This window comes from Phyllobates terribilis, unplaced genomic scaffold, assembly GCF_046119375.1.
Source record: "Phyllobates terribilis strain yellow unplaced genomic scaffold, ASM4611937v1 Scaffold_2__4_contigs__length_985480577, whole genome shotgun sequence".
Taxonomy (NCBI): domain Eukaryota; kingdom Metazoa; phylum Chordata; class Amphibia; order Anura; family Dendrobatidae; genus Phyllobates; species Phyllobates terribilis.
The window spans coordinates 103683480-103827658 of NW_027362762.1; the positions used below are offsets into that span (position 1 = coordinate 103683480).

The following is a 144179-nucleotide window of genomic DNA, read 5'->3' on the forward strand; positions in this document are numbered from 1 at the left end:
AAATCACACAGAGTCAGTGATGCAGTCCAGGGTCTTTTACTCACAGTTGTTATCCGAGTCACTTCTGCCGGCAATGACTGCCCAAGCCATGCTGCGTCCACCAGGTGAGGAGCTCGGTCAACCCCCAGGCAATTCAGGAGTATGGCACAGGACCCCCTTTTATCCTTTCTCTGGCCTCTCGTGCCCCACCAGTGACCACACTTCTGTCCAGCTGCCTCGGGCCTTCTCTTGGTGAAGCCTGTCGCCGGTTTCCCTGACCCTATGTGGTGCCTTCCTAGTGGGTGTAGCAGGGGGTCGCACCAATAGATGATCACGACCTCCGGTCTTTGGCTGAGGGATAATTTACCTCCACCAACTTGGGAATCCCGTACCCTCTTTCTGCCTGACCCTTCACCCGATATCTCGTGGGTTCTTAGGGTCCCTTCTGCCTTCTTATTTCTGGAGCCTTTCTACTCCTCTTTCTCTCCACCTTTCTTCCTTCCTTCTCCTTCTCCTCTTCTCCTTTCTGGCTCCGGCCTTCACCCTAGGCCTGCCTCGTGGAGCTGAGCTCAGACTGAGCCTCAGCTCCCTGTCAGCCCTCTCTGGCTGAAGTTCTTCTCTGAACCAACTGAACTGAACCGCCTCCTAAGATGGCCCCCACCTTTTATCTACTTCACTGTGTCTGAGCTCAGGTGAGCTCCTTCTTATGCTCCAGAAACCGTCCCCTTCTGCTCCTACATCACTGGGTTCTCTCCCCCCTCCCCACTCCAGCCAGGGACATGGTCAGTTGTGCCTGCATATATATAAATGGGAGCACCGTCGAGCTGTCCCCCGGAAATGAGGAGTGTGTGTAAGTATGTGTGCAGCTAACTGAGCCCCGGTCCACACTCCATCCTTACCTGGGAGTGGAATATCACACCTCTGGTTGAGGTGCAATACCCCTGTAGCAACCGAACCCTCGGGGCGCTACATTGCCATGACGACCCGATGTCATCATGACAACATCCAAGTCACCAGACAGCAGGAAGATATTTTGGTCCTGCGCAGTGCATGACCAAAGTATCTTCTGCATCTGCAGCGCTGACAGCCTGTATAGCACAGGGATGGTGCTGCATTCCTGTGCTATACAGGTGATCAGAATAAAAAAAGTGAAAGTCCCATAGTGGCACAAAGAATAAAAGTAAAATAAGTGTCAGAAAGTGAAAAAAAAAAAAAAAAAAAAATTTGTAAAAATATTTAAAAAAAAATAAAAGAAATAATCCACCAAAAATAAAAATATAATGTAACCATCAATAAATATTATTAAGAAAAAAAAAAACAGTAAAAGTACACATATTTGGTATCGCCGTGTCCGGAACGACCTGACCTATAAAAATGTCCCACTAGTTAACCCCTTTAATGAACACAGTAAAAAAAATAAATAAAAAACGAAGCAAAAAACAATGCTTTATCATCATACCGGCAAACAAAAAATGGAATAACACGCGATTAAAAAGACGAATATAAATAAAAATGGTACCGCTGAAAACGTCATCTTGTCCCGCAAAAAACAAGCTGCCATACAGCTCCCTCTGCCGAAAAATAAAAAAGTTATAGCTCTCAGAATAAAGCGATGCAAAAAATAATTTTTTCTATAAAATAACTTTTATTGTGTAAAAGCGCCAAAACATAGAAAAACTATATAAATGTGGTACCGCTGTAAACGTACTGACCCAAAAAATAAAGCTACAGTATAAATTTTACCACACGCGGAACAGCATAAAAAAAAACAACAAAAAAAACAAACAATTCCTGAATTGTTGGTTTTTGTTTATTCTGCCTCCCACCAAAAATCGGAATAGAAAGCGATCAAAAAATGTCACTTGCCTGAAAATGGCACCAATAAAAACGTCAAGTCATCCCGCTAAAAACAAGTTGTCACATGACTCAGTCGGCCAAAATATGGAAAAATTATAGCTCTCAAAATATGGCGATGCAAAAACTGGATTTTACCAAAAAATGCGTCTTTTAGTGTTTGACAGCTGTCAATCATAAGAACTTGATATGATTCTGGTATCACGGTAATCGCACAGACCCGAAGAATAAAGTCGTCTAATCACTTATACCGCACGAGGAACGGCGTAAAAAATTAACTCTCGGGTTAGGGTTGGGGTTGTGCTAGGGCTAGGGTTAGGGTTGGTCTAGAGTTAGGGTTGGGGTTAAGGTTAGGGTTGGGCTTAGGGTTGGGCTAGAGTTGGGGTTGGGGTTAGGGTTGGTCTAGGGTTAAGGTTGGGCTAAGGTTGGGCTAGGGTTAGGGTTGGGGTTAGAGTTGGGCTAGGGTTAGGGTTGGGCTAAGATTGGGGTTGGGATTTTTTTCAAAAGTAAAAAAAAAAAAAAGATGAAGATATGGCGACTAGTGTTGAGCGCAAGTGCTCGCTACTTGAGTTTGCATCGGGTGCTCGGGTATGCACTGAGTATCGCGGGTGCTCGAGTGACATGCTCAAGTCTCCGCCCCATATGCTTCACGGCCAAAAAAACTTTGCGGGGACTGCCTGCCATGCACGAGCGATCCCCGCATGGTTTTTTTGGGGTGTCTAATAACCGTGAAATATGCAGGCGGGGACTCGAGCATGTCACTCGAGCACCCACGATACATGGTGCATACATGAGTACCTGATGCAAACTCAAGTAGCGAGCACTTGCGCTCAAGACTAATAATAACTTATTCAATATGGTGACCTAATGTTATCAAATTCTGTGTTGTACCTCTGGGTTCAAAATGTTCACTGTACCCCTTGATAAAATCCTTGAGGGGTGTAGTTTCCAAAATGGGGTCACTTGTGGGGGGTTTCAACTATTTAGACACATCAGGGGCTCTCCAAGCGCGACATGGCGTCCACTCTCGATTCCAGCCAATTTTGCGTTCAAAAAGTCACACAGTGCTCCTTCCCTTCTGAACTCTGCCGTGCGCCCAAACACTGTATTTTCCCCACATATGGGGTATTGGCGTACTCAGGAGAAATTGCAAAAAAGTTTTTGGAGTCCATTTGGAGCCTCTTACCCTTGTGAAAATAAAAAAAATTGGGGCTAAAACATAATTTTTGTGGAAAAAGTTTGATTTTTTTATTTTCACGTCTCCATGTTATAAACTTCTGTAAAACACTTAGGGGTTCAGGGTGCTCACCACAAATCTAGATAAGTTCCCTGAGGGGTCTAGTTTCCAAAATGGTGTCACTTGTGGGGGGTTTCCACTGTTTAGGCACATCAGGGGCTCCCCAAACGCAACATGGCGTCTGCTAATTATTCAAGCAAATTTTACATTCAAAAAGTCAAATGGCGCTGCTTCCCTTCCAAATCCTGCCATATGCCCAAGCAGTGTTTTTTCCCCACATATGGGAAATCTGCTTACTCAGGAGAAACTGCACAACAAACTGCATGGTGCAATTTCTGTTACCCTTATGAAAATGCAAAATTGGGGGCTGAAAAACATTTTTGTGGGAAAAATGAGAACATTTTATTTTTACATTCAAAAATGGGGTATCTGCGTGCTCAGGGGAAATTGCACAACAAATTTTGGGGTCCATTTTTTCCTGTTAACCCTGCGAAAATAAAAAAAAATGGGTCTAAAGTAACATTTTTGTGAAAAAAGTTAAATGTTCATTTTTTTTCTTCCAAATTCCAAAAATTCCTGTGAAGCACCTGAAGGGTTAATAAAGTTCTTAAATGTAGTTTTGAGCACCTTGAGGGGTGCAGTTTTTAGAATGGTGTCACTTTTTGGTACTTTCTGTCATAAAGACTCCTTAAAGTGACTTTAAATATGATGTGGTCCCTAAAAAAATGGTTTTGTAAAATTTGTTGGAAAAATGAGAAATCGCTGGTCAACTTTTAACCCTTATAACTCCCTAATAAAAAAAAATATTGGTTCCAAAATTGTGCTGATGTAAAGTAGACATGTGGGAAATGTTATTGATTAACTATTTTGTGTGACATATCTCTCTGATTTAAGGGCATAAAAATTCAAATTTTGAAAATTGCAAAATTTTCAAACTTTTTGCCAAATTTCCGTTTTTTTCACAAATAAACGCAAGTGATATAGAAGAAATTTTACCACAATCATGAAGTACAATATGTCACGAAAAAACATTCTCAGAATCAGGGGGATCCGTTGAAGCGCTCCAGAGTTATTACCTCATAAAGTGACAGTGGTCAGAATTGTAAAAATTGGCCTTGTCATTAACGTGCAAACCACCTTTGGTTGTAAAGAGGTTAATGATTATTTCTATTTGGATAAGTGTTCGCCTATGGGATGTTCAGTGTCATCTTACTATTTTGAAGCATTTTTGTCTTTTATTGAGTAGGTAGTGATAGTTAAGGCAATGAGGGGTGGTTTGACGCATTATTTTGACGATTTTTTATTTATTGGATCCAGGATTCAGAGGTTTGTAGTCAGTCGTTGGATATGTTTATGGGAGTGTTTAAAGATTTCGGTATCCTGCTAGCTGAAGATAAAATGGTTTTACCTCACAGTTGTATTGTCAAAGATACGGCCAAAGGTGAATATCGCTTACCGGCAGCTAAGATTAGCAAGTGCAAGGAAGCGTTGGTTAAGTCATGTGCAAAAAAGAAAGCCACAGTTAATGAAGTGGCATCGTTGTTGGGTTTGCTTGCTTTTGCCTCTAGGTTTACGCCTATAGGCAGGTTGTTTTGCAGATTAGCTTTGCCTTTGCATATCGCAGGTATACAAAACTTTTATTTCTTGTGCGTATTTCCAAAAATGTTAAGGAGGATCTAGAAGTGTGGATAGAGTCTAAGAAATATTTGAGAAATGGATAACCAACAAATCGTTAGACAATGTTTTCGCCCCGGAAACCGCCTGAAAACCCTATCCAAAAATGCTCAAAAGAATGAACATAAGCATTTCTATGTAAAAACCACTTCAGGTTTCCATAAATGCTAAACAGTTAAAGGGGTTGCGCGGAACTATCTTTTTTTTTACAATGTGCCTAAGAACAAACATGCAGGTAGCTGCTAACAGACCCTTCCTGCCGACGATTTAGTGGCTTCCGCAGATGTCACGTTAACAGGGCAACGGCTTCTCTTCTGTTGTGTTGATGGGGCGTGACTACCGAGGTCATGCTGATTGACAAGCGGCTCACCACATGATGTCGGCAGTCACACCCCATCAACAGAGCAGCCTGGAAGTGGAAGAGCTCCTCTGTTGATATTGAGCAGCTGAGTTGCTTGCAGGAGCAGTCGGTAACTGCTCTGAGCCGGCGCCGGGCACAAAAAGCAGGCAGTTAGCAACTATTAGTTTTTAGGCCCAAAGTAAAAAATAAAAATAAAAAATCCTGGACAACCTCTTTAAAGGGAACCTGTCAGTTGATACATGCTGCCCAAGCCATGCGCAGCATGTATCAGCCACTGGCTGTACGTGAAACCCTGCGACGTTTGAGACAAGTATATATGGCTGAGATCGTACAGCCAGTGGCTGATGCATGCTGCCCAGCATGTATCATCTGACAGGTTCCCTTTAAGAGAAGTGACATGTCCATTCTACTAAGAAAAAACAGAATAGCACTCCTTGTGGGTGGAAATTGTGAGTAGTTGAACAGCCCTCGGTGATTGCTCTCCCTCCAACGACTGCAGCTCTGTCCGCGAAGCCATGGAGTAGAACGCTAGGACTCAGAAGGAACACAGGTGAAGATAAAAAATGTGGTCTTGATGAGCGCTGCTGGAATGGATAAGACCAAAGATGAAAAAGGACTCTTTATTCAGACTACGCGTTTCGGGGCTGATCTAGCCCCTTCATCAGGCAATCTTTATTTAGACTACGTGTTTCAGATGTACCTGATGAAGGGGCTAGATCGGCCCCGAAACGTGTAGTCTGAATAAAGAGTCCTTTTTCATCTTTGGTCTCATCCGTTCCGGCAGTGCTCATCAAGACCGCGTTTTTTTGTCTTCATCTCTATGTTCAATCTTCTGGTCTTTTCTGCTGGGAAGACGCTCTGCACTCTACAATACAAGTCAATGGAAAAGGTCAGAAGACACATGGAGGACGAGTGGAGCATTTTGTGGAGGACGAGTTGGAGCATTTTGCTCATAATTCAATGGAGTTTCTTCACAATTCAATGGAGTGAAAAAAAATGACCTGAAAATTACATTAAAAAATACATGATCAGTGAAAAACACTCAGGATTCGACCAAAGTAACAACACAAGAATCCTCAAGAAAAAAAACTTAAAGAGTTTCCTGAAGTGACTTCTGCTTGAAAAACTCATCGGGTTGGTCTGAGTTTAAAAGACTTAGTGTGCACATAGCCATTCTGTGGACATTTTGTTGAATTGGTTCAAAAAGTCACAACAGCAAAAAGAAAGACAAGACAAAAAAATTACTTAGGCCTGATGGGGCAAAGAACGACACAGTTATACCAGTAACACAAAAAAGGTATCTCAATGTCAGTCGTTTTCTAGAAACATTGCAAGCACAGGTTTTATCTCCACTTACATCCTCCATTTTTTTCTGTGTCAAATAACTAACGTGGTGTTTATATACAGTGGCAAAATTACTGTTATTGTGAACAGTTAAGCTCACAGATTTCTTTTGTATTTTAGGCTAAAAATATATATATTTTCTTCTTTTACTTTTTAGAAATTACAAAAAGGAAAATGGGTCGATGCAAAAGTTTTGGCACCCTGCATGGTTAGTACCTAGTAGGGCCCCCTTTTGAAGGTATCACAGCTTGTAAACACTTTTTGTAGCCAGATAAGAGTCTTTCAATTCCTGTTTGAGGGATTTTCATCCATTCTTCCTTGGAGAATTCTTCCAGTTCTGTGAGATTCCTGGGTCGTCTTTCATGCACTTTTTTTATATGACTTATTTTCCAGAAAATGTTCTTATCATGAACCTAGAGCCCACTGTGACCAAGGGCAGACTAGAGTTAAAGCAGGCGGTAATCAGCCCTCTCATCGAGCTCACGTTGATTGCTTCTGCACTGAGTATCTAGTCATCTGTCATAGTCATCACATACAGCACACTGCCTCGCTGTCTATCTCTGTATCATAGATATGATTGCAGACAGACATGCAGTCACTGGGGAGACTATTGATGCTTATCGGGCATGTCGGAGCACTCACTGCATGCGCTGATGAGCCCAAGAGACTGGCACTACCGTAAACAGAGGGGAGACGGTGTCTCAAAATATTATATCAGGCTCCGCTGGGCTTCTTGGGCGTCCTTTTGTATTTATATACCATTCTAAATTTCAGCAGTGAAGCCATTAAAGGGAACCTGTCACTTTGGAAAACACTGTATACCTGCAGATATAGGGTTAATCTGCAGTTAAATAGTGTTACAATGCTGTCCGGCTGCCTTACTGAAAGTGCGGCCACCGGGAAAAAATTGATTTATTTTCGTCCATAAGCTGCTGGTTTTCAATCGTTGGGGCGTGTAAGGAGCGATTACACCTCTCTCTGAAGCTCATCTGTGTAGAGCGAGCTGTCAATCAAAGTGTTGGGTCGTGCTTACAGTCGCTGCTCACAGTATAGCGAGCGGTGCTGTGACTTTGTCCCAGTAGCCGCATTTTCAGTAAGGCAGCCGGACAGCATTGTAACACAGATTACTGCAGATTAAGCCTACATCTGCAGGTAGTGTTTTCCAAAGTGACAGGTTCCCATCAAGTTGTGCTTTGGATTCATTTGTTTCACATCACAGAGAATATATAGGTAGAGGCTTGGACTGGCCCACAGGAGAGCTGGAGAATCCTCCGGTGGGCCCCTCTTATATAAGCACTATATACTTGAATCACTATGTACAGATAAAGGCAGCATCTTATTCATGTAACAATCTACCCAGTTCATTGTTATATCAATTTGTGATTGAGGATAATGTCACATTTGCATGAAGCTGAAAAGTGGGACCCTGGAGTTGGTTACTGGTGGGCCCTTGACACCCCAGGCCGACACTGATTAGATTGATAATGTTTTTATATATATATTTATATATATATATACATGTTGCGGTACCCAGGTGCTCCCCATTGCCAGGGTCTGCCCTCTCTCTTTGCCCTGTCCCCTGTGGGGATTTCAATTTTCCGGTCTTCTTTTGTTGTTGATCTACGTACAGGTTTACTATGTATGTATTGTACTCAGGGGGCAAATTAGCTCGTGTAATCTCCTTCTTCTGGGTTAGATGGTAGGCACAAGAAAAGCATTTTACATTAACACAGTGGATTAGATTCAAAACGGACCGAAACCAACTTCATCATTTTCACACACAACAAAACAAGACAACAAAATGAATCCTTGGCCATCTGACTGCTAAGTAAATAAATTACTGCACCCTCGCTGTCCAGCCTCTGATCCAAAAGCACCAAAGTCCGTACCATTCCTCACAGTGATGATAATGACGATTCAGACTCAGGTTCGCAGTGCCCGCTCTTCAGACTCCGGAGATCATGGGATGACTTATAGGTGAATAATACTTTAGTGATAGTGAGGAACTTAAAGCACCACTTCAGCGGGGGTATTTTTTTCAGTGCTGGAGTGGAACTTTAAATGTACACCTCCAGCCCCCGGTTATATACCCTCTGGCGTCTTCACCGGGTTTGCAGCGCCATCTTGTGACAGTACCATCTGAATCATCAGAAGTCAGAAGCTACGTTACAAGCTCTCAATGCAAGTGTATGAAAGCCAGAACGAATACCTCATAGACTTGTATTGTAAAGTGACCTCCACGCAGCTCCATGAAACACTGGAGATGCAGGCTGGTCACTTTTTGCCGGAGACCGATGGGATCGGCAGCAAAAACGAATGAAAACGCTAGAAGTTGACTGTGGAACAGGGGGAAGGTGACGTACATTTAAGGTACCACTCCAACGGTGCAATAAAATAAAATGCTTGAGTGGTGCTTTAAAGAAGTGCTTCCATAAATTTTTTTTTCCCCTAAACCTGTGTATAGTTGTATATTTTATGGGCAGATTTTCCCCACAGAATTACATTAGATGTGGAAAATCCACAAGTAAAAAAATATGTATATGCTGCGGAAGCATGCTAAAACGGAATGCAAAAAATGCAAGTAACCTAATTTACATAAGGCTACGTTCACACGATGAGCTCTTGGTGAGTTTTTGACGCTGCGCATTTTCTCTGTGTCGAAAACACAGCGTCTTACAGTTCCAGAAAAGTGGATGGGATTTATAGAAATCTTTTGTGATTTTATTTTACTCAGTGTAAATTGACCTGCGGTGCATATTTCAAATCTGAAGCATATCAATTTTTCTTGCGGGTCCGCTGAGTTTTTATTTACAGATTTTTAACTATTGGTGGGAGAATGAGGGTGGTGGGCTGCGCTGCCAATGTGGATGGCAAGAAACAACAATATGGGTTAATGTGGTTCATTCTCTACGTGTTTCAAAGTTGGACCAACTTCTTCCTCAGTTGAACCAACTAAACCGCATGAACCCATATTGTTGTTTCCTGGTTTCTTGGCATCCACATCAGCAGTGTGGACTACCACCCTCATTCTCCCACCACTAGTTCATTACAATGGGAGTCCCGTTCTGTGGGTGCTGCAGCAGTTGATTCATCTCAAATCCTTCATTGATTGTGGGTTAATACAACCCCGATAGGTGAGCATTTGCCTCTTTCACCTAACATTATTTCCCTCCCTCAGATAAGACCCTATTGCGCTTGGTGTCCCCTCCATTTTCTATGTACAGATTTTTCACATAGACTTTCATTAGCTGCTGAAAATCCGCAGGAAAAAACACACATGCATTGTAAGTGTGCTGCAGAAATGCATCAAAAATGCATGTAATCTGTACATGACTGTGATGCGCCCCCTGGGCCGCGTGGGGAACCCGGAACCGGGCCCTTTTGTGGGATGCTGGGGGTTGTAGTCACCGTGGCGGCAACCCGGTCCCGTGGCTCAGGGTGGTCAAACCAGTGGTCAATTTATGGGGTTTTTGTGGTTTAATGTCCGACTACGCCACCCGTGGATTGCGGTCGGTGCGAACCGCCACTGCAAGGCAGACCGCTGGGGCTGATGGTGTATGCAGCTGAGGTAGTGTAACTCCCCACGGGAAGAGTGCAGCACCAGGGCAGTGTAGTAGATGGTGGGGGTGATGGTGCGGGCGTCCCAGCACTAGTAGTGCTGTATGCAGTGAGAAAGCACAGAGACAAGGTATTGCAATTCAAGTTCTTTACTCACAGTTCTCATCCAGGTCACTTGTGCGCAGGTAGGACCGCCCGAGCCGTGCTGCATCCACCAGGCAGGGGGCTCGGTCAACCCCCAGGTAATTCCGGAGTGTGGCACAGGACTCCCTTCTATCCTTTCGTGAGCCGTGCCCCACCAGTGACACTACCTCTGTCCAGCTGCCTCGGGTCTTCTCCTGGGAGGACTGGGTGTCCACTTCCCTGACCCTATGTGTTGTGCCTTTCTGGTAGGTGTAGTGAGGGGTCGCACCAGTAAATGTTCACGACCGCCGGTCCTTGGTTAAGGATTAGTCGCCTCCACCAATTTGGGATCCGGTACCCTGTTCTGCCAACCCATCACCCGCAATCTCCTGGGTCCTTAGGGTTCCTTCTGACCTCGTGTCTCTGGGCCTCTCTTGGTGTTCTGTTCCTTTCTGTTTCTGTTCCTTTCTGTTTCCGTTCCTCTCCTCTGGCTCTGGCCTTCACTCCAGGCCTGCCTCGTGGAGCTGGGCCCAGACTGAGCCACAGCTCCCTGTCAGACCTCTCTGGCTGAACTCCTTCTCTCACTCCACTGACTGAACTGACCCAGAACTAAGATGGTGCCCACCTTATATACCTCCCTCTCTGTGTATGAGCCCAGGTGACTTGCAACCAATGGGCTCCTACCTATGCCCAGAAACCGTCCCCTCCTGCTCCTACATCACTGGGTTTTCCTCCCCCCTCCCCACTCCAGCCAGGGACATGGTCTGTCGTGCCTGCATTACTGTACTAATGGGAGCACCGTTGAGCTGTCCCCCGGAAATGGGGTGTATGTGATGCATGCAGCTAACTGAGTCCCGGTCCACACACCATCCTTACCCGGGAGTGGGATATCACACCTCTGGTTGAGGTGCAATACCCCAGTAGCAGCCGAGCCCTCGGGGCGCTACAACTGTATCAATAAAGTTTTGTCAAAGCCAAATACCAGGAAGGGAAGTATCAAAAACAAAGCAGCTTTATTGAAAGCAAGACACGACGAACAGAGATGTCAAAAACAAGATAAAAACGCATGAAAAAAATGCAATTAAAAAAAGCAAGTAACCTAATTTAAATAATAGGTGTACCTCAAAAGGGCTGTTCAGATGACAGTTTTCGGCTGTGTGAAAAAAAAATCGCTTTCTGGATGAAACTTGGATGATTCATACACTCAGCTAACCCCGGACTAAGGCTTTGTTCACATGATCGTATTTTTGGTCTGATGAAAAATGAACTTCCACAGACAGCACTAGGATCAGTGTTATTCAATAGGAACAGATCACAGTTACACGGACGAAATAACCGTATGAAAAAAATATTGTGACGCGCCCCCAGGGCCGTGGGGTTCTCGGCAGCCGGGCCTCTGGATGCCAGTTGGGGGATATCACGGTGGCTGGCCCGGTCCGTGGCCCAGGGCGGTCACTCAAAAGGGGAATTATTTTTATATGGGGTTTTTGGGATTGTTCGTGACGCCACCTGTGGAATGCAGCAAAAGGGGTGCCGCTGCTGCGGAGCAGTCCTCTGGAGCTGGTGTTACGGCAGCAGGAGTGGTATGGCTCTCCACAGGTAGAGCTTAGCTCCAGGGCAGTATAAGGTATAATGGATGGTGGTTGTGCTGGGCGCTGTGGTGCAGAGAGGGAATGTTGGCGCAGACGAAATAATTGGACAGAGGCGGTGCGGTGCAGTCATCCGTGTCTTTACTCACAGTTCTTTAGTTCCTCAGGGTGCACTGTCAGCTTACAGCCTCCCGCGTCGCGCTGCATTCACCAGGCAGGGGTTCAGCTCTTCCTCAGGCAAATTAGGAGTACCTGACAGAACCCCACTTTCTCGTGTTCCTAGCCAGACCGACTTCACGCTGGGTCTTTCTCCCTCCTGCCCTGCGCTGCCCACTCTCAATCCTGCTCGGGTGCTCTGAAGTCCCTCCTGTCCATCAGAGTTCACAGACCTGCTTGACCCTCACGGGGATTAGAATGCGGCTTACGATCCCTCTGTCTTCTGACAGATTCGGGGCATACGGGTGCCGTCCTGCACTCGCCGTACCCCCTAGGATCCCTTCTTAGAACGGAGCCTACTCCCTGCTCCCCTCCGGGGCCTCCAGACCAGGCCCTACTTGTGGAGCAGAGCTCCTACTGAGACTCTGCTCCCGGACTGTTCTTCTGAACTGTCCTCTACTCTCCTCACTGATCTGCCACCCTAAGATGGCTTCCCTATTTTATACTCCTACCAAAGTGCTTCCTCTAACTACTTCCTCCACCCACACCCACTACTGGTTCCCCCTACCTCTGGGTTCCCCCCACTCCAGCCAGGGTCAGGGCTCAGCAGGAACATACATTGCGTCTTGCCCTTCCAGCCGGCCTGGAGCAGTGCAGTGTTGGATGTAGGTGTTAGGGTGTACCGGGCAGCACTCCCTCCTTACCTGAGCGAAGGGGATACCACACCTCTGGTTGAGGTGCAGTACCTCTGTGGCGACTGAACCCTCAGGGGTGCCACATTTGCAGCAAGCACTAGTTTCTACCGTATTTCGGATGAGACTCACTAATTCAAATCTATGTGTGTACAAAAAAATGGAATCCCATACCGCATAGCAGCTGATTTTATAGATAGATTGCTATTATTAAAGTTATATTGTACGTTGCGTTTTTGCTGCGTTTTTTTCTTCAGGAAAACCTGCTCTCTTGGCAGAAAATAAGAAGCTTCAAAAAAGCAGGTTTTGCTGCGCTTTTTGGTGCGTTTTTCAGGATCCCAAAGTTCAGCTTTGCTTCCACAGCAGAAGCATGAACGCAGGTCACCAATGGCAGAGCATTGAGTTTGTAGGACACTGTTTACTTTCACACTTTGGTCTGACTTTGAGTTGCTCAGGCATTGTTCAATTTTCGCACCTTGGTCAGCCAATGTTTACTTTGCACGCATCACTAATTTAATTAAACTGTAATAATCCAAACTGTCATTTCTGGTGATCAAGACAAGATGGTCAACTTGTGAAAATCACAAAAATAAGGTTTCACATACTATTGTACTTGCTTTTTTTCACTAAAAAACGCAGCAAAACTTGATACCTGCATTTTTTGCGAGAAGAGAAAACAAGGCGTGTGCATGAGATTTCTGAAATCTCATAGACATTTTTGGACTGTAAAAGGAAAGTGAAAATTTTCATAAAAAAACGCTACATGTGAACATAGCCTTATATAGGAAACTGTATTTGGTCTGATAAATTTTAAAAACTGCTGATGTATAAAAATGGAAACCAGATGGATGTAAAAGATGTACATAAGGATGACAATATAGATGGAAAATCGTGTATTTTTTCTGTTTGAAAATCAGACAAGAAAAAGCTAACCAACATCGTGGAAAAAAGATGTTCTGCACTTAGACTGAATGATGTTTATAAACTGTACTGAATGTTTGTAGGCACAAAAGTAAAAATACCCCACAGCTACAAGAGGCCCCCATTATCCATTATTGATGGTGTAATTCCTTATGACGAGTATTTAAACATGTTGTAAATCTAGATTTAATGGGGACATCTGTTAAATACGCGCAACCCCCTAACTTTAGAAAGATTTCTTTTGTACAAGAGCTGCATAAAACAATGCGGAGATCACTGAATTTCATAAACATGTCCGTTAATTGGAGTTAAAACATCGGTCACATCTGTCTCCTTCTCTAAATAAAACATTCAAGGTCCGTAGTGTTTATAATGAGTTTATGAAGTGTATAACAGACACAGGAGATGGCAGAACAAACAGGAAGTATCTCATCATAAACAATAATGGGATAAACACCATTACGCCTCGCTCACACCATCGTATAAATTGGATGAGTGATATCTGATTTTTTATCGGACAGCACTCGGACCAATGTTATTCTATGGGGCAGTGCTGATGACCGATTTTTTTCACTGCCAGAATTTGTCTGTGAAAAAAAAATTGTAGCATGCTGCTATTTCACTCCAAAATCAAATGGATGCAGGAAAAAAAATCAGATCCCATAGGGAGCCACAGTACAGCGTCCGATTTTACTAGTTTGCAAGTTTGCAGCATGGCAATGCAAAGAGGGTTCTCGTTCACTGACAGCAAACTAATATTTTGAAAATGAGGCATTGAAATTGAAAAAAAATGGTGAACCTTGACGCCTTGTACAGATGCACATGGAGGTATCACATAGCACAAACACTGCAACATGGTGCATAAGACCCATTGTGACGACATAGCTTCTAATCTTAATTAGCTAGATGTCTAGATTTGTTAGGCCAAGAGAAATACACTGTTGTGTTTGTGTTGACTTTTGAATGTATGTGTTTCTTTGGCTGGTCAAGAAGAACAATGACTCAGGGTAGAACAATATTGTTTGCTAATATGCTAACTACATATTGTACTAAGACAGCTAGTTGTTGATTTACAGAGCAGGGGGATACAAACTATGTAAATTGATTAAATGTTCAAACAATGAGACCCGAGCCCTGCACCTTTTCCCATGACCTGTGAATGATGACCTGAGCCACAGAAAAATATAAAAAGGGATTTCTTTACTGCTGCAAAGAGAATCAAATATCAGAGAAACTCTTCAGGACAGTAGTTTGGTAGCATGGCTCCATCCAGAGAGACACAGATTTGGATTCTACAGGATTCTAGCCTAAGGGTACACGGCCCTGACTGGAAGGATACAGATCTGCTCCATTGACCATTAGAGAACCCATGGATACATTTGGGGAAACCAAGTTGGGACAATGAGGTCATCTGGCCCCATGGATATGTTGCTTGGAGTTGACAGGTTGGGAGCATCCAGTCACCTGGAACCCATGGAGACACTCGGAGAAAGCCAGGTTGGGACAATGAGGTCACCTGGAACTCATGAAGTTGTTCGGAGAGGCCAGGGTGGGAACCTCGGGTCTCCTGGCATTGTACCTCAATGGACTGTCAGTTCCTAAGTTTGCTGCTACCTCCTTTCTGTAGGTGTCCACCCAAAGCGGGGTGCCACTGGTTGAGGTAGTTGGCCCTGGAAGTCCCAAATTCGCAGCTGATCAATTTCCATCGGGCCAGCAGAAGGGTAAGACTGTGTAATTTTGCACCATCTTGGGTAGTTGCTTGGACTGTTTTATATGTTTATTGTCTGTCTGGTGGTTCAATAAAGTATTGCCACACTGTTTAATCATCACCCTCTGTAGTATTATGCCCACACCCCTCAGTGCAGATCATGAGGGGAATTGATCTAGACTGGCATCTGGAGTCTGCTGCCGATGCACCAGTGGAATTTACCTTAATCCCCTGGAGTACATTTCTGCTATCATTTATGCCACCATTGTGTCAGAAATTACCATGAATCTGTTGGACATGCTATGTCGTGTCTCCTTCCACTAAGGTTTGCCCACTTTTCAAAAACTTTGGTGTAAAAACACCAAAAGTAGCTACAATTTTGCAAGCTTTCCAACTCTTTTACACCAGTTTGGTATTGTGTTTAATTAATGAAATGTTTAACGAATCAGCTCCTTGTCAGACATTGCTATGAGACACAGTATGTTCCTTGTAGAATTGATGCTTGAAGAGGTTGTCCACTACTGTTACACTGATGACCTATCCTCAGGATAGGTCATCAATGTCTGATTGCTCTGGGTCCGACAACCTGCAACCACCCCACCCCCGCCAAACAGCCGCTATCAGTGGCGGCGGCCGCCGGTCGGAGGTATTCACTTGTTGAGCTGCTCCATCTACTTGTAGTGCCCAGGTCTTGGTACTGCACATCTGCCTCCTGTTCAAATCAGGAGGAGGCGGATAAGTAGTACCCTGCAGTGGCCACTATCAGAAGACTGAGCAGCTCAACAAGTAAGTACTTCCGGCCGGCGGCCGCTGCCACCGGTAACATCTGATCGGCGGGGGTGTCGGGTGTCGGACCCCGGCCGATCAGACATTGATGACCTGTCCTACAGATAGGCCGTCAATGTAAAAGTAGTGGTCAACCTTTTTAAGGCTTCATTCTGAAGCGCCTGTGTTTACACACGTATGTGAAAAAACTGTACCGGTGTCATCAGTGTAATGGATCAGTGTGTCATCAGAGTGTCTGTTTTTACCATCAGTCATCAGTGTTTTTCACGGGTGGATAAATAAATGACAAAGCTTCTCCTATACTTTGCTAAGTTAAATACGGACAACACACGGACGTAGATTTGTAATGGCACTTATTATCCGTGCTGCCGGGAAAAAACTGACATGTCTTCATGAGTTTTGCATGGACATATGGTAAAAACACGGACATGTGAATAGCCATATAGACTATATAATAGATACATGCTGTAGCCAAGAAAAAAATGGATTCAACACGTTCGTGCAACATGGACAAGTGAGGCTTTAGGGACAGTTCAGCTTAGTAATAGCACATTATTTATTTTCCTTGAATCGGTGAGTAAATCGAGTTCTGTGGGTACCATATTTTGGTTGTAAAATATAGTCATATGCATGTACTTTAATTATAAAGCAAGAAAGTGGTGGAGTGAAGAGGGAAAAGAGAAATAAATATAGGAAGAGATATAAGAAGACAACAGAGCAAATGTGGTTTTGGTGCCGTTCTTGCATTAATTTTTCAGTCCAAATTCTCTCATTTATGGTTTTGGCTATAAAAAAAGAAAATATTGCAGTAGCAACTGCATGAAACAACTTTGTTAAGCAAGCTTTAGGCAAGCTTCAAATATCCAACATTCATGGTCCAAGTATAGATCATGATGTCCGGACTGGCCACGGATCTTCTGACCCAAACTTGACAGCCTCAAACACATCCACTAGAGATAAGACGATCCATGCCTACACCTGTACCTTAAATAAAAGATTATTAATTTGTACCTGGTCAGTAGGATTCTTTCCTTGCCTTGCAGAACTAGACAGTTTAAAGCCAAACTGAAGTGCCTTGTATGTGACAATATTCACCGATGCTTGGCAGCAGCTGCATAGGAGCGGATCGCGCCATCTCCTGAGGATGTGCATCATACCAATTGTAGGAAGGATCTGCTGGCAGCAGCCTATATTACTCAAGCGCTTCAGGCTTTTGTGCACTCAGCACAACTGTACCAGGTTATTAGCGCTTACTGGTTTTGTTTTGGGTGATGTCCTTTTTTTGCTTTCTCTAGAATATCCCCAGCCTTATAGGCACATATGAGGCTGTTGAGCTTGAGTCAAGAGTTTTCTGCCCATTTTGAAAATTGTGGTTCATCCCAAATAACCGATCATGTCATGTGATGCTTGTTCAATTAGACCATGTTTCAAATGGACAGCACACATATGCACCAAGCATGGCATCCATGTGCTGCCTGTTTGACCATATCAGAATTGGCAAGGTGGGTCGGCGAATAGAACCAACCTGGAACATGTGTGTTAAGCTCACCAGGTGATGTGGATCCAACAAGCCTAAGATCTGGGAAAATGAATGACAGGCGTCCGTGCAGCAGATGGGTGAGGCATACAGGACACAGGGGACTGTGGCTGGAGACCGCACATGGAAAGGAGACCTCTAGCAAGGATACTGGAAACCGCAGGCAGGCGGAAGACGTTCTGGAGACCGCAGGCAGACAACTGAGATCCTGGAAACCGCAGGCAGAAGACATTCTGGACACTGCAGGCAGACAGCTGGGATCCTGGAAACTGCAGGCAGAAGACATCCTGGAGACTGCAGGCAGACAGCTGGAATCCTGGAAACCGCAGGCAGGCAGGAAATGTCCTGGAGACTGCAGGCAGACAGCTGAGATTCTGGAAACCGCAGGCAGGAGCCTTCCTGGAGACTGCAGACAGCCAGCAGAGCAGGTCAAGGTGCACAAAGAAACTCAGAGTCTTAATAGAAAGACACAGGTGTGTGTCTTTGTGAACCTTATATAAGCCCAGGCAGATGCTCACATGGGATCAAGTGGGCCATCTGCAAAGCCCGGCGTGGAGCACAACAGATTCTAGCAGACCGGAGTGAGGGAAGCAAGGCCCGGATCAGGGACAGGAGCGTAACAATGTGATAAAGCCCACAGATTATAATTTATCCATGTGCTATTAAAAACAGATAGCACATGTACGTGAAATTCAAACATGAATGAGCCCTTAATGTAAAATTTAATTCTCCGCCACTTTTGTCTACACCAGATTCTAATACTGAGTGATTGACAGCAGTATCTATGTAGCCTTGCCTGAATAAATATGACCCCCAGCAGTCACAATAGAGAAAAAGTAGCATTACATAACAATATTCAAATCCGCTTACATCTTTCAGGAGTGCTTTCACAAAATGTGTCTTTTAACGCAATTTTTTCCCCTTTGCATTTTTTGGCCCTAAAATACTCATGCAGATGTTGGCTGAGAGTCAACAGAAAACTAAACCAAGTGGCTCCAAACCAACCCCTACACCAACAGACTGCCATACGGTTATGGAGGACAAGTGGTTTACAACAAAGCAAAATGTTATTTTGGAAAAAAAGATCAAAGAAAGAAAATCTGGTGCTGTAACAAGAATGTGTTTATTTGGGAAGCATGTTCCTATTGTGGACTTGTACAGAGCGTCCTTTGTACGAGTTTCTCTATGGAAGATAACAGTGCACCTGTGGCTTTCTTCTCTGTGAAAAAGACATTTGGATTGAAACATAAAAGAATGATGAAATCCTGCAGAGAACATACAGACATTGATGGCAAATGATCTATGATTTATAAAAACAGCTTTGTTCATGATATAGTTTCCAGATCTAGTGCTGAAAATAGCTGGGTACATTGGTTAGGTAACATCTGGCGAGGAGTGGTGTCAAGTCGAAGCTCAAAAGTAATTAAACTGAAACTTACAGCGTAAGGTCTGACAATGGCTGAGAACTTCATCCTGGTTCAGAACAGCCATCAGGGAACCACTGCATGGAAGTTTGTGTGACCATCCAAGGCTATTCCTCCTCAGATCATCACTGACCATCACCAAACCGGTCACGTTGGATGATGCGGCAGACAGAGTCTGGCGATGCCATGGTGAATATTTGTTAGGAACTGACCTGGGTTGGAGTAGTGGTATTGCAATCACTAGGGGCAGCACCGTCAGGTAGCATAGTGAGGAAAAGCCAGAAGCTGGTACACAGTAACAGCAGTATAGTCTTGAAGGATTTAGCAGGATGCGTAGTCAGGAAAAGCCAGAAGTCGGTACACAGGAACAGCAGTATAATCTTGTATGAGGCAGCAGGTGAAGGGAGAGCTTGACTAAAGGCTGGGAGCTCAATAATCTCATAAGGAAGGAGGTGCCAGGCCAGGTTTATATAAGGTGTTAAATCAGGAAATCACAGGATGAAGCCAATCAGGAACAACACAAAGTGGAGCCACTCAGGAACAACACAGGTACTGGTATCTGGGTTAGCCAGGAACTGTCCAGCAAGCTGAATACCTCAGTGGGAAAGGCTGCCACCTGGTGCACATGAGCTGCTGGGTTCGAGTCCAGACAATATTATTCTTTCACGTCACATGTGCTCAGTGTGAAACTACTCTCATCTTTGAAGAGGACGGGGCGCTATTGGCAGACTTACAAATTCTGGATCTAGTAAATGCCAATCAAGCTACATGGTGCTGGGTTGTGAGCACAGGTCCCACTACAGGATGTCAGACTCTCTTGGAGTCTGTTCCTGATCAGTTTGTTAAGAAACATTTCAACCAGAAGCCCACTGGAGATTATTTTGTAGGACTTTGACAGCGCTCCTCCTGCTCCCTCTTGCATAGACAAATAGACATCGGTCCTGCTTTTGGGTTGATGCCCCTTTTATAGCCCTGTCCGGCTCTCCTTGTGTAACGGCCTTTGTCCTCGCATCTGCTTGATGCTCGAGACTATCCTGGAAGACATGTCAAATCTTCTCACGATGGCACAAATTGATATGAGATCCAGAAGAAGCTTGACTAGCTGTGAACGGGCTGCAGGTATCAGTCATGATAAAGATGCTAGCAAAATGTTATGCTAGAAATTAATCAGTCAGGCGGGATAAGGACAGAGTGATTCTACAAACACACCATCTGCACAACCATTCCCTTTTTGAGGGATGTCTTGCTGCTCCCCTTCAGCGCTCCTATTATCACACTGATTCACAATCGCTTCTGCTTCCTAACTGGATGGACTGGTCTCCCTGGGCGTAACTTATTTAGGGTTATGTTGCGATGTGCAAGTGTTCGCTAAATTTTACAAGCAGTATATAATGTGATATACATTTTAGTAGAACAATTATATAACTCACACATATTGGAATCCTTATAGCTGTCACTTAAAGGAGTTGTCCACTACTCGGACAATCCCTTCTGAATCCCTATGCTCACCCCAGTAAATTGATAACACTTATACTCACCTCCGTTTCTTATGCCATTCCAGCGGTGTCGGCACTTGCGTATTATTGTTACGTCACGCGATCCCTGCGGCCAATCAGTGCTGGCTTCACTCTTCCCTCCTTTGGAGAAATCCAGACATCCGGAGGAAGTGAGAGAGCAGCAGCTGCACATCTCACTTACTCTGGATGTCAGTTACCTCCATAGGAGAGGAGAGTAAAGCCAGCGCTGATTAGCCACAGGGATCATGTGACATAATGTGACACGATCCCCGGGAGAGTCAGTGCTGACACCTCTGGAACAGCACTCGCACCGGAGGGGAGTATAGATGTTATTATTTAAAAGGGGGGAAACATAAGGATTTAAAAGGGGTTCTCTGAGTAGTGGACAACCCCTTCACAACTTTGATGTACCTATGCTGTGCCCATGCAATCACTGCCAGGAGCTCAGCTTACTTGATAACCAAGTCGCGGCTGAAACTGCCAGGGGCGTTGCCCGCACCACCCCTGGCTATCAAACCCCCTAAATGCCATGATCTATATCGATCTCATTATTTGGGAGGCTAGAAGAGTGAGGGAGCTCCCTCTCCCTTCCAATCAGCTCCCCTGCGACGTCATCACAAGAGCCCGATCAATGTCATGGCAACCCGGGTCACCCAGCTACGGCAATCCTGTTAGACCATGCCAGGAGCATGGGCTAAGAGGCTCTCTGTCAGTGCAGTACTCACAGGTATAATACATTGCAATGCTGGTGCATCGCAATGCATTATACCAGCGATCAGTGGCATGTAAAAGTTTACTGTTATTGCGAACAGTTAAGCGAGTTTAAGAGGAAATGATCTCTAAAAGGCCTAGAGTTAAAGATGACAAATTTCCTTTGTATTTTAGGCAATATATATATATATATATATATATATATATATACATATATATATATATATAGTAATTTTTTATATTTAAAAATTACAAAAAGGAAAATGGGCCGATGCAAAAGTTTGTACACCCTTGGAGATTTGTGTGCTCAGATAAGTTTGACCAAGGTTTCAGACCTTAATTAGCCTGTTAGGGTTATGGCTTGTTCACTATCATCGTCAGGAAAGGCCACGTGATGCAAATTTCCCAGCTTTATAAAAACCCAGCCTCCTCTAACCTTGTGTCAAAAAAACAGCAGCCATGGGTTCTTCTAAGCAGCGGCCTAACACTCTGAAAATGAAAATGGTGGTGGCCCGCAAACAGGAGAAGATAGCAAAGCGTTTTCGTGTTGCCCTTTCCTCAGTTTGAAATGTAATTAAGAAATGGCAGTTAACAGCAACAGTGGAGATCAAAATAAGGTCTGGAAGACCAAGCAAAATTTCAGTGAGAGCTGCTCATAGGATTGCTAGACAGGCAAATCAAAACCCCTGCTTGACTACAAAAGACCTTCAAAAAGATTTAGCAGACTCTGGAGTTGTGATACATTGTTCTACTGTTCAGAGACAGAGACACTCGCACAAATATGGCCTTCAAGAGTCATCAGAAGAAAACCTCTTCTGCATCCTCATCTAAACAAGCCTGATGCATTTTTGAAACAAGTCCTGTGGACCGATGAGGTTAAAATAGAACTCTTTGGCCACAATGATCAAAGGTATGTGTGGAGAAAAAAGGGCACAGAATTTCAGGAAAAGAACATCTCGCCAACCATTAAGCATGGGGATGGATCAATCATGTTTTCGCGGTTGTGTTGCAGCCAATGTCACAGGGAACATTTTACGGGTAGATGGAAGAATGGATTCAATGAAATGTTAACAAATTCTTGATGCAAACATAACACAATCTGTAAAAAAGTTTAAAAGAGGATGGCTTCTACAAATAGAAAATGATCCTAAATACACGTCAAAATCCACAATAAACTACCTCAAAAGGCGCTAGATGAAGGTTTTACAATGGCCCTCACAGTTCCCTAATCTGAACATCATTGAAAACCTGTGGCTAGACCTCAAAATAGCAGTGCATGCAAGACTACCCGGGAATCTCACAGAACTGGAAGAATTCTCCAAGGAAGAATGGATGAAAATCCCACAAAACAAGCATTGAAAGACTCTTGGCTGGCTACAAAAAGTGTTTTCAAGCAGTGATACTTTCAAAAGAGGGCGCTACTATGTACTAGCCATGCAGGGTGCTTAAACTTTTTATTCGGCCCACTTTCCTTTTTGTAATTTTTAAAATGTAAAAAAATTACATAATACTTTTGCCTAAAATACAAAGGAAATGTGTCATTTCATCTTCAACTTGCTTAACTGTTCACAATAACAGTAGTTTTGACCATGTCATTGTATATATAGATAATGAGAGTTACACCCAGTATGCAGGACAGGAAAGTACGCACAATTTATATAAAAATGCTATATATACATTTTATAGGACGCACTGCGACTGCTGCACATATATTATATAGGACGCACTGTGGCTGCAGCACATACATTTTATAGGATGCACAGCAGCTGCTGCATATACATTTTATAGGATGCACTGCAGCTGCTGCATATACATTTTATAGGATGTACTACAGCTGCTGCACATACATTATATGGGACGCACTGCGGCTGCTGCACATATATTTTATAGGACGCACTGCAGCTGCTGCACATACATTTTATATGACGCACTGCGGCTGCTGCACATATATTTTATAGGACGCACTGCGGCTGCTGCACATACATTTTATAGGATGTACTACAGCTGCTGCACATACATTATATGGGACGCACTGCGGCTGCTGCACATACATTTTATAGGATGTACTACAGCTGCTGAACATACATTATATGGGACGCACTGTGGCTGCTGCACATACATTTTATAGGATGCACTGCGGCTGCTATATACCTTAAATAGTTACAAATTGGGACTCACCCAGAGGCCTGAGATGGGAGTGAGGGGAGATGAAAGGCTGCAGAGTTGGCACTGGGCGCTCAAAGGAGCAAAATTAATTTTCTCACTAGTGAGAAGGGACTAAAGAGCATGGACTTCACCCACCAGGAGACGTCCCCATGCTGGTACTGGCTTGCGCCGGACATTGTATGAGCACTGTGCATGCCGCGGGGAGGGCCGCGAGAGTGTGCGCTCTGCGGCGGAGCCGTGAGTGTGCGCTCTGCATTCACACACAGTGAGACAACTAAAGTTTTAAAGGGTCGGCAGCCCACTCTGTAGTTTAGTGCTCCGGCCCACCTGGCAATTGCCCGCCATGGGAGATTGCCAGTTAGGGCCTGCCGGTAATGCCCCTTTCATTTAAAATAATCTCTGGAGCCAGATTCTCAGTGAGATCGGTGTCCAACCCATAGATCTTACCAGGTCATTTACATATAAAAAAACAGGGATTTCTGTGGAATAATACATTGGATCGCAGACATCAAGTCATCATTTTATTCAACTTTCTGTGACCTACATGTCCATGTAGATGGCTTGGGAGGGTTGATCCCATTTAAATAAAAAATGGGCCAACAAAACACTTCAAAAATGTTTTTGAAAAAACGCCACTTCAGTTTTGGATCCAAAGCCAATTGTAACTTCTGCCTCGGATTTGGAGTAGAAATAGCTTTGAACTTGGATGAGTATGAGGAGCGCCATGTAAGCATGTGCAGATACCCCGTTCACGTGCCTGGAAATATCATTGTGGTTTTGTCAGGATTAAGGCAGCTCAAGCCTTAAAGAATTCACATGTGATATTGGCCTTCATGATTCATAATCATAACCTTTGCGTTGTAACCGACTGACAACCTGTGGCATCACCTCCCTCAGGGTCTTGGTCTAAGCACAGCATGCCACACTATGGGTACTACGTTCCTGTACGACCTTTCCGCTGCAGACCTCCAGAAATGGAGTCCACAGCTGGAAAAAATGCAGAAATTCAGAGACATTTCTGCATATTTCACCCCTCGCATTACAATAAGGTTAAATCCATGGCGATGTCTGCAGCTCTAATCAATTTATGCTGCAAATCTTCTCAATGATCTCATCCACGCTGTGGTAATATGCTGCAAGCTTCCTGCAGCCAATGTCTCGGTGCGTTCAGCCCATGGTTAGAGACCCTTACTCGTCAGACCTTTCTTGCCTCCCCTTATACAGAACAAGACGTCCCCTTTCCAAATCTTACCTGTTACCATTGTCCATGCAGCATATCCACAGGATCTACAGCTGCACTATACAGTGGGTACGGAAAGTATTCAGACCCCTTTAAATTTTTCACTCTTCGATTCATTGCAGCCATTTGGTAAATTCTAAAAAGTTAATTTTTTTCTCATTAAAGTACACTCTGCACCCCATCTTGAGTGAAGAAAAACAGAAATGTAGAAATTTTTTCACATTAAAAAAGAAAAACTAAAATATCATATGGTCATAAGTATTCAGACCCTTTGCTCAGTGTTATGCACATGCCCGGACTGACTGGCGTGTGTGTGATTTAGTGATTCCACTGTGCCATGAACCGGAGAGTGCCTGGAGGGGCGTAACTAAGTATCCACCCGATCTGACCAAGGTCGCACGACAGCTAACGACGCCGTGCACCAGGGAGGAACCGAGCAGAGGGACCAGGTGCCACTCCAGGTCAGACCCCGGACACGGTTGTTGACCCACACCGGGGAATACAGGAACAGGCAGGTTAGGCTGGCACACAGACTGGTGGATATAGGTAGGCGCAGCTGGCGTACAGACGGGGAGGTACTGGCAAGCACGGCTGGCATGCAGACTGGATAGGGTCCAGTACAGACTGAGACTCAGGAACAGAACCGCAGATGCGGTAGACAAATAGAGCAGAGAGGGACCGCTGGAGCGGTGGGCAAGACAGAGCAGAGAGATACCGCTGGAGCAGTGAGCAAGCAGAACAGGGCGAAACCGCCGGAGCGGTGAGCAAGGCAGAGCAGAGGAACCGCCGGAGCGGTGAGCAAGGCAGAGCAGAGAGGGCCGCAGGAGCGGTGAGCAAGGCAGAGCAGAGCGAAACCGCCGGAGCGGTGAGCAAGGCAGAGCAGGCAGGAACCGCCGGAGCGATGAGCAAGGCAAAGCAGGCAGGAACCGCCGGAGCGGTGAGCAAGGCAGAGCAGAGAGAAGCCGCCGGAGCAGTGAGCAAGGCAGAGCGGGCAGAAACCGCCGGAGCGGTGAACAAGGCAGAGGGGGCAGGAACCGCCGGAGCGGTAAGGCAGAGCAGAGATAAACCGCCGGAGCGGTGAGCAAGGCAAAGCAGGCAGGAACCGCTGGAGCGGTGAGCAAGGCAGAGCAGAGAGAAGCCGCCAGAGCGGTGAGCAAGGCAGAGCGGGCAGAAACCGCCGGAGCGGTGAACAAGGCAGAGGTGACAGGGCTCTGTTCACACGGAACAGACTGGAAGGGAAAGGCAGAACCAGATACACACAAGATACTTGCAATGAAGTAGCGAGAGGACTCTAAACTCACAAACGGAAGTACAGCGACAACGAGTAGGAGTTAGGTGCAGGTTCAGACTCTGCAGAAAAAGGGAAGGTACGGACATAGAGAAAAACAGGTAACAGGCTAGGAGAGTGTTCAGACAGTAACTGACACTGCAGCGAGATACAGGAGCGAGTCTGGGTATGCGGCCCCCAGAATGGCGGACAAACAGGTTAGAAGACACAGATAACAGGTCTGGGTATGCGGCCCCCAGAAGGCGGGACGAACAGGCGAGGAGCGTGTTCAGACAGGCCTGGGAATACAGCCTCCAGGAAGGCGGACAGGCGGGAAAAACAGAACGGGACCTGGCACATCAGAGGCTAGGAGCTCTCTGAGGGTAAGAGTTGCTCAGGCACCAGCTTCCAGGTGGAGCTGGTTTAAATATCCAGTGACAGACAGCAATAGGCTGACGACGCATTAGGGGTGTGCCCACAGCAGCTACAAAAACAGGAAGTAACCGGGCCGCCGCCCTAAGCAGTCAGAACAGAGACAAACAGACAGCATGAATAGAAGCCAGGATAGATCAAGTTTGCGATCTTGCATAGTGAGAGATGGTGCACCATGCAAGCCCGCCACCAGGTATGTTACACTCAGTATTGATTAGAAGCACCCTTTTGAGCTAGTACAGTCATGAGTCTTCTTGGGAATGATGCAACAAGTTTTTCACACCTGGATTTGGGGATCCTCTGCCATTATTCCTTGCAGATCCTCTCCAGTTCCACAAGGTTGGATGGTGAACGTTGGTGGACAGCCATTTTCAGGTCTCTCCAGAGATGCTCAGTTAGGTTTAGGTCAGGGCTCTGGCTGGGCCAGTCAAGAATGGTTACAGAGTTGTTCTGAAGCCACTCCTTTGTTATTTTAGCTGTGTGATTAGGGTCATTGTCTTGTTGAAAAGTAAACCTTCGGCCAAGTCTGAGGTCCAGAGCACTCTGGAAGAGGTTTTCATCCAGGATATCTTTGTACTTGGCAACATTCATGTTTCCTTCAATTGCAACCAGTCGTCCTGTCCCTGCAAAAAAATAACCCCCATAGCATGATACTGTCACCGTCATGTTTCACTGTTGGGATTGTATTGGGCAGGTGATGAGCAGTGCCTGGTTTTCTCCACACATACCGCTTAGAATTATCACCAAAAGTTCTATCTTCATCTCATCAGACCAGAGAATCTTATTTCTCATAGTTTGGGAGTCCTTCATGTGTTTTTGAGCAAACTCTATGCGGGCTTTCATATGTCTTGCACTGAGGAGAGGCTTCCGTCGGGCCACTCTGCCATAAAGGCCCGACTGGTGGAGGGCTGCAGTGATAGTTGACTTTGTGGAACTTTCTCCCATCTCCCTACTGCATCTCTGGAGCTCAGCCACAGTGATCTTGGGGTTCTTCTTTACCGCTCTCACCAAGGCTCTTCTCCCACGATTGCTCAGTTTGGCTGGACGGCCAGGTCTAGGAAGACTTCTGGTGGTCCCAAACTTCTTCCATTTAAGGATTATGGAGGCCACTGTGCTCTTAGGAACCTTGAGTAATGCAGAAATTCTTTTGTAGCCTTGGCCAGATCTGTGCCTTGCCACAATTCTGTCTCTGAGCTCCTTTGGCAGTTTTTTTGAGCAAGTCCTATCAGTTTAATTAAACACAGCTGGACTTCAATGAAGGAGTAGAACCACCTCAAGGAGGATCACAAGGAAATGGGCAGCATGTGACTGAAATATGAGTGTCTGAGCAAAGGGTCATAGATGTAGCTGTAGACTGGAGTTTTACTCATCCAATGTGTGATGGAGTAAAATGCAACCAATTTATTACAAAGCGCTCACCCCTATATATTTGTTGTCCATGCACCAGAATTGGAAATATACGGATGATAAAGGGATGATCCAGGACTACATACATTTTTTAATATGAGGCAAAAACTAACAGGCAATTAGTTACAAAGTTTGTGCCTGTTCAGCTGAGTGGTCACTGATCGCTCCTTCCGGCGATTCATCTGCTCCACATGAACAGAGCAGCTCTTCCTCTTCCGCTCTGTTGACGTCATGCTGATTGTCAACTGGCTCCCTGCAGTTAGGTAACGGGGAGCCGGCTGTCAATCAGCATGACATCAGAAGACACGGTTTTGTAAGAACATGTGTTCTTTTTATGCGTATAACTCTGACGAGTGCTAATTGATGTTTCATCGGACAGCACTTGCTCCATTGTTATACTATGCAGCAGTGCCGACTAGCGTTTATCTTCTTATGCCGAGTCGGGATGAGAAAAAAATGCTGCTTGCTGCAATTGGCAGCGTATATCGGACGGCACACACCCATACAAATCTATGGGTGAGTGCAAAACATTGGACTGCACTCGCTTGTCATCCGAATGCAGTCCGATATATAATGACTCACAGAATGGAGAAATTAAGTTCTCCATCTTCTCCCCACCTGTGATCAGATTCTGGCATATCAGAAGATCAGATTACAGTAAGATGACGCTCAAATCACGCTCACAGCAGAGGGACATCTGCATATCTCATCCGATTCTCTCGCATGAGACAATCATTGGATGCTACTTGCCAGTGTCAGCGAGCCCTTAAAGAAGCACGCCCATCAAAGTTTGAAATATATTGCAGTCATCATATTATATAGCACTGTGCAATTACAATTACTTTTTACCTTTCTACTCAGATAATTCTTCTGTTTAGTCTGCTCTATGTAGAAACAGGAAGTCTCTTGTCCCTGCATTTATCATTCCCCTCTTCAACTCCTGATCCAGCTGCTCCGCTCCTCCCCCCTGCCAGGAAATTTTGCAGTGACTCATGACTCATATAGGGAAAATTGACCTTCTGTTTCTACATAGAGCTTAGAAGGATTCAGCTAGTAAGTTTTTAATCACGTGATGTCATAGACCTAATGGAGAAGAGAAGAATTATCTTGGTAGAAAGGCAAAATGAGCAATTGTAAGTACACAGTGCTATATAATATGACTGCAATATATTAAGAGGATACAAACTTTGATGGGAGGAGGAGGAGAGCTTCTTTGATTATAATATGAGGTGTGGCAATTTAATGTGATTTTTGGAGTATTTTAGTGGCATAAACTTGGCCAAAATCCACAATAAAAAACACGCGTTTTTCTGAAATGTATACACGATAAATGTGCTAAAGAACTGACATGACCCTTGTTTTTTTATCACACATTAAAAGGGGACAAAAAAAAAACAAGCTGCGAGAGCGCCGTAGATGTGTTTTCTCATTCAAATTAATGGAAAGATTGTTGCGAGAAGATTTGAAGCAGCTTTTTTAAGTGAATTTTGGCGCAGGCAAAACACTGTGTGAATATACCCATCAGGAGAAAATCTCCTCCTAAAAAAACCCAAGTTTCCTAAAGCGTTTTTTGGTTGAAATACACGTCATTCTTGAATGAATCAAAAAAACTCTGTGTGAACATGGGCTAAAAGTTTGAAAATGGAAGTTGTGGGTTTCGCTTCTGACACTGATGGATTCACAACATGACTGTCACTGGCAGCTGTGGGGTCCCTGTTGTGCCATGTTTGTATATCAATTAAAGGGGTTGTCCAGGAGGAGTTTTTTTTTTTTATATGGGCCTAAAAATTAACAGGCAGGTGGTTGCTAACTACTTGCCTGTTCTACCCTGCACCAGCACAGAATTGCTCCTGTCAGCAAAACAGCTCTTCTTCTGCTCTGCTGACGGGGCGTGACTGCCGACGTCATGCTGATTGACAGCTGGCTCCCCGCAGTTAGGCAGCGGGGAGCCAACTGTCAATCAGCATGACGTGCGCAGTGACGCCCTGTCAGCAGAGCAGAGCGGAAATGAAGCCGCTGCTCTGTCTACGTGACGTCACAGGAAGTAACTTAATCACCGGCAGGTGCGGCCTGTGACCACTCTGTGCCGGCAGAGATCGGCGCCGGTCACAACAGGCAGGTACGTAGCAAACACCTGCCTGTAAGTTCTTAGACCCGTAGTAAAAATATAACATAGTACTGGATAGCCTTTTTAACCCCTAGCCTAAGCTTCAGAGGAGAGCATTACTTTTATTATACACTGCAATATTACAGTGAATTGTCATGATCGCAGGTTCTTCTTATCCCTTACAGGAACCAATAAAATAAAAAAAGCTCCTAAAAAAATCTAAAAAACCCCAAAAACCTAAACAATGAAATTATATATATATGCGTATATATATATATATATATATATATATATATATATATATATATATATATATATATATATATATATGCGTGTATATATATACAGTACAGACCAAAAGTTTGGACACACCTCATTTAAAGATTTTTCTGTATTTTCATGACTATGAAAATTGTACATTCACACTGAAGGCATCAAAACTATGAATTAACACATGTGGAATTATATACTTAACAAAAAAGTGTGAAACAACTGAAAATATGTCTTATATTCTAGGTTCTTCAAAGTAGCCACCTTTTGCTTTGATGACTGCTTTGCACACTCTTGGCATTCTCTTGATGAGCTTCAAGAGGTAGTCTCCGGAAATGGTCTTCCAACAATCTTGAAGGAGTTCCCAGAGATGCTTAGCACTTGTTGGCCCTTTTGCCTTCACTCTGCGGTCCAGCTCACCCCAAACCATCTCGATTGGGTTCAGGTCTGGTGACTGTGGAGGCCAGGTCATCTGGCGTAGCACCCCATCACTCTCCTTCTTGGTCAAATAGCCCTTACACAGCCTGGAGGTGTGTTTGGGGTCATTGTCCTGTTGAAAAATAAATGATGGTCCATCTAAACGCAAACCGGATGGAATAGCATGCCGCTGCAAGATGCTGTGGTAGCCATGCTGGTTCAGTATGCCTTCAATTTTGAATAAATCCCCAACAGTGTCACCAGCAAAGCACCCCCACACCATCACACCTCCTCCTCCATGCTTCACGGTGGGAACCAGGCATGTAGAGTCCATCCGTTCACCTTTTCTGCGTCGCACAAAGACACGGTGGTTGGAACCAAAGATCTCAAATTTGGACTCATCAGACCAAAGCACAGATTTCTACAGGTCTAATGTCCATTCCTTGTGTTCTTTAGCCCAAACAAGTCTCTTCTGCTTGTTGCCTGTCCTTAGCAGTGGTTTCCTAGCAGCTATTTTACCATGAAGGCCTGCTGCACAAAGTCTCCTCTTAACAGTTGTTGTAGAGATGTGTCTGCTGCTAGAACTCTGTGTGGCATTGACCTGGTCTCTAATCTGAGCTGCTGTTAACCTGCGATTTCTGAGGCTGGTGACTCGGATAAACTTATCCTCAGAAGCAGAGGTGACTCTTGGTCTTCCTTTCCTGGGGCGGTCCTCATGTGAGCTAGTTTCTTTGTAGCGCTTGATGGTTTTTGCAACTGCACTTGGGGACACTTTCAAAGTTTTCCCAATTTTTCGCACTGACTGACCTTCATTTCTTAAAGTAATGAGGGCCACTCGTTTTTCTTTACTTAGCTGCTTTTTTATTGCCATAATACAAATTCTAACAGTCTATTCAGTAGGACTATCAGCTGTGTATCCACCAGACTTCTGCACAACACAACTGATGGTCCCAACCCCATTTATAAGGCAAGAAATCCCACTTATTAAACCTGACAGGGCACACCTGTGAAGTGAAAACCATTTCCGGTGACTACCTCTTGAAGCTCATCAAGAGAATGCCAAGAGTGTGCAAAGCAGTCATCAAAGCAAAAGGTGGCTACTTTGAAGAACCTAGAATATAAGACATATTTTCAGTTGTTTCACACTTTTTGTTAAGTATATAATTCCACATGTGTTAATTCATAGTTTTGATGTCTTCAGTGTGAATGTACAATTTTCATAGTCATGAAAATACAGAAAAATCTTTAAATGAGAAGGTGTGTCCAAACTTTTGGTCTGTACTGTATGTATGTATGTGTATATATATATATTAGGGTTTTTTGTTTATATATATGTTCACATCATTATATTTTTTTCCCCACAATGGGGACGATAAAAGCCGCATACAACTAAAATACTAGAAAGTTATAGATCCTGAAAAAAAAAAAGAGAAAAAAAAAAAAAGAGCCCAGTTGGCCACATTACTATGGCGCCCCCTGCTGGGCACTCAGCCCCCTGTACAGAGTATGGCCCCTCCGCCAGGACAGCAGTCACTATAACCACACCACTGCAGGACCGGGCCTTGGACTGTTATGAAGCAATAAGGGCAGATACGATCGGTCGCTGCAATAATCATCGCTGCGGTCTCCGTCGCGGTCGCAATGGGTCATCCCAGGCTCCTCCATCCGCTTCCGCGCTCGGCAGTGGGCGGAGCTTATCACTGAAGCTTATCGCTTCCTTACTGTGAATTAGGGGGAGGAGCCTATACAGTGATGGGCGGAAGCAGTCGTGCACTCCTTGGGAGTGGGCGTGACTTTTCGCTTACTCGCAGTGAATGGGCGTGGCTCGTTTAGTGACAGGCGGAGCGTCCGTCTTTACGACAGTGTTTGCGGCAGCGGCGTCTGTCTCCTGTGTGCGTGAGGGAGGGAGACCAGCTGCGGGAGCGTTCAGGGCTGAGGACCGAGCAGCCGCCCGGGTATCACAGCGCTACATGTTCCCAGCTCACGATGGACTATGACTTCAAGGTGAAGCTGACGGGGGAGCGGGAGCGGGTGGAGGACCTGTTTGAATACGAGGGCTGTAAAGTTGGAAGAGGCACATACGGTCATGTGTTCAAAGCCAAGAGAAAAGACGGGTGAGTGGTGAGCGGGCCCGGGCAGGGGCAGGCGGGCACAGGGCGGGGAGTTGCGGGCTTTGCAGGGGGATCGGGCCCCACAACGGCCCCGGACTGCAGGGGCCACGGCTCTGTATCATGTATGGCTGACAGCCGGGGAGCCTGGTGATGACGCTCCTAGAGGGATTGTCCAGAATATGAGTGACACAATAGCTGGTACCTGGTAAAGGGGCTTTCCCACTGCATACATTCCCAAGGTGAGTGACAAATGTATGACAGTTGGGGGTCCGACTGCTGGGCCTCTGAAGGTGAGCGCCGGTGTATGACCACCGAGCGGATGCTGAGAGCGGGCGCCAGGGTGTCCGAGTGACCGCCGAGCGAGCGCCAGGGTGTGCGAGTGACCGCCGAGCGAGCGCCAGGGTGTGCGAGTGACCGCCGAGCGAGCGCCAGGGTGTGCGAGTGACCGCCGAGCGAGCGCCAGGGTGGGTGCGAGTGACCGCCGAGCGAGCGCCAGGGTGGGTGCGAGTGACCGCCGAGCGAGCGCCAGGGTGGGTGCGAGTGACCGCCGAGCGAGCGCCAGGGTGGGTGCGAGTGACCGCCGAGCGAGCGCCAGGGTGGGTGCGAGTGACCGCCGAGCGAGCGCCAGGGTGGGTGCGAGTGACCGCCGAGCGAGCGCCAGGGTGGGTGCGAGTGACCGCCGAGCGAGCGCCAGGGTGGGTGCGAGTGACCGCCGAGCGAGCGCCAGGGTGGGTGCGAGTGACTGCCGAGCGAGCGCCAGGGTGGGTGCGAGTGACCAGCGAGCGCCAGGGTGGGTGCGAGTGACCGCCGAGCGAGCGCCAGGGTGGGTGCGAGTGACCGTCGAGCGAGCGCCAGGGTGGGTGCGAGTGACCGTCGAGCGAGCGGCGGCTGAGAGCGAGCGCCAGGGTGTGCGCGTGACCGCCGAGCTAGCGGGCGCCCACTGTGTGCGCGTGACCGCCGAGCTAGCGGGCGCCCACTGTGTGCGCGTGACCGCCGAGCGGGCGCCCACCGAGAGAGAGTGCTGGTGTGTTTGTAACCACCGCTACATTCACTTCTCTGGGACTGTTGAACGGCCGTTTTATGCATAGTTGATGAATGTAGTGAGTAAATCTGCCGCTGCTTCAGGTGCTGCTGTCAGAGAATGACTGGATGACGAGAGCTGGTGTATAGGGGGTGTACACTGCATGGTTAGCGATCTAAGATAACGGCGTAGTGTAAACACGCTGCCGGTCACCGGACCAACGCTGATTTGTTGGGTGAAATGATCTTTTGGTTTGTTCAAAAGATCCTCGTTCTCGGCAGCCCGTCATTCTATGTAAACAGAACCTGTGCTGTCGAGGAATAATGACTGCCGATGCAGAGTAATCTATAATGGATCAGCATCTGTACAGGATATTGATTGACCGGTAAACATGTTGGCGATGGTTTTATACTGCAGTGTAAATGCCCCCTTAGTGCACACATCATTTGTACTCAGAAATGCCTTTATGGTCCTTCATTAATCAATTAGGGGCCAAAATACTGTCCTCCTTGGCTCTTATCTTGCCAATACGCGCCTGTATACACTGTACTGTACGCGCCTATACAGAGGCCGCCGCACAAAGTGTACAGGGAGGTATACAGTATGTGCCTTGTGTTTAGGCATATGGTGGACAGAGGCCACGGCGTTGATCCAGACTGGTCACTATTGTATTCGTATGCCAAAACTATGAGCTCATAGTCTAATAATTGTTAATTCTCTTTTTTTTTTTTTTTTTTAACCCATTTACGTATAATTTCTTAAAAGGGGTTGTCTGATGCCGCTCACTTCCACATTGTAAGGGCAGGACACTGATGATAGAATGCAGGTGGGTGGGGTCATCATGTGGTTGGTGCCTGATAACCCCTTTAAAGGGTTTTTCTAATTTTGGAAAATTCATCCTCCGGTGCAATTTGTTTTAAGAAAAGTTAACCGCTTTCCTCATCCTCCCCTGGTCCAGCTCTGAGCATTTGTCTCTGCTTCCAGTGTTTTCATTGTTTGTAGCACTGAAATCTTGTTGACAGCACTGCAGCCAATCATCAGCTCAGCTGCTCTGAAGTAGACTGCTGCTGCACTGTTTTAAAGTGAAAGTAAGTGGACAACTCCTTTTAAACCTTTTCAAGTGGTGTTTACCAAGTAATGTAAGAAATATTTGCACCTGCGTGCAGAATGTGTACACGAGTCAACTCTTGCTATAAATTACTCCTAATGGGCACATTCCTGGTGCTGTACGTATCATCTGTGTACCACATCTACACCTTGTGGTGCGGTCCTAGATCACGAATGCTGCCCAATAAATAAACTTTTTAGTTCTAAAGAACTTTATCTTACAGACTCTGTCAGCACAGAATAACTTCCAAACTAAGTCTCACCACATGGTGCATCACAGTGAGGACAAATATTTAACTACACCTGCTTATTTTCCTTCTATCTCCACTACCCCCTTATTTGATTGACAGCTCTGGCTTCATATGGCCAGAGAAGGGTGCGGATGGATGGAAACCAAGCAGGTGAGTAGGTGTACTTAAATATTTGGCCACGCCATGTTGCATCTGTACTTTTGTTTCAACATGGCAGAGCCAAATATGTACTTACATCTTCCTACCTGCTTCTTTTCCCTTTATCTCCATCCTCTCCTCTTTGATTGACAGCTCTGGCTATCTGAAGTCAGAGATAGAAAACAAGCATGTGGAAAGGTATAAATGATGGCTGCACCGAGCGCCTGTACTTGGTTCCAAAAGTTATTCTGTGCTGACTCGCATGTACGGATATTTTTCACAGCACAGTCATTCGAAATTGCTGCAGAATCTATGACAAAACCCCGACACGATGGTCCCGTTGCTGATTTGAAAATCCTGAACTTGGCACAGATTTTCTGTTACCTGCAGATGGGGTTTTGAATCTGCAACAAATTTCCTCCTACTGAATGTGGCCTAATGTGGATTGCTCCTGGATACATTGTCAGGGAGAAGCAGATTGCGCCACATAGTGGCAGTTCCCTGGAACTTTAGCCACTTGTGTCACAGGCCTCTTCACTTTTTTTTTTAATCAGCTTGTAGGAAAAAGAAATAACTTCCAAAAATGTGAAGCATTTTTGAAAAGTTCTCTTGTATTTTTTGTTATTTTTCTTGGTGGAAATGTTTTGTTTTGTTGCTGACACTCACATTTTTGGCATTAATTTCCAGTTTTGGAGAGGCTGGTCCCTGTGGCTGCCCATCGCGATTTTGCGCAGAACCTTTTTCAATGGCCGGTCACTGATGAAGCAGTAAAATCCACGGCCGTATGAATGGCAATACAGAGCTTCACAATAGTCTGTAGGGGGGTTTTAATTTGTATTCCAGCATGAAATGCAATCATACGGGTAGGACACCAGAAGGATGACCCCCATTTACTCTACATTAGTGGGCCTCTTATGCCAGCACTAAGGCTGTGTAGTGGGTGCAATGGTATGTTCTCCTCTGTTAGAAAATATTTCTCATAGACTTTTAACGAGTCTATGATAAAGTTCATGCACATGCCGGTGTCATGGCTCCGTTTTGTGTGGAGCTGTAATACGGCATCCTTATAGGTGTAGGAGATTTCCATAAATATCTGATAGCGAAAAAAAAAATCAGAAGATGCTTCATCTTTATTTATGGATTTTCTAGGGGAAATTAACTCTGATGGAGCTGGTGCGGTAGTTTTCAGAGGCTGAATAGCTCCTTACAGGAGGATCTGTAAGGGCTCCATGCCCAGGTGTAGAAGCCTCGCACTACAATGTTCACTCTGTAATCCATGTTTGTGACCCATGTTCTGCAGGTGTGTATAAATGTATATGACCTGTATAATATGGTGTACAAATTACTCATTTACTTCATTTAACAAATGTGCAGGGATCTGACGATATCAGCATGGGTCCAGTCAGCTCCACTTCTGTTCTCAAAACAGGACGGCATTTTCTGTGTTCACACATCACCAGAGCCGTTTGTGAAGGGGGCTGGATGATGGCTCATTTCAATAGCTTTTAGTCTATGCATCGCAACCGAGAAGGGGGCTGGCTTTGCTATTGAAATGAGCAGTCAGCCAACCCATTCAGATCTTAAGACATATGTGATGAAACAGCTTCTTATCTTGAGGCTGCGTGCCCACTATGCGTTTTTGCAGCAGAATTTCCGCAGCGAAAGCGCTTAGAAACGGTTGGTAATACGTGCCCCATGGTCCCCAATTATCATTGCGGAAAAATACGCAGCATGTCCATTAATTTTGCGGACACGCAGCGTAATTGCTGCCATTGACTTGCATTGAATCGCATAATATCTGCATGATCACATGTGGATATAAAGCGATTCAATGTGCGGATGGTACCCGGGTCTGGAGAAGAGGAGACTCTCCTCCAGACTCGGGTACCATAGAACCTGTTAAAAAAATAATTTAAAATAAAGATTATACTTGCCTTCTGATGTCCCCTGGTGTTTTCTCACGTTTGCTCATGTTTAGTCACATGACTAAATGATGTCACCGCAGGTCCTTTTAGACCACCGCGAGACACGGGGAGACCGGGCGCAGCGGAGAAAACTCCAGGGGCCATCAAAAGGTAAGTATAACGTTTTTTTTCAATTATTTTTTACCATTTTTATTCTTTTTTTTAACTATTACTTGGTCACACTGTATAAATCCATGCCGGTTGCATGGATTTATATAGTGTGACCAAGTTGTCAAGCACTTTTCCAAGTGATGCTAAAATTGCTTGGAAAAGCGCTTGATAACCCGCATGCTGACATGCATGCAAGAACGCTTGACAAACGCTTCTACCTGGCAGGAAAAACGCATGTAAAATCCGCATGCGTTTTTCCTGCCAGGGAGATGCGGAAAAAATCTGCAGCATTTCTGCATCGTGGGCACTTAGCCTAATCAGCGAGACGTCTAGATTTGTTAAGCCAAGAGAAATGCACTATTGTGTTTGTGTTGACTTTAGAACTTGTGTGTTTCTTTGGTGGGTCAAGAAGGACTGACCAGTATTTGTATAACCCTGAATGTTTTCTTCTTTGTTCTGAAATGGTTTGTTACTGTGCTAATTGCGTATTGTACTAGATGTTTATTTACAAGAGCCCCCTGCTATACCAACTATGTAAATTGATTAAATACTCAAACAATGAGACCTGAGCCCTGTGGAATAATATCCTCCCTAACCCATGCCCTGTGGATGTGTACTTGAAAGAACAAATGTGAACTATTTAAGGAACATATGCCTCTGTAGCAGGGAGAATTGAAAGAGACTTTACAAGGAGAATCAAAGATCAGACTTCCTTCACACCATCAGCTTGGTAGCATGGCTTTATCCAAAGAGACACAGATTTGGATTCTACATAATTCCAGCCTAAGGGTATGTGGCCCTGACTGGAAAGATACAGATCTGCTCCATTGTCCATCAGATAGCCCATGGATACATTTGGGGAGACCAGGTTGGGGACGATGAAGTCACCTGACCCCATGGATATGTTGTTTGAGGTTGCCAAGTGGGAGCCTTTGGTCGTCTGGAACCCATGGAGACATTCGTAGAAGCCAGATTGGGACCAGCCGGTCATCTGGCCCCATGGAAACTCTCGGAGAGGCCAGGGTGAGACCCTCGGGTCTCCTGGCCTTGTATCTTGATGGACTGTCAGCTTCCTAAGCTTTCTGCTACCTCCTCTCTGTGGGGACCTTCCAAAAGCTGAGGGCCACTGGTTGAGGTAGTTGGCCCTGGAAGTCCCAAAGTTGCAGTTGTTCTATCCCAGGCGGGTCAGCGGAAGGGTGAGACTGTGTAATGTTGCACCATCTTGGATATTTGCTGGGACAGTTCTGTGTTGTCTATTTGGTTCAATAAAGTATTGCCACACTGTTTTACCCTCACCCTGTGTTGTCTGAGTAGCATTATGCCCATGGAAGACCCCATGTCTTCACAACATACCAATACAGAAGATCTCTCCTGTGGCAAACGCAATGTTAAAATTGAGCTACTGGAACCGGCATTGAAATCTGGAGATTGCGACATCTGTGTTAATTTGCGTGCGAAGCCGGTTTCACACATCCAGCTTTCGCGGTCCTGGTGGGCCGGGGGGGTCCTGGCAGGCCATGGTGGTCCTTCCTGACCTGAAATCAGAATCCTCAGCTATGCCTATGAGGCTCTTTATTTCGAGTCAGGAGACCTTCGCTGTATATGAAACCAAGCAGATTGCTGTTTTAAATGCACTTATAGGTTTTTGTGTCTTGTTTTTTTTTTCTCCAACCTGGGCACCCCCTCTTACTGCTAATACCAGACCCCATTTGTGAGCAGCAACTCTAGTTTTTGTTTGTTCACTTTCTGATTGTAAAACCAGAGATGGAACAGGAGGACATGACGGTGCATTATGACTTGGTGTTGCGGCTCCTGGTCACATATTTCGGCTGCACGCCTTTTATGTTTTATTATCCTAATTTGGAGAACAAGTTATGTCAGTGAGAATGTTACAGCGAGTCTGTTGCTTAATTCCCCTTACTACAAACAGAAGTATCAGTCCCAATTCACAGCAAAGTCAGCTACAGCTTCATGATAAAGTTGTGTTATAGCAGCGATGCAGCTGTACATTGTGCTCTAATGGCTCTATATGGGCTGCCACTCGTTAGTATATGCCAAGGCTGAAGACCACACTGGTTTCTGAGGCCATAATGGGCCAGCTGAGTTTTTCCCCTTCCTATAGACTGTCCATAAACTACTTTTTCTAGGCAGTTTATAAGGTGCAAGAACATGATTGAGGTGTTTGATCGGCTTTCACAGCGTTTGGCCTTGCAGGAAATTGGAGCTGACATAGGGATGTGGAGGTCGGAGGTTTTCACAGGGGCAGAAATTTGCAATTTTTCTGAGTTTACTTGATTTTTGGCTCCTAACTCCTTATCCTGTCCTCTGCTTACGTCCTATAATAGCTCTAAATCCAAGCAGAGGATATGATATGGTGGGCTCATATAGCTTTTTTTTTTTTTTAACTATTTTTACTGCGCCATGCTGACATCCTTCTGGGAATTGTTCGTTTCGATGTGGTTTTCTGCCAGCAGATGGAGCATTGCTGGAGAGTGGGTGTATGGGGCAATGGACTCTGCAGTGACCACTAGGGGTCTACAATGGTGGAGGATGGGTGAGTTGCTGCTCTGACTGCTGGGGAAATTTCTGGGGGCTCTCCTATGGTGGGTATTGCTGGGAACTCTTTGAGGTGGTTGGGTATCTCCAAGATACCTTGCAGCTCCTGTTCTGACGCTTACCCAGTCCCTACGGTGGTCTTGTTCCTGGTCCCATCTCGACACCCTGGAACTGGATGGAAAATGCCCTTCTTAGCCATTGATTATCTAACAAGGGCATTGATAATTTTTGAGAGCAGTGAGGCCATCAAAATGAAAGTTGCAAGAATGAATACGTTATATATTTTTTTTAAAAGGCTCAGACTGCTTAAAATGTTTTTATTCCATGGTAAACCCATTTAATCTAAAGTAGAAAAGCTGATTCGAGTCTGACCCAGACGTGTCTCCAGGCTGATCTTACCCCGATCTATCTGACATCTTCTGGGTAGGAAGTTTGTGGGACAGCTGTCTAGTGATTGTGTAAAGCTGTGCACGGATATGCCTTCGGCTTTGCAGGGCAGTTTGTCTCGATTTCTGATCAGTGCAGATCTAATGAGGAGACTTTATCTCAGGATATCTCCAGTATGGAAGCACTGATGTCTATTTTTGCCGTCCCTCTTTCATGACTTTTAATAGCAGCCGTTGCAGGTATATTTGGTTATGTAGAAAGATGAAGCATTCAGGATCTTTTATCTCTGGCAGGTAGAGCTTTTTTTTATAGAAGGCTTTTAAGGCTTATACAAGCTAAGAAAGGGCTGCAAATTACTTCATGTTCATGAGGTTACTAGGAAGGCAACAGAAGGTGGTAAAGGGCAGTATTCAGCTGATTTAAGCAGAAATACGCTTCTTGCTTAAAGAGGACTCTTCACCGAATGTCCAAATGTTGGACTGCACACACAATGCAGTAGTGGCTGCACAGCGGAATACGTTTTTTTTTGTTTTGTTTTTTTGTTTCACCTCTACTTTGCGAGATATTAGCAATCAAAATATTTGGCATCTAATGAGAACTCATTAACACCCACTTGAACATTAGATGCTATCAGATATTTTTCACTGGGAGCGTGTACTTATGATTGGACAACTCGTACAGAGAGAATAAGTAGACTGCAACACAGCAGAATAAGAACTTACCCCACAATTGCTCGAGTTTCTCAATGTGTGAGATGAATTGATACAGCTCTGATCTCCTGGTCTAACCTCCTGCATGATTAGAAAGCACAGATGACTCTCACCTTTTCAGATGTCCCTATGGAGGTAGGGGCAGTACAGTGGAGTTTAGCTGGGTCACATTACAAACCCTTTATCACTCTCCTCTCATAGCACTGTCAGCTCTGCTGTACTTCTCCTGTTACACTGCCTGTCTGGAACTGTCAGTAATCACAGTTATGTCTGCTGTGTTCTAAAGTTGCTCCTCTCCAGACAGGCAGTGTGAGAGAAGGGGCAGTACAGCAGAGCTGACAGTGCTATGAGAGGAGGAGGGCGATTAAGGGTTTTAATGTAACACAGATAAACTTAGTTGTGTTGCCCTTTCTCCCACAGGGACCTTATCTGAAAGGTGTTACTCATCTGTGCTTTCTAATCTTGCAGGAGGTTAGACCAGGAGATCAGAGCTGTATCATTACATCTCACACACTGAGAAACTTAAGCTATTGTGGGGTGTTTATTTTCTGCTGTGTTGCTGCCTGCTTATGATTGGGCAACTCCTACAGGGAGAAGCACATACTCCCAGTGAAATATATCTGATAACTTAAGTGGGTGTTAACTCATTAGGTGCCAAATACTTTAATACCTCTGCAACGGAGAGAAGAAAAAAAGTTTTATTTCTCTCTGCAGACGCTTTTACATCGTGTCCAGGTCGAAATGAAAAATTTGGTGAAAGTTCTTCTTTAGAGGTTTTCTGAATTGGACGCTTCATACTTGTTAAAGTGTCATTGCGTTGCAGTCGGCTGTTACTTGTGGGTAAACGTGACAGTAACAATTTGATATTTCTGTTATCCTCACCCCTGGTGCTGGATTCACAGCAGCATTGCGCACTACTGCTGTATAACATTGTGTGCTATGTAGCACATGTTCATAAACAGCGGGAGCATGGACAGAGACATGAGGGATTCCTGCTCTCCTGTTTGTGTATGGGAGACATAGCAACTAGTCTTCATCCACTCGCTTAGAGAGAGGTGAAAATGCAGAATAATCATCGTTTCCAGAGATGGCGTCGTCTCCTGAACACTCACATGATGGCTTTTTCTGAAACTGCAGGTACTCTTGTTACACACTGCACATTTCAATGAAAGGTTAGTCAGTGTGATAGAGGATGGGACAGGACAAGTCCTCCAGAGGGACAAAGTCTATATTGTACCCATAAGATAAACCCGAACAAAGGAAATCCACATGTTTATTAGCTGCAATAAACAGATCTTTTTGCATTGAAGCATCTAATGAGCGTGTGCCAGGTAATTGTGAAGGGAGAAGCAGGGTCAGCTGTGACATTGCCTATTGTGGTTGGTGGATTCTGTGTTATCAGCTGTTTATAGAGGTGTTACTTTTCAGTGTAATCCTGCCTCTTATAAGGAGCCTGCTGAAAACTCTTCCTGAAAGGACAGGAAGTAGGAGTCTAAATAAAGCCCTAGTGGCCAGTGTGAAAATTGCAAGGTTTTGATTTTTTTTTCTTTTTCTCAGAGTAGCCACAGTTCATAATGTGAGCATTGCGTATAGCAATATCCTGACCTGAAATACCACAATGGCGACAGAGCACGGTGCTATCGGTTTGCTACCAGGGTTGTTTTTTGCAGTCCTGATAATAGTGTAGGGTTGTGTATGTGTCAGACTGATAAGAATGACTCCGTGTGTATTATCATAGTGTGGATTACTGTGAGGTTGTCAGGCTCTGCTGGTCCAGATAAAGGTAGAACTGCGGACCCTTCTCCTGGACGTGACCGATGTCTAATAAGATTTTTTGCCAATGTTGTCTCATCTGTACCTTGAGAAAAATAAAGTATTGGGTCCTTGGTTGATTCATTGAGGCAAACTAAAAATACTGAAAATTGACAGGTCACTGGGATTGGTCTGATCCCGCGCTCAGCGAGTCTTGTAATTTACTACCAATCGCTTAAAGATGGCCACAACTTTTTATTATGCCCCAGTGTATCACCCCTGGGCCCATAAGGGTTTTTGTAATTGCCTTCCGTTGCAGTTACTGCCTGTGAGCTGCGCTACCGCTGGTCGCTCACAGGCATCACGTGACCCGCCAGTGATGTCACTTAAAGTGAGGCGTGACATCAGGGACACGTTCCCTGCAGTGGATGCTGGGCTGTGGGCGAGGTTTTCCCGCGCGTCACACCCAGCATCTGCCGCACGCTTTCCCGCCCACAACTCAGCATCCACTGCAGGGAGCGCGTCCCTGATGTCACGTAAAGTGAGGCGTGACATCAGTGGCGGGTCATGTGATGCCTGTGAGCAGCCAGCGGTAGCGCCGCTCATAGGCAGTAACTTTTATAGAATGTATTTACAAAAACCCTTATGGGCCCTGTCAGGACAGTCAGGGACAACACCGGGGAGATTACACAATATCCCACCTCTGACGTCACTTTGTCAAGAATTCACCGGATTGAGCAGGGATTCGCGAGCACACGATCCTGATTACTCACTGCATAGCTATTGGCAAGCGAGCAGAAAGCGTATGGGATCACACCTCCGGATTCCACCACATGGAATATGTGTATACGCCCCATACGGTTACTGCCAGTTTCACGATAGCCCAATTATTATTATTATTCGCTGCTACCATTGGCCAGTTTGAAATATAATACAGGCCTGGTCGGATGCCTGCTTTCTGGTAGCGTGTATGGCTTTGGAGGAGGAAACAATTACAGAGCAAAAGAAACAAGACTATTAAATTTTATATTTAATTCAAAAGGGAGACAGTGTTTAGGAAAAATATACAAAGTTTGAGTTTACAAAAGGAGACAATTACAGTACAGAATCCACAGTTACACAAAATAAACAGGATTAAAGAAGAAACTTACTATATTGTTCGCAAAGACGATTCAGTATAGCTGGAGGGGAGACACTCCACTTGATTACACCGTTATTGAACGGGATCCTTTGCTTTAATAAATATATACTCCCGGCAATGAATATGGATCAATTTTCAGTTGGAGCTTTTATGCCGAAGAGGGGACCTGCCCACACGCCCCTTGTGTTGACATCATGTGGGCTGGGCTCCACCCTAACTTCTTCGTTAACGCATCATTGGTTGATTACAGAAGCCCGAAAGTTGATGCCATGTATTTATGAATTTATCTTTCTGTAGAGACTACTCATGGCATAGCTGCGATCTGTTATTCTGGTACTTTCGTGCCACAGATCCCCAGAGGGGCTCACAGCTACAGAAAAATAAGCATATTGTTCCTTGGCTGACCCTGCCACTAAAAATATAGGTCCCATTATTATCGGACGTGCGGAACCTGAGATATTCCGCATTGACGCTGGCCCGACTAAAGATTTCTGTTGAATTCTTTTGAAGCTCTGGGAATACAACCTTCTCGCCTAGATGTAGATTTCTCACAAGCCTGTGTCTCTGGAACACACACTGGCATGCTAATTGGGTCAGTTGCACCTCTCTGTGTGTTAATTTGCATAGAAGCCACTGGCCAAAGTGTCAGCTCTTCTCCTGTGGGTGATAATTGGCATACAGACAGCTCTATAGATTATCAGCTCTGCCAAATAGTAGATAGGAGGGGGAGAGAGATACTTAATATTTTTTTTCATATTTTTCTGACAGGCCCCGGGGCAATACATTGAGGGGATAATAAAAAAGTAGTGGACAACTCCTTTAAGTCGTTAATGATAGACAGCACTGTGCAAACATCTTACACCGGCGTGTTAAAAATGCTGCAATGTAAGAACGCTTGAAAAATAAGTGTTAATAGTTTATTTTTAATAATTAGCAAAGTGAATGAATGCACAAAAGCGAAATCTAAATCAAATCAATATTTGTGTGACCGCCCTTTTCCTTCAAAACAGCAGCAGTTCTTCTAAATCCAATTGTACAATTTCGGGGATTTTGTAGGATTATAGTCAGGTGTATGATTAGCAATTTATACCAAACAGGTGATAATGATCATCTTTTTCATGTATAGGTTAAAACAGTCCAAAACTGAAACCGCTGTGTTGGATGCTTTAAAACTGGGTGAGGAACAGGCAAACTCTGCTACAAAGGTGAGGTTGTGGAAGACAGTTTCATGTCACAGGTCATGCACAGGAACAAGAAACAAGGTAGTTCTACTGCATCAGCAAGGTCTCTACTACCAGGCAAAGATTTCAAAGAAGACTGGAGGTTCAAAATGTTCTGTTCAAGTTCTTTTGAAGAACTACCAAGAAATGGAGGCAACATTGAGGGTTTTAGATGCAGTAATCTGCTATAGAAACATAGTGCAGCAGATGACAGTCAAGAAGGCAGTTTGATCTCTGAAGAGCTGTACGTTGGTGTCTGCAGGACACGGTTATGCACTGTGGAGGGTCCTCACAAGTTTGCAGCTTCTTAAAAATCCTCGTTCTTGGCAGCGATCTCCCTGTGTAAACAGGACTTGCTCCATCAAAAGGCATGTTCACACGGTGCGCTTTTCTTGTGTTTTAGCCTAAAAAAAAACACGTTTCTTTTACCAGCAAAGTGAAAGATTTCTGAAATCTCATGCACACGTGCGTTTTTACTGCCAACACTCTAGTATTTGCAGCAGATTTTTCTACATACCCGGAGGCTGTGTTCACACACAGCGTTTTTGCTACATTTATTTTCTGCAGTAAAAACGCTCCATTCAACGTGCATGTATGATGGTGTTTTCCCCACTTTTTAGCAGTGTTTTATACACCAAAATAACTTGAAAATGCTACAATAGATAACTTTTGTTGCATTTTTGCAGTTTTTTTTCCACCTTCTCGTTGCTTTCTATGGGTGAAAAACACTGCAAAGACGCCTAAAGAATTGACATGCGGGAAGAATTCAGAAACTTCTCACGGCAGCGCCCTCGTTGTTGGGATTGGTGGTCGTCCATCAGTACAATATTTAGTGGTGTATTATATTAGCCATTCTGATGATATCTTTGCACCAGCCCTTTATGTGAAGAGGGCAGTCTGTTCATTCCAGTTGCTAAGCCAACCCTCTATTTATTTATTTATTTATTTATTTGTAATCATCTGTGACACAGAAGGGGTCTGGCTTAGCCATTGAAATGAGACAGCTGGCCAGCCCCCTTCACACCCGACTATAGTCAGTTGTCGACATTGGACTCTCGGGGCACCTCTCAGATGTGAAGTATATTAGTAAGTTGCATTTCTTGGGCTGCGTGCACACTGCGTTTGTGGCCCCTGTTGGGAGCAGTCACTCAGGATATAGATGCCGTTCTCCATAGAGAAATTGCAAAACTAGTGCGTTGCTCAGGATAATTTTTCCCCCCTCTCTTTAAAGGAAAGCCGTCTATACAAACGGTATGCAGACACTTACCGACCAGACTTGCTTTTGGCCTCCATCTGGTAAATGACGGCCTATGATTACGCTAATATTATATACCACAAAATGCTCCTGACATATCCTTTCAGCTAAGTGCTCCAACACAGTTTTAACTACATTTTTCTTTTAACTGGACAATCCCTTTAATTTTGTTATTTTTTAATATTTTTGTTGATGTTCTTAGGTCACACACCTTCAGCTCACAGGTATTTCTCCTGAGTCCACCTTCCCGTCAAGCTGAATGGCTGGAATACTCGCGCCCACTCAACAGCTCATCTCCCTTGAAAACAAGTATTAGGCATGTAACAATTAAACACAGGGAGGGCGCTGCTGAGCACAGAGGGGTTTTTTTTTGGTTTTACAACTCCTTGGGCCAGTTACTAAGGGGTTTTCCATTTTTCCATTATTACACAAAGGGGCCCAGGATTTAGGACATTATTTCAGGAAGGGACCCAGTTTTGGGGGCATTACCTCCAGGAAGGGGCCCAGCATGGTGGGCATTATTACCTCCAGGAAGGGGCCCAGCATGGGGGGCATTATTACCTCCAGGAAGGGGCCCAGCATGGGGGGCATTATTACCTCCAGGAAGGAGCCCAGCATGGGGGGCATTATTACCTACAGGAAGGGGCCCAGCAAGGGGGGGGGGGGGCATTATTACCTACAGGAAGGGGCCCAGCATGGGGGGCATTATTATCTACAGGAAGGGGCCCAGCATGGGGAGCATTATTATCTACAGGAAGGGGCCCAGCATGGGGGGCATTATTATCTACAGGAAGGGGCCCAGCATGGGGGGCATTATTATCTACAGGAAGGGGCCCAGCATGGGGGGCATTATTATCTACAGGAAGGGGCCCAGCATGGGGGGCATTATTATCTACAGGAAGGGGCCCAGCATGGGGGGCATTATTATCTACAGCAGGGGTCTAAAACACGCGGGCCGCATGCGGCCCCTGAGGCTGCTTTATGCGGCCCGCAGGCACAGACCCCTTGACGATCCCGACCTGGTCCAGGAGGAGCCGCCGACAGCAGCGCTGAATTGCCGCACAGAGACTGTTTCCCAGCACTGCATTTCCAATGACAGCCGCTGGCCAATCAGAGGCCAGCAGCTGATATCTGCGTGTCGGCGCAGCGAGTATGACGTCATTGCCATATGCAGATGTCAGCTGCTGGCCTCTGATTGGCCGGCGGCTGACATTGAAAATGCTGTGCTGGGAGACAGTGTCTGTGCGGCAATTCAGCGCTGCTGTCAGCGGCTCCTCCTGGACCAGGTCGGGATCGTCAAGGGGTCGGACTCTGTGGTGCCTGCGGGCCACATCTGCAGGAAGGACTCCGAGGGAACGGAGGACAGGTGAGAATCATCTTTTTTTTTTTATTATTTTATGTGTGTCAAGAACAACACAGGGGGCACAGAGCCACAACATGGGAACCGGGGTGGGGCACAGAGCCACAAGAGGGGACCTGGATGGGGCACAGAGCCACAAGAGGGGACCTGGATGGGGCACAGAGCCACAAGAGGGGACCTGGATGGGGCACAGAGCCACAAGAGGGGACCTGGATGGGGCACAGAGCCACAAGAGGGGACCTGGATGGGGCACAGAGCCACAAGATGGGGACCTGGATGGGGCACAGAGCCACAAGATGGGGACCTGGATGGGGCACATAGCCACAGGATGGGGACCTGGATGGGGCACAGAGCCACAGGATGGGGACCTGGATGGGGCACAGAGCCACAGGATGGGGACCGGGGTGGGGCACAGAGCCACAAGAGGGGACCTGGATGGGGCACAGAGCCACAAGAGGGGACCTGGATGGGGCACAGAGCCACAAGAGGGGACCTGGATGGGGCACAGAGCCACAAGAGGGGACCTGGATGGGGCACAGAGCCACAAGAGGGGACCTGGATGGGGCACAGAGCCACAAGAGGGGACCTGGATGGGGCACAGAGCCACAAGAGGGGACCTGGATGGGGCACAGAGCCACAAGAGGGGACCTGGATGGGGCACAGAGCCACAAGAGGGGACCTAGATGGGGCACAGAGCCACAAGATGTGGACCTGGATGGGGCACATAGCCACAAGAGGGGACCTGGATGGGGCACATAGCCACAAGATGTGGACCTGGATGGGGCACAGAGCCACAAGATGTGGACCTGGATGGGGCACAGAGCCACAAGATGTGGACCTGGATGGGGCACAGAGCCACAAGATGGGGACCTGGATGGGGCACAGAGCCACAAGATGGGGACCTGGATGGGGCACAGAGCCACAAGATGGGGACCTGGATGGGGCACAGAGCCACAAGATGGGGACCTGGATGGGGCACAGAGCCACAAGATGGGGACCTGGATGGGGCACAGAGCCACAAGATGGGGACCTGGATGGGGCACAGAGCCACAAGATGGGGACCTGGATGGGGCACAGAGCCACAGGATGGGGACCTGGATGGGACACAGAGCCACAGGATGGGGACCTGGATGGGGCACAGAGCCACAGGATGGGGACCTGGATGGGGCACATAGCCACAAGATGTGGACCTGGATGGGGCACATAGCCACAAGATGTGGACCTGGATGGGGCACATAGCCACAAGATGTGGACCTGGATGGGGCACATAGCCACAAGATGTGGACCTGGATGGGGCACAGAGCCACAAGATGTGGACCTGGATGGGGCACAGAGCCACAAGATGTGGACCTGGATGGGGCACAGAGCCACAAGATGTGGACCTGGATGGGGCACAGAGCCACAAGATGTGGACCTGGATGGGGCACAGAGCCACAGGATGGGGACCTGGATGGGGCACAGAGCCACAGGATGGGGACCTGGATGGGGCACAGAGCCACAGGATGGGGACCTGGATGGGGCACAGAGCCACAGGATGGGGACCTGGATGGGGCACAGAGCCACAGGATGGGGACCTGGATGGGGCACAGAGCCACAGGATGGGGACCTGGATGGGGCACAGAGCCACAGGATGGGGACCTGGATGGGGCACAGAGCCACAGGATGGGGACCTGGATGGGGCACAGAGCCACAGGATGGGGACCTGGATGGGGCACAGAGCCACAGGATGGGGACCTGGATGGGGCACAGAGCCACAGGATGGGGACCTGGATGGGGCACAGAGCCACAGGATGGGGACCTGGATGGGGCACAGAGCCACAGGATGGGGACCTGGATGGGGCACAGAGCCACAGGATGGGGACCTGGATGGGGCACAGAGCCACAGGATGGGGACCTGGATGGGGCACAGAGCCACAGGATGGGGACCTGGATGGGGCACAGAGCCACAGGATGGGGACCTGGATGGGGCACAGAGCCTCAGGATGGGGACCTGGATGGGGCACAGAGCCACAAGATGGGGACCAGAGCCACAAGATGGGGACCTGGATGGGGCACAGAGCCACAGGATGGGGACCTGGATGGGGCACAGAGCCTCAAGATGGGGACCTGGATGGGGCACATAGCCTCAAGATGGGGACCTGGATGGGGCACAGAGCCTCAAGATGGGGACCTGGATGGGGCACAGAGCCACAAGATGGGGACCTGGATGGGGCACAGAGCCACAAGATGGGGACCTGGATGGGGCACAGAGCCACAAGATGGGGACCTGGATGGGGCACAGAGCCACAAGATGGGGACCTGGATGGGGCACAGAGCCACAAGATGGGGACCAGAGCCACAACATGGGGACCTGGATGGGGCACATAGCCACAAGATGGGGACCTGGATGGGTCACATAGCCACAGGATGGGGACCTGGATGGGGCACAGAGCCACAAGAGAGGACCTGGATGGGGCACAGAGCCACAAGATGGGGACCTGGATGGGGCACAGAGCCACAAGATGGGGACCTGGATGGGGCACAGAGCCACAAGATGGGGACCTGGATGGGGCACAGAGCCACAAGATGGGGACCTGGATGGGGCACAGAGCCACAAGATGGGGACCTGGATGGGGCACAGAGCCACAAGATGGGGACCTGGATGGGGCACAGAGCCACAAGATGGGGACCTGGATGGGGCACAGAGCCACAAGATGGGGACCTGGATGGGGCACAGAGCCACAAGATGGGGACCTGGATGGGGCACAGAGCCACAAGATGGGGACCTGGATGGGGCACAGAGCCACAAGATGGGGACCTGGATGGGGCACAGAGCCACAAGATGGGGACCTGGATGGGGCACAGAGCCACAAGATGGGGACCTGGATGGGGCACAGAGCCACAAGATGGGGACCTGGATGGGGCACAGAGCCACAAGATGGGGACCTGGATGGGGCACAGAGCCACAAGATGGGGACCTGGATGGGGCACAGAGCCACAAGATGGGGACCTGGATGGGGCACAGAGCCACAAGATGGGGACCTGGATGGGGCACAGAGCCACAAGATGGGGACCTGGATGGGGCACAGAGCCACAAGATGGGGACCTGGATGGGGCACAGAGCCACAAGATGGGGACCTGGATGGGGCACAGAGCCACAAGATGGGGACCTGGATGGGGCACAGAGCCACAAGATGTTTTCCATTATTACTATATGATGCTAATTGTAAGACAATATTACTGTATGTGGCCAATTGGGGGAAATAAAATTGTAAAAAAAATAAAAAATAAAATAAAGCATGAAAAAATATTGGGCACTAAAAATGCTGTTTTATATGTAAACTAAAGTAAACACAAAAAAGTGCACGTTTATTATCGCCACATCCATAACGACCCAAGCCATAAAAAAATAAACACGGCAAAAATGTTCAAAAGGTGTATACAAAAAAAATGGTATCACTAAAAATGTCACATTAAACAAAGAATGCGGCCCCCCAAATTCAAATTTTTTCCATGTGCGGCCCATATACCCAGCCGAGTTTGAGACCCCTGATCTACAGGAAGGGGCCCAGCATGGGGGGCATTATTATCTACAGGAAGGGGCCCAGCATGGGGGGCATTATTATCTACAGGAAGGGGCCCAGCATGGGGGGCGTTATTATCTACAGGAAGGGGCCCAGCATGGGGGGCATTATTATCTACAGGAAGGGGCCCAGCATGGGGGGCATTATTATCTACAGGAAGGGGCCCAGCATGGGGGGCATTATTATCTACAGGAAGGGGCCCAGCATGGGGGGCATTATTATCTACAGGAAGGGGCCCAGCATGGGGGGCATTATTATCTACAGGAAGGGGCCCAGCATGGGGGGCATTATTATCTACAGGAAGGGGCCCAGCATGGGGGGCATTATTATCTACAGGAAGGGGCCCAGCATGGGGGGCATTATTATCTACAGGAAGGGGCCCAGCATGGGGGGCATTATTATCTACAGGAAGGGGCCCAGCATGGGGGGCATTATTATCTACAGGAAGGGGCCCAGCATGGGGGGCATTATTATCTACAGGAAGGGGCCCAGCATGGGGGGCATTATTATCTACAGGAAGGGGCCCAGCATGGGGGGCATTATTATCTACAGGAAGGGGCCCAGCATGGGGGGCATTATTATCTACAGGAAGGGGCCCAGCATGGGGGGCATTATTATCTACAGGAAGGGGCCCAGCATGGGGGGCATTATTATCTACAGGAAGGGGCCCAGCATGGGGGGCATTATTATCTACAGGAAGGGGCCCAGCATGGGGGGCATTATTATCTACAGGAAGGGGCCCAGCATGGGGGGCATTATTATCTACAGGAAGGGGCCCAGCATGGGGGGCATTATTATCTACAGGAAGGGGCCCAGCATGGGGGGCATTATTATCTACAGGAAGGGGCCCAGCATGGGGGGCATTATTATCTACAGGAAGGGGCCCAGCATGGGGGGCATTATTATCTACAGGAAGGGGCCCAGCATGGGGGGCATTATTATCTACAGGAAGGGGCCCAGCATGGGGGGCATTATTATCTACAGGAAGGGGCCCAGCATGGGGGGCATTATTATCTACAGGAAGGGGCCCAGCATGGGGGGCATTATTATCTACAGGAAGGGGCCCAGCATGGGGGGCATTATTATCTACAGGAAGGGGCCCAGCAAGGGGGGGCATTATTACCTACACGAAGGGGCCCAGCAAGGGGGGGCATTATTACCTACAGGAAGGGGCCCAGCAAGGGGGGGCATTATTACCTACAGGAAGGGGCCTAGCAAGGGGGGGCATTATTACCTACAGGAAGGGGCCTAGCACGGGGGGCATTATTACCTACAGGAAGGGGCCCAGCACGGGGAGCATTATTACCTACAGGAAGGGGTCCAGCATGGGGGAGCATTATTACCTACAGGAAGGGGTCCAGCATGGGGGGGCAATATTACCTACAGGAAGGGGCCCAGCATTACTATAAAGAGCCAATTGTAAGAAGAAATAAGACACAATTACTGTATGGGGCTAATTGGGGGTCAAAAAAAAAAACCTTCAGAACAAAGTGTGAAAAATATTGGAAAAATATTTTGCCACTGAAATTATTTTATGTAAAAACTGAAGTTAACAAAGTATACATTTGGTATTGCTGCATCCATAATGACCCATGAGCTATAAAACTGTACAATAGCCCATACAATGAATAACATTTAAAAAAAAAAAAAGTGTAGAAAAAAATTGTATCTCTGAAAACGTCATCTCCTCTTGCTAAGAATGCGGCCCGTCAAATTCAAACTTCAGACTTTTTTCTGTTTGGCCCATTTACGCAGCTGAGTTTGAGACCCTTGCTTTGGATAGAGGCAGCGCGTTTCGCTGCCCAAACAGATTCATCAGGGGTAATATAGTAACCAGTTTAATTGGCTATACAGCCTGGATCTGATAAAACCTATATAGTTACCCACTCAGACGCATCACATGTACTTGCAGGTTTAGGCGCGGTGTACCCAGCATTTAGTGTGTACGTTCAGCATATATTCTTTTCGGATAAATCAAACACATTTAGGCCAAGTGTTTTACTTTTCTCTCTGGTTGGTACCTCACTACTCCACTATAGTCGAATATGCTTCCAATACAAGGACGTCTCTCAGAAATAGTGAAACCAATGTGGCTGCCGAACGCTGTGTATACAGAGCCGTGCCGCATCCTCTGCTCCCGGGTATCTCTTTGCTTTGTTTTCCTAAACACTGCCTCAGCAATGACGCTTTTATATGAAAGTGCATTAAAATAAGTATAAATGCATGTATTGTGTTTGGTCCCAAGTACTCAATAGTGTTAAAGGGTCAGCACAGAAGACTGTTCAAACCAAGCACGGGCGCTCGGTGCTTCATGGCGGGGCCAAACGTTTAAGTGCACCTTCCACTTACTTATTTTCACACTCTGACAGTTCTGTCTTTATAGAGAAAGAAGGGCAATCAAAAAGGGGGGTGGAGATAACAAGAAGGTAGAAAGTGCACTTGATTGTCTCCGCCTTGATGCACCGATCGCCTGTCATTGGTTTGAACAGTCATTCTGTGCTGGTAGAGTCCCTTTTAAAAGGGAATCAGTCAGCAGTTTTTGCTATGTATTCTGAGAGCCTAATTCCAGCGTGTTTCAATGCAGTCAACGTTTTATCAGCCAGAGATTATTACTGCAAGACTAGGTGTCTCCCGCCTCCTATTAAACTGCTCTGTCCAACCCTACCCCCACCACTGATTGGCAGCTTTCTGCCTATGCACAGTGTACACAAAGCTAACAATCAGTGGTGTGGATGGGATTATACAGAGCACAGCATTCAGAGAACTGCTAGATCTGAGAACTGATTGTATCAAAATGATCACATGCATACCACAAAGGGATACATTGCTGGAAACAGGGTCTCTGCCCCTACATCAAGCTGCTCTGATTAAATAGCAGAAACCTGCTGACAGATTCCCTTTAAAAGAGAAATTGAGTGTTTGTCCGACTCCTAGCAACTGCATTTATTTGTCTCCAAAGACAGCTCTGTACTTAGGCAGTCAGCTGCTTGGTGAGGGTGCCGGGTGTGGGACCACCAGTCTCGTATAGATGGCCCATCCTAAGGATGGATGAATAGATTTATATATAAAACATGGATTCTCTACTTCTAGATTCTTACAAATGTCTATAATTTAGAGGTCTAAGGGGTAATGTTTCTCCTTGTGGAGAGTGACATACCGGCTCTGGCATGTCAAGGTAAGGAGGCTTATTTGCCGTGCAATGCTCCTCTGGGAAATTTAATATGCAAATTGCCTCTTCAGAGAAAAAGAGGCTTGAATGCTATTGGAAGCAGCAATCCTACAAGTCACAATCAACCCTTTAACAAGCCTTGCAATATGACTTGGGATAAAAGACAAATCAGAATCTCAATTTGCAGACACGGCGTTTCGGGCTGTTGGCCCTCGTCTGCAAATTGAGATTCTGATTTGGCTTTTATCCCAAGTCATATTGCAAGGCTTGTTAAAGGGTTGATTGTGACTTGTAGGATTGCTGCTTCCAATAGGTGGCGCTATAGAGTACAAGTCCTCTTTTTCTCTGAAGAGGCAATTTGCATATGTAATTTAGAAGATCTCTGTAATCCTGCCGCTTCTTCACAGTTGCCGTTTCTTAGGTTGTTTCCTGACTTGCAGGACTGGCCTCTGATTATTTGCACTGACATTTTGTATCCGCGGCTCTGATTCTGTCTTTTGTTATCTTGTTTTAGGAAAGATGATCGCGATTATGCGCTGAAACAAATAGAAGGTACTGGAATCTCTATGTCGGCGTGCCGGGAAATCGCTGTAAGTGCAACTGTGTGTTGTATTCGCTCCTCTTTATATGTGTGTGAATTATTGTGGTCACTTTCCAGGCAGGTGACATCTCATGTTCTGTAGTGATGACATTTTTGGTATTTGTCATGCTTTGCTGGTTTTCCTGTGGTGTTTGTAGCCTAGTAGTGTAACACTCTTTGCCACGAATTTACAGCAAGGACGTGATATTACTGCTGTGAACTGCATGTGCTTCTAGCCCACGTGGCACACTCCCACAGAATCATTGCCACTTGAAAAGAGACACAGCAGGTTTCCCAGAGACATAACCCTTTTATTCTTCTGTCTACATAGACATACGATGCCTTGTTTTTTTGCAGGACGAGTTATACTTTTGAATAACACCATAGTGTACTGAAAAATGGGAAGAGAAATTGTGGAAAAAACAAAGCGAACTTCTGACATTGTTTTTTGGGAATTATTTTTAAGTTGTACCTTCTGTGGTAAAAATCACCTTGCAATATACACTGCTCAAAAAAATAAAGGGAACACTTAAACAACAGAATATAACTCCAAGTAAATCAAACTTCTGTAAAATCAAACTGTCCACTTAGGAAGCAACACTGATTGAAAATCAATTTCACATGCTGTTGTGCAAATGGAATAGACAAAAGATGGAAATTATTGGCAATTATCAAGACACCCTCAATAAAGGAGTGGTTCTGCAGGTGGGGACCACAGACCACATCTCAGTACCAATGCTTTCTGGCTGATGTTTTGGTCACTTTTGAATGTTGGTTGTGCTTTCACACTCGTGGTAGCATGAGACGGACTCTACAACCCACAGAAGTTGCTCAGGTAGTGCAGCTCATTCAGGATGGCACATCAATGTGAGCTGTGGCAGGAAGGTTTGCTGTGTCTGTCAGCGTAGTGTCCAGAGGCTGGAGGCGCGACCAGGAGACAGGCCAGTACACCAGGAGACGTGGAGGGGGCCGTAGGAGGGCAACAACCCAGCAGCAGGACCGCTACCTCTGTCTTTGTGCAAGGAGGAACAGGAGGAACACTGCCAGAGCCCTGCAAAATGACCTCCAGCAGGCCACAAATGAGCATGTGTCTGCACAAATGGTTAGAAACCGACTCCATGAGGGTGGTATGAGGGCCCGATGTCCACACATGGGGGTTGTGCTCACAGCCCAACACCATGCAGGACGCTTGGCATTTGCCACGGAACACCAGGATTGGCAAAGTCACCACTGGCGCCCTGTGCTCTAAATAGATGGAAGCAGGTTCACACTGAGCACATGTGACAGACGTGACAGAGTCTGGAGACGCAGTGGAGAGCGATCTGCTGCCTGCAACATCCTTCAGCATGACCAGTTTGGCAGTGGGTCAGTAATGGTGTGGGGTGGCATTTCTTTGGAGGGCCGCACAGCCCTCCATGTGCTCGCCAGAGGTAGCCTGACTGCCATTAGGTACCGAGATGAGATACTCAGACCCCTTGTGAAACCATATGCTGGTGCAGTTGGCCCTGGGTTCCTCCTAATGTAGGACAATGCCAGACCTCATGTGGCTGGAGTGTGTCAGCAGTTCCTGCAAGATGAAGGCATTGAAGCTATGGACAGGCCCGCCCGTTCCTCAGACCTGAATCCGATTGAGCACATCTGGGACATCATGTTTCGCTCCATCCACCAACAGACTGTCCAGGAGTTGGCAGATGCTTTAGTCCAGGTCTGGGAGGAGATCCCACAGGAGACCATCCGCAACCTCATCAGGAGCATGCCCAGGCGTTGTAGGGAAGTCATACAGGCACGTGGAGGCCACACACACAATACTGAGCCTCATTTTGACTTGTTTTAAGGACATTACATCAAAGTTGGATCAGCCTGTAGTGTGTTTTTACACTTTAATTTTGGGGGTGACTCCAAATCCAGGCCTCCATTGGTTAATAAATTTGATTTCCATTGATGATTTTTGTGTGATTTTGTTGTCAGTACATTCAACTTTGTACAGAACAAAGTATTCAATGAGAATATTTCATTCATATAGATCTAGGATGTGTTATTTGAGTGCTCCCTTTAATAACGTATGTATGTGTGTATATACAGTACAGACCAAAAGTTTGGACACACCTTCTCATTGAAAGATTTTTCTGTATTTTTATGACTGAAAATTGTACATTCACACTGAAGGCATCAAAACTATGAATTAACACATGTGGAATTATATACTTAACAAAAAAGTGTGAAACAACTGAAAATATGTCTGATATTCTAGGTTCTTCAAAGTAGCCACCTTTTGCTTTGATGACAGCTTTGCACACTCTTGGCATTCTCTTGATGAGCTTCAAGAGGTAGTCACCGGAAATGGTTTTCACTTCACAGGTGTGCCCTGTCAGGTTTAATAAGTGGGATTTCTTGCCTTATAAATGGGGTTGGGACCATCAGTTGTGTTGTGCAGAAGTCTGGTGGATACACAGCTGATAGTCCTACTGAATAGGCTGTTAGCTGCTTTTTTCTTGCCATAATACAAATTCTAAGTAAAGAAAAACGAGTGGCCATCATTACTTTAAGAAATGAAGGTCAGTCAGTTCGAAAAATTGGGCAAACGTTGAAAGTGTCCTCAAGTGCAGTAGCAAAAACCATCAAGCGCTACAAAGAAACTGGCTCACATGATGCTAAGCGTCTCTGGGAACTCCTTCAAGATTGTTGTAGGAGGAACCAAGGGCCAACCGCACCAGCATATGGTCTCACAAGGGGTCTTAGGATCTCATCTCGGTGCCTAATGGCAGTCAGGCTACCTCTGGCGAGCACATGGAGGGCTGTGCGGCCCTCCAAAGAAATGCCACCCCACACCATTACTGACCCACTGCCAAACCGGTCATGCTGAAGGATGTTGCAGGCAGCAGATCGCTCTCCACGGCGTCTCCAGACTGTCATGTCTGTCACATGTGCTCAGTGTGAACCTGCTTTCATCTGTGAAGAGCACAGACACACACACATTTGTGGCCTGCTGGAGGTCATTTTGCAGGGCTCTGGCAGTGCTCCTCCTGTTCCTCCTTGCACAAAGGCGGAGGTAGTGGTCCTGCTGCTGGGTTGTTGCCCTCCTACGGCCCCCTCTACGTCTCCTGTGTACTGGCCTGTCTCCTAGTAGCGCCTCCAGCCTCTGGACACTACGCTGACAGACACAGCAAACCTTCTTGCCACAGCTCACATTGATGTGCCATCCTGGATGAGCTGCACTACCTGAGCAACTTCTGTGGGTTGTAGAGTCCGTCTCATGCTACCACGAGTGTGAAAGCACAACCAACATTCAAAAGTGACCAAAACATCAGCCAGAAAGCATTGGTACTGAGATGTGGTCTGTGGTCCCCACCTGCAGAACCACTCCTTTATTGAGGGTGTCTTGATAATTGCCAATAATTTCCATCTTTTGTCTATTCCATTTGCACAACAGCATGTGAAATTGATTGTCAATCAGTGTTGCTTCCTAAGTGGACAGTTTGATTTCACAGAAGTTTGATTTACTTGGAGTTATATTCTGTTGTTTAAATGTTCCCTTTATTTTTTTGAGCAGTGTGTATGTATGTATGTATGTATGTATGTATGTATGTATGTATGTGTGTGTGTGTGTGTGTGTGTGTGTGTGTATATATATGTATGTATGTGTGTGTGTGTGTGTGTGTGTGTGTGTGTGTGTGTGTGTGTGTGTGTATTTGTGAAAGGGTATTACATCCTGTAAAGATAAGCCCTAACCCGCATCTTTCAGTACAAAAAAATAACAAGATTTTGCATAAGCAAACAACAAATTTTCTTTCATTTTTCCTTTAATTACTGTAATTAACTTTATTTTTATTCCTCTCCCACCCCCAACATCTATTACCGCCAGAAGAATACTATGAGGTACAAATTCTGCTTCTGTACATGGCAGACATTAGACTACCTTGGCATCTCATAAGCCCCCTCCTTCTGAAGCTGAAATGCTACGGACACTATCGACTGTGATGTAAAAGGGGTAATCATCAGAGATTTCAGCAGCCTTCTATCGGATGTCCGATCACCAGCTCGGTCTGGCACGCCTGTGTGGCAGGTTTAAGCCCTGTTTCTGACCTACTTGCACTTGTATTGCCTTTGGTCAGAATGCTTTTTTAAAGGGAATTTATTTGTTATCACTTAGGTAATGGTGTTCCTTTAAAACCGGGGCTGTGGAGTCAGTAAGTGAAAGCACCGTCTCCGACTCCTCAATTTCCCTGACTCCGACTCCACAGCCCTGCCTCACTACTGAGCGTGTACATAAAGTGCAGCACAGATTCATCTCCACTATATGCTGAGATCAGGAAGAGAACAGACATTTATAGGACATTTCATAACTTTCCCAAATTCTTATGAAAACATTTACAGCACATCCTGCATTGTACTACTGTACCCAATGTATTATATATTTTAGGAGTCGGTCCATTTTATACTGACTCCACAGCCCTGATTCCAGCTTCTTTCAGCTGATTCATATTGCCCAAACCAGGAGTAGCATGAATCTGAACCCGGCTGCACGATTGCAGGCAAGTATGTTTTTCTCTGAAATGCTTTTGTTTTTAAGAGAAATACTAATTTGGAGGGATGGCCTGGGATTGTAAGGAGAGACGTGACTAGTCCGGTGCCGCTCCCTGCCGCCTTCCTCTAGTTGATAGCCAGGACTCTCCCTTGTGTGTACGTGGCAAGAGTCCGGTCAGTCACCGGGTGTGGGGGCTAAGCTGTCCGTACTTTGTTGAGGCCGTACATAGGTTGTGTGATTTTTCTGCTAGAAATAGAGAATGAGACGATCCAGTGGAAAGCGCCAAATCCTCCATTTTATGGGTGCTTTATTTTTTGGCGGCCTGGTTAATGTGGTTTTGACACTCTTCTGCAGATTTTTGACTCTGGGCTGAATCAGATCTGAACACCGTTATTAATCTTGGTAAAATGTATGTTGGCTTGTTCAAGGATATAGAGGCAAGGAACAGTCTGCTGCTGCTGGGGGCCAAGGAACAGTTCCTAAAATGAGAACTTTTTTTTTTTTTTTTAATTTCTCCTACAGGTTTTCTGCATGTCCTAAAATAAATTCTGCCATGTTTATCTCCCTAGAGCTCATTTTTAGGAGCGGGTAATAAACACCATCCATTTTAATTTCTCTATACAATTTCGTTAATATTATTTCGTTGAAGAGTGTCCATATGGATGGTCATTAAAGGGGTTGCCTAGGGACTTTTATAACGATGACCCATCCTTCAGACTGGTTACCAATGTCAGATCAGCGTGTCTCCAACACCCAGGACCTCCCCAGATCAGAGGATCGCAGTAGCGGGATGTACACAGTTCAGAAATTACACTGCAGAAACACCTTTTTAAACCTAAGACATATTTTTTCACTGTCCTACATGACTTGTGTCCATTTACCCTATTGCAGTAGTAACCAGGTATCGTTTTTTTGTATGGTTGATGTGAGCTTGCAGTTTGCAGAATTCGTCACCAATTTGATTTTCTTTTTATTTTGTAGCTTCTACGAGAGCTGAAACATCCGAATGTCATCTCTTTACAAAAAGTATTCCTCTCCCACGCGGACAGAAAGGTGTATCTTCTATTTGACTTTGCAGAGCACGACCTATGGGTAAGAGCACCGTGCACTTCTGTTCTTCTGTTAATGGAGATTTCTCAAAACTGGCGCAGAACCTGGCAACTAACAGATTCTAACGTTTCCGAAAGTTTGGTGTTTTTTTGTTTTTCTTTTACCAGGACCTTTTGAAGATTAAAGCAGCATCCTGATTAAAGGGAATCTGTCATCCCCTGGGACGTATATAACCTATTAATATGGGCATACAGGTGATAGAAATGTTAATCTAGTCCTACCTGTATGCTTCATATTAATGGTCTTGTTGTTGTGAAATTTTATTTTATATCTTTAATGATTCCTCCAGGGCCCGGACCTGAAGGAAAGCCCTGCCTTCTGTCTTCATTATATTAGTACCCCCCGCCCCTGCACGTCAGTGTCCTGTGATGTGAAGTTGCGGCACTGTAAGCCCGCGGCCCACGACAAGCTTGCAGTTCATCCCTTCTTCTAAATGCAGAATGTCTGCTGCATAGAAAACACCATTTAGATGGTTGAATGTCATTCGGGTTGCCGAAATTTCTGCAACAAATCTGTCACATGTGAATATCCTCGTACGAGCCATGCGGAGGATTGCAGTCATTCCTTAGAGATTGCATGCATACTTCCAGCAGGTGACGATATATCTCACAGTATTTGTGCTTGCACTCCTCACCCCGGAGCCTTAAAGTGCAAATGTCAAAATGTCCTAGGACGGGAGGTCCTGTTACTTGGAGGCCTATGCAGATAAAGCACCTAGTGACTTGTACAGGGGCCGCAGAATTGACTCTGCTGTATCCTGTAGCCGCCATAGAAGTGGGACTTTTCTGTTACACTTGGCCGTCTAATGAGATTTCGTTTATAAATCCCTTCCGGATCTCGCACTCCTAAGTATAAGAGAAGTGTGATTTGATTGACAGCTCTCAGCTAATTGGATCCGTGTGTGGCCGGGACTGTGTTATTACAGGTGTCTGCACAATGCTAAGCCCTGAGAATCGCCCCGCTGCCCGGGCTCTCTGGTTGGATTCCAGATTTTAATGCAGTTTCCATTTAGTCTTGGGAAGAGTTTTCTTTTCTCCCTTTTTGGCTCTGCCTCCATTGGCTTTTTTCCAGTTGTCTATTTTTTTTTTTTTCTTTGCTCTGGATAAACATACCAACGAAAAGATAAGGGAAGCGGTCATAGAATGAACTCAATGGGCCGGGGCTCTCCTTTCAGCACAAGTATACTGACCCACTGTAACGCACGACGCAGCGGCCAGGCTTCCGGGCCTGGCTGGGATTCTGAGAAAAGGGGTCTCTGAAAGTGCACTTCAGAGCCGGCACCGTTCCAGCATCTCGCCTTTCATCGGCCACAAGTAGAAAGGACTGTCTTTGCCGGCTCTGCCTCCTAAATGCCGTCCTTTGTGTTCCGGCACAATCAGGTGTCCAGTTCAGAAACTGCATTTTAGCTGCTCTCTGGCTGCTTCTCTTAGTGTATTATGAAGGGAGAAACTTACTAAATTCACCAAATTTGATTTGTATGTTTAACTATTACCAATAATGTCAGCACTTTTTCTACATTGAGGACACAATCATGCAAAGGCAAAAACAAGCTGCTAATCCTAGTAGTAATGTAGAACTGTCCTTATAGTTTACTGATTGCACTTTGTAGCGTGCAGCTTCTTGGCTTCTCTCTGTCGACATACGTGTAACGTAACAACTTAGCGCTTTATAGAGGACCTGTCAGCAGATCAAGTGGCCAGTTTTTGCTTTTATTTTACTCCTTCTGCCCCCAAAGTTTTTTTTTCTTTTTTTTGTATGTATATGTGCTCTATAGGTCGAGATATGGTCACTTTTTATTTAGTGCATAATTATATGGCCTTTACCAAAGGGGCTGTGCTCACTTGGTAATTATGGTGAGCAGCCTAGACACGCCCCAGAGGATCCAGTGAGCTGCGCCCCCTCTATAGGCTATTAAAAAATAGCACTAAATCGTCGCTATAGGCCAACACACATAAGGTTTATTTGAGTTTCTCCTTTTTAGTGAAGTAAGCTTCGCCAATAAAATAGAATTTTTCTAACCACGAATATTTTTCCTTCAGTGCTGGAATTTATTCCTTCAGCCTCCTATTTTTCACTAAATAAAACTACCCATCTCTTTGGAACTGTTTGGCGGATTGTAAAGCAGCAAAAAAAGAACATTAAAAATGCTGTTAGTGCCAAATGTATGACGTGGAAACCTGTTAAGGCTCTGTTCACATCAAGGTTACTTGTTCTGCTTATATAGTTCAACAGAACGACATAATAACAAATTTAAAGAGAATTTGTCAGCAGGTTTTTGCTATGTAATCTGAAGACAGAAGGAGTTAGAGGCTGAAACACAGAATTCAGGGATGTGTTACTTGTCAAAGTATGTGCTGTTTACTAAGTGCAAAGGATTTATCACTAAGAGATTAATATTGCCAGACTAGTCTAACTCCGCCTCCTACTGTGATAAGCAGCTCACAGTCTATGGACTCTATGCAGAGAGCTGGTGTGGGCGGGGTTAGCTTGCTTAGCTCTGCTTCATTCTAAATCTAAGAGCTGATTGCTTCAGAACTTCTACACCCAGTAATCAGTGATACATCACTGGATTTACCTTCTCTTTGCTACATCAGGCTGCTCTCAGATGACGTAGCAAAAACCTGCTGACTGATTGCCTTTAACTGACAATCAGTGAGCTGTTTCTGATGGGAGAGTTCAAATTTTTTTGTTTTTTTTGTGAGCTCAACTGATTTGTGAAAGTTGAGCAGAACTATGTGGTAATAAAAGATCTGCTTAATTTTTTATAAATCATCTGAAGAGAGCTGAGAAAAAGACAGAGAAGAGTGATAAACTCTCCTGTCAGAGCAAGCTCACTGACTGATTCTCAAATAATTCATTCTGCAGCCAGCAACAGACAGTGTAAGGCTATGTGCCCACGATGCAGAAATTTTCCTGAGCATTTCTGCATCTCCTTGGCAGAAAAACGCATGCGGTTTTTACATGCGTTTTTGATGCATTTTTTGCATACTTATTTGCCATGCGTTTTTCCAATGTATTGTATAGGCAAATACGCATGCAGAAACGCACAAGAATTGGTCATGTTTGTATTTTTTCTGTGAGTAAAATCCTGACCATGTGCACAGAACTTGCAGAATGTCATATGAAGTCATGGGATAAGGCATGCAATGTGTTTCTGGAGCGTTTACGCGCTGCAAATCCGCACCAAAAACGCATCGTGGGCACACAGCCTAACACAGGCTTTAGATTGCAAATGATGCAAATTTTTTGATGAAATTTATTTGCAAAATTTAATTTTCAGCCAATTAATTTGTCCATATCCTTTTTAAAGATTAAAAAAAAAAACCTCTTAGAAGTTTTCAGCTTAGGAGGTAGGAGTGCGCACAGCTGCTGCCTGAGAGCTACCCCAAAGCGGCGTATGGACACGATAGCTGTTCATAGGCTTCCTACCGAATCCGTACTCCACGCTGCGAGCTCTCTGGCAGGAGCGGGGCGCCCGGTGCCTTCTGAGCACCTCTCTTGTATGAAGTCTTTTGAGCCAACTATGCAGGTCTCAGGACCCGGTGTTCCCACCGATCTGCATAGAATCAATGGGCCTGCAGCATATCAAATATTACCCAAAAGTTTAGTTGCTCTCTAAACATAGATGTTCATAGTAGTAGCATAACTGTCTTATTTCGTCACGTCCCCTCGGCGTTCCTTTATCAGTGAAGTGCTTGGAGCTTCTGTTAGTAAGCCCTCAGGAACGCTCCTCTCTATTTGACTCACTATATTGGTACCATGGATAGCACATTGAATGACACAGGAGACCACCAGAGCCGTCACAGAAGAGGGGTTTGTGAGGATTTACTGCCAGGAGTTCAGGCCACTTTATGGTGAAGGACTCTTGTCCTCAAGGTGCATGATGGATTGAAATGTTCTTGCTTGTTCAACTTCTAAAAACGCCATAATGGGTGTTGTGTTGACCCGTCTACACGCATCTATCTAGAGGTAGTCTTGAGCCTCCTCGGGGCCTGCATAGGTTGGGCCTTACCTGCCGGATCATTGGCTTTCTAGCAACACCTGCTTCTTCCAAGAGCCTCTTAATACTCATTCCATACAAGAGAACAGCCCCCATGTTGTTTGGCAGGATAGCCTTGCAAATTGGACAAGGTTGCACAAAACAAAGGCCATTTTGGGGGCTTTTGGTGGTGGGGTCCAAATGTCCTATTTATGTAAATGTTGGTATGTATGTTAGAAAAGCAAAAATCCCAATAAATGTGACGTAGCAGTGAAGGCAGTGCTGCAGGTTGTAGATGTTGCGTAGGTTGTCCCGGCTGTCACAAGACATATCCATTTCTAGTTTTGCTCTTTTCTGTGTTTTTCTTTCCACCAGTCGGCCATGTAGATTGCCTCGCTTCCTTTTTTATATTTGCTATCTGACCTTTAGCCACAAAGTCATTCAGAGAAGGTTCCAGGAAAATCGGAGACTGCACAACTGAATGGAAATAACCTTCCCCGTGTCTCGTCTCATCGCCAAATGTGTTTTTGCTTCTTTCAGCACATAATCAAATTTCACAGAGCGTCTAAAGCCAACAAGAAACCAGTGCAGTTACCTCGAGGAATGGTGAAGTCACTACTGTATCAGATTCTAGATGGGATTCACTACCTGCACGCCAACTGGGTGTTACATAGAGATTTGGTAAGTTGATCAGCCGCCTGTTTTGCTAGTAGGGTTCCTGTGCTCGCTGACTTTCTTCAGTTTGACTCCTAATCATTCCTCTGCTCTATCCAAAGCATAAGTACAGATCTTCATCTCCCTCTTCTCAGCTGATCTGACCGATCTGCACATTGTTAGACTGCACCCCGGCCCCTCCACCTAATTGGTAATCCCCCTGTCTTACTAGCTCTCTCCCCTCTTTAGTGTTGCAGTTTAGTACTGTAGAAAAACTGCAATTGTGGGAATATTGTTAACCAGCTTTTCGCGCTCCTGCACGGGAAATGGGGGGGGGGGGGGCGGCGCTCCTGCATGGGAAATGGGGGGGGGGGGCAGCGCTCCTGCACGGGAAATGGGGGGGGGGCGGCGCTCCTGCATGGGAAATGGGGAGGGGGGCAGTGCTCCTGCACGGGAAATGGGGGGGCGGGGGTGGCGGCACTCCTGCAAGGGAAATGGGGCGGGGGGGGCGGCGCTCCTGCAAGGGAAATGGGGCGGGGGGGGCGGCGCTCCTGCAAGGGAAATGGGGCGGGGGGGCTCCTGCACGGGAAATGGGGGGGGGGGGGCGGCGCTCCTGCATGGGAAAGGAAGGGGGGGTGCTCCTGCATGGGAAATGGGGGGGGGCGGAGCTCCTGCACGGGAAATGGGGTGGGGGGGCGGAGCTCTTGCACGTGAAATTGGGGGGGCGGAGCTCCTGCATGGGAAAAGGGGGGGCGGAGCTCCTGCACAGAAAAGGGGGGGGCGGCGCTCCTGCGCAGGGGGGGGGGGGGCGGAGCCCCTGCACGGAAAAGGGGGGGGCGGCGGCGGCGCTCCTGCACAGGGGGTGGTGCTCCTGCATGGAAAAGGGGGGGGCGGCGGCGGCGCTCCTGCACAGGGGGTGGTGCTCCTGCATGGTGTTTCAGCCAATATCACATATTAGAAAATAATTAATATGTAGTTTTGCTTTATTTCACTGAACATGAAGTGTGGCTGTTTTTTATATAGTTTTCTAGTATTGGTGTAAGGAAACTACCATGTCATACTGAAAACTGCAGTAATAAGTTTATCGGAGGGTCTGGTGCATTGTTTTTCCTAACAGATTTCAAATGATATTTTTGGGTAGAATTTGGCGTTTTGTTACACTTGCTAATAGTCTAAAGGAAAGGTTAAAACGTCAAAGGCCTTTAATGACTATCTGTCATAATATTTCAAATTACAAAGTATATACATTATTAAACAGATCTTAGACCTGATGACATCTATTTGGTAATGTATGCAGTTGATGTTGTAAAATTTGGTGAGGTCTGACCCTCTGGTGTTTTGTGTATTATGCCTCTCTACAAATACATATATTGAATATATATATCCTCATTTGCATTAGAGGCCCTCCCTTCTCCAGGGATGTAAACAGTGTGCCCCCTAGTGGCCACAATTTCTTATGCAAGACTTTAAGTCTTTTTTCAAATAAACTTTTATTCCTGCCCAAGAGGAGAATAAAATAAATTACTATGCAAAATTAACTTTGTAAAAAAAAAAAAAAATACTTTTATAGAAAATGTCTAAAATGTTAAGTTTATCTGAAGTTTGACCTGAATCTGAAATGTTATCCAAACATTGTAAGTGCTTTTGCGAATTCAAGTGCATGTGGAAAGTTTTCTAAACAACTGGAAAAGAAAATCCTTGACATTCAAGGCTGCTGTGTAATATTTGTTCTGGGATGGTCACCTAGGGCCGGTATTGGCACGCCTGGGGATCTCCTATAAGTCTATAGTAAGTCTTCACGCCTTGCAGACAGTGTCAGTCAAAATATACATTACAAGTCCACTAATGATCCTGAGAAAGTGGGTAGGAGACCTAATTATTTGTAACTTCTAATTTAGGGTTAAAGAGTATTTGTCACCAGATTTCACACCATACACTGCATAGATTTGAATGGATTTTTTTAGACCTGATGAGGCTGCAGAATTCACTTAAAAAATCCATTTTAGAATGGTCGTATAATCCTGTTGGCAAAATGAGAATTTTGAGTCCAGGTGTAGAGCGAGAGATGTCATGAAAAGTTTTATTCAGTCTCTGCCCGCCCAATCTGACAGCTGCTGCTTGTACTGAGCAGTGTGATAACTCAGCAGATAGGAGGGACACTGAGGAGCTGTATCAGGCTAGGTGGGTGGGGATTGAGTTATACTTTCAACAAGGTTTATAAAGTCATTCTGACATGGATTTTCAAAGCAAATACAGCAGCCTCCTCAGGTCTGAGATCTATTTAGTATTGTAAAATCTGGTGACCGATTTACTTTAATTCTTTAAAAATCACACTCTGTATACAGACCGGTATGACTGGACATGTCCAACCAGCTCTATACTGAAGTTCAATATGGTTGTTAATGGTTTCAATAGCTGGGATTGATTGTCTGTAGTCTCTTTTTCTTTATTTAGTTTTATCATGTACTCATGTATATTACTGCCCTCTGTTGGCAAGCCGCTGAACTCAGCTGTTCATACACCGCCTGCTGTTCATACACCGCCCGCAGGATGTTTTCTTGGAAGCACATAAATCTCAATGGAATCTGATTGTACTCCTCTTTATTCATTTCGCATTTATCTGCAAAATGGAAGTAGAATATGTAAATAAACAAGAAAATGCTGAAGCAACACAGAAAGATGATATATAGAGGGCAATGGTTTAATATGCTTGTGGAAATGAGGCCTAATTAATGGTGTTCTCTACAGCATTGACAATGGCCCATCCTCTCCAGGCTTCACATTCTTTACATTGGCTTGCTCAGCAGTGTAACTAGAGTCCGATGGGCCCCAGTGCAAGATTTAGACCTGGGCACCCCACCCTTCACCTCGCCATATGTTGGTCAGATGTATGGGCCCTTGTACATGGAAAATATATAATTTTTTTTAACCATGCCAGCCAGTAGATAGAAAAATATTTAGATTTGAGAGTCCTCAGTGGTTGATACCTTTTTTAATGGCTAACTGAAAAGATGGTAGCAAATTGCAAGCTTTTGAGACTACTCAGGTCTCTTCATCAGGCATAGTATAACACGAAATCTGAAGTCACATATTTATACACAATAGAACACAGAAATAATGCAATAGATGAGACAGGTGACGTAAAGCAGAACTATTACTGTGGGAGAAACCTTTCTGGCTGTAAATATTGGATTAGTTCATAGATAAGGAGTGTGAAAGTTTTATTATCTGGATTGAGGTCTGGTCCAGGGTTGTGATGACCCCACAGGTTTGAGGAGCACATTCCTTTGTAGCTATACATCGGAGGATGTTCATTCAGTTGTTTAATGTTGTTGGAAAAAAAGCAGATCACAGACATGGCACAAAACTAAAGTCATTTCAAATGGCAACTTTAGGGCTTTAAGAAACACTAAAAGAAATCTAGATTAAAAATGTGGTACTCATTAAGGGTAATTTTTTTTCAGACCAAGCAGAGGGAAAAAATTATGGAATCATGAAAAACAAACACCCAAAAGAACACTCCAATACATCACTAGTATTTTGTTGCACCACCTCTGGCTTTAATAACAGCTTGCAGTCTCTGAAGCATGGATTTGATGAGTGACAAACAGTACTCCTCATCAATCTGGCTCCAACTTTCTCTGATTGCTGTTGCCAGATCAGCTTTGCAGGTTGGAACCTTGTCATGGACCATTTTCTTCAACTTCCACCAAAGATTTTCAATTGGATTGAGATCCGGACTATTTGCAGGCCATGACATTGACCTTATGCGTCTTCTTTCAAGGGATGTTTTCACCGTTTTTGCTCTATGGCAGGATGCATTATCATCTTGAAAAATGTCATCATCCCCAAACATTCTTTCAATTGATGGGATAAGAAAACTGTCCACAATATCAATGTAAACTTGGGTATTTATTGAAGATGTAATGACAGCCATCTCCCCAGTGCCTTTACCTGACATGTTCTCTTCATGCAGTCATCTTTACAAATCTCATTGGAACGGCACCAAACAAAAGTTCCAGCATCATCACCTTGCGCCATTGCAGATTCACGATTCATCACTGAATATGACTGTCATCCACAGCCCACGATTGCTTTTCCTTAGCCCATTGTAACCTTGTTTTTTTCTGTTTAGGTGTTAATAATGGCTTTTGTCTAGCTTTTCTGTATATAAATCCCATTTCCTTTGGCGGTTTCTTACAGTTCGGTCAGACATTGACTCCAGTTTCCTCCCATTCGTTCCTCATTTGTTTTGTTGTGCATTTCCTGTTTTGGAGACGTATTGCTTTAAGTTTCCGGTCTTGACGCTTTGATGTCTTCCTTGGTCTACCAGTATGTTTGCCTTTAACAACATTCCCATGTTGTTTATTTGGTCCAGATTTTAGACACTGCTGACTGTGAACAGCCAACATCTTTTGCAACATTGCGTGATGATTTACCTTCTTTTAAGAGTTTGATAATCCTCTCCTTTGTTTCAATTGACATCTCTCCTGTTGGAGCCATGATTCATCTCAGTCCACTTGGTGCAACAGCTCTCCAAGGTGTGATCACTCCTTTTTAGATGCAGACTAACGAGCAGATCTAATTTGATGCAGGTGTTCGTTTTGGAAATGAAAATTTACAGGGTGATTCCATAATTTTTTTCGTCTGCTTGGTCTGAAAAAAATGACTCTTACTGAGTAAGGGTAAAACTGTAACTGAAAAAGACCTGGGTGTATTGGTGGACGACAAGCTCACGTTTAGTGGCCAGTGTCAGGCAGCTGTTGCAAAGGCAAATAAAATAATGGGATGCATTAAAAGAGGCATAGATGCTCATGAGGAGAACATCATTTTACCTCTATACAAGTCATTAGTGCGACCACACTTAGAATAATGTGTACAGTTCTGGTCTCCGATGTATAAGAAAGACATAGCTGAACTAGAGCGGGTGCAGAGAATAGCGACCAAGGTTATTAGAGGACTGGGGGGTCTGCAATACCAAGACAGGTTATTACACTTGGGGTTATTTACTGTGGAAAAACGAAGGCTTAGGGGTGATCTTATTACTATGTACAAGTATATGAGGGGACAGTACAAAGACCTGTCTACTGATGTTTTTACTCTGAGGCCTGAAACGGGGACAAGGGGGCATCTTCTACGTCTGGAGGAAAGAAGGTTTAATCATAATCACAGACGGGGATTCTTTACTGTAAGAGCAGTGAGACTATGGAACTCACTGCCGCATGATGTTATGAGTGATTCACTATTAAAATTTAAGAAGGGCATGGATGCCTTTCTTGAAAAGTATAATATTACAGGTTATATATACTAAATTCCTCAATAGGGCGTTGATCCAGGGAACTAGTCTGATTGTAGTATGGAGTTGGGAAGGAATTTTTTTCCCCAATGTGGAGCTTAGTGTTTGCCACATGTTTTTTTTTTTTGCCTTCCTCTGGATCAGCATGTTAGGCTATAGGTTGAACTAGATGGACTTGGTCTTCCTTCAACCTTAAAAACTATGTTACTATGAGTACCACTTTTTTTTCTTGATTTCTTTTAGTGTTTCTTAAAGCCCTAAAGTTGCCATTTGAAATGACTTTAGTTTTGTGCCATGTCTGTGATCTGCTTTTTTTCAACAACATTAAACAACTGAATGAACATCCTCCGAGTCCGGTGATTCCATAATTTTGGATCCTGGTATAGATGTCTCTCATCCTGGCAGGGGTTAGGGGTGTTAGCTTGCCAATTACCCCATAGATCACTAAAACGAAGCGACTGAGCGATGTGATTTCTCTTTGGACTTTATATCATTCTAAGCTATTAAAGACTGCAGAGTGTTTATACACTCTAAAACAGTTTTAAGCAGAAAAAAATACTACTAATCCATATACAGATCCCTAGAGTGCAGAAGATGGATTCCTACTTTCTATTAGAGCAGATGGGGCTCAGCGCTCAGTTGATCGCTTCTATGCCTTCCATTCAGCGGTCAGTGGGGATAGCTGCACAGCAGATGGGGCACAACACTCAGTTGATCGCTTCCGCGCCCTCCATTCACCTCTTCGTAGAGAGTGGTGCACAGCAGAAGGGGCACAACGCTCAGTTGATCGCTTCCGCGCCCTCCATTCACCTCTTCGTAGAGAGTGGTGCACAGCAGAAGGGGCACAACGCTCAGTTGATCACTTCCGTGCCTTCCATTCACCTCTTCGTAGAGAGTGGTGCACAGCAGAAGGGGCACAACGCTCAGTTGATCGCTTCCGCGCCCTCCATTCACCTCTTCGTAGAGAGTGGTGCACAGCAGAAGGGGCACAACGCTCAGTTGATCGCTTCCGCGCCCTCCATTCACCTCTTCGTAGAGAGTGGTGCACAGCAGAAGGGGCACAACGCTCAGTTGATCGCTTCCGCGCCCTCCATTCACCTCTTCGTAGAGAGTGGTGCACAGCAGAAGGGGCACAACGCTCAGTTGATCGCTTCCGCGCCCTCCATTCACCTCTTCGTAGAGAGTGGTGCACAGCAGAAGGGGCACAACGCTCAGTTGATCGCTTCCGCGCACTCCATTCACCTCTTCGTAGAGAGTGGTGCACAGCAAAAGGGGCACAACGCTCAGTTGATCGCTTCCGTGCCTTCCATTCACCTCTTCGTAGAGAGTGGTGCACAGCAGAAGGGGCACAACGCTCAGTTGATCGCTTCCGCGCCCTCCATTCACCTCTTCGTAGAGAGTGGTGCACAGCAGAAGGGGCACAACGCTCAGTTGATCGCTTCCGCGCCCTCCATTCACCTCTTCGTAGAGAGTGGTGCACAGCAGAAGGGGCACAACGCTCAGTTGATCGCTTCCGCGCCCTCCATTCACCTCTTCGTAGAGAGTGGTGCACAGCAGAAGGGGCACAACGCTCAGTTGATCGCTTCCGCGCCCTCCATTCACCTCTTCGTAGAGAGTGGTGCACAGCAGAAGGGGCACAACGCTCAGTTGATCGCTTCCGCGCACTCCATTCACCTCTTCGTAGAGAGTGGTGCACAGCAGAAGGGGCACAACGCTCAGTTGATCGCTTCCGTGCCTTCCATTCAGCGGTCGGTAGAGATCACTGCACCTAGAGTAGAGTTGTTTTTTGCTAGAGGCTGGCTATCTTCATCCTGAGCTTCTGTATAAATAAATATATAATCTGACACATGATGGACCCCATTACAGTCAAAGGGGCCCTCCTTCCTTTGGCATCAGTTATGTCCTGAATCGTGTTTGGGACATGAGCAGGAAAGAGAAACGCAGGTGTGATCTCAGAAGAAGCCGATTTACAATCTAACTTCTGCATGAAGGGGCACATTTATTTTCCTGCTCTGATTAGACGGTCCTTGCTTGTGTGCAGCTTTATACTTGGAATTGGATCCCATCATCTATATTTATCACAATGGAAAGTTTTGCCGCCTATCTCGTTGTGCCATGTCTCTTCGATGTGTCCCAGTTTACAAAGCCACAATCAATAGCTCCCTACTGTCACTAGATTACAGCGAGCAAGCGGAGGCTTCCATGTACCCTGCTGCACAGCAGTAATGTCTGGAGAGCCGGCGCGCCCCTGTTGTCTTAATCAGCCCCTGTTCTTGTTAAGTAGAAGCCCCTCTGTTCATCTACTAGGAACCACCCAGCTGGACACCCTCCTAACCTTTTATTCTTATCTTGCGTGCGTTTTCTCATTACTTGATGTTAAAACGATTTCTGCAACCACATGTGAAGCTTGTGTCTGTAGCCTCTGGTAAGTTTCCATATGGCGGTAAACACTCAAGTTGGCATTTACTCTTTTTTGTCGCTTGGTATGTCACTGTCCACAAGGAGAAACGTTACCCCTTAGACCCCGGTCAGAAGCCTCTCACACCTTTCACTGATGATGGTCGGCACCCCGAAACACATTGTCTGCAAATTGAGATTCTGGTTTGGCTTTTATCATAAGTCCTGTGACGAGGCTCTTTAAAGGGTCAATATTGACTTTAAGGATTGCTACTTCCAGTAGGTGGCGCTAGAGTTTGTCCTCTTCCTCTCTGAAGAGACAATTTGCTCTTTTATCACGAAGCTCCTTTGAGACAGATCCACAACTTTGTTATATGTACAGGTGGCCTGTCACTCCGAAAAGTACAGCACGTATTTCATGTTAAGTTTGCACAATTAATGAGGATTGCGCTAGACAAAGGCAGTAACTGAGGATGAGGCAGACATGTCTTGTAATCTGCTTTTATTTTCAGATTTTTTTTCTTAGGGAACCTGTCACATGCATGAGATTTCCAAAACCATCAATCTGCCATTAGTCTGCATTTTCTTTCCTGCATTTTCTTAATGCAAGGTGTCAGGTTGGTCTTATGTCCTAAAGTAACTTTTAATGGTTAGTACTGCAGCCTTGCAGCGCTGGGGTCCTGGTTTCAGATCCCACCAAGGACAACATCTGCAAGGAGTTTGTATGTTCTCCCCGTGTTTGCGTGAGTTTCCTCCGGGTTCTCCAGTTTCCTCCCGCACTCCAAAGACATACTGATAGGGAATCTAGATTGTGAGCCCCAATGGGGACAGTGATGTATGTAAAATGGTGCTATATAAGTGGCGAATTACTCACTTATATAGCGCCATTAAATAAATGTAGTCATGAGTCCCATGCCTATTACCTTCTGCCAGGTATCTAGTTGGCACCTCATCTAAAAACCAATCAAATGCAAACTCAATACTTTAAGTTGATGGGGCAGAATTACTAAGTAAAATTAGAACTAAGCAACAGCATGTTTGAAAAAGACTTGGGTATACTAAGAGATCACAGACTGCACATGAGTCAACAGTGTGATGCCGCAAAAAAGACCAATACAGTTCTAGGATGTAATAAGAGAAGCATAGAGTCCAGATCACGTGAAGTAATCTCCCTCTTCTCCTCCTCCTTGGTCAGGCCCATCTGGAATACTGTGTCCAGTTTTGGGCACCACATTTAAAAAAAAAAAAAAAAAAAGACATTGAAAAACTGGAGCAAGTTCAGAGAAGAGCTACCAGGATGGTGAGCGGACTGCAAACTCGATCCTACGAGGAACTGTTAAAGGATCTTGGAATGTTTAGCTTACAAAAAAGAAGACTGAGAGGAGACTTAATAGCTGTGTACAAATATCTGAAGGGCTGTCACACTGTAGACAAATCATCCTTATGGAAACACGAGAAGAAATGGAATGAAACCAGAAAGGGAGGAAATACGGATTAGATATTAGATTAGAAAAGCTTTTTGACAGTGAGGGTGATGAAAGAGTGGAACAGGCGGCCACGAGAGGTGGTGAGGTCTCCTTCAAATGAAGTCTTCATACAGAGGCTGGACAGACATCTGTCTGAGATGGTTTAGTGAATCCTCCATTGAGCAGGGGGCTGGACACGATGACCCTGGAGGTCCCTTCCAACTCTACCATTCTATGAGTCTGTTTGAAGCCCTCACTACATTAACAGTCTGGTTGCTGTAATCAAGCCCCTTTCCTCCAGGGTGGGATTGTGGCGTGACTTTTTTTTTCTATATAACACTCCATCCAGGTTTTCTGGAAGAGGGTAATTAGCAGGGCCCCCTCATGCTCATTAGAAATTGTTTTGGGGCAGAAGTCTAAACCTAAAAAGGACATCCATGTCAAGAAAGACAGGAAAACATTCATGGTGTAATGCTGCCAGTGTTGATAATGAAATGCTGTGAACTGATGGCTCACTGGCCAGAGCCAGAACTGTAAAATCTTTCCAGAAATAATGCCACTCGTGTTTACGGTCCATGTCAGACATTGCAGCTCCGCTTCCTTACAATGCACAGCCCATTGACGAGAATAGAGCAGATTCTGGATGGATTCTGCCTCGAGCAATTTGGGATGTCTACGGACCCAGCAACTTACACTTCAGATTTTTTTCAGGAGGGGTCCATACAAATGGTGTTCAGTCTAAGTACTCTGGCTTGATTATCATCTCAGGATTCCTGTGGGATGGTAATTTGTAGAAAATTCCAAGAAAATGAGGTCACTTAAAGCGTTGGGACCTCAAGAAGAGCAAGTTCTTGCATATTGGGAAAAGCAGTGGTGTGGCCTGTTATTCATTTGGCATGTACACACGGTACATAATGGACACATTAAGTGCCTGGTTTGTCTTATTTTCTAGGGTTCATTGCAATTCGTTGGCTTGGCTTTGAGAATTTTTGTATTGGAAAATGCACATGCTAAAATTTCCCATGTATATAAATCCTCTCTGAAGCATGGTATTTAGAAACCATTTTTCTCTTGGGAGGTCCGGGACCCCCACTGAGGTGGCCACTCATGTAATGTTCTGTTACCCTGAAATGGAAAAAATTTACATAAACCTTCAAGGGCTCTCCTTGTCCTTAATGCCTATTCATCTGAATGGAAAGCATTTAAAGGCACCTTCGCATTGAAAATAAGAATGGAGTGACTGGTCTTGGGGGTTGTTCGGGGCCCCAATCAATGTTGCCTTCTTATTTGGGGTTGTTTTCATAAGTTGAAGCAGATACTAATTCTGAAAGTAGTGAAGGTTTCTGAAAAATTTTGCAAATTTTTGGTTCTGCCGTATGGATTTTTGTGTGCACTGCCTTTAGTAGAATACTGATAAAAAGTTTGCTTGAACAGCTAAATCATTACTTTCCCAAAAAAATGACTGCAATCTGAAATTACACATGCCGATCGACATCTTCCCAGACAATCAGCTATAAGAGGCCCCCGCCCATACCCATTAAACTCTCGACTGAATCCGTTGAAATCGGTGCGTTCGGCCGACAAAGTCCTCATGCATATTATAATAAAGTGTAACTCGCACCCATTTCACTTTTTGCTAAATAATAAAAAAAAAAAATTGGTCATCGACATGTCAATAGCGTTCTTTAAATGTCATAAAAAGAGAAAAATGAACACCATAACAATCAAGTGTCCTAAATTTACGGCTTTTTGTCCTAGGCTTTAACCTTTCACCATGGTAATTCAATGGCGCAGGGTTCAGGTTCCTGCTGTTCTGTGGAAGCAGGTTGGGTTTTGAGCTGCCGACATAGCCGACTGCTCTGTGGAAAAGATTCAAGCGATTTGCTACACTTCTGTAGTTTTTTTTTTTTTTTTTTTTTTTGTTGCTACAAAACGTACAGTGAGCACTATGCAGCAAAAAAGCATTGGCATTTCAAATCTGCTGGGTTCTGGCAAACCCAGATCAGCAACCCTGGTATTTCCAGTGTTAGGTCAGAAGGACAGGGTGGACAGCAGTGTAAGCAGCCTCTTCTTAACCTGGGATCTCCTGTATGCGATCAGAATATACAGTACACACCAAAAGTTTGGACACACCTTCTCATATAAAGATTTTTCTGTATTTTCATGACTTTGAAAATTGTACATTCACACTGAAGGCATCAAAACTATGAATTAACACGTGGAATTATATACTTAACAAACAAGTGTGAAACAACTGAAAATATGTCTTATATTCTAGGTTCTTCAAAGTAGCCACCTTTTGCTTTGATGACTGCTTTGCACACTCTTGGCATTCTCTTGATGAGCTTCAAGAGGTAGTCACCGGAAATGGTTTTCACTTCACAGGTGTGCCCTGTCAGGTTTAATAAGTGGGATTTCTTGCCTTATAAATGGGGTTGGGACCATCAGTTGTGTTGTGCAGAAGTCTGGTGAATACACAGCTGATAGTCCTACTGAATAGACTGTTAGCTGCTTTTTTTCTTGCCATAATACAAATTCTAAGTAAAGTGGCCATCATTACTTTAAGAAATGAAGGTCTGTCAGTCTAAAAAATTGGGCAAACTTTGAAAGTGTCCCCAAGTGCAGTTGCAAAAACCATCAAGCGCTACAAAGAAACTGGCTCACATGAGGACCGCCCCAGGAAAGGAAGACCAAGAGTCACCTCTGCTTCTGAGGATAAGTTTATCCGAGTCACCAGCCTCAGAAATCGCAGGTTAACAGCAGCTCAGATTAGAGATCAGGTCAATGCCACACAGAGTTCTAGCAGCAGACACATCTGTACAACAACTGTTAAGAGGAGACTTTGTGCAGCAGGCCTTCATGGTAAAATAGCTGCTAGGAAACCACTGCTAAGGACAGGCAACAAACAGAAGAGACTTGTTTGGGCTAAAGAACACAAGGAATGGACATTAGACCAGTGGAAATCTGTGCTTTGGTCTGATGAGTCCAAATTTGAGATCTTTGGTTCCAACCACCGTGTCTTTGTGCGACGCAGAAAAGGTGAATGGATGGACTCTACATGCCTGGTTCCCACCGTGAAGCATGGAGGAGGAGGTGTGATGGTGTGGGGGTGCTTTGCTGGTGACACTGTTGGGGATTTATTCAAAATTGAAGGCATGCTGAACCAGCATGGCTACCACAGCATCTTGCAGCGGCATGCTATTCCATCCGGTTTGCGTTTAGTTGGACCATCATTTATTTTTCAACAGGACAATGACCCCAAACACACCTCCAGGCTGTGTAAGGGCTATTTGACCAAGAAGGAGTGATGGGGTGCTACGCCAGATGACCTGGCCTCCACAGTCACCAGACCTGAACCCAATCGAGATGGTTTGGGGTGAGCTGGACCGCAGAGTGAAGGCAAAAGGGCCAACAAGTGCTAAGCATCTCTGGGAACTCCTTCAAGATTGTTGGAAGACCATTTCCGGTGACTACCTCTTGAATCTCATCAAGAGAATGCCAAGAGTGTGCAAAGCAGTCATCAAAGCAAAAGGTGGCTACTTTGAAGAACCTAGAATATAAGACATATTTTCAGTTGTTTCACACTTTTTTGTTAAGTATATAATTCCACATGTGTTAATTCATAGTTTTGATGCCTTCAGTGTGAATGTACAATTTTCATAGTCATGAAAATACAGAAATTTCTTTAAATGAGAAGGTGTGTCCAAACTTTTGGTCTGTACTGTATACAGGTAGCACAACTTCCTACACATGAAGGAAGGGGGCGGTGCATCTACTGCACATGCTCACAGGCACCTGGGTTATTAATATACAAGGAAGGTTTTGGTCAGGATAACCAGATGGTGGGCATTTTATTGTTCTTCTTTGATTGGTTTCAGAAACTAAACAAGTTTGATTTGCTCATTAAAGGTATTTAAGAATTTTTAGAGTATTTTATTTTTCTCAAGAGAACCCCTTTAAATTTGTGTCATGTTCATCGATTATCTGTATAATGCTTCTGAAAATAAGAATTCCTTATTGCACCAAAATATTTTGTGTTCAATTTGGTAAATGGGATACTTCACCAATGTAACGTGCACCACCTTGGTGTTTACAGTACTATATTCTGATTTATTGTATCTAGTTTTTGTTGTATGATCGTCAAAGGAAAAATCTATTGTTTCTGCGTTGCTAGTGATTAGTAGCCGCCTTTAAGTCACTCCACAAAGCTAACCAGGACATGCCACTTTTCCAATCTATGGGCAAAGTTAGTCTGGACTCCCAGCGATGCAGACCTGTAGTACAATGCGACCTTAGACTTTGCACCTGCTCAGACAATGTGCTGCTGTACTGGCATTGAGAATTAATCAGATTTGAGCGGCTGAGAGGCTTATCGCCTCCGGTTGTAATGCTGGCATAGTTGGCCTTGCGGTTGGATTGTTATCCAGGGTTGAGCACTTGAGCTGCACCTGTGGTTCATGTCAGGTCACATTTTTGTTTGCCTTGAAAATGGCAATTTTATTTTTGTGCACTTGGCACTTTTATCTAATTTATGTATTCAGTAAGTTTTACTAATGTAGGAGCAAGAAAATATCTCGTTAAGGGGCTAGCGTATAGTTCTGTTTTTTTTAACTTGTCCGTAAGTTATCCGGCTCGTTAGACCATATCTATCTGTAACAGGCTCAATGGTTGGCTATTTCTGTGCCCCAAGGGTTAGTTATTTTTTCTTATTTCTTGCATTGCACTTGAAGGATCGGTCACCAGGTCAAGTGCACAGTTTTCGCGCTCATTTTATTCCTGCTGCTCCCTTGAGCACTCCTTTTTTTTTTTTTTTTTTTCTTCTATTAAAGGACCTGCTGATAGGTCCTCTTTAAGCTGACCAATGACGTTCCAGCTAAAGTAAAGTGGACTGTAATGTTATTTCTGTAAAAGAATAAATAGATGGTGTACCTTTTTGACACCATCCATCTCTAAAGGTTTGTTCATGGGAGCATGCGTTCCGTCAATGTACCCAACGGACCAGTTGTATCCAGTCTCGGCATGCATTGGTCTGGTCTGTTTTACAGAGGGGTAGCTTCTGCACCCATCCACGAGGAGAGACAACAAGGTAGAGTAAGGAGACTTATAGGCCAGAGGAGCATTGTGCAGCCTAGAAGTCTCCTTACACTGGCATGTCGGGCCTGTAATGATTTGGAACTTCATGACTCTTTGGGAGACAAGGACTGCCTACATGACTCTTAATTGTAGAATATGCCATAATGAGAGAAATGCTGAAGTTATTTTAGTAGAAATCTGCTTGTTTGTTCTTTATACCTCCTAGCACTGATAATATCACATTCTCTTTCTCTTACACAGAAACCCGCTAATATTTTAGTCATGGGTGAAGGTCCGGAACGAGGACGAGTAAAAATAGGTTTGTTTAAAAAAAAAAAAATTAAAAAGTCTTGTTTCATATCTCTAAATTGCCAAGGAGACTTTGTGTAGGAAATAGATTTTCCTTTGCACTCGGGTATATCCATTTATCAGATTAGTAAACTGTTACACACTGATAGCAAAGCTCTGCTATTAATAACTGGATTACTAACATGCGTGAATGTCATGATACAGAATTTATAAAGGGCACGGCCTGGGGTTTTATTGCAGTTTCTCATGGCCATTAAAGACTTGTAACCCAGAGAGCAAATAACTGGGGCAATCAGTGAGTGCCCATGGTGTTAACCGGAGCTGAATTTATAGTGCTGCTTCGCCTTAAAAGCGAAGTACACCTTTGCACAGATTTTTTTTTTTTTTTTTTATTATTCATTTGCGTTTTAATTTCAAAGTTAAACCACTTTTCTCAAACCTGTTTCTACCATTTTGATGCTGGAAAATGTAAGTCCTTTATCTATTTCAGCGCTTTTGAAAAATATGAGCAATCCCATCAGAGCTCCTGGTTTGGACAGCTCTCTGCACTTATCGCCATCCTCTTTGTTAGAGGTCGCAGCTTGTAGGGGAGTTGTACGCAGATCTATAGTGGAGTAGGAAGAAAGCATCTACAGTCTCAGTGAGGGTAAACAGGCTATAGAAATGGAGGAAAGCACTTGAAGTAGGTGCAGGTTAGAAGCTGTGCTGATATGAGCTAATTGAAGTAGCCGCACCCTGGATATATTCAGAGCTCACATCCAGCCTATATTACTGAGAGAGACAAAGATATTAGGCGAAAGATCAGGGGATCTGAAAAGTTATAAAAAATGGAAACCAGAGCTTAGTGCAATTTTATTAGTTAAAGGTAACTCTAATGTATATAAAAATATCAGTTTTTCATCTTAATTGGAACCTGTCAGGCGAATCATGCTGCCCAAACCGCAGAAATATTCTTTGATACGGCTGGGGACCGGAGTTAAAGCCAGTCCGACCAACTCTTCCCAGTGCTGCTGCAGGTGATTGACAGGTCTCTGCCTCACTTGTACATAGCAGCAGCACTGGGAAGAGTCGGCCAGGATCAGAGCTAGACTAGTCTCTTTGGAGATCCAACCAGGCACCCTAGCCAATGAGTATTTTCTCTGAAATGCTTACGGAGAATCATATACTTGACTGCAATCGTGCAACCTGGCTGCGATTCATGCTACCCATAGTTTGGACAGCATGAATTGACTGACAGGTTGCCCATCTCCTTTTAAAGTGATTGCATAAAGATTCCTTTTATTTCCCCTAAATACATATCTAAGGATCAGTTTCCTTTAAATGAGGGCCAATTGATTTGGTGTAAGACTTGCCATAACTATTGGTTAGCTTTTTTTTTTTTTTTTTGGGTCCCTGAAATATTTCTGAAAGACCCAACACAAGAGCCTCAAGACGGGGGTTGATTAGCGTGCATCTAAAATCCACAAAAAGCAATGCACAAGTACGAGCTTATAAATGGTAATCTGCCTGCTTCTTAACGCACGTACGTGTTTCCTTTTGTTTTTTGCAGCGGATATGGGATTTGCCCGATTATTTAATTCACCTTTAAAGCCTTTAGCTGATTTAGATCCCGTAGTTGTTACATTCTGGTATCGAGCTCCAGAGCTGCTCCTAGGGGCCCGACATTATACCAAAGCTATTGGTGAGTAGAGAAGATGGATGTGAGTTAAGATCATTCTCATAGATCTTTCACTATGTATGTATGTCTGTATGTCTTCCGCTCTGACCTTCTTACATGGAGTAGAATTTTGATCTGCATAAATGGGTGAGAAAAAGAATCTGAAAAAGTCAATGAAACAAAGATCCCAAAAAATAGCAAAACTTTATTAAACACACAAGTAGCTATGTGGTGGCTAAGTAGGAGACAGAATCACACAATACTAAAACCAATGAGACAAACCAAGTAAAAAAAAAAAAAACCATGGATGGAACCTACAAGGTATATATTTAATCAATTAAGACTCCCCCAGAAGAAGCGTAGGCGAAACGGCGTCTGGTGTGGGAAGGACACAGCAACTGTTATTCCCTTTTGGTGGCTCTTGATCTAGGTAAAATACCATTTACTGTCAACTTATATAGATTGTTTGCCACCTAGGACTAGCGATGCATTATCCAGGTACTGGTTATATATAAGTAAGAACTTTTCATACCACAACTCATATTGCACTTTGAATATGTAGCCACATTGATGGATGGGGCATACATAGCTTATTTATATTTTTTTCCTTGATTTTTTTTTTTTTTTTTTTTTTAAACCTCAAAAACCTATTTTGCACTTGCATTTGTTTGTTGTTTAAAATTCTGTGGATAGTTAGTGTATGTATGTATATATGTATGTGTATGTGTGTATATGTGTATATATATATATATATATATATATATATATATATATATATATATATATATATATATATATATATATATATATATATATAAATATATATCTCCGTCTTATTTGGGTTGAGTATACCTTTCCTGTGTCCCTCCTTTTTTGAAGGTTTCTTGCCCTGTCTTTTTTTACATTGTTCCATTGTTTTTATTTATCTATGAATATAAAAGTTATATTTTAATTATCTAGCTTTAATCTCTTGCCTGTGAAGTATCAGATGTGTAAAAAAGGTAGACCAGAATACGAACAAATGGATAGCTATATACCTTAGTAGATCCAGCCAGGAAGTGTGGCACGCACCCCTACTGGCTGGACCTACTAACTTATACCGCTATCTGATACTTCGCAGGCTATCACGACCTGATTACTGTACTATTTCCTTATTCATGTCACTTTCTTTGGCCAACTCCTATTACATGGCATTCAGAGCTCTGCTACTTCTGCAACAAAGAAAACTGATTGTATCACAACTGCTGCATCCAGTAAGCTTAGTGACACATTGCTGGAATCAGGGTCTCTGTCCCTACATCATGCTGCTGTCAGATTACATAGCAGCAACTTGCTGATGGAATTCCATTTAAAAAAAAATCTCATTTTGAATTTCCACTCATAATACTACTTGCAGCTGAGCGTTTGCTACAGTATTATCCAGGCTATGCCTTATCTGTGTAAGGGAAGCAGACTGGACTGCAGTCCGATTCTTTTGTGACAAGCAGTCCTAACAGAAGAGATTTTACTGCTGTTGAAATTGTTTTTGTTTACTAAACAGACAAATGGAACGTCAGAATGTGAACAGTTCCTTGTAGAATATTTTCTAGACCAGGTGCAATTGTAGCAAACCCTGAGCTGTGAGAAGTACTGGGCCTGTGCTTTCATTGTAGACCGTTTTTCGTACAGAAGGCTTTTTTTATACACTTATTTGTAGGGTGGGTTCACTCTAACCTTCACTTATGACTGTGATTAGTTTGCTGCGGTTTTCTTTGCCATACAGATATTCTGCCAAGCAAAAACTAAAAAGGTCAGAAGAATCCTCTCGTTTCTTTTCTTAGGGAATTTCCTCCTTCATTATCATCATCGTTGAAATGTCAAAATGCAAATCCTAAAAGATGCGTTTCATGAATATTACATTTTTTCTGGTTACATTTAATTACGTTTTTAATTGAACATCTCTCAGTAATCTTAAAGCGTTTACCTTAAAGGGGATTTTTGCTTTTATATAAAGGGACAGTCTATTTTTTTTTTTTTTTTAAATTTCCTAACTGCTGCCAATGCAATAAAATAGAGTAAATTAGGTTTCATTTTTTTTAAGTCCCTGTGATCATATCAGATCTGTGTTTTACTTGTCCTGCATCCAATCAGTGGCTTTAGCGGTCTTGTGATGAGGCTAGTAATTGGCATGTTATTGCTGCAGAGAAATAAACACTGAGGCCACCAAAATGGCAGAAATAGAATTATGGATAGTTTTATTATTTTTTTTGCATTTGCTGTGGTCATGGAAGCCTCAAAAAAATTCAGGTAATCCCTTTCAATTTCTGCAACTTCATAAAACAATTGTTTAAAGGGAATCTGTCAGCAGCAATTTACACCCCAAACTATTTATATGCTCATGTAGGTCTTTCAAAGACAAGTCCAGCAATACCTTTTACATGGCCAGTCCGTTCCTCCGGTACTGAAGAAATCTGCCTTGGATTTGTGATGCAAATGAGGCTGAAGGACTATAGTAGATCTGAAGCCTCTGTCACTCCAGCTCTATTCCCCGTCCAGTGTCGCCGCCTCTTGCTTGACTGACAGCTTATTTGCCTGAAGTCACACAGCATAGAGGCAGTCAGTCAAGCTGGAGGAGATTTCCGAGAAAATTTTTGGAAAAATGTTGTACTGCTCCCCTAAAGGGTAAAACCATGTAAGGATACTAGCGGCTGCTGCCTCATGATTGGTGGGGGGTGATAACCCAGATAAACTTGACTGGCAAGGAATATAAAACATCTTAAAAGTAGGCTGCACGACTGGAATTAAGTCTCTTGCTGAGAAAAATGTGGATAAGGGTTTTTCATTACTTTACGCAATAAGAGTCTTTTTTTTTTTTTTTTAACTGGGGGAAAAAAAAGATAAAACATATGGAGACAAAAGTATTTGAAGCCTGAAATGCGTGCCAAGTGGCTTGTGACCGGCCCACTCGGGGTTTAAACTCAAATTTAAAAAAACAGAGGAGAATGGGACGGGGCGTTGTGAAGAAGTATAACCGTAATGTAGACAAAGATTATGGAGATATGTATGAAAAAAGATAAATAATTGCGTGAGAAGTGGCGGAGAAAGGGAGAAGAAATAAAATAAAATTTGGTGTAGCGATAAGTGAAGATCAGCGGCGAAACGCATAGTGTAATAAAAGACCCCCTATCCACATTTTTTACAGCAAGAGACTTCATTCTTGCAGCCGAGTTTTAAAGTGTTCTTATCCTTATTGGAGGAGCTGGCACTGGACGGGGGGGAATAGAGCTGGAGTGACAGAGGCTTCAGATCTACTGTAGTCCTTCAGCCTCATTTGCTTATTAATTCCAATACTGATTTCTCATTGGAGGAACGGGCTGGACTTGTTTTGGAAGGAGTTACATGCACATAAAAATCGTTTAAGGTGTGAAACTCTTTATAAGACTTCTACCTATTGTATATGAATGGAAACACTCAAAGGTCGAAAATGTTAAGATGTAATGCATCACACATCTGAGGTTTTGCTACTGTGTATCTGGTCTATCTGAACTGTGGACTCCAGGCCTGATATATACACTGATATTGTATTAACCCCTCAGCTTCTCTATCTGGTTGGCATTGTACTGTGGCCAGCATGTACTGTGCTTTTTATGAATTTTTGCTATTTTTTTTTCCTTCTCAGATATATGGGCTATAGGATGTATATTTGCAGAACTTCTAACATCTGAACCAATTTTTCATTGTCGTCAAGAAGACATAAAGACTAGTAATCCTTACCACCACGACCAGCTAGATAGAATATTTAATGTAATGGGGTTCCCTGCAGGTACGGCATCTGGATTTTATTGCTGATTATTTCATGTTAAACTTATCCATGATATAATATTATGTTACTGGAGAAGTTACGCGTTTTATGGCTTACTGATATATACAAGCATGACATAAGAATAATATACTCTCCTCAACATTGAAATTGCAACACCAAGAAGGAAAAGTTTGAGTTATGGAAATGACAGGATGGATAGATGTGTTGTTGATATGCAAACGATGGAAATAAAATCCTCAAAACTTCTTGATTTATTCAGTAACGAGTGTGAGCGCCACACTCAGAAATCCCCACACCTATACACCTTGGCTGCTATCAGAGGTTATTAATGGCTGTCTGAAGAATGTTCTGCTGCACTGAATGCACTTGAAAACAGAAATCATCAAGATCAGCTGCTGGCAGCTCCCCTTGCAATTGCTGACCGATTATGTCCCAGACGTGCGCGATGGGAGACAAGCCTGGAGACGCTGCAGTCCGTGTTGGCACACTTTAAATCACGCTGGCTGCTCACAGTAGCATGAACAACATGTGGCCTGGCATTATCGGATTTGAAAAATAGTTCCTGGGACACTGATTTGGTCTTGAAACCAGTGGTTCCTCCATTTCTCCAATGTAATGCCGAGCTGTTAGTGTATCTGCAATAAAGACTAGAGGGATCTGGCCACAGAAGTGTGGTGTAGTATAATATATCGTAGCTGGACCCCTCTAGCCTTCATTTCAGGTACACTAACAGCTCAGCGTTACATTGATTTGTTGCGGCCATTTTTCAACACAAAAACACCAGGCTGCATGTTGCTGTAGCTACTGTGAGCTGCCGGTATGACCTTAATGTGCTACCATGGCCTGCAGTGCCTCCGGACCTGTGTTACATTCAGCACTTCTGCAATGTCATTGGTCGGCAATTGCGAAGGCAGCTGCCAGCAGCGGATCTTGATGACTTGTCCAAGTGCATTCAGTGTGATGGAACATTCCTCAGACAACCATTAATAGCCTCATTGATAGCAGTCGAGACTGTAAGTGCCGGGATTTCTGCACGTGGTGCAGAATATTTATATTGAATAAATCTGGGTATTTTGAAAATGTTTCCATTTTTTTTTATCGTTTGCATATCAGTAACATGTCTATCCTTCATGAGAATACTTTGTGGTTAGTTATATTGTAATATGCTGGATTAAAAAATTTTTTTTTATGTTATTTTTTTAGAAAAAGACTGGGAAGACATCAAGAAGATGCCTGAACACTCTACACTTATGAAGGATTTTCGCAGAAACACGTAAGTTGGTAGATAGAATGGACTACAAATATTTTTTTACTATTATACATTGTGGATCGTGTGTATGCCTGTGGTACGTTGATTCATATTCACTGCATCCTCCACCAATTTTAAGAGAATCTGTAATCAGGATCAGACATGTTAAACTAAATGTATGGGCATAAAGGAGCGGTCCCACTGGTTTAATGGGTACCTCCACTGTAGATAGCCGCAATAAGCTGTTCGGCATCAGGCCGGGACTGGGTGGGACTGTGGGTAGGGTCTCCGGCTCTGCTCCAGCCCCTCAGCTGCCTGTGGTGTCAGTATCTTATTTCGCACTGTCGCGGTCTCAACCATGGGTGGTACTTGCGCTCATTCACCTCGCGGCAGCTTCAGTAAATGGCACTGTTTTGGCGCTTGTGCACATTGATCTCCCAGCAGTCTTCAGTAAAATGGAGGTGGCACAAGCGCAGATTGAGATCTCTGCTAGTCATTGAGCCTAGATCTAAATCTGTGCATGTGCCGAAATGGCACCATTTTCCTCAAGCCCACTGGGAGGTCAATGTGTGCAAGCGCCTCCTGTGGCTCCGGCACAAAATTTTGAAACAATAGCAAGATACAGACACCAGAGAGATAGCTGGGGGGCCGGAGCAGAGCAGAGGACCCTACCCAATACACAAACAGCTTATTGCACACAATCTTCTAAAGAGAAATAAAGAACAACCAGGTCGCAGATTTTTACAGTGAAGGTACCCATTAAACCAGTAGGACCGCTCCTTTATGCCCATGCATTTAGTTTAACATGTCTGATCCTGGTGACAGGTTCTCTTTAATAGAAATCGGTCACTAGGATTTTGCTACAGAGCAGCAGGATGTAGGGGCGGAGACCCTGATTCCAGTGACTGTTTGATGCAGTTTCACTAAAATCCCTGTTTTCTCTACCGCAGATCTACCAAGCCTCTGAATGCTGTGCTGTGTATAACCCCGTCCACACCACTGATGGCTGCCGATCTGTGGTGGGTGCGGGGTTGCACCACATGATGACTTCCTGGCACCTAGTCCTCTGTTTTATCAGCAGGCGATTTATCACTAGTGATTCTATTAATAAAAACTGCAACAAGCCTCCCTGTAAGTGACACATTGCTGGAATCTGGGTCTCAGTCTCTGCACCTTGGTGCTCTCGGATTGCATGGCTGACAGATTCTCTTTTTAAAAGGTTATTCCCAGACTTGTAGTCCAATGGACAGGTGATTCGATTATTAACCCCTAGGGGTCTGACCATGATCCAGAGACCAGGACCCTGTCTTCAGTACGACATAGTTGTTCACGCTCCACCTGAGCTCCAGTCTCTGTATACGGGACTGCCGGAAAGAGTAGAGCAGGCCGGTCGCTCCTCTGCCCTCATATAAGAACCATGCTTATACGTGCCCATGTGTAGATGTTATGCTATTTGTATGTGGCCATAGCATTTCTGCATATAGATTGTAAGGCCCACTTTATTTCCCTTTTGTTAATGTTTCAGTTATACCAACTGCAGCCTTATTAAATATATGGAGAAGCATAAAGTTAAGCCGGACAGCAAAACATTCCACTTGGTAAGTGTTATATTGGCTTTATACGTTCCCATTAACGGTGGGGGGTCTTGTATAAATGTGCCCTTTTAACTCTTATTCCCCAGGATGGTTTCAGATCTAATTGATCTACAGTGACAGGCCTGGTTTGTGTCATGGGTAGTTTAGTTGATTATTTGGTTTATAAAAGCACCATGTGGTTGAGGGGTTGTTTAATACTTTTATATTGATAACCTATACTCAGGTTAGGTCATAAATATCAGATTGGTGAGGGTGCGTCACCCGGGACACCCACTGATCAACTGCTCTGGGTGCTGGCGGCGGCCGCATGGGATCAGTTACTTAGCAGAACAGCACAGCGCCATCAACTGTATAGTGGCCATAGCCAAGTACTGCAGATCCAAACCCAGTCACCTGAATAGGGATGGGTGCAGTACTCGGCCACTATGCAGTTGATAAAGCTGTGCAGCGGATCACACCCGATTGGTGATGGTAGTTCATCGATACTAAATTAGTGGACAACCCTTTTAAGCCTTGGTTCCTATATGCCATCAGGCGCACAAAACTTAAAATGAAAAGTATATGCCTTTTCTTTTGCTTTGCTGCTCTGTGCATCAGATGCAGGTCCGGGAAAACTCCCTACAATGGCTTCTAATCCTGAGATCTCAACTTTTTTACCCTCGGCGTATAGGACACTTAAAAGAAGGATAAATCAGGATTGGGATATGCAGAATACAGACAGATTTATTGGGTGATTATTGGTCAAAGAATAGCAAAATGTTGTTTTTTTTTTTCTTTTCAAAGCTTCAGAAATTGCTGACAATGGACCCGATAAAACGAATTTCCTCTGAGCAAGCTATGCAGGATCCATATTTCCTAGAAGACCCGCTCCCTACATCAGAGTAAGTGACTCGCCATAACCCTACTTTCTTCTTTACATATAGCACAGGCCTCACTCTGCCAGATAATGGCAGTATATACACCAACCAGTAAATCGTATTCCCCTTTAATCTTGTCTCAAGGGGTCCGATTCTCCGGTAACTATAGGAAGGGGGGGTTAACGGTAGTTTCAGATTAGTTCTCCTTTATCTATTGAGCTTGGAAACTATGACACGTTGCTCTGTAATTGATCAGATACTGACCTAGTGATCAGGATTTTTATACTATGTTATTAGAGAGATAGGTAGATCTCTCTGTCTAGATTTATAAAAATCAAGATTAACAAACCTGGAGAGAGGGATGGCATCCCGGACTTCACTAATTTAATAGGAGTTCTCCTATCGCTAGGATATTTGAAGACTTGGATGGCGCCGCTCTGTAGGGGAAAGTGGTGCACTACACCAGAGCTCATTCCCCTTTATTCTCAGGATCGATGGGAGGCCCAGAATCCAGACCTACATTTGTTATAAAGTGATGGATTGTCCTAGCGGTATGACATCGCTTTATATAAATGGGAAAAACCTCGTTGAACTAATGAGGTGTGTGACTTCTCATGATCACCCCTCTCCAAAAGCCAGGCTGAGATCAGATGGATCCAACTTCATACCCTCCATCACTGAGGGAAGAAATCTGTGGCTAGCCAAGGCCTCCCCCTTTAGTATTGGGCTATGTTCGCACAGTTATTTTGAGGTGGAAAAATACAATTGGATTTTCAAGAGGGCAATCTACATGAAAAGTCCATGCGGTTTTTTGATATCTTCCATTCTGATATTTTTTTCTTCTTCCCCTCCCCCCCCAACATTTTTGCAGCTCTTAGACTTCAATACAAAGTTTTGATGCTGATTAAACAATTAATATTTACCCACAACTTCAGTATTAAAACCACATCACAAAACAAAAAAATAACTCCTATTCCCAAATCGATGGGAAGCGGTTTTTCAATGTAGTTCAATGGAATTTTAGAGTGGAAAATGTCAAGTAGGAGGAAGTGTTCCCCCTATAAAGTTGAGATGTCCTATTAGGACACACTGAGGGGGCTTTTGATAGTAAGACGACCCCTTTAAACCATCTATAACTGTAATGACCAGTTGTTCTGCTGCAGTGTCTTTGCAGGCTGCCAAATTCCTTACCCGAAGAGGGAGTTCCTCACTGAAGAGGAGCCTGATGATAAGGGGGACAAGGTAGGTTTCATGGCTGCAGGGTGTAAATCCCAGCAGTATATTGAGGACCGCAATACATACACATAAGCACACTGAAAAATTGATCACTTTTGTGTTTGCAACTAATAGAAACTGTGAGGTCTTCATCGTAAACCAAACTTATTTTTTGTTTGTTCCTCACTATAATAATTCAGTTTAAATCTCTCTAGAAAAATCAACAGCAGCAGCAAGGCAATAACCATACGAATGGCACCGGGCACCCAGGAAACCAAGATAACAGCCACGCACAAGGGCCGCCGCTGAAGAAAGTGAGGGTCGTTCCCCCTACCACTACCTCAGGTGGTCTCATCATGACCTCAGACTATCAGGTAATGGCTCTGCATATCTCCGTCACTTGGTCATACACATGTACAATAAAAGTGTCTGCCTAGTACACCGGTTTTTGTTTTTTAGTAGAAATTGGCTCACTGTTGCAGGATTATGTAGTACATTTTGCATACTGACAAATAGTCTTGTAGAAATTGTTCTATTTATGTCTGCGAAATGATGGAGGGTAATGATGGAGGGTGGAGCTTAGCCAAGGGGGCAAGGCTTAACAGCGTCTATCCTACTGATGGGGGGAGGCTCCTGCTGCAGCAGTTGTTACCGTCAATCACAGGATACTGACGAGTAGAGACGTGTATGACCTAGGTCACACAGACTATTTTGTTACATTTCTCCGTTTTAAAGGGTTTGTCCACTACTTGGACAACCCCTTCAAAATCTGTTTTCCCATCATAAAATAGCACCTATACTCCCCTCTGGTGCCATTCTGGCCGTGTGCCAGGCTGGATCTGATTTTTTTTTTTATATTTTTCCTTTTTCAGTCTGTCCGTTTCATTTATGTTGTATCCCAAAAAAAAAAAAAAAATCAAACTACTTTTCTTACCCATTAGACAGTGAAAAACAGGCAGCACTTCACTTGAGTGGGAGAGTTTTTTTTTTTTTTTGTTTGTTTGTTTTTTTGCTTGTTCAAAAAAACCCGTTCTTTTCATGCATGTCTTGTGATTTTGGTTGTGATTTTATAATTCAGACATTTTGCGTGTCCTGTAACAAAGCCTATGAATAAAATACCACTGACAACAAAAAAGGAATCTTGGGCCAGTTTCACACGAGCGTATTTAACGGTTTGTATACTGACTGCAATGCCCAGTTTGACGGTGGGTCTTCCTACCCGAACGCACTGCCTTATATGTGTCTATAAGGGCGCAGTCAGCCATATAAGTGGGACCCTGATCGGAATGCAGTGCGTGGACTGGCCGGCAGCTCTCCCCACGGGAACTTCATGTATTGTTATGCAGTTGTCAAGTTCTGGCCAGGAGAGCCACCAGCCAGTCTGTGCACTGCCTTCTGATCTGGGTCCCATTTATATGGAACGCATAGGCTGTAAGTTCGCATCTAGAGACCCACGGTCAGTCCGGTCCGTATATGGACCGTGAAATACACTTATGATGACTTGGTCTAAGTTGGAGGAGGGGGGGGGGCACTTTTCTATTTCCCTCTTCACTTAAAACTAATACCTTGGCACAATATATTTTGGAGGAAAAACACACATGAGAAAACGCTGAAAAAAGACCGTTTATTTTTTTCTGCAAATGTATATAACCTGATTTTTTTTGTACTTTTTTTTAATCTCTTTAGCGTTCCAATCCACATGCTGCCTATCCAAACCCTGGACCAAGCACATCACAACCTCAGAGCAGCATGGGATATTCGACTACCTCCCAGCAGCCTCCACAATACTCCCATCAGACTCACCGGTACTGAGCCGTACCCCGAGACCAGGAAACGTCAATGCACTGTTGCTTGGGCTACAGGACTGAGCTTGTGGCCGCCTGCCTGGAGCCTGGCTTTGGAATGTACTGTACATCTACACCTTTAAAAAAAATAAAATTAAAATAAAAAAAAAATAAAGCAAAAAAAATAAAAAAATGTCCAAAAGCCACGTTACCCAACATTTCACCGAATGTAGATCCCACGTGGAGGTTCGACGTGAGAAAGCGCTCAAATCTTAGCACAGTCGATATTGTGAATTTGCTACTTCCATAGTATACTTGAAAATGGTATAAATCGACCAATGCATTTCTTTCAGTGACGCTAGCTGTTGAAGCTGTGAAGTATGCTTGGAACAAACAGTTTTTTTTTCTTTATTGTATGTGGTGACTGTAAGAATATTATCAATTGACCAATTTTTTTTTTTTTTTTTTTTCTAAATGATAATTACCATTATCATCATTGCACAAAGCTGGAACAAACTCCTCCAGATCATCATACCTTTTTACTTTTTCCGTTTGCATTGTATACTTTGTGGGATGATCCGTATTATCACAGTGATCAGTATTTTTTTTTTCTTTTTAATCAGCAATTTTGTTACATATTGCTCCCATTTTTAAACCTTTTTTTTTTTCATTCTTAATACGAGCCTCCCAAAGAGATCCTGAATTTTTGAATAACTTCTTAACTTGACTGGTATTAAAGCTGCTATACGATAGTAAAATGTCTGAAACTGATTTGAATCCGTTTGCTCCGGCAAACAAGCAAAAAATAAAATAATTTTAAAAAAAGGAAGAAAAAAAAATCAATTGTCCTAGTTTTTTCCTGTTGACTTGTGAGCATGCTATGGAATTTTATTCTTTAAAAAAGCAAAAACAATGAGCATGAAAGTTGCTCGTGTTCAGACGCCGCGTCTGTTCGGATCTTTCTCGGCTGGCTTGGTGTAGTGGATTTCAGATCAGTTCCTATTTGGTTTTATTTAGTCGGCACCTTACTTTAGGGTGAATATTGTTACAGCGGAGGACGTGGGGTAGGAAAGCCTTAGAATTTACAAGGAAAACAAACTGTAACATACAATGTACTGTATCAAACTATTTTACATGAATGACAAGTATTCTGATTTAAAAAAAAAAAAAAAAAAAATCAACATTGTTAAAGCAAAGGGTGTTAAGTAATAAATTTATTTTTCATAAAACAAAAGGATTATTTGTGTGTTTATCACAAAGTAGTTTAGTTTGGTTTGCAGCGCTGTAGAGAAAGGAGAACACTCCCATCAGCGTCAGACCCGCACCTCTCTGATATTGATGTCCTGTGGTAAGGATCACCTCCCCCCTGTTCCTGTTGCAGACACCCGGTGTGAACACCCCTCCCCCCCAAAAAAAAATCAATCAATTCTGTTGCAAAACATTGGTCATTGTGTTGTCCGATTTGAACTTGGACAGCAGACGTCCGTATGATATGCTGATGTGAACAAGCCCTAAAGAAAGGAACCAGTGCAAAAATTTAATGAAACTGAATTACAATAATTTTAAGACAAAAATGTCTTGATTTCAGTAGGGCAAAAAAAGCCCCTCAATATCCTTTTTAATATCGAAGTCATAGAAACCACTTTAATCATTATATTTTTTAATCTCAAAAGACAGAACAAGTTTCTAATTGGAGTTATTTAAAAAAAAAAAAATTATATATGTACGGTATGTTGATGTGACTGGATACTTTATTTCTTTTGCTACTTCCTAATATTTTTAGTAAATTGTGTTTAAAAAATGCACAATATTAGGTATTGCTCCACTGCCTTTGTTGAAGAGGATTCAGACAGCGACTGAGCTACTGAGCATGTGAGACCCACGGGACTGCTTAGAACGCTCCAGCATATTCTGCATCAGTCTTCATCAGGTCTCCCATAGTTTCCCTATCTTAGAAAGCGGTACCTCTCCCTCGCTTCAGTTGGTTTCCTGTCCTTGATGGGAACCTGTCTGAAAGAAGGATGTTCATACTTACCTGGGCCTGTTTTGGTGTGTAAGAGCGGGCGCCAGCCTATGCACCAGGTTCCAGAAGCGCCGTCCGCGGTTCCCTGGAGCCATGTCCGAGCGTGCGCAGGCGGTGAGGAGGGCTCCGGCTCCCCGCATACCGCTGCTCTGCCCTCTCCCTGCCGCAGGCTCCTGACTGTCCGAACGCTGGGAGCGGCGTCTTCCGGGTGTGACGCGCCTGATGTCATGGCGTGGTGCATGCTGAGAGAGGCGTGCCTGATGACGTCAGGGGTCGGCACCCGGATCCATCATGGCAGCGTCCTGTAAGCGCTTGCCGGCCGGCTTTTGAAACCTCGGCCGGCAGGCATCAGGAGGGGGGAGGACACCTGAACCAGAGGAGGTTCCAGATGTGCCCTACTTTAGGTGGGGGGGTTGTCCTGGTCAAACGCTGCCTATACTCGTGCTTGTGGTATAGCAGCTATGGCAGACCAGGACAGCCAGGAGCAGCAGCAGCTGACCCCTCCATCTCGGCAACGCCAGCGGAAGCAGTCGGACGCCTCTCACATGGACAGCCGCTCCAGCAACCGTAGCGGCAGCCGGAGAAGTAAGGTGTTGGACGCTTCAGAGCCATTCATCTTATGTCCCGCCACAGCCTTCAAATCCGGTACCCTTTTGTGACTTGAGGGGTGAGTGATCTTCGTGAATGTCACTTAATCGTAATGGGAAGTTATGTGCTTCATTCCTTAGGAACCTAAGAAGAGTAGCGCCAAACAGAAGCACAGGATTTGCGCCTTATGCCAAGTCCCCCTTTCCATAGATTGGCAGAAACAGCTTTGTGCAAGCTATATTAACCAAACCATAGCGGAGAGAACCCCGGATTTTGCTTCTAATTTGAGATCTGTAATCTGAGGTTCAAGATTCCCTAAAAGACTTACTTAAGGGGAAAGAGATCCCATAAGGATATCTCCTCCGACTATGATTCATCCTCCCAGTCGAACGATCCATGCCTCAGTGATTCATCATTCTTCTCTTCATCAGACAGTGGTAGGCCCTGTTTCCCTATTGAGGGTACAGACAAGTTGGTCAGAGCTGTCAGATCAACCATGGGGTTGAGGGAAGGGAAGGCAGCCAGGTACCTGGAGGACATTATGTTCGCAGGCCTGGAGGAAAAAAAAAGACGCTCCTTTCCTGTAAATCCTAAAATTCAGACCCTTATAGACCGGGAATGGAGGAAGCCTGAGAAATCGGGAGTGTTGCCCTCATCCTCTAAAAGAAGGTACCTTTTCGAGGATAGTGTCTCTGGGTCCTGGGATAAAATTCCTAAAGTTGACGGGTCTGTCGCCCGATCATCCAAAAAATCGGCCCTACCCCTGGAAGATTCGGACAGTCTAAAGGATGCTCTTGATAAGAAGGCAGATTCCTTCCTGCGTCACACCTGGGAAGCAGTGGCATGAGGCCTGAAACCAGCGGTAGCAGGCACTTGTGTCGCTAGGTCACTCATGGTGTGGCTTCAACAATTAGAAGACCAACTCAAGGATAAAAAGATATCCAGAGATAAAATGCTCTCCAATCTACCTTTACTACAGGCAGCGTCCGCTTTCCTTTCCGACTCCTCTGCGGATTTGGTTAAACTCGCTGCCAGGTCTGCAAAGTTATCTAACTCTGCCAGACGAGCCCTGTGGCTCAAGGGTTGCCCAGGAGACCTGTAGTCTAAACATAAACTATGTTCCCTTCCTTGTGATGGTAAACTCTTGTTTGGCCAGAAACTGGATTAGCTTTTGGAGAAGGCTGACAACAGGAAGAGAGGTTTCCCAGGGTTCACGGGGGACACAAAAAGGTCCTACTTTCGGAGGAAAAGATTTAACTGGGGTTGCCCTCCGGGAGAAAGGAAAAGATGGGAGCCCAGATCTAAAAGACTCTGGTTACATGTTTGGGGGGCCATCCTCCAGTACCAAAAGATCTTCCCAATTAAGCAGGGCTAGAGGTCGGGGGGAGGCTTTCCTATTTTATCCCAGCTTGGGAAGCCATTACTTCAAATCCCTGGGTGTTGAGTATCATAAAGAATGGGCTAAAGATACGCTTCAGTCAAATCACTCCCCGAACCTTCATGATCATCCCCAGGAGAAAGTCCAGGGAGGAGAAGATAGCACTAGAGTCGGAGGTGCTAGATTTAGTCAACAAGCAGGTCCTTCACGAAGTTTCAGATTCATAAAGGGGAAGGGGATTTTATTCCCTCCTATTTGTGATAAAAAACAAACAAATGGGTCCTTAAGGACCATTATCAACCTCAAAAGTCTACATCAGCTGATCGAGAACCGGACTTTCAAGATGGAACCAGTGAACTCTGCAGTAAAACTCCTACACCACAATTGTTTCATGGCAGTCATCGACCTAAAAGATGCCTACTATCACGTCCCAATCCATCCAGACTACCAGAAGTACTTAAGGGTAGCCCTATTCATCTAAGGGGAATTGAGGCATTTCCAATTTACTGCCCTACCCTTTGGACTCTCGATAGCACAGAGAGTGTTTACAAAAGGTTATAGCGGAGGTGACAGCTTTTCTCCAAATCAAAAACGTGGTGATTGTTCTCTACTTAGACCACTGTTCCGCTCAACTTTTAGAAAGTCAGGGCAGCCTTACATCAGCTAGGATGGTTGATAAATATTCAAAAATCAAAACGATCCCCCTCAAGAACTCAGATCTTTCGGAGCTTGACCCTAAATTCCCAACTCCAAGCCTGCTTCCTCCCAGAGGACAAGGTTTGCAAAATAATCAGCTTGGTCTCAAGGGCCATAGTCTCCAGTGATGTCCCTGAGAGGAGCAATGTCCTACTGGGCTCCATGACATCCTGTCTCCCAGCAATCAAATGGACCCAAGGTCATATGAGGCTTCTTCAGTGGAAAGTTCTGTCAGCGCAAAAATCCTTCAACGGACATTTAGAAAGAGGACTATCTCTTTCCCTAGATATGGTAGACTCCCTCTCATGGTGGGCAAACAGGGAGAATCTGACCTCAGGCTTGCAGTGGTCCAGACCAGTCGACCATACAATTACAACAGATGCAAGTGGCTCCTGCTGGGGGCGTCATCTAGCAGATCTCTCGGTTCAGGGGCTCTGGCTACGTCACAAAATAGGAAACTCATCAAACCTAAAAGAGGAGCTTTTGGCAGTGGAGAAATCCCTGATAGGCTTCCTTCCCCACATAAAGGGTCACCATGTCCAGATCAGGTCCGACAATCGGACGACAGTGGCTTATATAAATCACCCAGGGTTGAAAAAGATCACGCTCCCTGATGGTAGTGGCAAACACAATCCTGCAACTAGCAGAACAGCATCTCCCATCCCTCAGTGCTCTTTACATCCGGGGGGTGGAAAATTCAAGGGAAGATTTTCTCAGTCGCCACACTCTAAGACAGGGAGTGTGGGCTCTAAACCCGATAGTCGTCCAGCAGATTATCCAACTATGGGGGTCATCGGACATAGATTTGTTCGCCACCAGGGCGTACAGGAAGGTGGAGAGATTCTGTTTACTAGATCCGACAGAGAATCCCTATGCTGTAGACGCTCTCCAGATACCCTGGAAGTTTAGGAGGGCCTATACTTTTCCACCGATAGTAATGATCCCGGCAGTTGTGAGGACAATTCAGGAGGAGGGGGCAAGGATAATTCTGATAGCCCCCTTTTGGCCAAAAAGACCCTGGTTCTCCCTACTTCGTCTGTCAGTCTCAGATCCCTGGGTTCTGCTGGACAGGTCGGACCTTCTCATCCAGGGGCCGATGTTCCATGCACAAGCCAAAGGTTTCCATCTGGCGGCTTGGAATTTGAGAGGATGTTACTGAGGAATAGGGGGTTTTCACCGGGCCTAGTTTCCACCCTATTGGGTAGTAGGAAGCCCATAACAACTAAGATTTCTAGCAGAATCTGGGGAAAATTCCTGGATTTTATAGACTCCTCGTTGTCGGATAAACCTCCAATTAAAGATGTCCTAGAGTTTTTACAGAAGGGACGTGACCTGGGGTTAGCTACGGGAACACTTAAAGTTCAGGTGACCGCCCTAGGGGCTCTCCATAATTGCAAACTGACAGAGAACGGGTGGGTCTCTAGATTCATTAAATCCTGTTCCAGAGCTAAGCCAGTTCAGGCTCTGAGTTCCTCCCTGGAACCTGAATTTGGTTTTAAACGCACTCTCTGGCGACCCATTTGAACCCCTGCAGGTTATCTCTCCAAAGTTCCTCACCCTCAAAACCATTCTCCTAGTGGCCCTAACATCGGCCCGTAGGGTGAGTGACCTGCAGGCCCGTTCTGTCGATTCCCCCATATACCCAAATCCATGATGACCGGGTCGTCCTACGTACAGATCCGACGTACCTTCCGAAAGTAGTTTCCAGATTCCACTGTAATCAAGAGATTGGGCTTCCCTCATTCTACAGTAACCCAAAAAACCCCGGGGAGGATAGATTCCACAATCTAGATGTTAGAAGGGCTTTACTACAGTACATAGACATGACTAGTCAGTGGAGGAAGGCCCACTCCTTGTTTCTGGCCTTTCAGGGGAGTAGGAAAGGTCTCAGGGTGTCAAAGGGAACTATTTCTAGGTGGCTTAGGGAGGCCATTTTTCTAGCTTGCATATCTACAGGTGTTCCGGCACTGGACGGTATTAAAGCTCATTCCACCAGAGCTGTAGCGACCTCCTGGGCAGAGAGAGCAGATGTCTCAATTGACCAGATATGTAGAGCTGCTGTTTGGTCTGCACCATCCACCTTCTGCAAGCACTATCGGTTGGATCTATCCTCCTCTGACCTTACCTTTGGGAGAAGGGTACTTCAGGCGGTGGTCCCTCCCTAGGGTGCTCATATTCTCCAAAATTCTCTCAAGGTGTGCGGTCATGGGTGAGGGGAAAACATCAAGGTTACTTACCGGTAGCCGGTTTTTTATGAAACCATGATAGCACCCATAGTTTTTCCCCCCTGTCTTTCTCGCACCCTGGTGAGCACGTTACGTTTTGGGTGATTATATATATTGTAGGTGTTGGTTATGTGTCTAACCTTTTCTGGAGGTCCTCTCAATGCTCTGTAATCAACTTTATTTCAGACGGTTTCCTGTCCTTGGTGGGGCGGATCCCTCTCTCAAGGTGTGCTGTCATGGGTTCAGGAAAAACTGGCTACTGGTAAGTAACCTTGGTGTTTTCTTGGTGTCTCCCCCTCCAAGAAACTGCAAAACATACAATACTGTTTAAAATTTATAGTCAGGTGAGGGAACAATGCTGCACAATAAGAATGCTTCTAAAATAGCAGCGTTAATATTTACAATTCACAAAATGCAAAGTGAAAGAACAAAAGAGAAAAATCTAAATCAGATCAATATTTGGTGTGACCTCACTTTGCCTTCAAAACAGCATCAATTCTAGGTACACTTTTACTTTCACACAGGTTTTAAAGGAACTCAGCAGGGAGGTTGTTCCAAACATCTTGGAGAACTAACCACAGATCTTCTGTGGATGTCACTTGTGCAAATCCTTCTGTCTTAATATAATCCCAGACAGGCTGGATGATGCTTAGATCAGGGCACTGTGTGGGGCCATATCATCACTTCCAGGACTCCTTGTTCTTCTTTATGCTGAAGATAGTTCTTAATGAAATTGATTGTATGTTTCAGGTCGTTGTCCTGCTACGGAATAAATATGGAACTAGTCTGTCTCCCCCCTGATGGTATTACATGATCAAAATCCGCATCAGGGATCCCGAAAAGTGAAAGATTTTCAAGCTTTCCGTCTTGGTGCTGCTTCACAAGAGAATGAATAGCACATCTTGAAGCCCCAGTCGGTTGTGAAATCTTTGCCTGGTAGTAGAGACCTTGATGATGCAGTATACTACCTTGTGCCTTGTTTCTGTGCTCATTCTTGCCATTCTGTATGACCTGTGACATGAAACGGTCTTCTGCAACTTTGTAGCAGTTTGGCTGTTCCTCAGCCAGTTTTAAGCTTTATACACAACGGTTTCTGTTTCAGTTAATGACGGTTTTAACCTACTATTGAAAAAGATGATCATTTATCACCTTTTTTGGTATAACTGGTTACTCATACACCTGACTCTAATCCTACAAAATCCCTGACTTTGTGCAAGTGTACCTGGAAGATGCTGTTTTGAAGAAAAAGGGCGGTCACACCAAATATTGATGTGATATTTTAGATTTCTCTTTTGTTCATTCACTTTATATTTTATTTGATTAAAAATAGAAGTTTATTTTTTTTTTTAAATCTTGCTTTGCAGCATTTTTTTTTCCAACCCCTGCCTAAAAGTTTTGCACAGTATTGTATGTACATGGGATTGGAGTGCATCCCTACCGAAGAGAATCTGATTGGTGCGTAATACCAGACGCAGCCCGTGAACAAGAATGGTGCTGTTCAAAAAAATAAATCCACCCCCCCATTCGCCTCACTAATTTTTCACAGTGAATGGGATGTCTTGGGTATACACATCAGTGTAAATACTTTATTTATTTATATATATATATATATATATATATATATATATATATATTAAAATACCAATTGCTTGCCTTGTTTGTGCTGCTTTCTTCTTTGTCACAATCTTGATGTACCTGAAATGTCTGGACAGGCTCAGCTAGTCACCAGCTGGCTGTGGCGGGTCCCTGATGCAGTGATTGGCTGAGCCTGTCCAATCACCAGCTGGCTGTGGCGGGTCTCTGATGCAGTGATTGGCTGAGCCTGTCCAATCACCAGCTGGCTGTGGCAGGTCCCTGATGCAGTGATTGGCTGAGCCTGTCCAATCACCAGCTGGCTGTGGCGGGTCTCTGATGCAGTGATTGGCTGAGCCTGTCCAATCACCAGCTGGCTGGGGCGGGTCCCTGATGCAGCGATTGGCTGAGCCTGTCCAATCACCAGCTGGCTGTGGCGGGTCTCTGATGCAGTGATTGGCTGAGCCTGTCCAATCACCAGCTGGCTGTGGCGGGTCTCTGATGCAGTGATTGGCTGAGCCTGTCCAATCACCAGCTGGCTGTGGCGGGTCCCTGATGCAGCGATTGGCTGAGCCTGTCCAATCACCAGCTGGCTGTGGCGGGTCTCTGATGCAGTGATTGGCTGAGCCTGTCCAATCACCAGCTGGCTGTGGCGGGTCCCTGATGCAGTGATTGGCTGAGCCTGTCCAATCACCAGCTGGCTGTGGCGGGTCCCTGATGCAGTGATTGGCTGAGCCTGTCCAATCACCAGCTGGCTGTGGCGGGTCTCTGATGCAGTGATTGGCTGAGCCTGTCCAATCACCAGCTGGCTGTGGCGGGTCTCTGATGCAGTGATTGGCTGAGCCTGTCCAATCACCAGCTGGCTGTGGCGGGTCTCTGATGCAGTGATTGGCTGAGCCTGTCCAGACATTTCCGGTGTCACAAGACCTTGAAGTGGAAACCAGCAGAGACGGGGTAAGTATTACAACTTTTTTTTTTTTTTAGACCCCTCAATATCCCTAGTTAAAGGGACTCTATTGAACGGCTATCCTGTGCTGACAAAGTCCCGCCACTCCATGCTTAACCTGCTTGTTTTCCATCGTGCCAGTTACTTCCACACACTAATCCGTGGCTCCCGGATCTGATAACGGAGCGCAGCTCTGAATTAAATCTTGCATCAGGAATAAATCAAGCTTAGAAATATTCAGATCATTTAGCTTTAAATCAAAAGATAAGCGGCTAATTAAACCTAAGCTCCAGGATTTTAATTAACTTTGACCTACATTTATACAGGAAAAAAACAAAACTGAATGGTGCTGTCTGAAATCCAATTACACACACAAAAATGTCCCTGTAAATACAGCAATAAATAGAGCAGGGACACAACTGTGTGACTCTTCTCATATCTGGAGAGGATACATAAGAGAACATGCACAGCGCCATGTTACAGCTCCAACCAATCAGCACTCTGCTTTTATGCTTTAAGCAGCTCCAGTAATGTGAAAGCTGCAACATGATTGGTTGCAATGGGAATGACTCAGTACTTAAAGGGGATTGTCCACCTTTGGGAACAAGTATTCACACTTAGTTTTTTGTTTATAAAAGTGTGTATTGTGCATGTAATATAGTGTGGGTGTATTAATGTACTACTAAAATTAAATTTTATAATTGGGTTTCATTAAAAAAAAAATTTGCACAGATTGCTTCCTTCCTGTAGCATCTGGGTTGCACAACTTATTGCTGGCTACAGAATGGGTTAACTGAGAATCTGTCAGTGAGCTCATTCTGACAGTCAAGTGGGAGAGGTCGAACTCTTATCCTCTTTTTCCCAGCTCCTCTCAGTTGATTTAGGACCACAGACATCTAGCCTGAAAAAGGCGAATGGTGCAAAATGTTAAATCAAACCGAATTGCAAAAATGTTTTGTTTTCAGCCCAAGATACATACATTAAAGTAGAAAAAAATATGTCTCCAGCGGTAGGTGACTTTAAGGAGTAGTGCTATCTCCAACATTTATGGCATATTCACAAAGAATATGGCAAAAATGTCTAATAGACGCTTTCTCAGAGATTTTTGGAACTTCCATACAGGTTAATAGAGAGATGCGCATGCTTGGCTAGCTCTCCATTCTAGACGCGGCCCCATTATCAAGATTGTGTCTCGGGTGGGACAACCATCTAAATGACCCGCACAGCAGAGTCCCCAATAAGACAAGGTCACATGTATAATATGTCCAGGGGCTGCAATATCGCACCTTCTAGATCAGTGATTGCCAACCACTGACTGCCCATATAATGCCTGCTACAGCTGTTTGCCAACCACTGACTGCCCATATAATGCCTGCTACAGCTGTTTGCCAACCACTGACTGCCCATATAATGCCTGCTACAGCTGTTTGCCAACCACTGACTGCCCATATAATGCCCGCTACAGCTGTTTGCCAACCACTGACTGCCTATACATTGCCCGCTACAGCTGTTTGCCAACCACTGACTGCCCATATAATGCCTGCTACAGCTGTTTGCCAACCACTGACTGCCTATACATTGCACGCTACAGCTGTTTGCCAACCACTGACTGCCCATATAATGCCTGCTACAGCTGTTTGCCAACCACTGACTGCCTATACATTGCCCGCTACAGCTGTTTGCCAACCAGACTGCCCATATAATGCCTGCTACAGCTGTTTGCCAACCACTGACTGCCTATACATTGCACGCTACAGCTATTTGCCAACCACTGACTGCCCATATAATGCCCGCTACAGCTATTTGCCAACCACTGACTGCCCATATAATGCCCGCTACAGCTGTTTGCCAACCACTGACTGCCCATATAATGCCTGCTACAGCTGTTTGCCAACCACTGACTGCCTATACATTGCCCGCTACAGCTGTTTGCCAACCAGACTGCCCATATAATGCCTGCTACAGCTGTTTGCCAACCACTGACTGCCTATACATTGCCCGCTACAGCTGTTTGCCAACCAGACTGCCCATATAATGCCCGCTACAGCTGTTTGCCAACCACTGACTGCCCATATAATGCCCGCTGCAGCGACAATTGCGCGTATATTCATCATTGTGTGTATAATGCGTTTGGATAGATTTTATAAGGCTTCATTCAGACATCGTTTTTTCACGAACATGTTCTATCTGTGTTTTTCGTGGAGAGAACGACCCATTGTTGTCTATGGGTCTGTTCACATGTTTGTGTTTTTTTGCAAATCGAGCATCTGCGCAAAACTGACTCATTCACATTAATGGGTCAAAAAAAAAAAGACTGCACGTAGATGCCATGCGAAGAACAAAAGAGCAGAAAAAGAAATTCATGTAAAATTTTATTACATTTTATTCATAAATATTACAAAAACACATGATGTCATTAAAAACATACCGGTACAAAGGAAAACGTGGGTGAGCCAGGACCAAAAGAATCAGACAGGGTCTAAACTTCCCCTGTGGCTCTTCATAGCTTTTACGCCACTTATTGGGCGTGAAAGCTTTGATGAATCTGGGCCGATGTAGTAAAATAAATGGTGTTATTGAAAAGTACAAATCATCCTGCAAAAAAAACCCCTCATATGTCTATGTGGACGGAAAAATCAAAAAGTTATCGCTCTTGAAAGAAAGGAAGGAAAAAAAATCCAAAAATGGAAATTGGCCATTTTGGAAAGGGGTTAATGGTAAAAATTGACACATGGATCAAAAATGAATGAAAATTGAATCCAGCACATTAATGAAGTGTATTTGTATTTGTTAAATGGAGCATAAGGACAGACAGCTGATCGATTCCTGATTCATTGGCAATCATTTCTTTAAAGTACCACTCCAGGGATTTTTTCAGTTTTTTTTATTTATTTTGCTACTTCATAAGTATCAGTAATGTATGTTGTTTGTTTATTATAAAATACTTAACCTGTTTCCTTCTCCACCTTCTTGTATCCACCGCTCTGACTGTCTGGAAATCACTGCTAATGGTCAATATGGCCATAATTTAGAAGGACTTTAACCCCCAAAAAGTGTCGTAAAAGCTTTGAAAAGTCCCAAAATTTGGACGCAACTCTGAGAATGTGACACAACTGGACATGATTTTCTAGAATGGAATAGACGTAAAAGTCCAAAGTGGTTCTCCACAGAAATGTTGATTTTTTTTTTAAGAATTTTTTCGCATTTTTTTTTGCAGCTTTTTGACTTGACTGTATCAAGATTGGTGCAGATTCCAAGAAGAGTCTGCATCAGAGAAGTGACATGTCACTTATATTTTCTATTTTACTGTGGCAAGGTTTTTAAAAGCACTTCAGAATAAAAACCTCGCTGTATGAATAGAAACGTGGAAGGAATTCCCATTGAAATCAATAGCAAGGGAATTTAAAGCGGTTTTGATGTGGCTTCAAAGTGTGCAGAAAAAAAACTCAGACATCGACAAAGACTTATCTTATGGAGCAAACCTTAACATAGTGCCTCGTGTTGCTGAATATGTTATCAACATGGGCCAAGTCCATATTAAAAATTAATTTTTATTGATAAATATATTAAAAAGAGAAATAGCAACAACATGGGATGTAAGTCTCATTATACCTCCGTAGCTGCTCCGGGGACCCCCACACCCGACGCGCGTTTTGCACTGTAAAGCTTGTTTTTGGTGATGTCTATGTCGATATTGCTTTATACCCATTAAGTCTGTAAAAATTTGGTGTTAATGAATATGTTGTCAGTTATTGATTTCTACAACCCATCGATTACACAATGTGTTTTTAGAGATACGAGGCTAGACATAAATCTTTTGCACCTATTATTTCAGTGTTTTAGCTCTTTCTGTGGCGTGCAGGCATCACAGGCAATGGATGTGCCAGGAGAACAGAGCCATGAGTTTGCCCAAATGAGGATGGTGTCCTAAAGCTGAAAGCAAATGAGAAATTCCATGAAAGGCAAAAAGCCTTTGTAGAGCTGAGATTTCATTTAGCTATGGAAACCTGCGTACCCGGACCTTTGATGCCAAAGCTTCAGTGAAATAAAATGAGATTTTCACAAAAAATATAAAAGCTGCCTGATGCGCTTTATACCATTTGGCATGATCCAGCTCCCCTTGCTCAGCCACGGACCAGTATGGAGAAAAATATTGATAATGCAAAATCTGTAACAGTACCCCACCTGCCCGGTGTTATTTATGATACTAGTGCATTCTCAAATAACAGAGTCATTGATTAAAATGGTCACCATTTAGTAGTTTACATTCCAACTAGCTATTGAACCCGTTCTACGCCCGGGTGGCGAGCATTTTTATTGGTATATGGTCTCCCATGCTGGTGTGTGCTGCCCCCCTCCTGATATTTGTGCTGCCCCCATCCTGTCCCCACCATCCTATCCTGGTACGCATGGCACCCCTCATCCCCAATCCTGGTATGCATGGCACACCTCATCCCCATCCTGGTATGCATGGCACCCCTCATCTCTATCCAGGTATGCATGGCACAGCACATCCCCATCCTGGTATGCATGGCACACCTCATCCCCATCCTGGTATGCATGGCACCCCTCAGCCCCAATCCTAGTATGCATGGCCCCCTCACCCCCAATCCTGGTATGCATGGCACCCCTCACCCCAAATCCTGGTATGCATGGCACCCCTCACCCCCAATCCTGGTATGAGTGGCACCCCTCATCCCCAATCCTGGTATGCATGGCACCCCTCATCCCTATCCTAGTATGCATGGTACCCCATCCCTCATCCCTATCCTGGTATGTATGGTATCCCTCATCCTGGTATGCATGGTACCCCATCCCTCATCCCCATCCTGGCATGCATGGCTCCTCATCCGAATCCTGGTATGCATGGCACTCCTCATCCCTATTCTGGTATGCATAGCCCCTCATCCGAATCCTGGTATGCATGGCCCCTCATCCCCAATCCCGGTATGCATGGCACCCCTCATCCCCAATCCCGGTATGCATGGCACCCCTCATCCCCAATCCCGGTATGCATGGCACCCCTCATCCCCAATCCCGGTATGCATGGCACCCCTCATCCCCAATCCCGGTATGCATGGCACCCCTCATCCCCAATCCTGGTATGCATGGCACCCCTCATCCCCAATCCTGGTATGCATGGCTCACCTCATCCCCAATCCTGGTATGCATGGCTCCCTCATCCCCAATCCTGGTATGCATGGCTCCCTCATCCCCAATCCTGGTATGCATGGCACCCCTCATCCCCAATCCTGGTAGGCATGGCTCCCCTCATCCCCAATCCTGGCATGCATGACATCCCTCATCCACAATCCTGGTATGCATGGCTCCCTCATCCCCAATCCTGGTATGCATGATACCCCTCATCCACAATCCTGGTATGCATGGCTCCCTCATCCCCCATCCCGGTATGCATGGCACCCCTCATCCCCAATCCTGGTATGCATGGCACCCCTCATCCCCAATCCTGGTATGCATGGCTCCCTCATCCCCAATCCTGGTATGCATGATACCCCTCATCCCCAATCCTGGTATGCATGGCTCCCTCATCCCCAATTCTGGTATGCATGATACCCCTCATCCCCAATCCTGGTATGCATGATACCCCTCATCCCCAATCCTGGTATGCATGGCACCCCTCATCCCCAATCCTGGTATGCATGGCTCCCTCATCCCCAATCCTGATATGCATGGCACCCCTCATCCCCAATCCTGGTATGCGTGGTACCCCTCACCCCCCAATCCTGGTATGCATGGTCCCCTCACCACCCAATCCTGGTATGTGTGGTACCCCTCACCCCCCAATCCTTGTATGCATGGTCCCCTCACCCACCAATCCTGGTATGCATGGTCCCCTCACCCCTCAATCCTGGTATGTGTGGTACCCCTCACCCCCAATCCTTGTATGCGTGGGCCCCTCACCCCCCAATCCTGGTATGTGTGGTACCCCTCACCCCCCAATCCTGGTATGCGTGGTACCCCTCACCCCCCAATCCTGGTATGCATGGTCCCCTCACCCCCCAATCCTGGTATGCATGGTCCCCTCACCCCCCAATCCTGGTATGTGTGGTACCCCTCACCCCCCAATCCTGGTATGTGTGGTACCCCTCACCCCCCGCATGGTCCCCTCACCCCACAATCCTGGTATATGCATGGTCCCCTCACCTAACAATCCTGGTATGTGTGGTACCCCTCACCCCCCAATCCTGGTATGCGTGGTACCCCTCATCCCTTTCACACTGTACACACATACAAAAAAAATAAACAGTTATACTCACCTTTCTTCTCTGTACGCCAGCGCTGCTGCGTCCTGTTCTGCCGGAGGCCGGGGGAGGAGTGCGGCGCCGGACCACCGCGCTGTCCGGCGCCATTTTGCTGAAGAAACACTGTAAATGTGTCTTCAGTAAAATGGCACCGGATAGCGCTATGCACACGCGCCGATCCGATGCCTCACTCCTGCCCCGGTATCCGGCGAAGAGAGGCGCCGTGGCAACGCTCCTCCCGGTCAGGTAAGTATGCAAGTATGGCGCCGGAGATCGCGGTATGCGTTCAGTGCCTACGCATACCGCAATCTCCAGCGCCATACACCTCCTCTTACCTGTTACGGCTGGATGCCTGCTTCTGTCTGGAGCCAGACTGTGTGTCACGCATGCGCAGTCTATCGAGGCTTCAGACAGAGGGACGCATCCCCGGTTATATTATAGATACTCCCATACTCGTGGTTTTCTCTAAAGATTAAAAAACAAACTGTAGTAACAGACATCTAGAGGTAAGCGACCTTTGGAAGTCCATCTGTTGTGATTCTAGACTCGCCAGCATGCCCAGCTACATTCCACTTTCCAGGAGCTCCACAACACCCACAATTTTGGAGATACTGAGACCTACAGTCATGGCCAAAAGTTTTGAGAATGACACCAAAATTATATTTTCACATGATCTGCTGGCCTCTGGTTTTTATTAGTGTTTGTCTGATGTTTATATCACATACAGAAATATAATTGCAATCATATTATGAGTACCAATAGGTTATATTGACAGTTAGAATGAGTTAATGCAGCAAGTCAATATTTGCAGTGTTGCCCCTTCTTCTTCAAGACCTCCCTGGCATGCTCTCAATCAACTTTTGGACCAAATCCTGACTGATAGCAGTCCATTCTTGCATAATCAATGCTTGCATTTTGCCAGAATTTGTTGGTTTTTGTTTGTCCACCCGTCTCTTGATGATTGACCACAAGTTCTCAATGGGATTAAGATCTGGGGAGTTTCCAGGCCATGGACCCAAAACCTCTATGTTTTGTTCCATGAGCCATTTAGTTATCACCTTTGCTTTATGGCAAGGTGCTCCATCATGCTGGAAAAGGCATTGTTGGGCGCCAAACTGCTCTTGGACGGTTGGGAGAAGTTGCTCTTGGAGGACATTCTGGTACCATTCTTTATTCATGGCTGTGTTTTTAGGCAAGACTGTGAGTGAGCCGATTCCCTTGGCTGAGAAGCAACCCCACACATGAATGGTTTCAGGATGCTTTACAGTTGGCATGAGACAAGACTGGTGGTAGCGCTCACCTCTTCTTCTCCGAATAAGCTGTTTTCCAGATGTCCCAAACAATCGAAAAGGGGATTCATCAGAGAAAATGACTTTGCCCCAGTCCTCAGCAGTCCACTCCCTGTACCTTTTGCAGAATATCAGTCGGTCCGTGATGTTTTTTTCTGGAGAGAAGTGGCTTCTTTGCTGCCCTCCTTGAAACCAGCCCTTGCTCAAAGAGCCTACGCCTCACAGTGCGTGCAGAAGCACTCACACCAGCCTGCAGCCATTCCTGAGCAAGCTCGGCACTGCTGGTAGTCCGATCCCGCAGCTGAAACAGTTTTAAGATACGGTCCTGGCGCTTGCTGGTCTTTCTTGGGCGCCCTGGAGCCTTTTTGACAACAATGGAAGCTCTCTCCTTGAAGTTCTTGATGATGCGATAGATTGTTGACTGAGGTGCAATCTTTGTAGCTGCGATACTCTTCCCTGTTAGGCCATTTTTGTGCAGTGCAATGATGGCTGCACGTGTTTCTTTAGAGATAACCATGGTTAACTGAAGAGAAACAATGATACCAAGAACCAGCCTCCTTTTAAAGTGTCCAGTGATGTCATTCTTACTTAATCATGACTGATTGATCGCCAGCCCTGTCCTCATCAACACCCACACCTGTGTTAATGGATCAATCACTAAAACGATGTTAGCTGCTCCTTTTAAGGCAGGACTGCAATGATGTTGAAATGTGTTTTGGCGGTTAAAGTTCATTTTCTGGGCAAATATTGACTTTGCAAGTACAGTAATTGCTGTTAAGCTGATCACTCTTTGACATTCAGGAGTATATGCAAATTGCCATTACAAAAAATGAAGCAGTAAACTTTGGAAAAATTACTATTTGTCTCATTCTCAATACTTTTGGCCATGACTGTATTTCTTTAATCATCACAGGTGAGCCTTTGTCAAGGTCACTCAGGTCTTTACGCCTTCACATTTTTCCTGCTTCCAACCCATCAACTTCAGGAACTGAGCGTTCACTTATGGTCTAATATATCCCTCCCCTTATTAGGCGCCATTGTCACGAGGGACGCTGTGAGTGACAGCTCAGCCGCCCTATAGGATCTGGACTGTCGGTATTGTGAGTGATAGCCCAATTGTCCAATCTGATGCTGGGCTGTCAGCATTTTGATTGAGCAGCAGGGCTGTCAATCTGGCCTAGCCTGTGGGCGTTCCTCCAGCTGTCTCCCATTCTTGATTATTTGCTAGCTATTTAGCTGGCTATTTATGAGCAGATGTTGTCAGCTGTAGCTTTGCTTTGTTAGGTGTGTGCTCTGCTCTGTGTCTAGTTCCCTGATCTTGTTGCTGAACCTTGGATCTGTTGTGACTATTCGTGTGTGTTATCCTTTTTGCTCTTGACGCACTCTGATCCCAGGTATCTGACCCCGGACTTGGCTTCTTACTACTCATTTGTCTTATCCCCTTTTGACGTACCCTCCTGGCATTGGACCCTAGACTGTTACTTGACCACGCCTTTGTAATGCCCCTCTGTACTGCGAGCCCTCGTGGTATCTGACCTCGGTCCTCTTGAGTACCCTGACTGATGGCTTGTCCGTGAGTAGTGACTCAGCGTCACAAAATCAATGTTATTCCCTTTACCTGTCAGCAGTGGTGTAACTAGAGTCCTATGGGCCACAGGGCAAAATTTGGACTTGGGCCTCCCTTTCCCACACTATCATGCCATTCAGATGCGTGGACCCCAGTAGGGTTCATAGACCCCGATAAAAAAAATAAATACAAATACAATTTATAAATGTGACAGACAAAATACAGCAATAAGATAATTTTCTAAGTGATAAATGTAAATAATATGGCTGTATAATTACCGAATAACAAATATTATTCCCATACTATTACTGAACAAGAATTCTAGATCACCCATTCCACTTTTCTCTTAATTCTACAGTAACAGTACCTCCTTTTGTGTCACAGTAACTGTATCCCCAAAAATAAAATACAACACAGGAGTGATGTTCTCCTATGTGTCCCCCCTACAGTAGTAATGCTTACAGTGGTGGCCAAAAGTATTGGCACCCCTGCAATTCTGTCAGATAATACTCAGTTTCTTCCTGAAAATGATTGCAATCACAAATTCTTTGGTATTATTATCTTCATTTAATTTTCTTGCAAGGAAAAAACACAAAAGAGAATGAAGCAAAAATCAAATCATTGATCATTTCACACAAAACCCCAAGAAACTGAGTATTATCTGACAGAATTGCAGGGGTGCCAATACTTTTGGCCACCACTGTATATCCCCTTTGTGCCCAAATACAGTAGAATTTCCCCCACCATGGCCACCATACAGTAGTATTTTCCGCCTATTATGCCCCCACAAAGGTGAAACATCCATCTTTATAGCCCCAATATAGTAATATTTCACTTTGTGTCACCATACATTAATAATGTCCCTATTGGCTCCCATACAGTAATAAATTCCCCCTATATGGTCCCTATATAGAAATAACGTCCTCTGATTCTGGTCCCCATGTAGTAATATCATCTTGCAATTGCCATGCCTGTATACTAATAATATCCTCCAATTCTGGCCTCCATAAGATAATAATATTCTCCCATTTTGATGCCCATAAATTAATAATGTTTTCCTATTCTGGCCGCCATAAGTTAATAATGTCCTCTAATTCCTCAGAGTTGCACATAGCGCTGAACCCCAGCGGACCCCTCACCCCCGGCCCGGTTCAGATGCACATTGAGTTTCACATAGCGCTGAACCCCAGCGGACCCCTCACCCCCGGCCCGGTTCAGATGCACATTGAGTTGCACATAGCGCTGAACCCCAGCGGACCCCTCACCCCCGGCCCGGTTCAGATGCACATTGAGTTTCACATAGCGCTGAACCCCAGCGGACCCCTCACCCCCGGCCCGGTTCAGATGCACATTGAGTTTCACATAGCGCTGAACCCCAGCGGACCCCTCACCCCCAGCCCGGTTGCAGTCTCGGTCCCTGCGATTGTTACACCCCGGCCTGTCAGTGATTTCAGTGTTTTAGCCGGTCTGAGTATATTTAATGTTACAATAGCAGCAAAGATCAGACGAGTTTACAGCCTGGAGCAAAACCACAATTGCAGGAAACTGCATTCATAGAAGTGTATGAGACCTTCCCCCAGTTTGCCTCTGATCTTACAGCATTGATGATAAGTACAAAGCCCTGATATTATACAGAAGCATATACAGGTTTTTTCTTTTAATGTGGGATTATATACGACTGCAGGACACGCCTTATTGAGAAGCTATTCTTATTTTCAGTGCAATTACATAAGGTGCTGTCCTTGGTCCTGTTCTGATATATTACGTTCTCACTGTTATTCCAGCCGTTGCCATAAAGACCTGATCAGATAACATAAAGGTTACGTTCTACAAAGTGCTATTCTAAAGAGGATCATACATGCAGCATCGGACAGAAGCCCACCGGAGAAAAATCACTCTTGGGGCCCACCATGCAGTTACCGTATATAGAAATAGTACAAGATAACCAATGTTATTGCAAAATGCGGTAACATCATTATACAGTATAATGTTAAGCACAATGTATATTAACTAATAAATAACAATTTAAATTAATGAAAAATAAAGTAAAGAAACACTCTAGGCAAAAGAGGGACCCATGTCTCATTTAGGCTGTGTGCCAATGATGCGGATTTAATGCGTTTCCGTGGTGCCATTTATGCCACGAAAACGCATTGAATATGCTTGTTAAGTTGTCTGCCATGTTTCCCAATGATTATCTGCATGTGCTGTGCACATGCTGCGGAAATTTCCGCTGCGGATTATTATTGGGGAAAAATCCACAGCACTACCATTTATTTGCGTAATCGCGTCAAAATCGCCACCATTGACTTGCACTGAACCGCATAACATCCGCATGTATACATGTATGCATGCGGATGCTATGCGGTTCAATGCGCGCATGGTACCCGGGTCTGGAGAAGAGGTGACTCTCCTCCAGACCCGGGTACCATTAGTAAAAAAAAAGAATTAAAACATAAAAAATAGAAAAGAAAACATTATACTTAACTCTCCGTCGGCCCCCGGTCTCCTCTCTGGTGGCATCCTCTGTCCTCGGAGTCCCGCGGTGTTCTGAAAGGACCTGCGGTGACGTCATTTAGTCATGTGGCTAAATGACGTCACCGCAGGTCCTTTCAGAACACCCCGGGACGCTGAGGACAGAGGATGCCACTGGAGAGGTAAGTATAATGTTTTTTTTATTTTTTACGTTTTTTTTTTTATTATTGATGCTACATGTAAAGCATCTAAGTTGGTCACACAATATAAATCCATGCCGGTTGCATAGATTTATATTGTTTGACCAACTTGTCAAGCACTTTTCCAAGTAATGCTCAAAAGCGCTTGAAAAAACGCATGTGAAAATGCATGCAAAAACGCTTAAAAAACGCTTCTCCCTGGCAGAAAAAACGCATATAAAATCCGCATGCGTTTTTTTTCTGCCAGAGAGGCAAATGAAGCAGAAAATTTCTGCTTCATTTCCGCATGTCCTCTCCCGGAAAAACACATGCAGAATTCCGCACGCGTTTATTGCGCGTTTATCGCGCGCTTAACGCGCGTTTACCACATGCGGAATTGCCTTGCGTTTTTAATGCATTGCACAAGGCAATTCCGCTTGCGGAAACGCAAAATTAATGAACATGCTGCGGATTTTTGAACGCAGCATAAACGCTGCGGAAAAATCCGCAGCGTGGGCATAGAACTTGCGGAATCCCCTTGGGGACCATGGGGTGCGGATTACCTAGCGTTTAACAAGCGTTTCCGCTGCGGAAATTCCGCAGCGTAAACGCTTGAAAAACGCTACGTGGGCACGCAGCCAGAGAGGCAGAAATGCTCAGGAAAAATTTGCATCTGCTCAGCATCGTGGGCACATAGCCTTAACCCTCAACTGGTGAGGTGGGGTTTTTGTCATGCAACTGGTGATGTGGGGTTTCCTATACCCCAGTGTTTAGAAATCTCTTATTTTTACAGAAAATGCAAAGATCACGTTTGTTTTAATCGTTTTCTTATTGGCGATTGATTACACATGAGTATAACAAATTTTTGACACCCACAAATGGATGGAAGCTAGTGAGACACGTATCCTCATACCAGCATTTTTCAATGAATGGCAGCCGAACAAAAATTCCCTGGGGTGTGGCGACCCCCACCTCACCAGTTGAGGGTTAAAGTCTGTGTGGAATAACACAACAATAAATACTTTTAACCCCTTTTTGACTAATGACGGACATAGCACATCATGAGTGGGTGTCAATCATGACGTGCTCTGTCTCATGGATTAAAACTGTCTCTGGGTGTAAACAGTGACAGTTCCGTGCCGACACCGATCACTGACAGCTGAGCGGCATGGGAAGAGGTGCGAGGACTCACCCCAATGGTCCCTGCACTTAGATTGCTGTGATCGGTCAGTCAATCTGACTGATCAATCACAGCATGATCGTGCAGGAGGCCTACCGCAGGAGCAGCCAGGTACAGTGCCAGCACAGACCCTGGCTGATTAACCCTCCAGATGCCGTAATCAAGAGCGATGGTGACATTTGTAGTGGGCTCCCTCTCTCACCCCCATTGGCAACCCCGTACCGAAATCAAGGGGAGCCGATGGTTGTCTTGGCAGCCAATTACCTCCTGGTGTGCCAGGTAAGGTTGCCTGTTAGAACCAGCCATAGGCAGGGTGTAATAGAGGATGTCTGTCTGTGTAATATCACAGGTCTCATGCATTGCAGTGCTGGTGCATTGCAATGCATGAGACCAGTGATCAGAATAATAAAAGTTAAAGTCCCATAGAAGAATGAGTTAAAGAGATTTAAAAAAAAAGTTAAGAAGAAGATTGAAAAAATTATTTAAAAAATAATAATAATACACCAAGAAATACACATATTTATGGAAAAACAAAAATAAACAAAAAAATTCACATATTTGGTATTGCCATGTCCAGAACGACCCGATCTATAACACTATCACACTAGTTGACCCTTACAGTGAAAAAATAAAGATAACAAATGTGGCAAAAAAAATATGCTTTTTCATCACACCACTGGAAAAACAGTGGAAAAAAAAGCAAAGAAAAAGACAAATGTAAGTAAAATTGGTATCGCTGAAAATGTCTTGTCCTTTAAAAAACAAGCCGCCATACAGCTCCATCAGCGGAAAAATTAAACAGTTATAGCTCTCAGAATAAAGCGATGCAAAAACAATATTTTTTCTATAAGATTGTTTTTATTGTGTAAAAGCAACAAAGCATAAATTTTTTTTATAAATGTGGTATCGCTGTAAACATACTGACCCGAAGAATAAAGTTGTCTAATCACTTCAACCACAGGGTGAACAGCATAAAAACAAAAAAACAATTCCTGAATTGCTGGTTTTTGTTCTTTTTGCCTCCCAAAAATCAGAATAGAAAGTGATCAAAAAATGTTATGGGCCCGAACATAGTAGCAATAAAAACGTCAACTCATCGCGCAAAAAAACAAGCACTCACATGACTCTGTCGGCAGAAATATGGAGAAATTATAGCTCTCAAAATATGGTGATGCAAAAACTTCATTTTGGAAAAAAAGTGTCTTTTAGTGTGTGACAGCTGTCAAACATAAAAACCTGATATAAATCTGGAATCGCTGTAATTGCACCGACCCGAAGAATAAAGTCGTCTAATCACTTATACCGCATGAGGAACGGCGTAAAAAATATATAAAACCAATTCTTCACCTGCTGTTGATTTGTTTGTTGATCCCACTAAGGCTAGGCTCACATTTATCCTGCGCTCTGCGCTGGGCGCTTACATCGGGGTTCCCGCGTAAATCTCTGAAATACGTGATCAGATGGAACCACCGGCGGGAGATTTCCTATAATGAGGCAGATGTAGGCACTGTGGATGCCGTCTGGCCTATGATCCGGTGATGTCCACCTTTTAGGAGTGTATAAATGCTCCGTCGGCCACAGTTTTGTGCACTTCTGAAAAGAAGGACACAGCTGAACAGAGGCCATACAGAGTCCAGAGTAACTCTGCTGCCTCCTTAGTGAATGGGTACCTCAGGGGTTACATCCGCATCACGTATATTGTAGATTTAGATGGAAACCCAGATGTAAGTGCTCAGCGTAGAGCACAGGATAAATGTGATCCCAAGTGTTCAGTACCCCAAAATGCCACCAATAAAAGCTTCTATTCAAGCCACAAAATTCAAGTCCCCACTCAGGTTCATCATTTGTTAACATATTAACATATATATACAGGGTGTCCACATTACTGGTAGCACAAAGGCTCTGGAAAAGTGAGGTGGCTCCCACCAAAAGAAATCCAGTGAAATCTGCGCTCCCAAATCTGCCACACGGGTGACATACACATACACTTGGACACACATAACACCGGTACTGTTTTTTCCACTCCTGGAAACATCAGGACATGTGAAGGGAGCCTTAGTAAGAATACAGTAATAGCAAACATGCATAGTCTTTTATTATTTCAATGGCTTAAAATAATTCTGAACTTTGAAAAAAAAAATGTTTTTTTTTGTTCCTTTTTCCAAGACTTATAATGTATTATTTTTCCATTGATGGAGCTATAGGAGGGCCTGTTTTTGTGCGCTGAGTGGTAGATTTAATTGGTACCATATTGGGATACATATTATATTTTGGTCACTTTTAATGCATTTTGGTTTTTTTTCTATTGTTCTTTACATTTTTGTGCAGTTTAAAAATTGTAATATATATAAATGTTTTATAGATAGAACTTTTCCAAGTACGCCGATACCAAATGTGCTTATTTTAAATGTCTTTATTTTTTTATGGAGAAAAGGTGAGTGATTTTATATTTGTCTTATATTTTTTAAAAAACATTTTTTACTTTGATATTTTTTTAATTCTCATAGGGGACTTGAACCTGCAATTGTTTGATCGCTTGTACTTTATATATACTGCAATACTACAGTATATACACTGTGTGCAGAATTATTAGGCAAGTTGTATTTTAGAGGATTATTTTTATTATTGATCAACAACTATGTTCTCAATCAACCCAAAAGGCTCATAAATATCCAAGCTTAATATTTTTGGAAGTTGGAGTGGGCTTTTTTTCGATTTGGCTATCTTAGAAGGATATCTGTTTGTGCAGGTAACTATTACTGTGCAGAATTATTAGGCAACTTAATAAAAACCAAATATAATCCCATCTCACTTGTTTATTTTCACCAGGTAAACCAATATCAGTGCACACAATTTAGAAATAAACATTTCTGACATGCAAAAACAAAAACAATTAGTGATCAATATAGCCACCTTTCTTTATGATGACATTCAACAGCCTTCCATCCATAGATTCTGTCAGTTGCTTGATCTGTTTTCGATCAACATTGCGTGCCGCAGCCACTACAGCCTCCCAGACACTGTTCCGAGAGGTGTACTGTTTTCCCTCCCTGTAGATCTCACATTTTATGATGGACCACAGGTTCTCTATGGGGTTCAGATCAGGTCAACAAGGGGGCCATGTCATTATTTTTTCTTCTTTTAGACCTTTACTGGCCAGCCACGCTGTGGATTAGTTGGATGCATGTGATGAAGCATTGTCCTGCATGAAAATCATGTTTTTCTTGAACGATACCGACTTCTTCCTGTACCACTGCTTGAAGAAGTTGTCTTCTAGAAACTGGCAGTAGGTCTGGGAGTTGAGCTTCACTCCATCCTCAACCCGAAAAGGTCCCACAAGTTCATCTTTGATGATACCAGCCCATACCAGTACCCCACCTCCACCTTGCTGGCGTCTGAGTCGGAGTGGAGCTCTCTGCCCTTTACAGATCCAGCCTCTGGCCCATCCATCTGGCCCATCAAGAGTCACTCTCATTTCATCAGTCCATAAAACCTTTGAAAAATCAGTCTTAAGATATTTCTTGTCCCATTCTTGACGTTTTATCTTATGTTTCTTGTTCAAAGGTGGTCGTTTTTCAGCCTTCCTTACCTTGGCCATGTCCCTGAGTATCGCACACCTTGTGCTTTTTGATACTCCAGTAACGTTGCAGCTCTGAAATATGGCAAAATTGGTGGCGAATGGCATTTTGGCAGCTTCACGCTTGATTTTCCTCAATTCAGGGGCAGTTATTTTGCGTCTTTTTTGGCCAACACGCTTCTTGCGACCCTGTTGGCTATTTGCCATGAAACGCTTGATTGTTCGGTGATCACGCTTCAAAAGTTTGGAAATTTCAAGACTGCTGCATCCCTCTGCAAGACATCTCACAATTTTGGACTTTTCAGAGCCCGTCAAATCTCTCTTCTGACCCATTTTGCCAAAGGAAAGGAAGTTGCCTAATAATTAAGCACACCTTATATAGGGTGTTTATGTCATTAGTCAACACCCCTCCTCATTACAGAGATGCACATCACCAGATTTACTTAATTGGTGGTTGGCTCTCAAGCCTATGCAGCTTGGAGTAGGACAATATGTATAAAAAGTATCAAAGTGATCAAAATACGCATTTGCCTAATAATTCTGCACGCGGTGTATAGTCCTAATCATGGTCTCCTAGGAAGCCGGGCATGCTGGGTTTCATTGAAGTACCAAAATGTCATTCAAAGCGGCCTTCAATAGACCCCTCTGATGGATCGAGGGGATCGGTGGGTGCCTGGTACAGTCACCTGGGCAGAATTGCATGATTTCAATGCTGCAATTAATGATTGGCAGTGACATTTAACAGGTTAACAGCAGCAAACGGACCTCACCCTGGTCACTGCTGTTGGAGGCAGATGCTGGCTGCGTAATACAGCCAAGGGAGGTCAGATCCCGGAGAAGGCCTGAGCTGAGTAAAAGACCGTGACCCGTACCAGTAGAAGACCATGACCAGAGCCAAACCAGGCTTAAGAGACGATCTGGCTGTAGAGGAGGACCATTCCTGTGATCTGCTACTTCCAGTGTAGACGTGTACAGGGTGTGGGCTGTGGCCGCACTCCGGTAGAGAACAGGGGTGTCTAGTGTGACGAGCACATGCAGGGTACTAAGTGACTCACTTATGAAGGACTTGCGGCCTAGCGGGAAATACTGGTGACCCCCGTTAGTGCCAGCGTAACAATCAAAAGCGCTTGTAGAGAATATGACAGCAACAGGTCCAATGTTGAGGGTGGTGCCTTTCTGAGCTAAGACAGAAAGGAATCAATATTTGTTTGACTGTTGAACCATAAGGATAGTGAATACAAGTAGTGTGGCACAGCTTCTGGATCCCCACAGTTGCGGTAGAAACTTCACAGAGCAGATTACATGGGATAACAAGCTTTTACTTCTCAGAACATGAAGTAAAGGAAAAAAACGCACAGTCACACAGTACTGCACCAGGAAGTAAGAACAAAACAGAAAATACAAAAGAGACTTTTTTCCTTTTACAATACAGTAAACAAGGAAAATTTACACAACATCGCCATCTACTGTCAGATCAGCATAAAGTCCTCCTTCACCAAAACAAAGATGTCCACAATTGTTGCATATACCAACACCCTTTCTCAACAGTAAGGACTTATTCAGTCAAACCCAATTTCTTCATTAGTCTCTGATGTTTTTCAGCATTCAATGCCTTTGCAAAAATGTCTGCTGTCATATCTTCAGTTGGACAATATTCTAATTTCAGGATTCCTTGTTCCTGATGGTCCCTCAAGAAATGACACTTCACATCAATGTGCTTGGTTCTTGGGTTAACTCTTTCCATCTGAGCAAGAACAAGATATCCCTGATTGTGCTCATTTATTTTTGTTAGTTCCAACTGTGCTTGTCCTAGGTCTGTTAGCTATTGTCTTAACCATAGAACTTCTTGACTCGCATGTGCTGCTGCAACATATTCTGCTTCTGTTGACGACAGCGTTACTATTGATTGTTTTTTACTAGTCCAACTAATTGGTCCACTTGAGAGAAAGAAAAGATAGCCACTGGTAGATTTTCTGTCAGTTGGATCTCCGGCCCAATCAGCATCAACGTATCCAGTTAAAATGCATTTATCACTTGTAGGCAGTTTTAGTTTAAGATTGCTGGTTCCTTTCAAATAACGTATTACTCTCTTCACAGCATTCCAATCCGCTTTATTTGGCTTGGACACTTTTCTACTCAGAATTCCAACTGCTGCTGCAATGTCTGGCCTTGTAACAGTCGCTAGATACAGTAATTTTCATATCGCCATTCTGTACTCTTCATTATTTGGTAACACATTTTTCTCACTACTCATCTCTTTAAGATAATTAGTTTCCATTGGAGACTGCTGGTTTTGCATCCTTCAATCCAAATGTTTCGGTTATGTCTTGAATCATGTGATTTTGATTAAGTAGGAAACTTCCATCTTCTTCTCTTTCTATCTGTATTCCAAAGTACTGTTTCACATTTCCCAAGTCTTTGATCTCGAAATGTTGATTCAGGATTTTTAGTATGTTCTCTTTATCCCTTTCTTTTTTTCAAAACAAACTAAAATGTCATCAACATATATGAGTCCATAGATCCAACTGTCCATTAGTCTTTTTGTGTACAGGCAAGGATCAGCTTTGCTTCTTTTAAATTTTTCATTTGTGAGCACCTCCATGATTTTATCATTCCACACTTTAGCAGCTTGTTTTAAACCATATATACTTTTCTGTAATTTGCAAACCATGTTTGGGTTACTTTCATCTTTGAATCCTGGAAGTTGCTCCATGTAAATATCTTCTGTTAAACTTCCATTCAAAAATGCTGTCTTTACATCCAGATGTTTCAGTTCCATTTGTTTCATTGCTGCAACTGCAAACAAAGTTCTTATTGTAGTATGTTTGACAACTAGAGCAAATGTTTCATCATAGTCTTCTCCATATTTTTGAGAATAACCTTTAGCTACGAGTCTTGCTCAGTATCGTTCAGCTGTGCCATCTGTTCGGTACTTTACTTTAAAAACCCCATTTACATCCTATAGCTTTTCTTCCCTCTGGTAATTCTGTTAGTGTCCGTGTTTTTGAGTCATGCATGGATTTTATTTCTATTTCTGTTGCCTCTATCCATCTATTGGCTTCTTCTTCAGGAAGTCGAGATATGTCTTCCCAAGAGGTAGGCTCATAAATTTTACTTGTACTTGCCTTGTATGAAAGGCGTATTAGTGGTTTTCCTTTGTTTTCTCTTATTAAACGTCTTGGTTCTGTGTTTGTTTGTAGTTGTTTCTCTTCACTTTCAGTATTCTGTTTTTTATTAATTTCAACTTCTATTTCATCAGATATTCCTTCAGCTATATCATTGCTGTTTTTCTCATTTTTTGTTTCCAGTGAAATCATAGTGTCTTCATATAGATACTCAATGAATGTCACACTGTTACTCACCATAACTCTGTCTGTTTTGGGATCTAGGATTCTATATCCTTTGCAATTTTCACTATATTCAACAAATATTCCTTCCATGGACCTATTTTGAAGTTTGAACATTTTTCTGTTGGAATGAATACAAAAAGTTTACAACCAAAAACTCTTAAATGATTTACACTTGGTTTCATACCTTGCCACAGTTCATATGTTTTTTTTTCAGTTTTCTAGAAAAAAAAGTCTGTTTTGTAGATATGTAGCTGTCATTGCTGCTTCACCCCAATATTTCTCTGATAGTTTGGAATCTGTCAGCATACACCTTATCATTTCAGTCACAGTTCTGTTTTTCCTTTCTGCTACTCCATTTTGTTCAGGTGTGTAAGGAACAGTCTTGTGATGCTCTATACCATTTTTTCTTAAGTAGTTTTCTATTTGGTGTCCTGTGAATTCACCTCCATTATCACTTCTAATGACAATTGGCTTCCTCTGAAATTTGTTATTCAACTTTGTCACGTAGTCTGCTAGTTTATTGAAAACTTTGCTTTTGTTCTTGATCAAGTATGTGACTGTTTATCTTGAGTAGTCATCTATAAAAGTCACCATATATCTATTGCCTCCTGATGTAGTCACTTTCATGGGTCCACATACATCAGTATGCACCAAATCAAGTGGTCTTGTGCTTTTCGTTTCACTTTCTTTAGGAATAGATATCCTTGTGGCTTTTGATTTTATACAACATTCACATCTTACGGTAAGTGAGCAATCAGATATCAATAGATCCTTTGTCAATTCTTTCCTTTGGAGCTCCATTATACTTTCAGGATGTCTGTGTCCTAGACATCTATGCCACATGGGAATACAATTCTTGTGATCATGTGTACACAACTTCATCTGTTCCTTTAATGTGTCTAGATGATATAATTGTTTATCTGCCTTGACATTGGTTATTACCTTGTTTCCTGCTAGGATTGTACACTCATCATCTTTGAATTTTACAGTGAGTCCTTTAGCTGTTAGACGTTTTACAGATAGCAATCCTCCTTCTAATCCTGGAACATATAACACATCCTGTACAAGTATTTTTGAATCATGTCCAAACTTGTTAGAACAGTTTAGCATTCCTTGTCTAACACCTTCTGCAGTTATTTTGCTTCCATCTGCAAGATAAATGGCTTCCTTCTTATTTAAATTAAGTTCAGTAAAGAAATTTGTATTACTTTTCATGTGACTTGTTGCTCCTGAGTCAATAAACCAACCCAACGATGATTTCTTATCAGTCACTTTAAATGTGCCATTCCAATTTTTTCACATGAATCAGAAATTGTGTTTTTCACCTTCTGTGTATTCTCTTTATGATGTAATTTCTGTTGTTCTGCTTTCCATATAGTACAGTCTTTCTTTAAATGTCCCTTTTTCTTACATCTGAAACATTCTTTTGTCTCTTTATTATAGGGTCTTTTTGATTCTGTAGCTTTAAGAGCATTTCCATTATCTTTTTCAGTAGAAGAATCATTTGTTTGTTCTTTCCTTCTTTGATATTCCTCCATGAGTCTGGTCTTCACAAACTCTAATGTAATGTCTGTTTCAGGTCTTGTCTCTAGTGCATTTATCAAAGCAGTATATGAATCCGGTAAACTGCACAATAATATTGCAGCTACATGGCTTTCCTTAATATCTTCACCAATTGATCTCAGCTGTGATATCACTTCCATAATAGAGAATATATGCTTCTGCATGTCATTGTCTGCACTTAGCCTCATAGTGTATAGCTTTCTTAGCAGAAATAACTTGTGATTTAAGCTGGGTCTTTCATGTAACTTTCTTAGTGCTTCCCACATTCCCTTTGCTGTATCCTCATTCTTTATGTGGATTAATTGAGCATCGTCCACTAATAGGCTGATGGTAGCTCTTGCTTGTCTATTTTTCTTATCCCATGTCTGATTATCCTCATCAGGTCTATCTGTAGTGATTACTTCCCATAAATCATCTTTAGACAATAACATTTCTACTTTGAACTTCAATAACTGATAATTCTCATTATTCAGCTTAGCTACTATGAGTTTTAGCTCTGTGCTACTTGTCATCTTTAACTTGTCTTACTTGTTTGGAGAGAATTGTACTGAAGAATTCTTCTGCATTCACCAGGGTCTTGCTGAGAGTTACGGTGTCCTGGGTGTCTAGGGTTCTCGGTGCCTGGGGTCCTCGGTGCCTGGGCCCATAACCTGCTGCACAGCTTCTGGATCCCCACAGTTGCGGTAGAAACTTCACAGAGCAGATTACATGGGATAACAAGCTTTTACTTCTCAGAACATGAGGTAAAGGAAAAAAACGCACAGTCACACAGTACTGCACCAGGAAGTAAGAACAAAACAGAAAATACAAGAGAGACTTTTTTCCTTTTACAATACAGTAAACAAGGAAACTTTACACAACATCGCCATCTACTGTCAGATCAGCATAAAGTCATCCTTCACACAAACAAAGAAGTCCACAACTGTTGCATATACCAACAAGTAGAACGTTGAATAAAATATTGCATTTGGTTTAGTACGTGTCGTACAATACTGTACTGCTCTTATTGTTATTGCTCCTAACATTGTGATTACCTGCTTATAACCATGTGTATATATATATATATATATATATATATATATATACAGTACAGACCAAAAGTTTGGACACACCTTTTCATTTAAAGATTTTTCTGTATTTTCATGACTTTGAAAATTGTACATTCACACTGAAGGCATCAAAACTATGAATTAACACATGTGGAATTATATACTTAACAAAAAAGTGTGAAACAACTGAAAATATGTCTTATATTCTAGGTTCTTCAAAGTAGCCACCTTTTGCTTTGATGACTGCTTTGCACACTCTTGGCATTCTCTTGATGAGCTTCAAGAGGTAGTCACCGGAAAAGGTTTTCACTACACAGGTGTGCCCTGTCAGGTTTAATAAGTGGGATTTCTTGCCTTATAAATGGGGTTGGGACCATCAGTTGTGTTGTGCAGAAGCCAGGTAGATACACAGCTGATAGTCCTACTGAATAGACTGTTAGAATTTGTATTATGGCAAGAAAAAAGCAGCTAAGTAAAGAAAAACGAGTGGCCATCATTACTTTAAGAAATGAAGGTCTGTCAGTCCAAAAAATTGGGCAAACTTTGAATGTCTCCCCAAGTGCAGTTGCAAAAACCATCAAGCGCTACAAAGAAACTGGCTCACATGAGAACCGCCCCAGGAAAGGAAGACCAAGAGTCACCTCTGCTTCTGAGGATAAGTTTATCCGAGTCACCAGCCTCAGAAATTGCAGGTTAACAGCAGCTCAGATTAGAGACCAGGTCAATGCCACACAGAGTTCTAGCAGCAGACACATCTCTGCAACAACTGTTAAGAGGAGACTTTGTGAATCAGGCCTTCATGGTAAAATAGCTGCTAGGAAAACACTGCTAAGGACAGGCAACAAGCAGAAGAGACTTGTTTGGTCTAAAGAACACAAGGAATGGATATTAGACCAGTGGAAATCTGTGATTTGGTCTGATGAGTCCAAATTTGAGATCTTTGGTTCCAACAACCGTGTCTTTGTGCAACACAGAAAAGGTGAACGGATGGACTCTACATGCCTGGTTCCCACCGTGAAGCATGGAGGAGGAGGTGTGATGGTGTGGGGGTGCTTTGCTGGTGACACTGTTGGGAATTTATTCAAAATTGAAGGCATACTGAACCAGCATGGCTACCACAGCATCTTGCAGCGGCATGCTATTCCATCCGGTTTGCGTTTAGTTGGACCATCATTTATTTTTCAACAGGACCATGACCCCAAACACACCTCCAGGCTGTGTAAGGGCTATTTGACCAAGAGGGAGAGTGATGGGGTGCTACGCCAGATGACCTGGCCTCCACAGTCACCAGACCTGAACCCAATCGAGATGGTTTGGGGTGAGCTGGACCGCAGAGTGAAGGCAAAAGAGCCAACAAGTGCTAAACATCTCTGGGAACTCCTTCAAGATTGTTGGAAGACCATTTCCGGTGACTACCTCTTGAAGCTCATCAAGAGAATGCCAAGAGTGTGCAAAGCAGTCATCAAAGCAAAAGGTGGCTACTTTGAAGAACCTAGAATATAAGACATATTTTCAGGTGTTTCACACTTTTTTGTTAAGTATATAATTCCACATGTGTTAATTCATAGTTTTGATGCCTTCAGTGTGAATGTACAATTTTCAAAGTCATGAAAATACAGAAAAATCTTTAAATGAGAAGGTGTGTCCAAACTTTTGGTCTGTATTGTATGTATGTGTCCCTATAGTTAGATTTCCTTTTGGTGGTAGAGAAATAAATAGTTTTGGTTGATTACCACTGACCCTTCATTGTCTGTGCCGTTGCATCCAAATAACCTGTTCACAAAATCAAAGTATGTCATTGGGTTGGAAGGGGTTAAACAGGCAGTTTTGATGACATCACAAAGCACATAAACATCATATGACATCACAATTGGTATAGAATGTTCAAAGTGTAACACCTGAGCCATCTTGTTTCATTAGAGCCTGACAGCCTGAAGGAAATAAGTCCAGGTAGGGAACTCTACACTTACGACCTCACTCATACATTGTATAGATGGGGGGCTAGTGGTGGGATTTAGAACTGCATCATTAACCTGAAAATCTCAGCAAATGGCGTTGGATCAGGTGTCCATTGCTGTGATTGCTATAATGATTCTATGATTTAAAAAAAATGTTATTGACCAGATTCCAAGGAAAATCTGCACATTTGGGTGCTTTAGTAAGGCAGTGTGAGCCCGGCCTAACAGGGGATACCAATCTGGACAACCCCTTTCCTAAATGAGAACTTGCTGGTGATCAAGTGAAGACCCTCAGCAATCGGCTGATTTTGCCCTCTATGACACCCATGTGATCTAATAAAAGCATATAGAAAGGGGTGGGCCAGTTGAGACAACTCCATTTGGTTCCATTTTTGGGTAGCCTTGCCATTAATATCAAAACATAGCGTTTTCATAACATAAATGTAATTGCAGACTGCTACAGTTCTCCATTATCAGCTCTCTTGGTCCTGTTGGATCAGAGGTGACCTGGAACTGACGGTTTATGATGATCTTGCAGTATGGCGTCCTGTGTTTTCCTTTAGTTCAAAGAACAGTAGGTGATGCGGATTAGAATGTTTCGGTTATTACGTGTGTCATGACTCAATTAAAAATGAGGCTGGTGGTTATTTGCAGCCTGTGATTTTGCTTTATTAATTCAACTCTTCCTTGATGTTGGATATTTGATACATAACACAGCAGTGGCAGTTATTACGTCATCACAGGGCACATGACATCACAGGTGACATGACATCACAGGGCACATGACATCACAATTGGTACAGAATGTGTAAAGTTCTAATCCTGAACCATCTTGTGTCCCAGAGGCAGCTGCTTGAGGAAGACAAGTCCAGGTAGGCAGCTGTTCACTGAACACTAAGGTCTCATTCACACCTTGTGCAGCGGTGGGGAGCTTGTGAAGTTCAGGACTGCACCATTTACCCCTAAAAAATCTCAGCAAACATCTCTGAGTGATGTGTTCTCTCTTGTGCATCAGAATGATTCCTTAAATAGGACTTGTCATTGAATCCTCTTCTTTTGTAATGATAGGTGTTATGTCTCATCTAGTTCAGGGGAGCAGCTGTAATGAAGCACGGACAGATGACGGTGGTGCAGCAGAAACAACGGAGAATGTAGTAGCTTGATGGCAGCAGGAAGACCAGAACTGGAACCACAGGAAATCATGAGCAGAATTGAAGCAACGGCAACTGACGTAATAGAGTTACAGTCTCTGATCAGACTTTGATCAGAGTGGCATCAGTTTTTCTTGGACGTGGAGAGGAGGAAAAAAAGGTTTCTCACCTTCTCCCTTCTATGAGTCGGTGAAAATCGGACCACACTCAGATGTCATCAAAGTGCGGTCCAATTTTTTCACAGACCCATAGACTTGTATTGCCATTACCATATTTTGCGGACTATAAGACGCACTGGACCATCAGACGCACCCAAATTTTGGGACGGAAAATAATTTTTTTTAAATAAAATGGTGGTGCCTCTTATAGTCCGTTTAATGGTAGGTTAGGGGCACAGGTGGAGCAGGGTCAAAGGAGGCAGGGCCGCTGCTTCAGGGGGCCGGCGGTAGCAGGAGTGGGGCGATGCTGCGGGCCCTGGCCTTTCATAAGGTGTTGACGCCGGTGAGCAGAGTCCCCTTTCCTATTGATTGCTCTGCAGTGGGCTTTGGGAAAATGGCTGCTGGAAGCGGCGCATGCCTGGATTGAGATCTTGGGAGACACATGCGCTGCCTCCATCGTCCATTTTCCCAAAGCCTACTGCAGGGCAATCAATGGGAAAAGGGACTCTGGTCATCGGCGCTGACATCATATGAGAGCCCAGGGCCCGCCGACACCGGCCTCCTGAAGCAGTGACACTGCCTCCCGTGAACCCACTCCACCGCAGCCACCCCCCGAGTAAGCTACATTCAGATATTGTATATTAGATTGTAAGCCTGCATATTGTATATTAGATTGTAAGCTCCTAGGACAGAGTGTGCATTATTCTGCATGCCCTCAGGAGCAGCCTGTATACTGTATATTAGGGTGTAAACTCCTAGGACAGGGTGAGCATTATTCTGCATGCCCTCAGGAGCAGCCTGTATATTATATATTTGATTGTAAGCTCCTACAACAGGGTGTACATTATTCTGCATGCCCTCAGGAGCAGCCTGTATATTGTATATTAGATTGTAAGCTTCTAGGACAGGGTGTACATTATTCTGCATGCCCTCAGGAGCAGCCTGTATATTATATATTTGATTGTAAGCTCCTACGACAGGGTGTACATTATTCTGTATGCCCTCAGGAGCAGACAGTATATTATACATTAGATTGTAAGCTCCTAGGACAGGGTGTGCATTATTCTGTATGCCCTCAGGAGCAGCCTGTATATTGTATATTAGATTGTAAGCTCCTAGGACAGGGTGTACATTATTCTGCATACCATCAGGAGCAGACAGTATATTATACATTAGATTGTAAGCTCCTAGGACAGGGTGTGCATTATTCTGTATGCCCTCAGGAGCAGCCTGTATACTGTATATTAGATTGTAAGCTCCTAGGACAGGGTGTGCATTATTCTGTATGCCCTCAGGAGCAGCCTGTATACTGTATATCAGGGTGTAAGCTCCTAGGACAGGGTGTGCATTATTCTGTATGACCTCAGGAGCAGCCTGTATACTGTATATTAGATTGTAAGCTCCTAGGACAGGGTGTGCATTATTCTGTATGCCCTCAGGAGCAGCCTGTATACTGTATATCAGGGTGTAAGCTCCTAGGACAGGGTGTGCATTATTCTGTATGACCTCAGGAGCAGCCTGTATACTGTATATTAGATTGTAAGCTCCTAGGACAGGGTGTGCATTATTCTGTATGCCCTCAGGAGCAGCCTGTATACTGTATATTAGATTGTAAGCTCCTAGGACAGGGTGTGCATTATTCTGTATACCCTCAGGAGCAGTCTGTATACTGTATATTAGGATGTAAACTCCTAGGACAGAGTGTACATTATTCTGTATGCCCTCAGGAGCAGTCTGTATACTGTATATTAGATTGTAAGCTCCTAGGACAGAGTGTACATTATTCTGTATACCCTCAGGAGCAGTCTGTATACTGTATATTAGGATGTAAACTCCTAGGACAGAGTGTACATTATTCTGTATGCCCTCAGGAGCAGTCTGTATACTGTATATTAGATTGTAAGCTCCTAGGACAGGGTGTACATTATTCTGTATACCTTCAGGAGCAGCCTGTATATTGTATATTAGATTGTAAGCTCCTAGGACAGGGTGTACATTATTCTGTATGCTCTCAGGAGCAGCCTGTATATTATATATTAGATTGTAAGCTCCTAGGCCATGTGTACATTATTCTGCATACCCTCAGGAGCAGCCTGTATACTGTATATTAGATTGTATGCTCCTACGACAGAGTGTACATTATTCTGTATGCCCTCAGGAGCAGTCTGTATACTGTATATTAGATTGTATGCTCCTAAGACAGGGTGTACATTATTCTGTATGCCCTCAGGAGCAGCCTGTATACTGTATATTAGATTGTAAGCTCCTAGGACAGGGTGTACATTATTCTGTATGCCCTCAGGAGCAGCCTGTATACTGTATATCAGGGTGTAAGCTCCTAAGACAGGGTGTACATTATTCTGCATGCTCTCAGGAGCAGCCTGTATATTATATATTAGATTGTAAGCTCCTAGGCCATGTGTACATTATTCTGTATGCCCTCAGGAGCAGCCTGTATACTGTATATTAGATTGTAGGCTCCTAGGACAGGGTGTACATTATTCTGTATACCCTCAGGAGCAGTCTGTATACTGTATATTAGGGTGTAAACTCCTAGGACAGGGTGTACATTATTCTGCATGCCCTCAGGAGCAGCCTGTATATTATATATTTGATTGTAAGCTCCTACGACAGGGTGTACATTATTCTGCATACCATCAGGAGCAGCCTGTATATTATATATTAGATTGTAAGCTCCTAGGACAGGATGTACATTATTCTGCAAACCCTCAGGAGCAGCCTGTATACTGTATATTAGATTGTAAGCTCCTAGGACAGGGTGTACATTATTCTGTATGCCCTCAGGAGCAGTCTGTATACTGTATATTAGGGTGTAAACTCCTAGGACAGGGTGTGCATTATTCTGCATGCCCTCAGGAGCAGCCTGTATATTATATATTTGATTGTAAGCTCCTACGACAGGGTGTACATTATTCTGTATGCCCTCAGGAGCAGCCTGCATACTGTATATTAGATTGTAAGCTCCTAGGACAGGGTGTGCATTATTCTGTATGCCCTCAGGAGCAGTCTGTATACTGTATATTAGGGTGTAAATTCCTAGGACAGGGTGAGCATTATTCTGCATGCCCTCAGGAGCAGCCTGTATATTATATATTTGATTGTAAGCTCCTACGACAGGGTGTACATTATTCTGCATACCATCAGGAGCAGACAGTATATTATATATTAGATTGTAAGCTCCTAGGACAGGGTGTACATTATTCTGCATACCCTCAGGAGCAGCCTGTATACTGTATATTAGGGTGTATACTCCTAGGACAGGGTGTACATTATTCTGTATGCCCTCAGGAGCAGTCTGTATATTATATATTAGATTGTAAGCTCCTAGGACAAGGGTGTACATTATTCTTTATGCCCTCAGGAGCAGCCTGTTTATTGTATATTAGATTGTAAGCTCCTAGGACAGGGTGTGCATTTTTCTGTATGCCCTCAGGAGCAGCCTGTATACTGTATATCAGGGTGTAAACTCCTAGGACAGGGTGTACATTATTCTGCATGCCCTCAGGAGCAGCCTGTATATTATATATTTGATTGTAAGCTCCTACGACAGGGTGTACATTATTCTGCATACCATCAGGAGCAGACAGTATATTATATATTAGATTGTAAGCTCCTAGGACAGGGTGTACATTATTCTGCATACCCTCAGGAGCAGCCTGTAAACTGTATATTAGGGTGTATACTCCTAGGACAGGGTGTACATTATTCTGTATGCCCTCAGGAGCAGTCTGTATATTATATATTAGATTGTAAGCTCCTAGGACAAGGGTGTACATTATTCTTTATGCCCTCAGGAGCAGCCTGTTTATTGTATATTAGATTGTAAGCTCCTAGGACAGGGTGTGCATTATTCTGTATGCCCTCAGGAGCAGCCTGTATACTGTATATCAGGGTGTAAACTCCTAGGACAGGGTGTACATTATTCTGCATGCCCTCAGGAGCAGTCTGTATATTATATATTAGATTGTAAGCTCCTAGGACTGGGTGTACATTATTCTGTATGCCCTCAGGAGCAGCCTGTATATTGTATATTAGATTGTAAGCTCCTAGGACTGGGTGTACATTATTCTGTATGCCCTCAGGAGCAGCCTGTATACTGTATATCAGGGTGTAAGCTCCTAGGACAGGGTGTGCATTATTCTGTATGCCCTCAGGAGCAGCCTGTATACTGTATATTAGGTTGTAAGCTCCTAGGACAGGGTGTGCATTATTCTGTATGCCCTCAGGAGCAGCCTGTATACTGTATATTAGATTGTAAGCTCCTAGGACAGGGTGTGCATTATTCTGTATGCCCTCAGGAGCAGCCTGTATACTGTATATCAGGGTGTAAGCTCCTAGGACAGGGTGTGCATTATTCTGTATGCCCTCAGGAGCAGCCTGTATACTGTATATTAGATTGTAAGCTCCTAGGACAGGGTGTACATTATTCTGTATGCCCTCAGGAGCAGTCTGTATACTGTATATTAGGGTGTAAACTCCTAGGACAGGGTGTGCATTATTCTGCATGCCCTCAGGAGCAGCCTGTATATTATATATTTGATTGTAAGCTCCTACGACAGGGTGTACATTATTCTGTATGCCCTCAGGAGCAGCCTGCATACTGTATATTAGATTGTAAGCTCCTAGGACAGGGTGTACATTATTCTGTATGCCCTCAGGAGCAGTCTGTATACTGTATATTAGGGTGTAAATTCCTAGGACAGGGTGAGCATTATTCTGCATGCCCTCAGGAGCAGCCTGTATATTATATATTTGATTGTAAGCTCCTACGACAGGGTGTACATTATTCTGCATACCATCAGGAGCAGACAGTATATTATATATTAGATTGTAAGCTCCTAGGACAGGGTGTACATTATTCTGCATACCCTCAGGAGCAGCCTGTATACTGTATATTAGGGTGTATACTCCTAGGACAGGGTGTACATTATTCTGTATGCCCTCAGGAGCAGTCTGTATATTATATATTAGATTGTAAGCTCCTAGGACAAGGGTGTACATTATTCTTTATGCCCTCAGGAGCAACCTGTTTATTGTATATTAGATTGTAAGCTCCTAGGACAGGGTGTGCATTTTTCTGTATGCCCTCAGGAGCAGCCTGTATACTGTATATCAGGGTGTAAACTCCTAGGACAGGGTGTACATTATTCTGCATGCCCTCAGGAGCAGCCTGTATATTATATATTTGATTGTAAGCTCCTACGACAGGGTGTACATTATTCTGCATACCATCAGGAGCAGACAGTATATTATATATTAGATTGTAAGCTCCTAGGACAGGGTGTACATTATTCTGCATACCCTCAGGAGCAGCCTGTATACTGTATATTAGGGTGTATACTCCTAGGACAGGGTGTACATTATTCTGTATGCCCTCAGGAGCAGTCTGTATATTATATATTAGATTGTAAGCTCCTAGGACAAGGGTGTACATTATTCTTTATGCCCTCAGGAGCAGCCTGTTTATTGTATATTAGATTGTAAGCTGCTAGGACAGGGTGTGCATTATTCTGTATGCCCTCAGGAGCAGCCTGTATACTGTATATCAGGGTGTAAACTCCTAGGACAGGGTGTACATTATTCTGCATGCCCTCAGGAGCAGTCTGTATAATATATATTAGATTGTAAGCTCCTAGGACTGGGTGTGCATTATTCTGTATGCCCTCAGGAGCAGCCTGTATACTGTATATTAGATTGTAAGCTCCTAGGACAGGGTGTACATTATTCTGTATGCCCTCAGGAGCAGCCTGTATACTGTATATTAGGTTGTAAGCTCCTAGGACAGGGTGTGCATTATTCTGTATGCCCTCAGGAGCAGCCTGTATACTGTACATTAGATTGTAAGCTCCTAGGACAGGGTGTGCATTATTCTGTATGCCCTCAGGAGCAGCCTGTATACTGTATATCAGGGTGTAAGCTCGTAGGACAGGGTGTACATTATTCTGTATGCCCTCAGGAGCAGCCTGTATACTGTATATCAGGGTGTAAGCTCCTAGGACAGGGTGTACATTATTCTGTATGCCCTCAGGAGCAGCCTGTATACTGTATATTAGATTGTAAGCTCCTAGGACAGGGTGTGCATTATTCTGTATGCCCTCAGGAGCAGCCTGTATACTGTATATCAGGGTGTAAACTCCTAGGACAGGGTGTGCATTATTCTGCATGCCCTCAGGAGCAGCCTCTATATTGTATATTAGATTGTAAGCTCCTAGGACAGGGTGTGCATTATTCTGTATGCCCTCAGGAGCAGCCTGTATATTGTATATTAGATTGTAAGCTCCTAGGACAGGGTGTACATTATTCTGCATGCCCTCAGGAGCAGCCTGCATATTGTATATTAGATTGTAAGCTCCTAGGACAGGGTGTGCATTATTCTGCATGCCCTCAGGAGCAGCCTGTATATTGAATATTAGATTGTAAGTGACGCGCCCCCTGGGCCAGTGTTGTTGGGGATACCCGGAGCCGGATCAGATGGGGGTTGTAGTCTCCGAGTGGCTGTGACCCGGTCCGTGCCCAGGGTGTCAAGCTCAGTGTGTGGCAGTCCTTACTGATGTTACTAAAGTTCTTTATGTCGACTACGCCACCCGTTGAATTGCGGTCACTACGGCCGCCGCTGCAGCAGGGTCCGCTGAGGCTGATGGTGTTTGTGCAGCTTAGGTAGTATAACCCCCAACGGGAGGGGTATAGCCTCAGGGGGTCAGGTGCAGAGGATGGTGGTTGTGGAAGTGCAGGGATGATGGTAATGAGAGTCAGAGTCGGGTTGTGCAGTTCAGGGTTCTTTACTTACTGCAGATGTTCCGGTCACTCCGGCCTTGAGTGACCACCCGAGCCGTGCTGCGTCCACCAGGTCCTGGACTCGGCCAACCCCCAAGTAGTTCTGGAGCGTGGTTCTGAGCACCCTTTCTGTCCTGTCCTCGTCTCTGGCCTTCCCCACCAGGGATCCACCTAAGTCCGGCTCCCTCGGGCCTTCTGTTGGTAAAACGCGACTCTGGGTTCCCTGACCCTTTGCGTGGTCTGCCTTCCGGGTGGATTTGGTGGGTGGCCGTGGCAGATGCTGCCCACGGCCTCCGGTCTCTGGCTGAGGTATGCTGTAGCCCCCACCAGTTTGGGATCCGGTACCCTGTTGCCAACTCTTCACCCTGTGATTGTATTTGGGTTCTCAGAGTTCCTTCTTTCTCCCCCTCTGGGTCTTTCGTTCTCTCCTCTCTCACTCTGGCTCTGGGGCTGCTCTGCTCCTCTGCTCTCTTCCACTCCTCGGCAAAGGCTTACTGACTGTCTTCTCACAGACTGACTGACTGTGGCTGACTGACTGACCCTGATCTTAGATGGTTCCCACCTTTTATACTCCCTCTATGTGTGAGCTCAGGTGACCAGCACCCAATGAGCTCCTATCTTTACCCAGGCTGCTCCCCCTATCTGCCCCTACACTACTGGGATGTACCACCCCCCTCCCACTCCAGCCAGGAACAGACTCGGTCGTACCTGCACATTTCTAAGTGGGAGTACCGTTGGTCCGTTCCTCGGAAATGGGATGTGTGTAGTGCATGCAGCTAACTGAGCTCAGTTCCACACTCCATCCTTACCCGGGAGTGGAATATCACACCTCTGGGTTGAGGTGCAATACCCCTGTAGCAGCCGAATCCTCAGGGTGCTACATTCCCCCCTGGTAAATCACAGCATGTCCTCGGGCTGTAAGATATAAAAAACATCCACAACATACAATTTTTTCATAAACATAAACATATAAAACATATAAAACATCATATATATCAGCATAAACTTTTCATATAAACTTTTCATAAAAACTTTCTTGTCTTCTGGTACCTCCGGCCACGGTGCAACTTGTGACCGGGTAAAGTGCGACAGTCTCTTGAAGAAAAATGGTTTTCCCTATAAAACCGGAAGGGGGCGCTTTTAGGAAGCGCAACTATATACAAGGGGATATGGCCGCTCTCAGTCCTCGGCCAGGTATTAGGAAAGGGATGACCGCTCTCAGTCCTCGGTCAGTGGGGAAATGGGACACACTGGAACAGTTCACTTTTGGCTGGTCCCAACGGGGACTATATTTTAACTAGAACAGTTCTTATACCCTGACGGGTAACTTTATACAGTCTCTTCACTACCGTACTCAACGACGGCGTCCTCCTGCTCTTTCTTTGTAGACAGTTTCAGTTTCAGACCCGTCCGGACACGTATGCTGGGCAAATAGATTTTCACCCAGGTGCGGCACTCTAGATGTTGAGGGCGCGTTGATGGTAGCGGCGCCCGGGTCGACCAGGCCTTGCGACCAGGCTTGGGGCACCCTAAAGGCAAAGGGCACCGTAAGAACGACGGCGCCCGTGGTTACTCGGCCCTGCGACCAGGCCGGTGGCTCCGCGGAGGTAGGGGGCGCTGTTGGTATTGCGGCGCCCGGGGGTACTAGGCCTTGCGACCAGGCCGATGGTACTTCCTGCTTGGTCACGCTCGGGGTCGAGGCGTGTGACGTCACAGGGGTCGCGGCTCCCGTTTGAGGCCTAGTCTGCGGCGGTGACGTTGCAGCGACGGGCACGGCAGGGGATACTTCGGGTTCTGCGACGGGGAGCTGGGGCAGGTACGCGGTTTCCCGGTTTGGGGTAGAGACGTCCCCTTTACCTGCCTCCATTCGTTCGGCTCCCTTCTCGGCGCCGTCTCCGGCCTTCAGTCCTCCTGCGCCATCCGCAGAGGCGGTCTGTCTCCTCGTCTCGGGTGGCGTGCTCCGCTGACGGGTTCTTGTCTGCTGGGCCATCTCACGGCTCCATTCTGCTAACGTCTCTCGCTGCACCCGGGCCATCCTCCGTGCGAGGCCCTCCAGCGCGGTCTGTGCACACTCCCGGTCTCGGGGGAGCTGTGTTAGGATCTCCAGCAGGCCTTCTGGAGTGGCGACCTGCAACAGGCTCCTGACCACTGGGTCGGTGCTGCCTGGAGTGGCGGCCCGCATCAGGCTCCTGACCACTGGGTCGGTGCTGCCTGGCTCTCCCTCCATCTCCGGGTAGGCTCCTTCTGGACTCTGCTCCAGGCTTCTTGTCTCCGGGTGCGCTCTCTCCAGACTGCTCCAGGCGACACCCATCTTTGTTCTCTTCTTCTGTCTCCGCCCACATCGAGGGCGGTCCCGGGGCCACTTGGTGATTGTCAGCTCCAGGGGCAGTTCTTTCACGCTGATGGACACTTCCAGCATCACAGTCTCTGTTGGTGGGCGCGGTTTCCGCTTTTGGCGCCATTCTTCGACCTGGCCCACGATGGGAGGTGACCTCTTTCCACCCTCTGGCACGCCCATAATGGCGTCCGCTCTTCCAAGGCGGGAAATCTTTGGAAATGGCGGGAATCGTCTCCCAGTGGCGGGAAACTCCATGGATGGCGGGAAAAAGCTGCAAATGGCGGACAACCGGCAGGAAACGACCTGTGATGGGGTCCGTTGGCGGGGACCCTCCGGAACCGGCGGGAGACTTCTTTTTGAGGTAACGATGAACTTTTCTTCAGGCACGCAGTACCCGGTTGTTGCGGGCACGTTATCCTGCCGACTACGCCAAAGTTGACGCGCCCCCTGGGCCAGTGTTGTTGGGGATACCCGGAGCCGGATCAGATGGGGGTTGTAGTCTCCGAGTGGCTGTGACCCGGTCCGTGCCCAGGGTGTCAAGCTCAGTGTGTGGCAGTCCTTACTGATGTTACTAAAGTTCTTTATGTCGACTACGCCACCCGTTGAATTGCGGTCACTACGGCCGCCGCTGCAGCAGGGTCCGCTGAGGCTGATGGTGTTTGTGCAGCTTAGGTAGTATAACCCCCAACGGGAGGGGTATAGCCTCAGGGGGTCAGGTGCAGAGGATGGTGGTTGTGGAAGTGCAGGGATGATGGTAATGAGAGTCAGAGTCGGGTTGTGCAGTTCAGGGTTCTTTACTTACTGCAGATGTTCCGGTCACTCCGGCCTTGAGTGACCACCCGAGCCGTGCTGCGTCCACCAGGTCCTGGACTCGGCCAACCCCCAAGTAGTTCTGGAGCGTGGTTCTGAGCTCCCTTTCTGTCCTGTCCTCGTCTCTGGCCTTCCCCACCAGGGATACACCTAAGTCCGGCTCCCTCGGGCCTTCTGTTGGTAAAACCCGACTCTGGGTTCCCTGACCCTTTGCGTGGTCTGCCTTCCGGGTGGATTTGGTGGGTGGCCGTGGCAGATGCTGCCCACGGCCTCCGGTCTCTGGCTGAGGTATGCTGTAGCCCCCACCAGTTTGGGATCCGGTACCCTGTTGCCAACTCTTCACCCTGTGATTGTATTTGGGTTCTCAGAGTTCCTTCTTTCTCCCCCTCTGGGTCTTTCGTTCTCTCCTCTCTCACTCTGGCTCTGGGGCTGCTCTGCTCCTCTGCTCTCTTCCACTCCTCGGCAAAGGCTTACTGACTGTCTTCTCACAGACTGACTGACTGTGGCTGACTGACTGACCCTGATCTTAGATGGTTCCCACCTTTTATACTCCCTCTATGTGTGAGCTCAGGTGACCAGCACCCAATGAGCTCCTATCTTTACCCAGGCTGCTCCCCCTATCTGCCCCTACACTACTGGGATGTACCACCCCCCTCCCACTCCAGCCAGGAACAGACTCGGTCGTACCTGCACATTTCTAAGTGGGAGTACCGTTGGTCCGTTCCTCGGAAATGGGATGTGTGTAGTGCATGCAGCTAACTGAGCTCAGTTCCACACTCCATCCTTACCCGGGAGTGGAATATCACACCTCTGGGTTGAGGTGCAATACCCCTGTAGCAGCCGAATCCTCAGGGTGCTACATAAGCTCCTAGGACAGGGTGTACATTATTCTGTATGCCCTCAGGAGCAGCCTGTATACTGTATATTAGGTTGTAAGCTCCTAGGACAGAGTGTGCATTATTCTGTATGCCCTCAGGAGCAGCCTGTATACTGTATATTAGATTGTAAGCTCCTAGGACAGGGTGTGCATTATTCTGTATGCCCTCAGGAGCAGCCTGTATACTGTATATCAGGGTGTAAGCTCGTAGGACAGAGTGTACATTATTCTGTATGCCCTCAGGAGCAGCCTGTATACTGTATATCAGGGTGTAAGCTCCTAGGACAGGGTGTACATTATTCTGTATGCCCTCAGGAGCAGCCTGTATACTGTATATTAGATTGTAAGCTCCTAGGACAGGGTGTGCATTATTCTGTATGCCCTCAGGAGCAGCCTGTATACTGTATATCAGGGTGTAAACTCCTAGGACAGGGTGTGCATTATTCTGCATGCCCTCAGGAGCAGCCTGTATATTGTATATTAGATTGTAAGCTCCTAGGACAGGGTGTGCATTATTCTGTATGCCCTCAGGAGCAGCCTGTATATTGTATATTAGATTGTAAGCTCCTAGGACAGGGTGTACATTATTCTGCATGCCCTCAGGAGCAGCCTGCATATTGTATATTAGATTGTAAGCTCCTAGGACAGGGTGTGCATTATTCTGCATGCCCTCAGGAGCAGCCTGTATATTGAATATTAGATTGTAAGCTCCTAGGACAGGGTGTACATTATTCTGTATGCCCTCAGGAGCAGCCTGTATACTGTATATCAGGGTGTAAACTCCTAGGACAGGGTGTGCATTATTCTGCATGCCCTCAGGAGCAGTCTGTATATTGTATATTAGATTGTAAGCTCCTAGGACAGGGTGTACATTATTCTGTATGCCCTCAGGAGCAGCCTGTATACTGTATATCAGGGTGTAAGCTCCTAGGACAGGGTGTACATTATTCTGTATGCCCTCAGGAGCAGCCTGTATACTGTATATCAGGGTGTAAGCTCCTAGGGCAGGGTGTGCATTATTCTATATGCCCTCAGGAGCAGTCTGTATACTGTATATCAGGGTGTAAGCTCCTAGGACAGGGTGTGCATTATTCTGCATGCCCTCAGGAGCAGCCTGTATATTGTATATTAGATTGTAAGCTCCTAGGACAGGGTGTACATTATTCTGTATGCCCTCAGGAGCAGCCTGTATACTGTATATCAGGGTGTAAGCTCCTAGGACAGGGTGTACATTATTCTGCATACCCTCAGGAGCAGCCCGTATATTGTATATTAGATTGTAAGCTCCTAGGACAGGGTGTACATTATTCTGTATGCCCTCAGGAGCAGCCTGTATACTATATATCAGGGTGTAAACTCCTAGGACAGGGTGTACATTATTCTGTATGCTCTCAGGAGCAGCCTGTATATTATATTGTAAGCTCCTCTTGAGCATGGTGTATTTGTCTTTTCCTTCTCCTGAGCTTATACTTACATGCAGATATACAGCAATATGCAGCAGGACAGACGTGATCCAGGGAAACATCCGATCGCCACAATTGGGGTCGGGAAGGAATTTCCCCCCCCCCTGAGGCAGAACTCTCCGGGGGGTTTCTTCGCCTTCCTCTGGATCTTTGGATCCAGTGGCTCTCAGATGGTCCTCAATGACCACAGCCAGTTCTGCAGTCTCTATGGGACCTGACCTGAGAGTCATTGTGATCATAGTTTAATTTCTTAAAGGGCCAGTAATATTTTTATTACAATGTTGCTTATTGCTATTCCAATAAAAGATGAAAAGAAAGAATATAAAAGTGTGATGTGAGTTTTTTTTGTCTTGACTTTTTTTTTTACACAGTTACAATGATGGAAGTGATCATTACTACCCTCAATATTCCTCAAGTAGAACCTGGAATTATGGGGGGCGCCATTAACAGACGGCAGACCACATATATCTCACCCCATTGTGGTATCATAATGTCAGCTCCTGTCCCAAGTTACATTACAAGTGTTATGGGGGCCGATCTCTGTGATGGGGGCAGTGCACAAAAATAGTATATGTCCTACACAACAAACTACCTGATAGAAGACTGAAGACCGGGACACAGAGTCGCCGAATACAAGAGACACAAGCAGTGTCGGACTGGGGTGCCAAGAGCCCACCAGCAGGGCCGGACTGGGACTGAAAATCAGCCGTGGCGCTAAACCCAAAGCAGCCCACATGCAAATTGCTGTTTTTAAATAGGAGTGTATGTTTTCTATGCAGCCTTTTCTGTACAGTTTGTGGGTGAGAACACTAAGGGAGTTCAATAGGTGAAAAATTACTGTCTTTAAAAGTTGGGAGATCCACCATTCTGTGACTGCGCCTATGCCCCGTGACCCCACTGAGAATTTTTGGTTTTGAAGGGGGCACCCAGAATTAGGACTTCTGCTATGTATGCCCCTAGCTGCAGGAGGACCTAAGGTCCGGGCATATGTGGCGCCCCTGCGGGTCCAGTTGCCACAGAGGTACTGCATCTCAGCCAGAGGTGTGGTACCCCACTCTCAGGTAAGGAGGGAGCACTACCCAGGACCCAAACACTCACATCCAACACTAACACACTCCATTAGGGAAGGTCCAGATAGCTCCTGAGGGAGAGCACAGACCCGGTCCCTGTCTGAGGATGGAACTAAGTAGAGGAGGTGGGTGGAGGAAGCAGTTTAGGGGAGCACTGAAGGAAGAGTATAAAAAAAGGGTAGAAACATCTAGAAGGGAGAGTTCTGCTCAGTGGAGTAAGTGAGGACCATGGAGGAGTAGGGTCCAGACAGAGTGAGGGCCCAGTCAGAGGGGCCCAGTAGGAGAGTGAGGAGAGAACACCGGAGCAGTGAGAAAGGCTCCAGGGAGAGAAAGGATCCTAGGGGCACGGGAAGTGCGGAGTCCACCCGAGCGCCCGAGTTCACGCTGACCGTGAAGGGATCAGGCCGCAGTAGGGGACCGGCCCCAGACTAGTGGAAGACTCTGCTAGCAAACCGGAGGTTTCGGTATCTTCAAGTGCTGTAGACAAAAACCACACACATTCGCTGAAAAGGTGGCCATATAGGACAAAGGGGACAGACAGGACGTCGCCCAACAAGGCCCATGGCCACTGGCTCGGGACACTGTGTGTGAGGCGCAGGGAGACGACCTAGGAAGGTACACAAGAAAGGGGTCCCGTTCAAGTGCACCCAAGTTATCTGAGAGTTGGCTGGATCACTTTCCCGGAGGACACAGGACTCGGTGGGCTGATATAATCTGGCCGTTGTAACCTGGAACTCCATAAGAACTGTGAGTAAACACTTGAAGACTGCAACCCACTGTGTCCTTTACTTAATTGCTGCGTCACCTGCCTTGCACTATAACACCAACATCCTAAATCCCTTATTTAACTTCCCTGAGGCCTAGCTCTACCCTTGGAGAGCTGAACCATCTCTGCTGCGTCACCAACAGCCCCAGTGGGTCTGAATAGCAGCGGCGACCACATATAGCCACATACCACGGTTGGCGTCACGAATCTTTATTCCCCAATTGACTTTACTTTATTGACCGCCCGGGGCCACGGACCGGGTCACTGTCACTGTGACTACCCCAAAAAGGACCGACCCGGCTACCGAGTACCACACGGCCCCAGTGGGTGCGTCACATATTATAATAATTATCATTTATACACTCAGCCCACCCTACCTCCTAGGTATAGGGGTTTTTCACTCATTCACTCATTCCTTAGGATAGGTCATCAATGTCTGATCGGGGTTAGTGCGACACCTGGCACCCCCACTGATCAGCTGTTCTCGGTGCCGGCAGCAATCGCTCAGTTACAAAACTGCACGGCTCCGTCTACTGTATAGTGGCCACAAGCGGGTACTGCACATCCGCCCCTTATTGATTTAAATAGGTGACGAATGGGCAGTAGCCGGCTGTGGCCACTATACAGTAGGCGGAGCTGTGCTGTGCCATAACTGCGCTGTGAGAACAGCTGATCTGCGGTGGCACCGGGTGTCACAGCCACACAGATCAGACATTGCTGCCCTATCCTAAAGATGAGTCATCAGTGTTAAGAGTGGACAACCTGTTTAAAATTTACTAAATGTGTCTCTGGGCTGGCAGACAACACAAACTCACCCAGTGACCCAGACTGCTGCTGATTGGGGCAGGAAGGACAGCACACTGCGGATAACTGCTGGTCTGGAGATGATTAGGCGGCCGCCAGGGGCGTATATAGAAATCATGGGGCCCCATAGCAAAAGTCCTAATAGCCCTGCACATAACATGATGGCCCCATATACAGTCCTGCACATAGTATGATGGCCAAACATATAGTGCTGCACATAATATGATGGGTCCATATATTATAATGGCCCCCACAGTATAATGGCCCATATGGTATGATGGCCCCATAGTATAATGGCCCACATAGTATAATGGCCCCCACAATATAATATGATGGCCCATACAGTACAATGGCCCCCACAGTATGATGGCCCCCACAGTATGATGGCCCCCACAGTATAATGGCCCCCACAGTATAATGGCCCCCACAGTACGATGACCCCCACTCCACAGTATAATAGCCCATATGGTATGATGGCCCCCATAGTATAATGGCCCACATAGTATAATGGCCCCCACAATATAATATGATGGCCCATACAGTATAATGGCCCCCATAGTATGATGGCCCCCACAGTACGATGACCCCCACTGTACGATGACCCCCACTGTACGATGACCCCCACTCCACAGTATAATGGCCCATATGGTATGATAGCCCACACAATATAATGGTCCCAACAGTATAATGGCCCCCACATATGATGGCCCACACAGTATAATGTCCCCCACATATGATGGCCCACACAGTATAATGGCCCCCACATATGATGGCCCACACAGTATAATGGCCCACACATATGATGGCCCCCACAGTATGATGGCCTACACAGTATGATGGCCCATATGGTATGATGGCCCCCTAGTATAATGGCTCCTACAGTATAATGGCCCCACATATGATGGCCCACACAGTATAATGGCCGACACATATGATGGCCCCCACATATGATATCCCACACAGTATAATGGCCCCCACATATGATGGCCCACACAGTATGATGGCCCATATGGTATGATGGCCCCCTAGTATAATGGCCCCTACAGTATAATGGCCCCACATATGATGGCCCACACAGTATAATGGCCGCCACATATGATGGCCCCCACATATGATATCCCACACAGTATAATGGCCCACACATATGATGGCCCCCACAGTATGATGGCCCCACACAGTATGATGGCCCATATGGTATGATGGCCCCCTAGTATAATGGCCCCTACAGTATAATGGCCCCGCATATGATGGCCCACACAGTATAATGGCCGCCACATATGATGGCCCCCACATATGATATCCCACACAGTATAATGGCCCCCACATATGATGGCCCACACAGTATAATGACCCCCACATATGATATCCCACACAGTATGATGGCCCCCACATATGATGGTCCCCACAAAGTACTGTTCGATGACAAAAAAAAATACTCACCTTCCGTGTTCCCTGCTGCTCCGGCGGGGCCGCGGCTGTTGTGTTGTTAGGGCCACGGCTGCAGCGTTGCTAGGGCCACGGGCAGGAGAGAAGAGCGCGCGTTCTCTGCTCACAGAACTGTCATGTGTCAGCGCTTTCCCGCTCCAGCTCCATGTGCTTCGCAGCGTTCAAATGACGAACGCTGCGTGCGCGCGCCCCACCCCCGGCGATGCCGAGCCACCAGGGCAGGCATTAGGAAAATTAAAGGGGCTGGCAGCCGTAAAAATGGGCTGGCGTACCCCCAAGCAGCGCCATACCGCAGCGCACCGGTAAAGTGCCCGGAAGGGCAGATTACCAACCCGGGCCTGCCCACCAGTAACCAGCTCCAGGGCCCCGCTTTTCAGCTTCATGCAAATGTGACATTATCCTCAATCACAGATTTATATAACAATGAACTGGGTAGATTAGTAAATGAATAAGATGCTGCCATTGTCTGTACATAGTGCCAAGTACCGCTCATATAAGAGGGTGGTGGCCCACCGGAGGATTCTCCTGTTCTCCTGTGGGCCAGTCCAAGCCTGTATACATGAAATAGCTGTTGACCAAACATCTGTCTTTCCCGGCTCCTCCGTATACAAGAATGCTTGGTTTGCCTGAGTGTGCATGTGTATTCAGTGGGAAAAGCAAAGAAAGGAACGATTAGACACCTCTGGCTGCGGTTTATCTCCCCTGAGAACAGAAGCATCAGGCATTTGAATTTATACTTCCCAATTCTTCTTTCCTCTGACATTTGAGAGTAGGGAGACGCC

General features: G+C 45.0%; 1 protein-coding gene across 1 annotated transcript; it reads left to right on the forward strand.

Annotated features, from left to right (window-relative positions):
* The first annotated feature begins 32277 nt into the window (after positions 1-32277).
* Positions 32278-92508, forward strand: CDK8 (cyclin dependent kinase 8). The gene is made up of 13 exons (XM_073662458.1): positions 32278-32591; positions 54808-54883; positions 60380-60490; positions 65028-65168; positions 79635-79692; positions 81232-81363; positions 84998-85141; positions 86345-86414; positions 87916-87988; positions 88769-88866; positions 90006-90084; positions 90273-90431; positions 91744-92508. The coding sequence occupies exons 1-13, from the start codon at positions 32464-32466 to the stop codon at positions 91867-91869; spliced, it is 1395 nt and encodes a 464-aa protein (XP_073518559.1). The 5' UTR covers positions 32278-32463; the 3' UTR covers positions 91870-92508.
* The last annotated feature ends 51671 nt before the right edge of the window (positions 92509-144179 follow it).

What these genes read in the sequence shown, in the direction of transcription:
- CDK8 (XM_073662458.1), top strand. Translation starts at nt 32,464, where the DNA reads ATGGACTATGACTTCAAGGTGAAGCTGACGGGGGAGCGGGAGCGGGTG. An exon ending in AAAGCCAAGAGAAAAGACGG is followed by an intron (nt 32,592 to 54,807) that starts GTGAGTGGTGAG and finishes ATCTTGTTTTAG; the next exon opens with GAAAGATGATCGCGATTATG. An exon ending in GGGTGTTACATAGAGATTTG is followed by an intron (nt 65,169 to 79,634) that starts GTAAGTTGATCA and finishes TCTCTTACACAG; the next exon opens with AAACCCGCTAATATTTTAGT.